General features: G+C 36.0%; 1 protein-coding gene and 2 long non-coding RNA genes across 3 annotated transcripts; 1 reads left to right on the top strand and 2 right to left on the bottom strand.

The window, feature by feature from the left end:
• Positions 1–951: 951 nt before the first annotated feature.
• LOC148673390 (uncharacterized) lies at positions 952–42,568 on the bottom strand. The gene is made up of 3 exons (XR_015936209.1): positions 42,499–42,568; positions 17,263–17,313; positions 952–1,043 (listed from the first exon to the last, which is right to left on the bottom strand). It is a non-coding gene; the product is annotated as an uncharacterized LOC148673390 (long non-coding RNA).
• Positions 9,876–14,972, top strand: diras2 (DIRAS family GTPase 2). Its single transcript, XM_088629802.1, has 2 exons — positions 9,876–10,040; positions 11,585–14,972. Exon 2 carries the CDS (start codon positions 11,604–11,606, stop codon positions 12,201–12,203), a length of 600 nt encoding a protein of 199 aa, XP_088485928.1. The 5' UTR covers positions 9,876–10,040; positions 11,585–11,603; the 3' UTR covers positions 12,204–14,972.
• Positions 42,569–51,066: 8,498 nt separating the features above from the next.
• LOC148673389 (uncharacterized) lies at positions 51,067–122,052 on the bottom strand. Its single transcript, XR_015936013.1, has 4 exons — positions 116,092–122,052; positions 54,773–55,298; positions 54,363–54,447; positions 51,067–53,150 (listed from the first exon to the last, which is right to left on the bottom strand). It is a non-coding gene; the product is annotated as an uncharacterized LOC148673389 (long non-coding RNA).
• Positions 122,053–136,798: the final 14,746 nt, after the last annotated feature.

Here is a 136,798-nt window from a genome sequence, read left to right as displayed (position 1 = left end):
TATAAACTAATTTTTAAAAACTTTAGCTTGACAATCAATCACTTGGTTATTGCATTCTAATACAATAATATTAGAAATTTAGAAATTAACAACACAGGTTAGAAATTAACAGCATTGATATGGAATCAATCAATCAGACAGGCAGTCAGTCTGTGAATCTTTCAAATTGCAGTGAGCAGAACAAATCTCTTGAAAAAAAGAGCGAAGAGACTTTGAACCAGTCAATTTAGTTTTTAGTAAAGATTAGAAAAGGTCTTGGTCTAAGCTGATGCTTGGAACCATATTTATAACATACAGTTGTACTATATAACATAAAAAAACAGAAATATGTGTGGAATCCATTTCATAATTAGAACTTCGTGGAAACATAAATACATTTTTAATGAATTTATTTTAAACAGCCTTCTTTGACACTCAAAACTGACATCTAGTGGTTGTTCTTGGTTTATACTAACAGCACATCCCTCCTTCAATTTTCTAACAGCTTTATCCAATTCAAGAGTTGTAGAGGGTCCAGAGCCTATCCTGGTAAACAGCGGGCAAAGTAGGATGCAGGATACACCCTGGATGGGACACCAGTCTATTACAGGGTACACACAGACAGAAACACACACACTTACAGTATAACACGGCCCATTTTCCCAGAAACCAATGAATTTACCATTATGTTTTTGGATTGTGGGAGGAAACCAGAGCAGCCAGAAGAAGCCCACATGAAGGGAGAACTTACTGTACAAACTCCATGCAGATAGCACCCTAGGTCTGTAAGTGAACTTGAGGCTCCAGTGTTGAAAGGCTGCAATGTTAACCACTGTAGCCACCATGCTTCCCACATAGACTACAATTATTTTTTAACACTATTTTTATTAATAGTGTATGATACAATTTTTCAAAGAGCTTGAAAGAGTACAATGTAAAATCTCACCTTTTCAGTTTATAAATAAATCTGTCCTTTATCTGTCCTTTAAGTTATGTGTTCAGCTCTTCCCATTTCTTCATTTTGGCGTATCTTTGGTCTGGATTAAATCAGAACTTCAGCCCACCTTCCAATGACAGAATTACAAACCCATTACTCAATGGTGGGGTACAAAAGGAGGAGAAGGAGTAAGTATTCGTAAAACTCACAATATTACACTAGGTCTGTGTTGTTTCGTTGACAGGCAAGTTGAAGTTTGTATTTCATCCAGGTTTTACATATAAATGAACACGGAATTGCTTCAGGCTTGTGTCCAAACCACAGGAGAGAGAACAAGGACTACATAAAGCTCGTTTTAAAGATATGTGTTTTTTTAAACAAATGACCATGGTGTGTTATTTTTCAAAATAACAAGCATGCACATGGAAGAGCTACCCGGTATCACTGACAGTGTTATACTGAAATGTTTCTGTAAGAAGAGTTGGGCTGTTGTTTCCACTCACTGCAAGGCTCCCCCAAGCTAGACCCTGGTCTAGAAAAATAGCCCTTGGTCCACATCTATATCCTAGATTCAGATCTTAGCTGAAAAAAGTCCAGAAGAGCCAGTAACCATAAACCAGTCACATCTGATTGTATTGAAGACTTATGACAGCTAAACGCTAGGATATAACCCTGACTTTACAAGCAGAGAACTTAAACTAACGCAGACCAGCTCCTAACTTAAAGACAACAGAGGGACACCACTTTTCCATGAGGTACAATACATTAAGAAATGTGAGCAAAGTTCGACTCCTCTCCTTCCTCTCCTCATCATCCACCCCACTCCCCACCTTTTTCCTCCTCTTTCCCCCTTTCTATCCCACTGTCCTCATAGGACACCTCCACAGTTACTGACACTCACTGTGCCCCATGGGTTCATCAGCATTAGTCTCAGCTGGGCATGGCCTCCTCACTCATAAACTTTGCCGACCCCCTACTCACTACATCCATTCAGTATAGTGTTGGCCCCCAACTTTAATTCCACCCCCAAGCATCCATCTTAAAATGGTCAAAAATATTTTTAAGGTCATACTTTGCTCACTAAAATAAACATGTTAAATGAAAAACAGTTTTCTTCCAATCCCAAAAGAAACACTGATGTAGGACTCCCTTCTCCAGATTCCAGATGCCAGGATGTAGGTTGTCAGTTTTGATGACATCTGCTAAAAATCTGCTACACAAGCTAGTGAACATCAGTCCACTTCTGCAACCTGTTTGTTTTTCCCTGAGTCTAGTTGGAGTTGTTTCTTCATTGTTTCAGTAGCTTTGAAAAATTTGGAGCACCTTTGGCTTGGCCTTTTGGTATTCCACTTTCAGATTTAAAGACATGCCTGCCTATAACTACAATACAGTATGTCCATATAAAGGCTAGATGATTTTGTAGCATTCTAAGTACCAACTTGCACTGATGTTTTTACATTTATATTTGAGCCATTTAATCATTGTTCTTCTGACCTGTAATAATGCATGCTTATGCTAGCAATTTTTTTTAAATTTACTATTTTTAGTCAACCTCTCCAGAGTTATAATGTTCTTTGTACTGTTCATACTGAGACTGTAAATGGCTTCAGACTGCAGATGAAAGCATGGTGTTGTTCCACAGTCCCAGCAGATGGCAGACTCTGCCTATCAGACTTCTCACGAAGCTCACTGTAAACTCATGAATGTTTACAGTGGTTTTCTTCTTCTAGTCTGTGTGTGTAAAAACTAGAACAAACAACACTTTGAAATAAAGAGAGATTAAGGCAACATAATTACAACTGTTTCTTTCACTATTTAATGTTAAGCTAAATCTTAAATTACCTGTACTTGTATATGCTATGTGGAAATTAGATCCAGTATATTTACATGTTGCCTTGCAAACAAAAGCATTTGCTTTTCTGTAAAATGAAAACATACTGTACTGTATCGCATGGTTAATCAAGCAACATAACTTTTCCTGTCAACAAATGTGAGTTTCAGCAAGAGCTAGCTGTCTCAAAACTTAAGAACATCCGATAAATTACAAATAAAAGTGGGCCATTAGTCCAGTCTTGCTCATTTGATTTTTCAGTAACAAAATGACACGCAGCTATATCCTGATTGAAGCCTGAGAAGCAGCTTCAACCATCATACTGTAGCTGGCCAGTTTGTACTGTACTCCCTCAAGTTCCTCCTCTCTTCTTAGTTTTTAATGCACTTTGTTATGGTTTGCACTTGTGTTCTCTGACTCTTGTCCCATTTCCATAAAAAAGAAATAATTCACTCCAATACAAAGAAATGTACTAGTATAACATTTTAGTTAATGGAACTTCTTCAGGTCAAGTGCAGGTCAGGACAATTATTCTATAGCCAGAAAGAGGATGAATACTGTCAAAGCAGAATAGACTGCAGAGCTAGTAAGTTGCCTCTGTATTTTAATTAAACAGCTTTACTTTCCCATATGAAAAATGATTTTTTTTTTAGAAACCTACAAAAACAGAGTCTGGGGGCCTGAGACATTTGTGTTCATGAAACAAGGCTCACTGCTAACCAAAAAGTAGATAGAGAATATTGGAATAGCAAAATGCCAACATAGATTTAGAAAAAGGTTTGCTCAGTAGTTCTTTGAACAAATGATAGCAGTAGTGGACATAAACAGAGAAATTGTATATTAAGATAAATATTATACATTAAATAATCTAAATATATGTTTTAAATAGAACTATCTTTCTATAGAAAACACTAATTGTCAGAAGGTTTTTGATAAATCCTAAAGGAGCACAGATACAGGGTGAATGTTCAAATGGGAGTTGTGTAAATTCTGGAGTACCACAGGGAACTGCATTAGGTCCATTATTCTTGATGTATATTTATGGTCTATTTTCTGGAATAATTAATTAACTAGTCAAGTTTACATATGATGTAAAAACAGGAGGGTAGTAAACTGTAAACATTGCAAAGGAAATTTTAAAATGTATTTATAAAAAAATCAAGACTCAGCTAACAGTGGCAACATTTATAGTGGGCAACATTTATGTGCAGAATGTTACATGCAGACAGAAAAAGTTCTCAATGGATGTTATTTCAAATTAAACAATGCACTGGTAAGACCTCATTCAGAATATTATATTCAGCTGGAGGGGTAAAGCCCAATTCACAGCCAATACATAAAATATTTTCATGTTTATACTACACCAAGGAGATTTACTGTATAAAGGGATTGCATCTATCCAGAACATATGATCTAAGTACAGTTGATGGTGTATACTTCAAACCAAACAGTTTTTTTAAGATATATCTGACACAACTAAATTTAAATAAATAGAGCATTTTACCAGGAAAAGTCACTATGTCGCTATATAAACATTTCAGGTTTTTTCCTAGGCTTATATAATGTATATGCTTACTTTTGAAGGCAAGGATTCACACATTGTAATGTCTAAAACATGTCTTTTTCACACTCTAAGGTAATTTTTTTAAAAAAATTCTGCTAGTCCAAATAAAAGTTATGTACAAATATGAATGACTTTCTCGGGGTTTCAGAAATATGTTGTGTGTTCCTTTTGTTGTATGAACTGTATTTGAGCATGGTCATCAATGTCTCTGAGACAGCAAGACAAACAGTTAAACGCATATGTTACAGTATCCGTGCACACTGTTGTAAATAGTATCTTTGGATTTAGGTTAATGGTCGGTCAGTTACGTAGAACCAAATTTAATGGAAAACAAAATGAAGAAAAAAATAATGTCGCCACCATCAACAAATCTTGCGACTATACAAAATTGTGTTTTTCTTCATGGGTTTAAACTGTACCGTTTCAGTGGCTGACAGCTGTCATACCGTACAAAGGTAGAATATCACTTATATAATTTGATTCTGTGCAAACAGAAATGAATGCACAGGAATTCTATTGAAAGAAACAGAGAAACTGAAGCATGGAGTAGTGGTGCGGTCAACTCCTGTCATGAAATAAAACAACATGTGCCATCTGTCATCGGCCAGAGCCTCAGTGTGGTAAAATTGACAGCTTCCTGCTGACAACAACATAAACCCCGCCTGCGCCCAGCACTGCTGCTTGCTCACTGCCGGATCACACAGAGATGCATCACATAGCCGACACAGCTACCCCTCCTCCCCAGAGTGAAGGGGCAGGGACTGAAAGCGAGTAGTGTATGTGTTAGTAATTGAGTATATAACCAAATTGCTTTTCAGTAAGAAATCTAAATGCAAGGATGCACTAGAGATAACCTAGAAATTATACTAAAAAATATGCTGAAGCCACTGGTTTATACAGAAGATTAATATCCAAAGAATAAAATATAATAGTGGACTTGTTTTACTGCCATTTCAACTCAGCTATTACAATAAAAGTATTATTTTTCATTATAGAGTGGACATTTCCCTCTATAGTCTGAATTAATTAACACCAGGTCAGCATATTAAATCAGAGGCAAGCTAGCAACTCTAAACAGGAAGCTGTGCAAAACATGTGATTGATGTGGAAAACAGATAAACACCTAAAAGATTAAATTTTTTGGAAGAAGGTGCAAATGGGAGAACTTTTGCTCCAAAACTTTCGCTGGTGCTGAATAATACATATTGGTCAACAGAACAATGCAGAATTGTTTTGAGCTTAACGTGTCTAAGATGTTAATCAAGCAAGAGACATAATGTCATGCATTGCCAATAATAGAACTTGGTCTTTGTATATTTTTCCTTGCATGCTATTCTGATGGAACATAAACAGGGCACAGTGAAAACTGAAAAAAAAAAGAAAATCCTATAATTCTATTGTCAACATCATACAATAACCATAAGACGTGGCTGTGTGGTAAATACTTTTTTCAGTGTCATAATAACCATAAACACAAGGTGAGGATAAACCTTACATACTGTACATTAAATAAGAAGAGCAGTAGGTTTTGAAAGTGTTTTGAAAGTATTCTGCTGGCTTCCATAGTTGCTCAACCTGAACCCTGGTAAAATGTTATGGAATCATCTTGACAGAGAACAAAGAGTACAAGCAAATGTACAGTATGAGATGAGAGCCGATTCAGAATGAATGAGAAAAAATTCACACCGTGTCTAAGCTGTCTGCCAGAAGGTGTAAATGCGATTACTGACAAGCAGGAATAATTTGATAAGACATACATTCACCAGCTATCCATCACGATCAAGGCAGATTGTCTTGCATAAACCAGATTGAGACTGATAAACTCATCTGCACACTCTCTGGAAGGTGGAAACGTGTTGTCTTTGAAGAGATCAGGTTTGGTACTGCTTTATCCTGTCATAGTGAACTCTCTTTGCCCATGCCCTCCTTTTCCTTCATTCTGACACCATTTGGACTCAAAATTTTGGGTTCCTTCCCCAAGATTGTTCTTCCACCTGGTTCAGTCAAAGACTACAACTTCCCAGCAACTGACGCTGATGGTGCATTTATCATACCTTTGACACAACTTACGGATTTGAAATCTTTTGATGTAATTGTCTTGGTTAAGCTAGGGGAAGGTTTTTAAAATATCCCCAGTAGACTGTTCATATTTTAGCCACGTACAGAAAAGTAGGAATGATTATTTTTGTGTCATTTTAAAAGTTGTGATACTCAAACACCTGCTTCTTCCTGTGGCCAAAGGCTGCTGTCACAGATTTCATGAGATAAAATGAAGGGTAGCATTCTGTGAATGATAAACTCACTAGACTCAACCTGTGTTCTAAACTTGTCTCTTAATTGGTGAGCCATTATTATTACGGTTGTGGTTGTATTCAGTATGATTGCCAGGCGACTCTAGAATTTTAACTGCTAGTTATAATTCAAGAAATTTACGTAGATTCTGACGACAACCATGACTTTTGACTGGATATCAAATACACCTTCAGTCTTCTTCCATTACCAGTTTCATGTAATGTATACATGCACTAAATACACTAAAAGTACTGTAGTAATTGCCTGGATACTGTACTTCAGGAGAGTAAAGCTGATAATGGATATCTACAGTATATTTTACCGAGGTACAAATTAAGACACAAACTTTAATGTTAGAAAGAAGTATTGCCTCTACTTTTATACTTTATTCATGAAGACAGATCCACAACAGAGATGACTTTATTGACTGGGTCTTTTCAGGGTTTATTGAGTCCAAGGTACTTCTTTGACCACAGAGTCACTGTTTTCAGCCATAAACTGGTATTCAATAAGAGTACATCACAAAAACCTCATCAGTCAATTTAAAAGACGTTTCTTATTTTTAGTTATATTTCCTTTGCATGTTGTAAACTATACTTCCTAACAGAAGGAAATATAAGAGAAACATACCATATACAGTATGTACTCATTCTAATACAATTTATTTAAAGAGTTTTTATTTTGATGGCATATTCACTCAGAAACAGTGAAACTAAAGCCACAGGACACCCACAGTACATATGAGCTCTTCATTTAGCAGAAGACTTTTCAATGAATAAAATGTAAGATCGCAAGAGATACTGGGAAACAATTGGAACATGCATGACTTACCATAAAGTGGAAGGTTGACTCGTCAGAGTTGTGCATCTTCACAATCACATTGATTTTATTCAGAGCGAACCATAGACATACAGTACTCCTGGACATTGCACATCTATTGCCAGCACTGTTCTGATGCATGAAACAGGAATCAATGCTTGTTGATTTTGAAAGATATCACTACTCTTGTGAACACGTTTGCTGAGATGTAATGACATTAAATAGGTTTTTGTACCATCAAAGCAGAAAATATAAAAATAAAGCTCCTTTTGCTGGAGGATATACTGTACAGTATAAGGTTTAGTGTTCAACCCATGGTTATTTAGCTTTCTTTCTCCACCACATAAACTCCAGATCCCATTTCCCGCGGCATAAAAATCCATTAACACTAATAGACTGCAGTATATGCAAATGAATCTTTCTCAAATGTCAGTCAAACAAATCATTAGTGAAATGAAGAATAAATGTAGAGTATTTGCATACCAGGAGAGAAGCAGAGAAGTTAAATTGGTTTAAATTCAAAAGCCTTTTCTAAACATTGTTGTTTGACAAAGCTCTACAGAATGTCTGATCTGAAATCAATTCTTTATTTGAGAAATTATTTTTGCAGGAACTGTGAAACAACATAAAACCTCAAATATGAACTTTTTTTTTTCTAAATTTTTGACAGGAAAAAACAAATCCATCACTAAAACAGCTGGTTTAGCTTTCTGTCACCGTATGGCATGGGGAGATATCAACAAATTTATCTTCCTACACAGTGGGTTAAAAATTATAATGCTGTAACAGTATCCAAAAACTCTCAGCAGTTATTCTGCTGTCATAATGGTCATGATGGAAAGGCACAGTTACAGTACATAACTCACATTTTGTTTACCAGTACATGGCTTTCATTGTCAATTATTTCTGTTATTTAAACAACAATCCTGTCTCTGTAACTGGAAATATAGCATTAATGAATTATTTGACACAGTGGGATTCCTTCATTCCACAAAATGCCATCCGCAGGAAAATCTTCCATTTGAATGTATCCATCCATCCATTTTCTAAATACTTTTTCCAGTTCAAGGCTGTGGGGGAGCTAGAGCCTATTTTGACAAGCCACAGACAAGCCCTGGATGGAGTGCCAGTCTATCACAGAGCAGACAGACACAAACACAGACACGTACACACTCACACCAGGACTAGTTTTCCCAGAAGCCAATTAACCTACCAGTATGCCTTGGGGCTGTGGGAGGAAACCAGGTACCTGCAGGAAACCCATGTGAACATAGGGAGAACATACTGTACAAACTCCACACAGATAGCATGCCCTGTCCAGAATTGAACCCAGGGCCCCAGCGATGCACAGCAGTGATGCTAACTACTGTGCCACCATGTCTCCATAAACTAGTATTTGTTACAGCTATAAACCACTCTTTTTTAAGCATACTGTATTAAATTTTGTTTGGTCGTGTAATGATACTGCTACTGTAGCTCTTGTCCTGTCTTTTTCTGAGCTTCATACCACACCTCTCTGGGCTGTGCGGAGTTCCCTTTCAGCTTCATATTGGGGGATAGTTTCCCATCCCTACAGTATACAGTATGAGTGCAGACAGCACAGATTGGTAACAGATTTTTCTTTGGAGGTAATAACAGTTTTCCTTTCATAGTACTGTTAAATTATTGCAGTCAATTTTTACTTGTCTCTTTATTACATACATCTGATTTCAGCTGATGGTATTCATTGACCCAAATATACAGAAGCTTTGATTCCTTCTAGAGCGATGACATTTATTTGAAGTACCTTGGGAGAAACCTACTTATTATAGACTTTAGCATGACTATATTCACTGTGAATTTAGTTTCATGCAGATTCTGAAACTATAACTGTATTTCTTTTGGAATCGGTGCAAACAAAAGGATGGCAGTTTATTCTGAATAATGTTGATAAGACAATACAGTACAGTATGTAAGAATCTCTACAGTCTAAATTTAGCTAATTAAGATGACAGGACTTTCCTTTTAACAATATATTTGTACATTATGTAATGGTAAATTAGTCATAGTGGCTACTAATTCTTTTTTCTTTAAAATTTGAGGGCAGAGTATTATGCATTATACAGCACATTATAAGTTAATTTAGTATATTTTCTATATAAAGGCAATATAAGTAGAAGTAAAAAAATGTAATTTTTTCATGTATATTTCCCAACTAATAATCATAGTTTCAATTTTTAATTGTGGAATGTACTGTACAGATCAAAGAACATACTGCATATAATAAAATCAAAGGAAATATACCGTATGAGTAAATATATTTCATCTCGTTAAAATAACACCAGAGGCTCTTGCTGCAGGGAACACTTGACTTGAGCTAGGAGCAGGTGTAATGCAGAAAAGGAGGCGTAAAAGCACTGAGAATCCTCCTTACGTCACCGGGAGTCAAGCCTCCGAGGGACGCATGTCTCTCCTATTCTATGCGCCTTTAAATATCAGTGTGAAAGCGCATATGGGTTTACACAGCAGACCTGAGTGCGGACGAAGGAGGAAGGACTGTTTATCGCTGCACACCGGTCCAATATGAGATCTGAAGATTAAAATCGTCTGATATACATTTTGTTCCCGTTATTATCAACGTAAGTTGTTTGACTTTTTTTATTTTTCTGTGAATCTTAGCATTGTCGTCTACAGTTCTTCGCTTGGCTTTATAATTCAAAATCCTTTTAATTTTCTTAAATTAATTTTTAGCGCACTGTGTCGTCTGTGTAAAGCGTACAGTATGTTGTTAAAATGTAAGGCTCACCTCTCCGCGTAATACTGTAATGTAAGGAACACAAATGATCTCCATTCCATCCGTTTTATTAAGAATGCAACGGAATACAACAATTCTGCTTTCGGTATTTGCAAACAAATACGATGTATCATACAAACATACATATACTGTAGCACTCTAGTTTAAAGAAAATATTTTAGAAAGGATGGTTAAACTGACAACTTGTCAAACGTGTCTTGCAGCATGCACAACTGTGCCTGCTATCACGAATTAAACAGGACGCAGACATTGGAAAGTGTTGTTTCCACACTCGGTGTGACCTTTTTATGCTTTGTTACTCAAAATATTAATAACTGCTAATAGCTTAGGCAATGAAAATCAATGCAAAAAATACACTTTTATTTATCAAAGTGGAATCAAACACTGTACATTTCAAGTGTGGTACAAATATGTTTGTTATCTCCTCATGACTGATTGACTTTCTTTTTAAAATGTATTTTGCTGACGTAGGCTTTGATGGTTAGGAACACTATTAAAAACCGAGGGCTGTGTCTGTGCGTATAGTGTTTCAGTAATGGTAGTCTACGGGAAAAATCAATACGCTCCAGAGCACAGATACGTATCAACCAGTCCCGCGCAGGCATGAAAAGAATTAAGCGTTCTGTCAGTAGTGCGTAGTGTCTTTTCTTAGGACACGTGCAGATTTATTTCACATGTTTGTCTTCTTTGGATTAATTACTATCCGGTTTACATATTAAGCATTTTTTCAGACAGCTTATTGCTGCTCCTTGTGTTTTATTTTAAAATCACATATGGAGAAAGATAAATACAGTGGAAATTATAACAGCCATGATTCAGATTCAAACTGTAAGTACTGTATTACCTGCAGTACTGTATGTCTGTAAAATTACGTATTACATACTGTAATATTGTTGTTATTCTGGTTAGTCATCTCATGAGAAATGCAGCATAAATGCAAAAATCTAATGTTGAGATTTTATATGTATAGAAATATTTTTTACATCTATAAAATATATGTAATCACGTGCAGTATACGTCTAATATTCCACATTATAATTTCTGTGGAACAACAACTATAAAACATTGTAATAGTAATGCAGTTGTGGAGGTTTCTGTGTTTAATACAAGCACACAGACTAAAGATTCCACCTGTCACAGACTAAAGATTCCATTTCATAATGTTTCCTGTAAAACAAATACAGCTCATGGAAACTATCTTGATAACTACAGTAGGTATATGTACAGTTGTGTTACTTAGCAATATTTATAACTGTGGATCTACAGTGCATGCTCAGAAAATGGGCTAATCTTATGTGTTTTTCAGTAGTCTTAATGTACTAAAAAGAAGGCAGTTATGTGAAAAAATGCACCTGTTGTCCTTTCTAGGTTCACATCTGGAAGAATAATGCCTGAGCAAAGTAATGACTACAGAGTGGTAGTGTTTGGGGCTGGAGGAGTTGGCAAGAGTTCCTTGGTGCTGAGGTTTGTAAAGGGAACCTTCAGGGAGAGCTATATACCCACCATAGAGGATACCTACAGACAGGTGATCAGCTGTGACAAGAGCATCTGCACCTTGCAGATCACTGACACCACTGGAAGCCATCAGTTCCCTGCCATGCAGCGGCTGTCCATTTCCAAGGGGCATGCCTTTATCCTGGTCTACTCCATTACAAGCAAGCAGTCCTTAGAGGAGCTGAAACCGATCTTTGAGCAAGTCTGTCAAATCAAAGGTGACGTGGAGAGCATCCCAATCATGCTGGTGGGGAATAAGTGTGACGAGACACAGAACCGTGAGGTTGAGACCAGTGATGGAGAGGCTATGTCCAAGAAGTGGAAGTGTGCATTCATGGAGACTTCAGCTAAGACCAACCACAACGTCAAGGAGCTTTTCCAAGAGCTTCTGAACCTGGAGAAGCGCCGGACTGTCAGCCTTCAGATTGATGGGAAAAAGACCAAGCAGCAGAAGAGGAAAGAGAAGCTTAAGGGCAAATGTGTTGTGATGTGAGACAGCGAAGAAGGAAGTCTTCTGCTGAAAGCATTGCGTTGCGATACGCTAAGACTATGACAAAAATCTTCCTGTCATGCCGGATAATTAAGGAACACAAGTATTTACACTAATTATGGAAAGGAGGAGAGGGTGGTATATTTTAGAATCAATAATTGTTTCACATTTTAACACAGAACAAAAAAAAAACGTTCCTCTATCTCAGCAAAATATGTAGAATCTTTTAATTGATCAATAGTTCCAGTCTGCGACTGAATGGAAAAAACAAAACCAGTTTACTTTAATGCTAAATATCTTATTTCAACCTTTCCTACAGTTTCCCAGTCCCTTCCACTACCACTTGTTTCTACAGAGAGAGGCAGCAAAGTTTGATGATGGCATGGGCCTTAGTTAACATTTATAAAACATTGTCTCAAATACTAGATGATAGGATATGAAACAAGTAAAATAAAAAATAAAAAAGATTTAAGATGACCATACTTAAGAAACACCCCCCCCCTTCTTAATACAGATAACTATACATCTCCAAAGAGCAGTGCTATACTAAAGCAATACTTGTGAATTTCTGAAGTTAACAGGTTCTTTGAGAAGCTGCAATGTAATTAACTGTTCTCGATGCTAAGTGAAAACTTTATGATTCAAAATGCTTCAATGAACTGTTTTCATTTTTCCTCTTCTCATAATTTCAGTTATAGTGATACCGTTGTATTTCATACTGTCTTATTTTTGCTGCTGATTTTCAGAGGCTCCAGCAGAAAATAAATCCTGTTTTGGAAAATAATGAAAATCACAATCTCATAAAAATAGCACTGGGAATTAATGCAAAGGCATAGTTTATAGTGCAGATAAGCTAAGAAGGATGTCGTTCCTTGGAAGGAGATGGATTCTCATGAGATAAAGAGGCAATATAATCACCTTTTTCCATGTTCTGTTTCATTTATGCAAAGCAAATGCATACCTGATGTAATTTCACCAAATTAATGGCAAAATAGGTTCACTTACTTTTATTTCCTGACCATCCGTTATTAGTTAGATGAATGATGCAAAACCGCATCCATATCAGGCAGTGGCTACTTGTAAAGTGACAAAGCCTAAATTGTCACTTTTATATTCTATGGCCCCAGTGAAATAAACAATGATCATTTTTAGATTGCACTACAATCAGAGCCTGCTGCCTGTTATAGGTCAGATTAAGGTAATCAATACCCATTTTCTTAATGAATGCTGAAGAAGAATCTCCTCTATAGTTTCCGTAGGATGCGAAAAGATTTTGCTCTTATTTGTATGCACTTGCAGGTTGCAAATATTAGAATTATAGGATTTTTTTTTTCATAGAAGAAACTTGTTAATTGTAACCTCAATCAAAATTTTTAACCCTTGCTTAAAATGTTTACATAGTAAACATAGTAAGTAAATGGTTAGTAACCTCTTTCAAACATCGCCCCTCATAAGGGTCAGAAAGAGATAAGATAAACATGTGCCATTTTCTTATTTGTGTAAAAGTTTTTCAAAGTAACATTTTTAGGTAAGTTATTTTTCATTCTTTTGAACAGTAAGTTTATATTTGCAATTTCGTATTCCAGTTGCAAGTGAAAACGTACTTAAAAAGATTTAGTCACTTTAGTATTGATCTGTGTAGTCTTCTAAAGAGCTTGTTTGTCCCACATATGTGTTCTTTTGCACTCCTGACAAGAAATAACATTTAACAGACTATTCCCTTTTTCGAATGTTACAAAAAAGAAAAGGTTGAATTGACAAAGCTGCATATATATATGTTTAAAGTGTGTGTTTAATTAAAATTATTGTCCTTCCATTATTTAATGTTGCAAAGTAGCTCTTAAAGAGGAAGACACTAACCTGTTAAAACTAAAAAAAACTTAAAGTGTGTTGTAGATCAATTTTGAAATGCTGTTAAAACGTGCTGAAAGCGTCAACTGAATCGTCAAAGATGAAGCACATAACACAAGTAGAAACATTAGTGGAGTTTTACTCTTAATTGTTTAGAAAGTGTGAAATATGTAGTTATAAGGAAATATTTTGTAAAATAACATACAGTACCAATGATGCTTCCAAGCATTTGATTATTTTTCTTTCTCAAAACAGAATGTTCCCAAAATTCATAGATTTTCCCCAATATAATGCTATTTTTTTGTTTGGTATTAGATGTTTTATATCAGTTTTATTTGTTTTGTATCTGATCACTTTAAAGAAACATTGTTTTCAGAAAGTAGTATTTAGGGGAAAATATTTATTTATTTAAAGTTAAATACTGAAGAAGATTTCGACAATTTCATAGACTTAAAAGGGAAAGAGCACACCAGTGTATATATTTTACTATATAAAATTCCTGTCGAATAAACTGTTAACCTGCTAGTTCATATTGCTGCTTTTGGGTATCTTGTAAATTGACTCAAAAAGTCAAATATTTACCTGTTTATGAATACCATATAATGTATGTTAGACAATGTATAAAGGTCCTTAAAAGATCTAAATGGTATGAAGTAAACTGGTTTATAGCATTATGTCAGAATAAACTGCTGTTCTGGAGAAAATAACAATACACAGATATATGGCCTGGGAAAGTGCTTAAAGCATGATTTCTGCAGCTATGTTAAAAACGTTTGTATAATAAATTAAAATTGTATTTAGTTAAGTTCTATGGTTTTGTTTATATGCCTGTATAGAATTCATGTGTGCCTACAAGTTTATATTTTCCAGTTCTATCTTGTATATATCATGCCACAAAAATAAAGTAAATTAAGCATTTAATACAGCATACGTGTATTCATTAAAATGGCATGCATTTCTATGTTATAAGACCATAAGAAAGAAGTAGATCTTGCCCATGTTGCTCATTTGATTTGAAAGTAGATTTACAGGTCCACATTTTTTTTGTCAGGGTGTGCCTAAAAGGATCCCAGAAAAAAAAACAGATCCAGGAGCATGACTACAGTACATGTCATGAAAATTAACCACTACTTTAAGCACTATTAAAGTATATTACATTTATTTTAACACTACCAAACTTACAATTAAATTAAAATATTTGAAGTATATATCACATGTGCAAAATTATTTTAAGAAATACATTTCCTAATTTATTTGTGAAGTTGATAAATTACGTTATATATTTGTAAATATAATACAGTGTCCAAAGTAATGCTTCTGATTTTGACTCCCAATTGCATATGAATGCAGAAGATTAAGAGATTGATACTGTGGGCTGAAAAAAGGAAAGGTGTATTCAAACACATCACACACATACTGTAGCTGGACAGAGACAAGATGGAAGACGAAGCAACAAAACAAGCTAAATAAAGGGTAGTGACTGTTTAGAGCCAACCTTCACAATGATAAGTCGGAGCAGCCCTAGTCTCAGTCAGCCTGGTCTTCCTAGGGATTTCTCTAAGCTTAAATCCTCTAATGCCCGGTTCAGACTGCTCAATCTTTCTTAGTAACATGAACACTTGCTCTCCATAGCCTACAATAGAAATCAACCATCAATGCATGTATACAGTATACAATGTACTTCCTAATTGAGACTTTATTATGTGAGTAATGAGATGAAAACGTAAATATTTAACATTTATTTAAACATTTATAATATTAACATACAAGATATAACATAATAACAACATATTTGACTGTGAACATCACAGTATACTGTATGTATTTTACAGTATATATTCAGAACCAAAGTCAACACATCCTTGGAGCCAATGCTATTCGTTCATAAATTTACCAATACATGTACACTCTAAAGCAAAGAGGTGGTATTGTGTTTTTTGGCTTTACAACATACAGTATTATTAAAGTGATACTTCTTGTGAAAAAAGCAATTATATGTGCATGTTCAGTGTTAAGGCATGTCCATTATCTTATTTTTTCTGACATTATATGCTGTGGTTCATTAGTTTATACTGATTATCACATCAGTAGCCAACGTACTGTACACTACAATATACTGTACACATTAATGGTACTGTAGTTAATTCATTTATGCATAGAACTGTGCTTCAGTGTTCCTGTCTGCTTTCAGATGTTCTGTACAAAATGGAGCACCTGCATATGCCAAGAAAATTTAACACTGCAGCTGTGGACTTCTGGCAGTCCAAACAGCATTTACTATAGCATGGGATTTTTAAATAAGTAAAGCAGTGCTGCATAGCTGGTCAAGCACACTCAGCACAGAGCTGTCCAGTGTTCTGAATTGTGCTTTTTACAGCAGTGTACTGTTGTGGGAAAGATTAGAAATGGCCCTATATATCAGCATAGCTTCTTAATACAATGCACATACATGAATAAAAATATATACAATATGAAAATACAGTCTTAAAATGTCAACAAAAGAGCAAGAATGCATCTTGTGCAAGAATTCCAGCATTTTTGATATGTTCAAATCAACATTAACATCAGAGTTTATGTCATATATTAATTATTATGCTTTATATCCTCCAATCAAACCTACTGTATGTATACCTGAAATCTAGCTGATATCTGCACATTTTAAGGGCCAAGGAAAGAGTGGGAAGTCTCTCTCATGCTCCTTAACCTAGCTTTACTTTGAAAGTCCATTTGAGAGACGGTTCCTAATATTTTGGATAGTAAGTAGACTAACTTTTGATTCAACATTTTCTGCTACTGTATGTTCCACTTCTTCATCACATTTAGATATAAATTTGATGCATTTTGATTGAAATGCACAACTAATCCAGAGCCAATGAGTGCTGTAGCCATATAATCTCCAGCTCAGTTTCAGTGCTCACTTTCCTATCAAATATTATCCTGTGTTTAGCAGCTCATCATTTGCACATTAGTGCTGTAGTTGGTTCTCCTAAATGCCCATAAAAAAATCAATCTCACATCACTGAAAATACTCCCACGGGAAAATATGGCCTTTTTGTTTTGCTTTTTGTTTTGAGTGAAAAAAAAGAGAAGAAAGCTTTCCACATCCGCAGCTTTTAAAAACATCACATAGTTGTGGTTAGCCTGTATCTTTTCAACTATATTGTCTTAATATTTCCTTTAAAAGGTGCAACCACAGAAGCAAGTGTCTTACCAATATCTCCCACCTGAGTCATCCAACCTGACAAAGTTAGCATTCTTCTTTCTGTGGAGAAGCAAATGGAAAGTTTACATACAGTCAGGTTTATTCACTCAGTTGTGAAGACATGCACTGAAAGCATTATGGTGCATTATGGGAGGAGGTTAAATTCTAATCTCGTTCTCTGCGTCTCACTTTGTTGCAGATGGCCATGTTTTGCACTCGTCGTTGCTGGGTTACCTTAATCACCTGCAAAGTCAGGATCAGAGTCGCCTTTTCACTTCTTTTGTCTCAAACTTCCGCTGAAAACAGTCAGCTCTGCTACCGCCATGTTGTCTGTGTTTTTTTCTATCAGTGCTCTTGATGTCATCAAGCCTTCCAGAAAACCCCAAACAACTCTATGTCTGCCCTGTTTCCTTCCCTTCTCTCTCCTCCTAATCCATCCTGTTCAGCTCTATTTCTGTGACCTCTGTCCCTCTGTTTCTGTTCGATCATCCAATTCAATGTACCTATGGCACTGGCCTTTGTCTGTTTTTTCATCTCTTCCCTCTCTCCAGTCCCTCTTTTTGCTGTCCAACACAGGAACCTTCACTCACTGACACCCGCTCTGTACCACAGGTGTGAGCGCATGTTGTCAATCTGCACTGCATCCGGAGCTCCTTGGTCACACTCACGCTGTCACTTAGAGCTCAGGCCTAGACTGCTTAAGCAATAAGTCCCCCCCCATTCCCATTATAATCACCCTATTTGGTTGGAGTCCAGTTAATGCGGTACCAGCACTCAACCCTTTACTCTCCCAAAGCCTCCAGCCACATACGGAGCCGATATTTCAACTTCTTCTAGGGGTTCTACTTACAATATGTTCTCATCCATTACATCAGATTTCAGCAAACAATATCTCTCTCCCTTCGTCTGTCAGGCATGTTCCACTCCACACCATGGAGTTCCAATATCCAGTTAGTCCAGCTAGCTGCTACAGTAGTGCCGCCGTCTGTTTGCTGCCATCACATGTGCTTTCCATGCACTGCTTATTGGAATCTACTCAATCGAACAAGCTCAATCAAACTGCCTTGCTCTTAGCTTAGTGTTCGAAATCTGCAGTGGTGGTCTGAGGACACTGCTCTGAATTTATCCCTTTATGTCAGTTGTCTCATTTTATTTGTTGTCTCATGTTATATTAGTCGTCATTAGAATTTGACTGAACAGCAGAACTGCAATTAGTCAGATACCATATCATTTGAATAATTAACTTGCTAATTGCAGAAAATAAATGAATTATATTATTGTTAATGAATTTGCTTATGATGGAGAATGAACTGTCAGGGCTTGGCATTATAACTACATTACAGACCAACAGATATTGTAACTACTAAAACAAGCAATGCTTCTACTTCTCATTTTATTGTGCAAATGTAATAAATTTAACCAGTCCTCTCTAAATACCTCTAAATCTCTATAAGATCTCTAAATCCCAATACCTCTCTAAATATAATAGTTTAAACAATGAATTCTATTTTAGGGATGTATTTAGATTTGAAGGTTTTTTAATGTCACCTTCAAAGGCATAAAGTAATGTCAATGAGGAAAGAATTGCTTGTGATCCCTGGATATTATCATATTGAGTGCCTGTCTAAAGATATTTTTCTTTGTTCCCGACTGTTTATAAAAACCCTTAGCATTTAATGTGATGATAAATGTAAATTTAGAAGAGCTGGCCCAGCGAGATATTGGAATGAAAATACGCCTGTCTGGAATTGAAATTGTATACATTATGTAATAAGGACAATATGACTGACATTGAAGTTTATTTTAAGTGAAGTTGTGGTCTTTTGCTTTCTGCTGTAGCACAACATTTTAATCACAATAAAAGGATAAAAGGATGTAAAATCTTGAGATAACTAATGATATCAGATAAAATGTTTCTGAAAAAGAATAACATTTTTTGCTCATAAAGTCACATATTAATGTAAAAGTAAATACAGTATCTTATGGTTTTGTACTGTATGTATATTTTTATTTATTTTTGGAAAATATTACTGTAAAGCACAAAGGAAAGAAATACAGAGCATTCTAAAATCATGAGCATTTCCTTTGTTGACTTAAGGTTCCTGCCTAACCACAATATGCACCTCTACCTTTCCTTGCAATTTTGAGACTTGTTCAGTAATCAAAAAGATTAAGTGCTAAATCATGCTGCTCTTAGCTACAGTATATTGCTTTAGTTTCCTAAACAATCTTGTCACATGAAGAGGTGGGTGGTGAGGAATAGGCCAAACATAAACACTTTGCATTGATTAAAGATAAAAAATCTAAAGGCAACAGGCTGTAACTGTTGAGTTCAACATATTTCATATAAGGAGGATTCCCTCTCTGTCCTTCAAGAGGCAGCCTTACAGTAGTCAAGAGCACAAAAAGGAGATACTAGGGTATAGGTGAGGCAAATCCCAGATGCAAAACAGAGAAATCACCATGGAGACTACCAGGGAGACCTCCAGTCTCAAGGGGTAGATGTGGTGCAAAATGAAAAGCCTACAAAGTCTATGTAATTCAGTTGGGTGTAGGATGGAAACAAGGAACATGGTTTCTATAAATAAACAAAAGAATGCACAGATGGCATAGGATTCAAAGGAAATAAAATACAATGATCCATAATTTGTTTTGACTCCTGTTCTAAATGTGTCATCAGATTAGAGAGTAGTACTAAACAGAGAGGGCCAAGGATTTGGAAAGAAGCTGTCACGAACAGTTCTTTCTGGGCCCTATGCAGACGACACGATCCGGAATTGTGAGGAAAAAGTCATGCAGGAGAGGGTATGGAGACAGGGGGCGTGTCCAAGGGGTGCAGGCGTCCAGGGGGAGTGAATCCGGGGCGAACGATCCAAGAGAAAATCCAAACAGGTAATCCAAGACAAGCAAAATCCAAGGCCAGGAGATCCATCCAGGGGATTAAAACCATGAACCGGGTCGGGACCGGCGAAGGGAGGGGAATCAGGAACAGAAGGTTAAAACTATAATGGAGCCAGACACAGCAGGACCCTGGGCTCTCACAAAGCGGAATTCAATGAGGAACCAGGAGTGACGTCTGCGTATGGCTTTTAAGGTGGAACGGAAATAAGAAACAGGTGCAGGTAATGGGTCAGAACAAGGAAGGGCTGGAGCGCCCTTAAGAGGAGGAGTAGCGATCGTGACAGAAGCACAATGTTTAGTGCCTGTCAATCATTTTTGTTTAGTATGACGGCAGAAGACCTGGATGCTAAATGAAAAATAAAACATGGCTTCTTCTTGCTTTATCGCCGATAAAGCTGTGAGACTGGTAAATGCAACTGTTCAGTTCCCTTTCATGTCAAAACATAGTCACAACTCAATGAAATATCATGGGTAGCCACCAGCCACAGATAGGACAGGGATCAGTCTTTGCACTGCACTGCCGATGGGCCTAAAAGGACCATGATTCCCCATCTCTACTGCCTTCCTAGAAGGTACAGGTACTGTATACAGAGCTACAGTAGCTTACCTCCTTCTCCTCCTCATCATTTGCTGCCTCACAATGTCTGTGACTGTGACTGTTTTTATTTCTCTAATTCTGAGTGTTAATGTATTCCACTGGGAGCCATCATGTGCTCATTCCCCAGACTGATCCACTTCCTTTAATGTCTTTCTAAAGGCAAGAAAATCATCACACAGCTCCTTTCAGAGCTACCTTTACAGTATGTATGAACTCAATTGTACCTGTCCGAACCCCCATATTGTTTCTTTTACATTCCCCAGCTCCAATTGACTTCTTCATTGTAGTCCAGTTGTTTTGGCACCACCTTTATTTCTGTTCATGTCTGCAAATTAACCCAAAGTAACTTTACACTGTAAGCCCTCTTTATATTTTCAGTGCCTCCATTCACCTCCTTCCTTCCCATGCTCTTCTCTGTTTAATGTGTGTCCCTGTGCAAGTTCATACACCTCCTTGGATTTTTTGCCTCTGTCTACCTTGACACGTATATTTTATACCACTATAGCTCCTCAATGCTTTGTGTTCTCTGGCTACTTTTCACCTTCCTTCCATGCAGTGAAATATCGTAAACATCAGTGTCTGTGGTCATTTCCTACAGTATGTTGCACACTTCTTTCTTAAAAGCCTAGTGGCTAAAGTCTTGTGTACTCCATTTTTTTTTTATTATTATTTCCTGGTGTACTGACAAAATTAAAGGAAAAGGAGTCAAAACTTGTGCACTCTGACTACTGTCAGATGGTTTTATACCAGGTTGATTTGATACCACAGGAACCCCAAAAAGGAGGGAGATATACAAAAGGAGAGAGAAATAGAATATACATGGAACTAAAGAGAAGTAGCAATTCCTGCTGTTCGGCCTAAAGCTTGCCCTATGATCATCATTTCCAGTTTTCACAAACATTCTGTATTAACTGTGGGAAGAAAGTTACTCCCTTGGATTGCCATTATTTTTGTATCATGTACCTGATCTTGGATTGTGTGACTAATGTACTAGAAGACTTAGTTTCTATATTTTCTGTGCTGCCTTTTATCTTTGTGTCAATGTATAACAAATACAATGGGTAATGGGTCAGACATCACCAATGTGCTCCAAATCACAATCTGTGTCTCCTTTAATCTCCCTCTGAGACTCTCCACGGTGTTTGCAATTGCCTTAAAGCTCTGAATCCTCCCTTGCTCAGCCTAAACCTGGCACTGCTTTTTTGCTTTTCTCTAACTTAATTGAAGTGCTGCCTTTGCTTGAAGTCACCTGTGCAAACTTATCATCTACGTGGGCATAGGACATGATGCAGAGAGTACTCACCTGATGCCATACTGTATATGGCTCTCTAAATTACCAAGCTCACTGAGCTACTCAACAGTGTACAGTTATCCCTGTTGCCTCTGTTGTTACAACATCAAACACAACATCATAAGCGGGACTTCTTTTTCATCCCCCTGGTGTTGCAGGCTCCTGTTCTCTCCCTGTTGCAAGACATGGACTCTACAAGAACTTGCTCTACTTAATGGCTTCTGTGGAGGAGTCTAATTTTCTTGTGGGCTAAATGTCCATGGCAGATGACTGTACTGAGCATGCTCCATCCTATATTGTCTTCCTCAAGTCTCTATATTGGATGTATCATTCATAATGGGTTCTGTGCTCCCTGTTCCAGATGAGACTTATTGACAAGATTGCTGTGAAATTGTGAAATTGCGAGTGGAGTGGGTGCTGATCAATCCAAGGATTCAAGGCCACCCTCATTCAGGAACTTTCACCTGTTCAATAGCTGGCCAATGGTGACAAGCTATACCTTGTGTCCAAAATGATGTGTGCTCATGAAGGCCAATGCCCAAGTCACTGGTAGAAATCGTATGGCTCTTACAGTGGGACACTGCAAGCTTCGACTGATCCAGTCATGAAACCCAGATATTGAGAAGATACCCCTTTTAAACAGTTCTATTATGCCCTGCATTTACTGAATTTTCAGGATGATATTCATTGTCAATAACAAGTGCCGAAGGAACCATCCCAGCAGCTGAGGAAGCTGCTCTCACTTTCTAGATCTCCTGGTTAAACAGACTGTAAAGCCAAGCTGTTACATCATTCCAAACTACATTTTACTGGTGTCAATGGCTCCTGTATTGCCTTATAAACTGTTGATTGATTGACGATGATCTTAGAAGTCTCATTTTACTTACATACGATGCAAGTGACCTTGTAGGTGAGAACCTGGAATTGGAGATTGTGGAAAAACAGTCCTCCCTGCATTTAAAACAGTCCTGGAGAAGATTGCAACAATGCAATTGTGCTCTGTATAATCGGGAGGGTCCTACTACAAAACAACGTTTCTATGGTAAAATTAACTTGAAGTATTTGTCTGTTTTAAAATTTGGAAGCTGCAAAGAATATTACATAACCCATTATAAAGTTGTAGATTCCACCCATACCTAATGTAAATGCTTTTGCTTGATGATTTAACATCATCCTGAAAAGGGTATAAGGAGGTATCCCTTTGTGGTAAGGAGGAATGTCTAAAAGATGTCCATTTGTCCAATTTTGAAATGGAATAAACATTTCATGCAATACATTCTAATAGATATTGTCACGATCGCTAACCCCTCCTCTTAAGGGCGCTCCAGCCCTGCCTCGTTCCCTCCCATTGTCTGCACCTGTTCCCTATTCCCGCTCCCCCTTAAAAGCCAGACGCGGACCTCACTCCTGGTTCCTCATTGATTTCCACATCATGACAGCCCGGGGTCTTGCTGCATCTGGCTCCGTTATGCTTTTAACTTCCTAATTCCTAATTCCTAATTCCTAATTCCTAATTCCTAATTCCTAATTCCTGGTTCCCCTCGCCGGTTCCGACCCGGTTCCTGTTCCCCCCCTCCGGACTTCAGCCCTTGTTTCTGATTTCCCGTTTGGATTTCCTACATGGATTGTTCGCCTAGATTCACTTCCCCTGGACACCTGCACTGCATGGACACGCCTCCCGTTCCAGACCCTTTTCCTGCATGACCGTTTTTCCACTTGTGTCTTCACTATTCTGGATCGTGTCGTCCACATAGGGCCCGGAAAGAACTGTTCATGACAGATATAGGGTCTATAGAGTTGATATTGCTGTAATACAGCTGTTACGAGATCCAGATAGTTTGAAATTACTCCAAATTTGTGGCAGGACATCATTAAAGAAAACTTCAGAAAAGTAAATACACTAGTTCAGGTCTGTGAGACAAATTATTTGTGACTAATATTTTTTCTACTTAGATGTATACTGTAAATTTTAGACTTTAGTTTATTGCTTATTTTCAGTAACAACATTTACAAACTGGTTGTACTGTATATAGTGGTATGTAATATCCTAAAACAACAGAGCTGTCTGCAGATATAAATCATTTTGCAATGCTAAAAATGTACAGTATGTTTTACTTGTCAGGTGCTCAGATTATATTGCTTCCCAGATAACTGAATTTGAAATTGCAGTTGTGTGGGTGGGATACATTTCTGTCCACTGCTTTGTACGAATGTTGCTCATTTATTTGTCATAAGGAAGTGGGTGCACCTTGCTAATCAGTACCTTGGTGCCAGAATGTAGGCTTGAATTTTCACATTTAAAACATTCTATTTTGAGATCCTTTAGACTAGATACTTTTCTTTGAGATTTCTGAATTGCAAGGACAATATATTATGTAAGTGCAATCTCTTCCCATTTACAGTATTATAAATGAAGGTAAAAAAACATTTTAAAATCTAGATTGACACCCACTAAGGGCCTCAATGTAAGGATGTTTACTTTGTGCTGTATAATCTGTTTATCATAACATATTTTGTGGAAATAATGGACTTCCTACACTGATATTTAAAGAAATGTGTACATACCTGTAAATGCCAAGATATGATACATAATTTATATTACCAGACATAACATATGTTTTCCTTTTGATGGGATTACCACAACTGGACAGTGTACTAGATCCTCAGTAACCCACTTTGGTTAGTTAAAGTATGTATACTGATCTGTTCTCAAAAGACACTTTATGTACACCTCATCCATATACAGTACCTTGTGCTACATTCTGTGTGTGCTAGACTAAATATAATTGTGATATTTGGTATGTTTGGTATGAACCACAAAAATATTTAACTTAGTGGCTATGGAAGAAAATAATGATTATATCAGGCATGACATTCCCATACCACAGAGGGAATTTTGGTATATTAGTGCCATTTAGCAAACAAAGCTCTAAACAAAGCTCTAAGTCTCCAACATATTGAAAAAAATGCAGTTAAATATTTCATCTCTGTTCTAAGAATTATATTTCAATCAGGGATACAATTACCAATTTTCCAACTCAGATTACTTTTTCCTATCTTTGTTTCCATAAAATATAATCTAGTACTCAGAGAAATCATTGTTTCTTTTGAGAAAACCATTTCCCAGATGTAAATGATGAGTGCTTTAGAAAACTGCCATAAATCTTCCTGGAAAGAGGACTGGTGGTAAAATTTTATAGAGCAGAACCTAACACAGGAAGGTTATTAACTAAATAAAATGGATGCAATACAGCTAGTTCTCTGGCTGAGTACAATGACCCCCCCCCACACACACACACATCAACAACAGCCTGAAAGCAACAAAAAGGTATTCATATTTTCAATGTGTGCCTTGGAGTTAGGGCATGAATATTAATAGGAAAGCTTATATCAGTAACTATGAAGAATATTTTCATGCTCTAATAAACTTAAGAAGACAAAAGGCTTTTGTTATACGTAGATTTATATTTCATCAGTGAGATCCGTTTTACATGAGCAATGGATGTATCTTGGTCCTCAAAACTTTTCTGTAATCTCTAATACCAAACACCTGATTTGATTTTGGTTATTTTAATGGAGTGTTTCATAAACGTTCAGGAGGGGTGACAGCAACTACCTTCACTTTCACTTGTGTAACTTGCAGTCTTCCTTGTCTTCACTTCTTATATTCAGTATATCATAATAAGCCTTTCTTTTCCTTACATTTGTCCCTCTTCCAGCTTTGCAGCTATCCCTTTGATTAACTAAATCTGCACAGGAGTCTTAGTGCCTTTGTCCTACAGCCAGGTTATCAGTTATCAGGTTATCAGTCAAGCTGGTTAAGCCAAAGCTTCTTAAGCTTAACTTGTCAATAAATACTCCTAAACACAATTTCTAATTGGGTATTGTTATATCTCATGAATTATGGTGAGCATCCATATTTATAGAGGAGGAAATATAAAAATACTTTTAGTAGTAATAGCCTGTTGGCTTTCTCTTGAACTTGAATCCCACAATCTACAAAAAGAAACAAACTTCAAATCTAAAATGCATTAAAATAATTTCTGAATATGTATTGTGAAATATTTGTTATTTTTTTAAACGACATTTTTTGTATTTTCTTAGAATTTCATATTGTGCTTAAGGGTAGCAGTGCTCAAGGGGTATATGCTCTTCTTATTTTGATATTGGACTTTATGGACTGTTTTTTTCCCAGTGTTTTTATGCCATTGAATAATTCATTGACCAACTGAATTAAATATTTCTTCACACATGAAAAGAAATACATCTAATACTTAAAGCAATTGTAAGTAACTGAGCGGGGTTGAAAAGAAAATGTGAAAACTGTTGCCACCAAAGAATCTTAGTTGATACTTTGCATAAGGTCTGTAAATGAGAGGAGGAGGAGAGAAGAGGAGGCCTTTCAGCGGATCTACTTTTTTATTTTTAGTAATGAACTGACCCAAAAGTTGATTCAGTTGTTTGTTGAAAGAAACCTCAACCTCAACAGCTTGGCTGGTGATTTTTCCAGACTCCTACCAACCTCAACATCACTGAAATTCTCAATCAATTCCTCCCTTTAAAACCACTGTAGCAAGACTCTCTTTTTCCTGCTGTTATCTGCTTCAATTTCCTACCACTTCTGCAAGGATGCCCATCCATTAAGAATCATTTTTGTTGTCACAGTTTGGAGAACTGCTCACCATTAACCTCTTCCATTTTGAGATTGATTCTCACTTGATCCAGAAAGTGTGTTGATTCTCTGCCATAGTCCGAAAACAAATGGAATTGGTGCCTTTGTGACTTAATGTTCAATTAAAAAATGACACACATTTAAAATATGTGGTAGTGAAGCCAATGTATCATTAACGCATACAGTACAATTTGCACAAATATGTGTAATTGTACACTAATGCAATTATTACATTTTCAATTTTCAACATTAATATTAATGTATATTATAAAATAGAAAATTTTAGAAGATGAGTCTTCTAAAGCAGTAACAGGCCATAAACAATGTAGAGTACACAATCAAAAACCATGGTTCCCATCCTATCTGGACTGTGGCGCAAAGAAGCTGTGATAAAAAAAAAACTAAACTCAGTAAAAAATGAGTCAAATTGAACAAATACCCCTGGAGCTTCTTTGTCCACAGAAAATTCTAAATATTTTATTTTTGTTTTCATGCAAACATGAAAGCCTTTTGCAGTCAGCTGTTATAAGTAAGACACAGTATGCAGAAGTCCTTGAAATAATCCTCTTTGTGGAAGCCAGAAGTCACATGATAGATTATCTTCTGACCTGGCTTTAAAATATGCTAAAATGAATGTTGACCAATGAGTGTTTTCTATTTTGATATGTGGGAACTATTCACGTTACATAAAAACAGTCTTACTGCCATGTGTTATGTGTATACTGCACACCAAACTGCTAAGCACAGGGAACACCTGATTTCTAAATACAGTTCAACAATTTAGAAAAGGGTTATGATGGCTTGATGAAAATACTGTAGATGGTGGAAATAGCATTGACTATGCAGGTTAACAACTTATCTACAATGAAAGTATTTTGGAGTATATAGCACATTTGCTTTCATATTGTTGTTTCCTCTCTAGGAAATAGCCAAACTAACATGGTAGAGAGACATGTGTTATTTGCTATTATTTCAATGTCCTATGTGGGAAGTCACCATCTTGACGTGGTACAGAAACTTTTGTGTTCCTGTGAACTCAAGAGCAATGCTTTCTGGAGTTTATGCTCTTGGTAGGGCCTTCCATGGCAGCAAGGTCAAGGGGGAAGATCTAGACAAAGTGTGATCCAACAAAGTCCTCAACATTGGAGCAGGCTGAAGATGGTGGAAATTATAGTCCTAGGTTATGTGGAGATGTAAAGTACATCACAGCAGGCATTAAGGTGGATGGAGGCTGCAGCCCACTCTCTGTCATGAACCTTGTGGTGGCTGTGTACACAACAGTCTCCTCAAGTTAACTGACGTCAAGCACAGGCGTCCTCCACCTTAATTTACACATCCCGGTAAAGCCTTGGGGCATTTGGGAAGTGGTGGGAGCAATGTAGTGGGCTAAGGGAGACCCAGGTCAAGAACTGGCACAAAGGTTTTGGGTTTTGAATTGAGTCGTCTAGCTCTTGGGCCGAGGCTGAGAAAGCAGTGGCACCGTAATTCAGCAGTCCTGTTTAGGATCCGCACTGCTTACTCCACATGGAGAAGAGGCTGGAAAATGCGCCTTTAAAATTGCCCCACGAATCTGACTGGATTATCATGTCCAGTAGTAAAATCCCAATGTGGTCAGAAGCAAAAGAATATGAGATTTGGAGTCTAGAATTGCGAACACTTCTGGATAGTGCATCCGGTGACAGACCTGAAAGGTGGACTGCAATCATTTCAAGGGACCAGAAAATATCAGATCTTGCTGCTCTTTCCAAAACATGTCAGGCCGAAGAAGGACAGCTAAAGGAAGAGAATGGTGGCTTCTCCTTTTTCTTGAAAGGTAAACTATCTAATAAGCTAAAAATCTTTGGAAAGGGATTTGCAATCAGGAACAACCTCATTAGCCACCTGTTTGATCTCCCTGTGGGCATTAATGTTTGTCTAATGTATTTTCTTCTTCAGCTTTCCAACCACCAGATGGCCACAGTTGTTAGTGCCCATGCCCCAACTCTGAGCTCAGAGAAGGAAGTCACGAAGGTTCTTTTGTGCCAACCTGAGCTCCATTTTATCATCCATCCCACAATAAGATAAGATCATCATCAAACATCAAAAGTTTGAAAGAAAACAAGTTGCAACAACTTAAGTTTGCTTTTGGTGAACATCTGCCAAAGGAATATTCATACAATAATCATACATATGCTCAAGTCCACTATCCTTGACACTTGCAAGAACACTATCGGTATCAAGGTTAGAAAACATCAGGACTGACTCGATGAAAATTAAATGGAAATTCAACCAAATTATTGTTACCAAAGGGAAAACCTTTTATGACTTTTGTGCCTATAATATCTACTATAAGACCAAAAGAGTGACTCACTCTAGAGCTAAGGCGAAAGTCCAGGGGTGACTGAGGGAACTTAAAAACACTTAAGTGGACTGATAAGGCCCTAGAAATCCTGCATCTTACTGACTCATTTGATAACAAGGGCTTCTTTAATGCACCAAGGATCACACTTAATCCTCCTTTGCATTAACTCCCACTGGAGAGAACACTTCCAAAAACTGTCGAATCAAAACACAACTGTTGAAGTAGATACTCTATAGCACTCCAAATCTCTCAGCAACCCATAAATGGGTGAACCTCTGGTCTTGATGGACCAGACTCCTAAAGGTGTGTCTACTATATTATGTATGATAGCTGCACACTGTTAATGCTAAAAAAGGAGACAAATACATTTTTCATTATTCAATAATGTTGAACATTGTTGAAGTTGGGGTCTTGTTACTGTCCACATTGCCATTAATTCACACAATTTTGGAAGATTTTAAAAAGGATTTAGATCAGGGTGAAGAGTGTCCCAGTATCGTGCCAGGACTGATCTGAGGCTTTATCCTACATGAATGCACTGGCATTATCATTCTGGAAAACAAGCAATATTAGCCAGTAAAAAATAGGCACATGTATGAGTTAAGACTTTATATACTGTAGCAACAGGGCATGATACTAGTAAAATCATGTTCAATGGCACTCCCCAGTTGTTTCTTTCTACAATATGGCATCATTAAATCACTCCTTAGGATGTCTTAATGCTCTCACATGAATGTTGGTCCTAATCTCAAATAAACCTTAATCAGAGAAAACAATTACAGTATGTGTCCTGTCTGCTATGGCTTTTACAATGGAGTGCATACTTACTTTACATGCTTCTATAGATTTCAAGCCATGAATGTTTCCTCTTTGTTTAAAAGAATATGCTCAAGCAAACATTTTGCGAAGGTTAAAGCTTGCATTTCACTTTACATTTCATGATTACAAAACATATTGATGGAAATCATAAACACTCCTAATAATTTCTCAGTACAATTATATTAAAATATCTTGAGACAAAAGCTTTTCAGTTGTCTGCGAAAAAATATTCAGAATTTGAACTACTGATATCACTATCCAGATATGATCAAGCCAGGAAAAATATTTCTTGTTATTTTATAACGTCAATCTTGCAATTCTCTCAACACTGTTCATTAATTATCAAAGGTTGTCTAATTTCTTGTTATTTATGGTTATTCCATTCTTTGTTTTTTTTTCTCCTGCCAATGCTTTCAAAGATGCCAAGTTAAATGTACACCAATAAAGACATGATAGCATTGTGGGTAATGAAGCTGACACTCGTCTCTAACATACTGTACCACTACAGTTCGTTGAGCTGTAATACAACTTTGGAGGAAATCTATTCTGTAAACAACAGTGAACAATGGTAGAATACAGTACATAAACTGTGGAATGTACTCCAAAACTAATAAGCACAAATAAAGGCACAGAATGTGAAAAAAGCTTGGTTTAGGTATTCTGGGATTAGCAAATCCAGTTCCTGGGGCTGTATTCATGCTGGAAAGGTAATGTAAATAACAGGAGATTTGACTTTTTATCTAAATAATTACCTCAGTTAATTGAGAACAAGTTAGAATGGAAACAAACGGAACCTGATCCTCTTGAGGACTGTACTTCCTCATCCTTGCTATGACAAAGAAATATGCATTCTTGTTGATGTTCTCCTTTCATTGTAATTAGATGGAAGTCAATATAAATTTTAACTTACTGTATGATAAATGAAACCATACTTATGTGTGCAGCCTATGATCTAAAAATGGCTATGATAGATGGTGTTGTCCATTTAGCTGATATTGTCTTAGTTCCTACTGTATATGTCATTCATTATCAGTCTGGTCTTAATATATGGTATTGTATTTTAATCTATTCCTGGACATTGAATCTTTCGTACAAAACCATAAGAACCAGTAAAAATAGAAGCAAGAAACTTACATAGTCATGAAATTAGATGTACGCCTGAAATAATTTAAAATCTTTTTTTAATGACTTATTCCCAAAGAAAGCAGCTGTGTCATTGATATAATTAGTTCTTTTTTCATATATTTGAGGTAGACAAGACGTCTGTGGCATATATAGTCTTAAGCAGACTATTGAAATTATGACCTTTTGAGTGATGTAAGCAAGGCCGTTATTGAATACCTTTATTTTTAGTTCACTAATAGATGCTTTGACTACCACTGCCTGAGGCATTGCATTGCAGCCTTGAGGATGAATAGAGGTCTCAAAGTACTTTAAACAAGACTGTTCTAGAAATAACGTGCAACCCAGCAGTGTGTATATTAAGAGATCATCTTAACAGTTCATCTGGCGTATTTCAATGAAAAGGGTCAAAGTAATATCACCAGAGAATACAATGAAGAGCACACAATCGCGCAACATTCCCATCTCTGGGCCTGCATCAATCTCTCATTGCTACAGCAGCTTCTACCCCAGGCCATTTTTTTATTCTTTGTCATGAGCAGAGTGACACTGAGCTCAGCAGTTACATAGCACAGATTTGCGTCTGTAACCCTGTCTGATGGCCTCCTGTCTTCCTATATATTAGAACACGGTGTTTGCCAATTGTTTTTAGTCTACCTTTAAATACACATGATCAGGATTTGTCTTAGTCCCAAAACAGAAGCCACTCTGGATTAATTGTTTAGGATTAATAGTTTTTTTTTCTTTTTAAATAAGATGGGGTTTTTTTATACCAGAAACTTGCATCATTCCTTTCCATAACCACATGTGTATCTTAGGCAAATCAGAAGGAAAGACTTTGAGTACCTGCTGTTGACAGTCAGTCATTTCTTTTTTCAGTGAAAGCTTTTTTTCCACCCCTGCTGCTTCTGGGACCGTTTGTTCTTGAAGAGCAGATTTTTTTTTTCAAACCAACATTAAATGTTTTTCCTTTAGGCATAAAAAAAGGTTTTTGATGGCTTCCTGGATTTATTCTTGTGTTAATAATTTTTTGTTTTCTAATTTAAAAGGTTGTTAATGACGAGGTTATCAGCACATTAACCTACATAACTCTTGGTGGACTTTTTAAAGTATCTCAGATCAATACTGTATTTGTATGATGTATCTCATTCTTGACTTCTTGCCATGCCTTCATTGACAACAGCCGCAAAAAGCACTAATCTGAATGAGGACTAACTATCACAGCATATCAAGAGCTGTAAATGTAAAATCGTGATCATATGCTAAATGGATTTCTTTTGTTTAACATTTTCAGCAACACAGCTACTGATTGGCTAGCACACTGGATGATGTAAATGTAAAACTAGAGGTAAATGCAATAACAGCATTCCAGTCACTTTCTCTAAAATGGACATAATGATGGTGATGTATGCCAGAGCTCCCCACTTGGGAGCACCGGTTGCCATAGTGATAATAGTGGAGCTGATATAAGCAACATTGAGCTGTGGGCAGTAGAAAACCATGACTCATTCTATTTGCTCTGCTTGACTTCACTGGTAGCAGAAAGGAAATAATGCACATCTGGCCTAGGATTATCTTTCATTACATTTTTGTTATCTCTGAGAGTCGGCTGTTTAGAGGAGTGAAATATCCCATTGTCCTTCGGATAAATGTAGTTCAGTTTGAAGCACATGCTGAAATCTGCATCTTCTTTTACTAGAATAAAAGGCCCTCCGTTTCTCAGCCAGTAAACAAAAACAACAAAAAAAAGTGAAATCCAAAGAAGGATTACATTTAACGTTCAGAAGGATTTTTGTATGCCATCTGCTAATAATACTAGCATTATGTTTTTACTAGGTCTGAAAGCCTACCAGGAAGCAGAGCTTAAGACGTGAGATGCCTTTTAACCCTTTGTTACCTTACTTTTTCCAAATGTACGGTCTATATTTTCAGGAGTTTTCGAATGTCACAGAATATATAGTATCCTTGAGGAACAGAAATCTTATTTGAGCTTTCCTAAATTGAGCATACTTTCATAATATGACTTAAACCTCTCTATACAAAATTGCAATATAAAAACAAATGTTGACTTTCTAATGATGACTAGGGTGTTCTAAGCATTATAGTGCTTATGAGATATATATAGTAGCCTGGCAGGAAAAAAAACAAGCACCTACAGTATGTCCTATAGAGCGGGATACCTATTGGGTCTGAGGCACAGTAAACATGAGGTGACTTGCTCATTAAATATTTTCCATGTTCCTGAAAGAGGAAGTGACTTTGTTTCAGAATATTCTTTTAAGATCACTATGATACTCAATTATTTCTTTTTCAATAATGAATTATTGTAAATTACTTTATGCTGACCTCCATGAAGCTGTTATTACAAATGTACTGCCACATTCTTACACTTATTAAATGATGTAATCATGTTACTAATTATTAATTCCATGCATTCATATTGCAGATTTTATCCCAAAGGAACCCAAAGCATTTTACAAAGTGAGGGGCCACTTCATTCATCACTGAAGGGCAAAACCCACCTGGTTGATGGGTGGCAGTCATGATGCACAACTGCTCCTCTATACAAAAGAACATGTTTTAAAGTAAGAAACGGCTTCACATTGATGACAAGGTATCTGTATATTTGGCATTTAGCTCTTGCAATATGATGAGAGCCATCAGTACATGGGGCAGCAGGGGCTCTGTACTCCTCCAATGGAATTACCAATTGTACTAACTCAAGGTACAGTAGGTCAGATTGTGCAGGCCTGGATTTAGCCAGGATGCTGAGGTTGCCACTTGTAATCTGTGATAACCAAGCACTCAGGACCTCAGATTAACATATCATTTGAAGCATGGATCCTTCTGCTGCACAGCGCTCTTGGTAACCACACTGAGACATTGGCTTGAAAAGTCTTGTTCAGAGGATTCGACAACACCCTCCCATCCTAATGATGACCACTCCCCACCTTGCTTATCTTCTGAGATCTCATTACAGGGTGATAATACTGTATTCATCCCCTTGCATACAATACTGTATGTCACTATACCGACTTCCAGTGGTTATAAGGGTCTAATTTGAAAATCTTAGTAGTGTAGTACTTTCTTACCTTATTAAAATTAGACCCAAGATCTAAGAGTTCTCTAGTAGGTGAAAATGTTTTGTCTCCTGTGCTCCTAAGTTGTAGAACTGTCTTATAATGGAAAACCACAACTTCACTTTGCTTATTGTTCTTTGACTTCAGTTAAAACATACCACTTAGGAAAAAGAAATATAGGTTTTACACAATCATTTTATATTGATTGTTAGATAAATGATTATTCCAGGGTCTTATTACACTTGTTTGATTCATTGTGTTGATCTGTGAATTTAAAAATAATACTGTTTTTACGATAAGTTGTAGTGATTTCATGTTTGTGGTTCATAAAATTCTGGTACATTTCATGATACTGGTTACAGAGAGGAAGTTCATTGAAGTTCATTGGTCATTGAAGTAAGACTTAACAATTCTATATTTAGTTTATTCCAATATGTTTATAAACTAAAATTATAAAATCTTATACCGACTGCTTTTTTCTCTTCTGAAAATGTATTTAAATGTAATGAAAACGCTAGTTTATAAAATCACTGGAAGTTCCCAATACAGTATATGAATAACATACACACATTCTTGCTTTAAAATTAAATCAAAATAAAACTTTTGGTAAAATGCCAAAGATCAAACAATAAATTTGTATAGTGGAACTCAAAACATAGAGTTTAAGAAACATTATAATTCTCAATACTGTAAAATCAGGAGAGGCCTTTGGAACCATTTAGATATTTTTGGCTTTAGTAGCTAACTAATCTAATGGATCTCATCTATTTCTTGAAATATGCCAGGGTATCAGCTTTAGCAACATAGTTGGGTAGCTTGTTTTAGACTCCAAAAATCTTGGTATAATAGTAAAGATCATGAGCACTGATACTGTAATAGAGGAACAATAATCAAAATCTTCATTCCTTGCTGCCTTTGTACACACCCTTGCAAAAACCTTTTGTATGTAATCTTGCTAATAATCTTATATGTATCTTTGCACAATAATTCTGAATAACACTAGATAAAGGGAGAATACATAAATTCTTAAGTATTAGACTCCTGTGCTAGTGGGATTACCTCTTATGTATTGTATGTTCAACACAATAAAGATGTTGAATTCAGGAGTGTGAATGAGAGATGAAGCAGAATTACAAGTGTGATATAATTGTGAGAGTCAGACATTGTGAGTGAACACTGGCCCCACACATAATTGATGTGGGTCTGGTAGCTGGGAAACAGCACCAAGCCTAACAATAATTTGTCATCTCTTAAAAGACATTAATCTGAATTCACATGAATTAGAACACTGGCTAGCCTCTGGTCTGTTTTACTTTCTGCACTCCTACATGATTCAGTAATTAACAAAATGTGCTTAGTAGTTTATCTGCTCAGCTTGTAGAATTTAGTATATAATTGTCCAAAATGCTCACATATTAAGTTCTTTATTCATTTCATCAATTATTAACTCTAGAATCTTCATATACAGTACGTGGCAGATGAGCCCACGCTGATGAACACCAGAGCGAGAAATTCAACCCACTCACACACTCAGGAAAAGCCTATGAATCCTTGTTATACAGCAGCTTGGCCAAAACAGACACTCAAGTATAATATACCTTTGTCGACTTTCACTCAAAACTGTTTAATTTTCAACAGGTAAATGCGAACTCATGGGTTAAGCATGTTAATAAAAGGCTGTTGAGAAACCCACACACAGATTACACTCCTACACAATCCATCAACATATGCACCATGTAACAGAGATAAAAAGAAATACTTGTTTGAAGACAGCATAGTTAAAACAATGCAATGCTACAATATGTCATGTACTGTGTAAGCTGACCACTGTAAATGGTTTGCTTTAACAGTACACCTTATTAACACATTAAAAAAAATATTTTTATATTGTAAATTTAAATTCTAAGTTTTTAAACTTTTGAAGAACAAAGTTGTCTCTCTAGGGTTAATAGCTACCAGCTGAAACATCTTTTCTGTTATGTAATGTGTAAGTTTCTGTTATGTAACTATTACTGTAAGTATTATACAGGCAATGTTAATTGTCAGCAATGCAGCCAATCTGAAAATATCCCAGCACCTTGCTCTGATGATAATCATCTGAGATATTCCACTGCTGCTGTTAGGCTCATTATTCGCATCTAAAAAAATATCTTTATTCCAGAATTTACTCCAGTAAATCTTCTATGAGGAGCTTCAAAAGATTTCTGAAAATCTAAATATACCTCATCATGTGCTCTGTATGTCTCCATTACAACTGTTGTTTAACAAACTCTAAAAATCAGTGATGACCAAACCTTTATATAACCATGTTGAATAACCCCTAGTATCCTATTTCCATATAATGTAGATGTCTGTCTAGTGTACTTCTAATTAGCATGTAATATAAATAAGACATGTAGGTCTATTGTTACTTAGTTTAATTTTGCCATTGTTTGTAACCTGGTCACTGCTCCGGAAATAATTATTAGCGGTAGTTTAGCATGTGAAGAGTTGAGCCATGGTGAATATTTTGATTTAATATGCTCTAGTGTTTTTGCTTTTATAGCTATGATGCCTGAATCCAATAATGTTACTGATCATATATATTGAGCTTGTACAGTAAATGTTTATAAAGTGAGAAAGATTTTTAATCAACACAAATTGTCATGGGTATCTACATAGTCAGGCAGTATGATTTAAGGGTCTCCAAGTCTAATGGCTGAAGCACCCCTGTTTAATGGATGGGAGGTATATTAGACATTTTCAAGTAAATGGGTTTTACTCCTGCCCTGAATGACTGTTGGAAGAGTCTTCTTGATGGTCTATGATAAACATCTAATATCCTTAAGTACAATGAAGGAGATTAGTTTATCTTAACCACATCGAGTACCTGTAACTTTTGTGCCACTTCCATGCTAATACTGTTTATTGATATAGAATTTAGTCTTTGCTCCTCCTGGGGAATGTCAATTTCATACCTGGTAAACGCATGAGTGAAGTATTAATTTGCAATATTAGTCTTTTGTATTTTGTCTATTAAATTATTTACATATTTCTGTCTGAAACACCTTCTTTATTATGCTTTTGCTTTCAAAATACCACCAGTTAATATTATTTATTTTACTATTGCTTTCTTGGTCTTTCTAATATTCTGTATTGGATATTAGCTTTCATTTACTTATTTTTTATTTACAATTAGCTTTATATGATCCCTTTCTTATGGTGCTCCATTTAATTGACAGAATGCTGCTTTATTAATTACTAAGAGTGTGTTCTTTCTCCTTGTACATTCCCTAATTGATTTATTACACCACTTGGGCCATCACTTTCTAGCCTTTATTTACTTAATCTTGGGATGATTTCATTCTATGTTTCTGGCAGAATATCTTTACCTCGTATCCGTCATACTCTGTTCATACATTGAAAGAGACAAAGATTTATGAAAAATATGAAAAAGTGTTTTGAAGTAACTTTGGGAAACAAGAATAATGTACTGTAAATTTCACTAAATGCAACCACACGTAGTCGTACTACACCGTATGTATTCCAAATATAACTGGAAGAAAACAGTTTATTTCTGATTTACTGTACAAAAAAAAAGTTCACTGTTGACAATAATATCTAAGAATTCAATGCTTTATGAATGCTTGGAATACTTGGTGAGAAAAGTTAGGTTAGTAGGTAGCCTCCTGGGTTGAACCTGAGTCAGAGAGGAGTGAAGCAAGGAGAAATTGCAGGTGAAGATGGGATGGGGCAGGGATGCTTGAGACAAATTGCAAAGGGAGGCATTTGAGTTCAGTTGATGTAGGTAGTTGATGGTGACTAGGTACAGCTGTGTGAGATTGATCTATCTTTGTTAACCCCCACCCCCCACAAACTGCTGTTAAAAAGTTCAATGACCATCTGTTAAATAATAATAAACTTAATAATTAATAAAATATACAGATACAGTATTAAAAAAGTGGGAAATTATTCACCAATTGCTACCTAAATAAACTAAATGAGTCTTTATTATTGCTTTCCAATTTTATTTAAATGTACTGTATATCTTGTTTAAACCAGAATATTCAATATAACACTTTAAACTTTCTATACAAGCATATTATAGATTTGGGGGAGAATAGTAGGTCCACTACTACAGAAAGTCCTCCTGTTTAACTATTTGGGTTTGTTTCTTCCTTATAAATCCACACAGTTTAGAGGATTTTCATTTTCAGAAATGACTTTATTTTCACCTTAGCACCTGTTTATAAACAGCTCAGACAGCATCATATTCAACAATCCACAAAAGGAAGGTATTTTAATTGCACAGTTGCAAATCTCTCAAATTGAATAACTGCTGCACAAACAAAAATGGTTACAGTACCACTGTTTCTTTTCTGCCTCATTATAGTATATCTCCTTTGCAATTTGAACACATAAGTCATTGTCACCACTTTTACCTTCTGAGCAGCTTGCAATCAAATAAGATGGCTGCAGTAATGTGGCTCCATCACTCACGCAGAATAAAGTGTTATAAGCTTGTCTTTCATTTGTCTTTGAGTGTTTGGCATTTCTATTTTTATTCCCTTTTGCTTGCTGTAGTGATTATCACTCTTAAATCCCTCTAAATATCATAGACACTGCAGACAGTGAGTAGGACATTTCATTTAAAGTGAAACAGTACATTTCACTGCAAAGCAGTATTAGATCACACAAAATGCTTTTATAGCAGACTGGCAGTTATTCTGAGAACAGTTTACATTGAGATCTAATGGTCTATGAAGAAGAGATTAAAAACACTTAATGCTGTGTGATATAAGAAGAGTTCTTAAATTTTAGAATTCTTAATGACAGTTTAAATAGTATGACAATCCAACAGTGTATGTATGTCTGCATCCCAGTTATTTATTTATTTTCAAAAAATTTTATGTGTGACTATAATTCTTGACTATAATTTAAAGCATACAGTACAGTGCTACAGCCTAACAATATTTCAGATTGCAACCCTAGATAACAAAGACAAACATTTTAAGCGATAAATGTTAAAGTACTGGCAGCGACATTTCATTATTTTTATTATAATATTATTTGCAGTGTGGACTGTGTTACATTAGTTCGGGTTGTTCAGTATTTCCACAGGCTAAGACCTCACACATAGACTGCGAGGACATTCCTCAGTTCTGCCTGTGAAAGATTGGTTGTGGTTAATGTTTCTGGACACGTCAACACAGCTGTTCCACAGCTTCTCGTTTTGGTTAAACTCCTATCATAAATCATAAGCACCTACTGTATAAAAGGCTACAAATTACAAGTGGCCAGTTTAAATTCTCACTTTGTCTGAGGTGCATCATTTAGGTTAATGATACTGAAAAAGAATAAAGACAACCGAAAATGTTCGTAGAAAGATACAGCATATACATTTTTAACTAAAATGTTTTGGATAATTAATATGTGCTTGTCAACTTATTATTTCTGTTCCACATTTTTTGAAAGTTTTAAAGATATCAGATAAATACAATGGTAATACTTTAAGTTACATCTTGTCAGCATAAGATGTTGAAGCTCCGGGCCATAAAAAAAACTGAAAAATGTAAGGGGACTGTAAAGTTGCATATTATAAGCCTCCTGCTGGGTGGTGACAGCCTTTTAATCTTAAGGGAAGTTTTTATCCAATTATTTTGCAGAGATAAAAATATAGCTCATCTGTTTCTTGCTCACAGCACAGACACTATAATTGGCATATTCTTACCCAGATAAATACTTGAGTCAGGAATGAAAGCTAAACTGCAGACAGTTTTCTCAGGCTGTGAGTGTTAGAGGTGGAATTTGCAAACTAGCAACTGAAGGTGCTTCATCTGGTATTATTTAATTAAAGTTCTACCTCCACAAAATCTGTGATGGTGATTTGTGCTCTACTGTTTTTTTATGTGAACTAGCCTGAAAAAGAGAAACTAGAAAAGAACAGTTTAACAGTATTTACTTAACTCTGGATAAAGCTTAGGAATGTGTCATATAAAATTTGGAATTTGGAATAATTATATATCCATTTATATATCCAGTTTTTATTATATATTCAATGTAATTTGGAGTCTCCAATTGCTTAAGTCCTGGCTTTCCAGTAATATCTCCAACATCACTCAGGTGAACCTGATCCTCCAATGTAACATTCAGAGGCACTCATCATGTGACATACTGTAAGCTCCAAAGTGCTTGGCAGGAGAGTTAGTGCCAGTTGGAGGAATAGCATGTCTCTTACTAATCTAACAGTAAGCTGGCAGATGCACCAGACAGCAGAGTGATCCTTTGGCAAATGACAGCTAACCCTACAATTGCAATACTTAACAGGAGAACATGAGGCGCTCATCATTGGTATCACATGTGTGTCTACACTGTTTTTAGTTTTTATTATTTTTTAATGTCTGCACACCACATTTTCCATGGCAACAGAAAAATACATGCTTTATGTACATCACATACAAAATATCTTTTAGTGTACTGTAGTTTCATGTTTCAGAGAACACCACACAGTATGGAACTTTACCCATCCCTCAAATTACAACCACTTGGTTTATGAATTTTCAATATCTCAAAAAGTTTATTTTTATACCTGTTTTAGTCAGTTATGAAGAGGTTTTCAAAACAACGAAGGCATGTCCTTCTTGACTTCCCACAACACAGTTCATCAATGCAACTACGTTCTCATAATCTGTACACTTTATTTGGAATCCATTTATCCTGTGAACTACAGTACTAAGGTAAATATAATAATTATCATAAACAAGGAATAGTGGTCTCGGCTGGACAATTCAATGTCATGCCCTCTGCAGCCAGAGGGTGCTCCTACTCTGTCCTGTCTCTCATTTCCGGTTCTTTGCTGTCCTTCCAGTGTTTCTCTCTCTCTGGGGCTATATATTTCCGGGTCTTTTATTCTGCCTTCGCTCAGCATTGACGTTCGGATGTCCTGAGACCCGCCTAGCACCAGGTCGCCCCACGTCCGCTACCTGAGGGCATAGGTTTCTATACGGCATTTCCTGAACAGCTGAGCCCGGGCTAACCCCCGTCTCGCCGCTACGCATAGGGTCTTTTCTCTCTCCTGTCATTCTACGGTTGGTCTCTTCCGACATCTGTGACAGATTAAGTGGGAGGATACAGACAAAGTGCGATCCAATAAAAACTTCAATGGTGGAGCAGGTTGAAGGTGGTGGCAATCAGAATTCCAGGTCCTCTGTGCCATTGGACTTTGACTCTTTTTCTGTCGAGGACTGTGTGCTGGCTGTGTGAGCAGCAGTTTCCCCGTGGTAAAAGATGCCACACACAACTATTCTCCTGGTGGAACCCCAATTTACACAGCTTAGTAGATAGTGTCCTGTAGAGATCGGTAGATGGCAACAGGGACAGGGTAGTGCGATACGGGAGCTCTTATGAACTGGCACACAGGTGGTGGATGTTAGATCTAGTCATCTAGATCAGGCGTTTTCCCCCCAACCCAAAACCCATTGAGAAAACAATGCAAACACCCTCATCACACTCACTCACACAATATAATTGACATCATGTATACATAGATGCATTTCAGCGCCTTTCATTAATTTGCTTTAACAGTTTCACGTTCGCCGCTGTTGCTAACTTTAGCAGTAAGCCAATGGTCCATTTTTAAGTTTGTAATCGTGGTATAATGTAAAGTCTCAATTCTGCTGTAGCCTTTGCCAACGACAATAGACGGCAGGTAGCCTGCTTAGCCAGGGTCATGAACCAGAATGCAACACCCCCCTCTAGTGGATGAATAATGAATTGCTATTAACGACTGAAACAACATGTTCACTGCATTTATTTCATTCTTTTTCATTTTACTTGCATGTTTGCACCTAAATGTCACCTAATCTCAAATCCCCCTTGACAGGTGCTCTTTGGCAGTTGCACCCTTGACTGAGTGGTCCTGTTTAGGATCCATTCTGCTCACCCCAACATGGTAAAGTGACTAGAAAATGTGTCCTAAATATAGCCTGCCTCATGACCTTTCCAGTAGGAACATCCTAATGTGCTCAGAAACAAAAGAATATGAGCCTTGGATCCCTGAAAGTACAAACCCTAATGGACAGTACATCCAGTGACAGACGTGAGAGGCGAACTGCAATCATAGCAAGGCAACTCAAAAGTTTCAGGCAGATCTTGCTACTCTCTCCGAAACATGAGTGGCCGAGGAAGGACAGCTGAAGGAAAGAAAGGTGGCTACATCATTTTCTCGAATGGCAAACCAACTGATGAGCCTAGCGTCTGTGGAGTGGAAATTACAATCAGGATCAACTTCATTAACCATGTCTTTGAACTCCCTTTGGACCTTAATGAATGTCTAATGCTCCTTTGGCTGCATCTCTCCAACAACCAGTGTCTACTCCCCAACTCAGAGGAGTAAATCAGGAAGGCCTTCCATGCCAACCTGGAATCTATTTTATTATTTACCTCAAAAGGAAGATTATATCATCCTTCTTGGGGACTTCAGTGCAAAAGTCGGCAGGGATGACAACATCTGGAAAAGAATGGATTAGCAATATGAACTTTGAAGGAGTCCTGTTCCTCTCTTAATTTGTATAACATAACTTTACTAACACAATGTTCCATCAGAAGAACAAAACCATGACATCCTGGAGGTATCCCTACTCTACTTTTTGACATCTTGTCGATTATGTCATTGTGTGAAGCAGGGATCGCTGCTACATGACCATCAACAAAGCAAGGATAAGTGTAGATGACAGTTTGACAGATCACTGCCTGATCCACTCCACCATGTCCATTCCACTCTTGAAAACAGAAAGGATACAAGAGAAACTGAGCCACTCATCTTTTAACATCAAAAACTTGAAAGACACCTTCACGTTGCAACAAATTCAGATTGCTCTAGGTGAAAATCTCCCAAAGGAATATCCAGAAAATAATTAAACAGAAAGGAGTATGCTCATGTCCATTACAATTCTGTACTCACCCGCATACGAGCAAACCAGCTTATACCTTTGTCAGAGGAAATACTTCCCGAGTCACAGTGTGGTTTTTCTTTATCCTGATATACAACATACATTATCTTTACAGCATGGCAGCTTCAAGAAAAGTGCCAGGAGCAACATTAGCCATTCTACACGGTGTTCATTAATTTCACTAAGGCTTTTGACTCCATGAACTGTAATGCCCTCTGGCAGATACTGTCAACATTGGTTGTCCTGATAAATTCATTTTGGTCTTCTGACTACTGCATGATGACATGTTAGTACCTGTAGTCAGCAGCAGCAGGGCTGAGACCACCCCCTTCAAAGTAGAAACGTGAGTAAAACGAGGATGCATTGTGTCATCAACCTCTTTTCTATTTTCATTGCAGCCATCCTCCACCTAACAGGCCCAAAACTGCCACAGGGAGCACAAGTCCTTGACAGGACGATTTCTGATGGCAAACTCTTCAACCTGAGCAAGTTTAAGGCCTTGAAACAAACTTTTCACAAATACCATCATGGAGCTGGAATATGCAGATGTAGACACTATCATAGCGGTTTCAGAAGATGACCTACAATGCTTCCTGGACACTTATACAAAGGCATAGAAGCTCCTTGGCCTTATGGTGAACGTTAAAAAGACCTACATCCTTTAGCAACCTGCATTTTGCAATGCTTCACAAATCCCCACTATTTACTTTGTCAAAAGCACAAAGAGTACATCTTGAATGTGTGGCTCATTTTTGCTGCAACATGTTCTTGTCAAATGGTGATGTTGACAAGGAGATACACTTCAGGTGCAGCAGTGCCAGTGGGGCTTCTGCTTGGCTTAGGAAGAGAGTTTTTGAGGCTCTAGATATCCAAATAATAACAAAGCTCCTTGTCTATCAAGCTGTAGTCCTTTCTATTTGCATGGGGTAGAGACCTGTACAACATACAGTAGGTATAGAAAGTATTAGAAGCCTACTATCAAAGATGCCATATCATTAAGATGCCTGACACCTGCCTTCCAAAACAGGTCATGCATGGCCAACTAAAGAAGAACAAAAAAAATCACAATAAAGCTGACATCAGAACATCTTAAGAAGTGCCATGTCACCTCTATCAAATGGAAAGAAAGGGTCCAAGACTGAGCCAAGTGGAGGACAATTGTGTGTGAAGGGTCAGCACAACACAAGAGAGACATCCACTGTGCTGCAGAGGATAAACAGCAACAGTGTAAAAACAGACTCACAAAACAGATTCAACTCACTACATCACAAGGACAATACATACAGTAAATGCCCATATTACAGTAGAATTTGTGGATATTGTATAGGCCTCTATATTCATCTGAAGGTCCTCAAATGACCCGACATACTACAATGAGAACATCATACTCAACTTCCAAGTGATCACAAATGGTATCTTACTAATCATACTCAAGAAAACAAGAATTGAAATATATTATTCAGAAACCATTGATGTAGCTCTTCCAACACTCACTTAAAACAGTAGCAAGGTATTGGAGACTTGGGGCAAAAAAATGTGGACCATGCCTAATGAACATTAGAGTTCTCCAGCAAGCAGCTGTGAAGAGAAGTTTGCAGATGACAAATTACAATAATTAGAAAACACTGCAGAAGCAGCCTACCAAATTCACAAAGATTTAGAAATTAAGATTGGCCAAACACCCGGCCGGTGACATTTAATGTTTACAAGCGTAGGGATTTGCATGTAGGTAATAAAAACAAAGTATAAATACAAAATTGGGCAGACTGAGCTAGTACTGGCTACTTAAGAAAAAGACAGGTTTATTTGACAGGTCATTTACAGTACATCTCCTAAACAAGGTAGGGAAGCATTTAGAAAATGAATCTAAATGTGAATTTATAGATGTAAATAGATTTACAAGCATAGAACTTAAATCACGTAATGCACTGTTAAAAATGTATCAGGCACTAGTAAAGCCTCATTTAGCCTCATTTTGGTCACCACATTCTAGAAAGGATAATTCTGCACTGGAATCTGTCCAGAGGAAAACAACCAAAGCTTGAGGGAATGACCTATACTGACAAGCAGAAGGAACACAACCCTTTTGGACAGCAAAGGCCTGGGAAACTGATAATAGTATTCAAAATTCTCAAAGGCACAGCCCAAGTCAACCCAGTTGGCTGGTAACCCAACCCAACGGGAGGCACTTTCTTACGTAAAAGGTCATGGTCAAATATTTTCTTGAAAGTTACTACCTGACTATCATAGTCCTTTCCAGCAATCATGGTCTTTTCCAGTTTTCTTTCATACTATCTATTATCTTTAGTACATTGAATAAGTGGAGTAAGTTATACGTACTGTAGAACTTATATTTATTGCTACTTCAAAAATTATGAGGAACAAAGTATGAAAAGTGTGCAAAAATCATAATCGTTTTGTAAGCCACTATGCTTATTGGAAGTATATGTCATTTATTTAAATGATTCATGCTCACCTGCACAGCTAAGTGACTCAATAAACACAAGCAGCAGGTACTATATGTTTTAAGGGATATAAATTATAGACATGTATCCTTGACCATATTTATTCTCAGTAGATAAAAGCGACAGTAAAAGCACATTAGCAAAGGCCTGTGATATAATACTATGTACAACAGACTGTATGACAATTCTTTTGTTATTTGCAAGTGGATTTTTAAGATGTTTTAACAGGAATATTTAACTGAAAAATTAGCTTACACTTATCTTCAGGACAAGCATCAAATGTGTAAAGTGACTTTTTAAATGAATATGTACTGTACATAAGTAGTACTACATTAAGCACTGTATTATCCAAACATACAAAGTACCCTGATTCGTAATGTGCATTTTGCCAGGTAAGACTCAATATTCACTCATTTTTTTGTGTTTGGGTTTTCTGTTAGTTATCACATTAAATAAAAAGTGTAGCACCAATACCATCAATAAAATTATTGGAACACATGAGATAAAACCATGGAAAACTCATGTTTATACTTATAGTTTTATAGTGGTTTATATTTTTGCAAACAAATGAGAATATACTGCTATGAACTCTTAGATTATTATCAGGATTCACAGATTTATGTATTTGATGTTCTATCCTTCACAATTACTCTCATCATACTTTGATCTGCAGATTGTTTTTGGAATAAAATGCATTATGCATTCATAAAAAGAACAGAATTCAGACTTTTATAGGATGTTATGATTTTAGTGCTTGGTGGATCTCCTGGAGTATTTTCTTTTTTAAAAAAGGGCAAATAAGAAACTAGTATAAAATATCTATTTAAAAAACACTCCAAAAGACTTTAATGTTTGCCTTATCACATATAAAAACATAAAACAAATCAGAAACCACCACTAAAGCCTCATTACACCCACATGAGAATGTGAAATTCTCAGCATTTCACCAATTACAGAACATTTAAGTAATTAATAACTGCTGTGGCTATTTACAAAGATAACAGGCCATATAGTGATCACCAGTGGTAAGTAAGCAGAAACGCGGCCCTATCTTAAACTGGTCTGTGACAATTTAATGTTACTATTACGTACATATTGAATATTTACCAGTATACATACTGTATTATTTCTCAACCAAAAGATTAGTTATTTTTGTAAACCCACATTTGAGGTTATTTGGGTTAATTATTAACAAAACACTTATAATGCAAAATTGTCTAAGCCTTTGCAAGATTGGCAGTCAATTATTACTCTAAAAACTAACAGATAACTTTTTGTTCCTTCTTTATTCAAATCAGAGTAAATGTTGACATGAACGTTGTGGCTTGTCAAAGGCTCAAGGAACTACATGCAGTCAGGGGATTTTCTGGCCATTTATAATCTTCATCACATCCTGTATTCCAGTAAAGCACTAGCTGAAGATAAGATTATGCTGGGACATCAAATACACAATAGCAGAATCTCAATCCTATAAGATTGCATAAGATATTTAAATTAATCTCCTATAAAAACAGGCTGTAAGATGGAATATTATGTTTTAACAGCTTTTCACATCAGATGCATCCCCACCCAAAGTAAACTGAACTGACATGCAGATCTTGGACCTGTTTCTGTTAGTGGTACAGTATTCCCTTTGTGAAGAGCTTTCTTTTCAAACACAATCACAAAGAGTATATAGTTAATTGTAAATATGTATGATCATCATAAGAAGCCAAAGAAGGCTCCACAGCTGAAATGTTGTGTTTCTTCTCTGTTCAGTATGGAATAAACCTTTACTTGTTCATTTGCAACATTACTACTGTATTAATATTAATGTTATAATATATATACACACAGTTTATAATGGATACAGTATATTATATAATGTTAATTACAAAACATTTTATTCATAATGTGACCATCGCAGTTCCGCGTGGTCTCGTGCCCTCCGCCACCCCCTTTCGTCCCGCGGCACCTGGGGTGTGAACCCAGGTCTTCAGCGTAACGAAACAGGGAACCAGCCGCATGAGCTAAAGGAGACCTCCCTCAGCCCAGGCAGTTGAGGTCCCTGCTACGTGCAGTTAAGGTGATGACGTCACTGTATCCGAACTAACTACAATAACACATTTTTGCTAAGAAAACGAATTTTGTACATTGTTAAATTATTTGGGAGAGTGATCTTTTTACTGATGATTCGCATGTGTTTTTAACAAGCTGTTAAGGTTTAAATACTAAACCATCCAATGTGGTCTTAATAAAGGCATTACTTTATAATTGGGAACTGTGATTTTTCTTTTTCTTCAAGTGTTTTCTTTTTCTTACACTAGAGAGTTATTAAAAAACATGTAATTGAGCTATTTCTTGTGATTGCTTCTCCTATTTTTGTACATTTTAACCATCCGCAGGCCTTACATTTCCCGGAACACATGCTGGTAAAGATAGCTACCATTATGAGTATTATGAATACTTAACAGCTCCTCTCAGCAGGATATTTTCTCACACAATACCTATAATGCTTTGCATTGCTGAAATCATTGGAGATTCAGAACAAACACTATGTGGTCTTTATAACCAAAAGTGTGTTCTACCAATCAAGTCCAGCTATGGTAGTTCCAGTAATTCTGATTTTTGAAGTATTTTATTGTAAGATTTAATTGCCTTAAGCTTAAACTGATTTTCAAAATACAATATACAGTACCATGTTTCAAAGTGGGATTGTAATTTAGACCATGATCCCAAATAACAGGTGCTGTGTAATGAAAAACTACAGATAACGTTTCATTATCAATCAATATTTTATAGCACAATTCATTAAAACATACATCTCTGTGCACTTCATAGAACAAAGAAAGTACAAAAAGTCATATTGAGAAAAAATATCATTTACTTTAGATGTAGAAATGTCAAACAAACTAGCCTCTGTAATATTTTTGGGAACACTTAGCCACAAAGGATTTTTTGGATGTGAAGAAGAAACAAGTCAGGACAACCTGTTGTGAGGGGGAAAACTGAGAGATTACCAAGATTTGGAAACAATGAAACAATGCTTTCAAAAGCAATTTTAAAAATTGCTGACCAAGTACAAATGGAAAGTCAGTTTACAGAAATGTAAAATTAAGTGAATTGGTTCTTAAAACAATAAAAAAATAAAAATATCTTAGAGTTTTAGATATACAGTATATAAATCTTAATAAATCAAACTTAGAAACAATACTTGGTATGCGAACTTAGAAGAAGCACATATCAAAGCATGGTGAAGATATCCTATTTGGGCAAGAATTTGATTAGATAGCAAATTTGAATCATATCAGATTTTAGTTGAAGTATCAGTGAATAATGAATCACAGAAATTAAAGAAATTAAACAAGTCAGAGTTTTCATACAGTATTTGCTTCAAACATTATCACCTCATGCTGGTTAATCCTAAAGGGGTGCAGCAGTCTCGGGGAGGTGATGGATCCTAGCGCAGTTGAGGATGACAGATGTACTGTACTTCAGGGTGCAGATCAGCGGGTGGTATGGGTATGTACAGCAAACCCACAGGGTCACAGGCAGACATGCAGCCACGCAGAGGCCACGGGCAGGCGGACATGCACTTGAGGTGGAACTAACATGAGCACAAGGGAAAGATCCAAAAGGGGTGGTTGAGCAGGTTCATAGCACCACAGAGAATTGAACAAAGCACAGGGAAACTGGGTTGTACATGGGGAAAAAACAAAACATGAAGGGTTTTTGAGTACTGTGGTTGAGGAAGCAAGCAGAAAGTGAGACAAGCACAGAAGTAAGCAAGCAATGAGGAATAAGCACAAAGTCAGGAAACAAATGCTGAGCCTGAGCACTGCAATGCTGCTGAAGCTGGAATAAACACTCTGCTGGAACGAAGGTTTAGCAGTTTAATTACATGCCGGTGGTATTGACAATCTGCCCGACCATGTTGCCAAGGGTTTTGATTGATTTGGCTTTTGACTACCAGCCATGGCGATACAGAAACTTGAAACAGCACTTAGCCAAGCATGATCATTACAATTATGTTTGAATTTGTCCTCTCATCTCAAGCTTCCTCGTGTTTTCTAGCTTCTGCAGTACCTATTACATGTGTAGCGGCGAGGCTTATTAATATGAAAGAATTAAGTGTTCTGAGCCTTCCCAAATGAGGCCCCATTTCTCTGTTCATCTCTGTGGTGCAGCCACAGAGAAACTATTCATGCAGGGTGATTTAGGGTTCCTTTGATAAGGACAGCTCCCAAAGGGGGATGCACTTAGCTAAGTCTGGCTATCATGATCAATGGTCATCCATTGGCGCCTATCTGTCTAGGGAGTGCCAGATGGACATCTGGACTGCATTCCTAAGTGTCAGGAGTAAGTGACTCATATCTCACCTTGATCAACCAATCAGGGACTGGTAGGGCCGAGTAACCCACGTGGGACTCTGATGCCCATGTAACTTTCAGCCAATCAACGAGCTGAAGTTCCTCCAGGTAAAAACAGGCAACACAGAGAGCCTGAGAGATTCAGTGAGATTCAGAAGGGATTCTGTGGAGAATTCTGTGGACAATTCTAAAGGGAATTCAAAGGAGAATTCCAGGGCAGGACGGCCCAGGAGCAGAAGGCTCCCAAGGGCAGGACATTCTCGCAGCGCGCCTCCTGACCATCCTGAGACTCAGCCTGGACAACCACGGAACGGCCAGTGTGTCCGAGTGCCAGAACTTTCCTTTGTTCTAAGAGTCTAGAGTGGAGGTTGCCAGAGAGTAACCAGCAGCAGGCCTCATGAACAGGTCGGAACTGTGGACAGCTGAATCACTATTCAGAACTAGCTCTTCATCAGGAACGAACTGGTCCTCTTCCTGACTTGCTGGGACCCACAGTCATCTTTTCTCCTGTGCAAACTTTGCTAGTTAAAGCCAACATTAACTAGCCGGTCAGTGAGCATCAGCAGCGCACCGTCGCAAGCCGCACAGCACAGCCTGGCACCGAGCCAGAGAGCGCGGATTGGACAGCAACAGCCTGCAACTGTTTCTTTGTGTGCAGGAGATCTGAATCCCCAGAGATTGGATGAGTATTCAACTTCACTGCATTACAGCTCGAGAATTCAATTGTTATCCCAACCAGTTGATATCAATTTAATTCCTAAGAGTTATGTACTTGTTTTGAGTATCTAATGTAGAAGTTATAACCAAGTTCATTTATGAAACGGTCTAAATGAATGATATACTGAACGTATGTCCTCTTGATATGTGTAACTCTTTGTAACTGTTTGAATATATATCTTTTGTATTCTGATAACCCTCTCGATAAGATATGTTAGGTTTATATGCATATTCTATGTATTAATAAATGTATCCTCGTGTATTAGTACCTGTGTGTGTGTGTTGTTTGAGTTATGTCGCATGGTTGGACTCTAAAGCCATCAAAAGAATCAACTTTGTGATTTACTGCTACAGTACAATTAATAATTGTCTCAGTAAATGCCCAAACCCTACAGAACTGGTGCCTTCAGAGAGCCACTATATTTACATTTTGGCTATGGCAACGTTACATTTATGGCGTCCCTGAGTGGCTATGATTACATATTTGGCGTCCCTGAACGGCTATGAAACATTACACATGCTATACTACAGGTGTTATTACAGGAATCAGCATTGGCAAGTCCCCTGTAAAACCCCAAGTGTATTTATTATAAATAATTAATTTTCTAATTTGTCAATTTTGGCATTTTTTTTCATGGGGAAGAAAGTCAGATGTAGTCTACTTGGTTGCCTTTACAATTTACAAGATGGGAAAATGTGGAAATTAAAAATCTTGATCGAGTCCCCTGCTATCACCATCCTGTCAATTTAAAAGTGCAGGAGGGGGAGTTAGAACTAATACTGAATGTGCATTGGTGCATATAGGAAAGTGAAAAATGTTTAAAGGAATAAAATCTGTACACGAGGGGTGTTCAAAATATATTCATCTGCCACAATGGCATTGTTCATATTCATTATGAAAACCTGGATACATACTTGGACTTCATGACCTTTTTAATATTATCTCTGTCTCTGAATGACTAATGCACTTGTGTTCTTTCCAGGGTCATTAAATGATGGACTTTTCAAAGATTGAGCAATGCGTGGTCATCAATATTTTGTGCAAGAAAGGACACACAACAAAGCAAATGCATGGAGGCATGGTTGCTGTGTCAGGGGAAAACACCTTTCTTATTCTGTAGTGAATCAATCAAAGATGACTTTCAGTCCACATCACCCTTGGTGCTACCAGTCCAAAGACAATCTCTGCTGTCAGAAGCATGATAATTTCTGATGGATGAATAAAGGTTGCAGAGCTTAAAAGTGTTTAGCATGTTCTGTTGAAAGCAAGGACGTCATTCTCCATGAACATCTTGGTAAGTCAAAAGTTTCTGTCAGGTGAGTGGGTTCGAAACTTCAGATCACAAAGCTGTCACCACAGTGAGATGCCTACTAAAGGGCTGGAGGATATCTTCAACATTCATCAAGTTTTCTCCCTTGGTTACGTTTTAGCTAGTACTGAGACAAGCATTCATCACATTCTGTAGATTTTAAATCTGAATCAATACAGTGGAAGAACCCAGCATTTCCAGAATGCAGAAAACTTCCATGACATGACCTCCATTTGCAAGATTATAGCCCCCTAACTAGTTTTAGGATTTTAAACATGCATGGTACATGATTTTTAGACAGTTCCTTTAAATTATTTCCTGATCAGTGGTTAAAAGAGAAGTTTACATTTTTCTAAGGGAGTTGCTACAGTAGCTTAAAGGACAAGTACATCGAGATGAAGGTTGATTTACACTTCTAAATTAACTTGAAAGATTATCTTCTTTTAACATCCTTGAGTAGCAACACTTTTTGAGAATCTTTCATGCCTCATCCTATTTGTAGGCTAATAGCAAGAACTTACATTTACGTTTGAATGAACTGGTTCTTAGCACTGTACATCTGCCCTGATGTAAAAATAAATGAATTAGAACTTCTTTCCATTGACCTTTAAGTATCAGTTTTCCAGGGTGAAATGCAGTCTGGCATTAATGCATCAACCTTGACGGTTTTACTGCAGAGCAAATTGGTAGTATTCCAGCATATTAAATCCTTTTTATAATAAGCTGAGGCCTCTTTTCTTTCTAAATTGTATTGAATAATATATTTAGACTATACTGTACATAACAATTCAGGGATGCATTTTAGCAGTGTCTACATGTAGCATGCTTACTGTTGTCTCCCCTTTAGTGTGCATTATCTCTTGATTTGTCTGTCTATACAGTATAAAGTATATGGTACACTGTATACAGTATATATAATTTGGAATTTGGATTTGTATGTGATCAGACATTACACGTTGCTTAGGTTTTAAGACTGTGCATGATTAAATGTAGAGTTTAAAGTAATGGTATAGTATAATAGAGGAGTCACAGTGGTTAAGATTGCTGCCTTGCAGCTCCGGTGCTCTTGGTTCAATTCTGGACCTGGGGTGCTGTCTGCATGGAGTTTACATGTTCTCGTGGGTTTCCTCTGTGTGATCTGGTTTCTTCCTGCAGTCCAGACATAGCGGTAGGTTAATTGGATTCTGGAATAACTGGCCATGATGTGAGTGTGTGCTTGTGCTTGTGTATCTGTCGTGTGACAGACTGGCATCCCATCCAGGATGTATCCCGTTTTGCACCCGTTGCTTGCCAGGATAGGCTCTGGCTCCCCCATGACCCTGAATTAGAGGAAGTGGTTAGAAACCTCAGATCAACATAATACACTTTTAAAATTATATGTAGGTTCTATGGTGAAAAGGACATGAAAAGGAAAGGTGGGTAATAAGTGTCTTTATTACAGCATAGTAAACATACGCCTTTATTTCATTTGTCTTATTATCATAACTAGTGCACGGATAGATGACTGAACATCAATGGCAATTCTATATAAAATAAATATACATACAGTATACACTACTTAAGTAATATGGTCATTGAAGCAACTGACAACAGCTCTAAAACAAACTCTTTGATGATTTGAACACATCTCTGTTTTAAACACACACCTAATTTCCATCCATCTGTTCAGTTTACTGAGAAATGTGCTGTGTGTGTGGGGGGGGGAACTTGGGCAGTCTGTGCTTTCATCAAGTAGCAACCATTATTTTAGATGAAACACAATCTGTTATCTACCAATAAATAATTGTATTTGAGCAAAATTCAGTGTCTAAAAGAGACCTTGCAGATCTAACAGATCTAAAGAAATGATTGCAATAAACAGCACCTCCATATGAATTACAGTAGCTGTTTCTATACTGTATATCTTCATATTTGATAGGTTGTAGGCCACCTTAAGACAAAATCACGAACAGGCATAGACTGCATGGAAAACAGAAGGCATCTAGTTTTGTTAGCATTTGAGACAATCAATAGCGATTTTTGTGAAGTCATTTTTTTTGTAAACAAGATACGTTTTCTTACGAATAATGGACAAAGAAGAAGAAACCTATTCCCAAAACTCAACTGCATCTGGACATCCCCAAAACAAGTGTTAAACTCTTCCATTATTTTCTCTAGACTGAGTTTCATATGATGGTGCCTGCAAGAGGCCTAGAAAGAAAATGTAAATTAATATTTTGATGATTAGGATATTTGGAAGGTGAATTTATATAATGATTGATGTTGTCCCAGAAACAAAATATCTGGAACATTCCTATTCTACATACTGTATGAACAGCTGATTGCGGTTTGCATGTAGTATCAGACACAGGAAAACTAGGCCCTTTGTTGTTACCCTGAGCCAAAAACACACATTACACGAGGGCAATGCAAGCTGTTATAAATTAGCCTTTCAGTAGTGTGGTCATATTCTTACGTTTAAACAAGCTAATGAATATTAAACATGCTTATTTAATATTGACGTAATACTTTAACTTGCCTGCTTGACGAAATGGCAGTGCTGGTAAGAGATCCGCATGATTATTTCCCTCCTTATGAAGTATGAGCCAGGGAGAGAATGCTGTAAGGAAGCAGAAGTATGAAATTAGAATCGGACTTCCTCCCGAGCAAACAACATAAAGAAGACATGGCAGATTTCTAACCTTAACTCAGAATACTTAATGTTTGGTAGAAGTTTGGGGTTTTCTGGATGACCAGAATGTTAGGCCTCTGAAATGCCTTGTTTGTAAATACTGTACATACAGTAGATTAACTTGTGTGTTGTATGTTTTGTTGTGTGCCATGTAGTTTGTGTCCTGTCATTAATAAATATTGGTTTAACCAAGTGTACCTAGATTATTACTCCTCTCAATAAAGCTGTGCCAGAGAATAAAGAATTCACGTACCTCTAATTATACCAGCCGCTCGGGTATATTATACAGAAATCACTTACGTTATGATTAATTATAATTATTTCTCTTACTGACTAAACCATTTGGATAAATCCTGATTTTCACCATTTCGTAACCCCCTATTTGTAACAACAACAACAACAACAACAACAAACAACAACAATAATAATAGTGCAGTACTGTATTATAAGCAATTTTGTTAAATTCAAAGCACTATACTGTACTTTAGAACACATATTATTATTTGCATGAGGGACATAAAAAGGAAGAGAGAAAAAAATACTGTAAATTGATACAATAAAACCAAACATTAAATCTTGCATGGAGATAGACTTTAGGTGGATGCTAAGATGAAGGAATGTTAGGACTGAACTAAACAGTTTAGAGACATTGATAATAAAACAAATTAGTTGAAATAAAATGTAAAGGTTGTCAGGGCTAAACTGCCGCAGGTCTTTCACATTACTCTGTGGAGATTTTAATGCAGTTGCTTCCCTAGTAAGAGATCTGTTCCCATACCCTAAAGGGGCAGAAAGAGAAGTCATAAAGTAATATTAACTGAAGTTCATTTTTATTATGGATAAAGTAGCCTGAAGAGAACAGGGAAAATATGTCCATCTGCTCAAGTCAGAATGTACTTGTCTTAAAACATTTAATGCTTTTATTGTAACAGTTTACAATAAAAGGTTTTTTCTCATTTCACTTTTCCAAATTCAAAATGCATGTGTGATAACATTATGGATACAAAGGAAACACAAAAAATACATTGTGTATGGGTATATGGATGTGGATTTTAAAGCAAGCTTATTTTCCATCCATCCATTTTTTAAACTGCTTTATCCAGTACAGTGTCAAAGGGGAAGCCAAGCTTATTTTATTTTATCCAATACAATTTTATATAAACTTACCACAGTATATTACATCTAATTTCACTGAAGCTTTGCACAATATAATAAGAGAACAGAAAGGCTACAAATTGAATAGATGGAATTCTCGCTAACATTGACAAAACTTTTAAAAAGACAATTATGTCATGTGCTAAGTTAAAAAAAAAAGTTCTGAAAATGAGTTTTGTGTTACTTCCAGTACAGAAAGTGAGAAACTGAATTTCATTAGCAAGTCCAATCACTCAGCTAAGTGTCTAATGAGGTGCGAAACAGTAGTTCTCTGCAGAGGAGCAAAATAGCCTTCATTTACTCAACCAGAAATAGATTAATTTCCCAGTAAATAGATTAACTGCCAGTGTGAGTTTTCATCTTTTATGAATTTTCTTTTGAAGCTTGCAAACTTTTTGTAGCAAAATAAGTCAGATGAGCTTGGCACAATGATATCAGTGCTGCAAAGATATATTTCTTGTCAAATATTTTAAGTGGGGACATTCATTATACAGTAGTAGTGTTTTAAGGTTTAATGGAAAATAGCAATGTGGAGTGTGTCATGGAGAGGAAAAATAGCTAGAAAGGCTGAAAGAAACACAGGCTTCTATGGACACACATGGAGAAAGAGGGAGCTTAAAGACGTCCCCCTGTTTTCATAGGGAAGGAAGAGGAAAGTGTAAGCCTAGTAAAGGGGTAAAGGAGAGAGGTCGTGGGACAGTCCATTGCCCGGGGGTGTGGTCTTCCCCCCTTAGTTCACTCCCCTATGGCTGTCTTCTGAGTTCCCTGGAGCAGGAAGCAGGAACTGGTCATGGGGAAGAGCTGCACATGTGTGGGCTACTGGATACACAGTGAAGAGGGAGGCCTCGCTGGTGTTGGGACCATCGATGCTCTCAGGAGTCTTCTTCTGCAGAGGGACCCCGGCAGCCAGAGTGAGCGTGGTCATTGGGGGCTCCACCCTCTCCCAGGCTCCTTTCTCTGGTCAACAACTTTACACAGGGCTTACCCACTTGTTGTCTAGTCCCAAGTAACATCCTCGGAGCTAGAGGTTGAAGAACTGCTTGTTTGAACTGCTGGATTCTAGGTGTACTAGAAAACCCAGCACAGTTCATAAAAAAGGTCCAGCTCAATCTATCTAGCCTCTACAGCAAGGTGTGTCGAGATCATTAACAAGAAAAAGTTTCAGTAAACATCTACTGTAAGTCTTCGATTTTCATACTAAAATAGACACTCTCATCATCTCACATCTCATCTACTCACAAGTAGTTGGTCCAAAATGATTGCAGAGCAATAGCAAAGCTGATTTTGTTTTGGCCAAATTGAATGTCATGTGAATACTGCAATTTCAGCAATGGATATGTTGACAGCTGTGCAAAGCTGTGCAAACATTTGCTCATATACAGACAGTATTTATCTTGAATGCATTAATGCTTTCTCTGGGTTCAGCCATTACAGGCAGACATTTATAGTGTATCATCACAGACCATTGCTCTTATGGAGTGCCTATGCATGCCCCAAAGATCACACTTATAGTACATCCAGCACATTATCACACACTTTTTCTAACCCACATTTTGTTCCCCACAAGCTCACCCTGTACTGTCTTTTGTGATACTTCATTATGATCCATGAGTGAATGCTGAAACAAAGATACCTATCAGCATTTTGTGAATTAATTCTACAAGCTTTAACATTAAGACTGATATTTTGCATCCGATGCTGTCATTTCAGTATGTTACATATTCACAAAATGCTAGTACATAAGAAGTTCAACTTAATCATTTTCCATCACTGTTGTGGTATTTGTAATGGTTGTTAACCAAAGAGAAGCAGGGTTTACACATATACCATTTCCCTTTTCCCATTAAATAACAGCTTCGACTCTGGAGGCATTGCACCTCCAGAAATAGTTTGAAACTGATATCACCGATTCTTTCCAACTCAGAGGGGCAGGCAGAGAAATACATGGCACTCAAGGACTATAAATATAAAGACACTGCTGTTCACTTTACAGCTACAAAGTGTCTCGGAGAAGAAATCAGTTATTGAGTTTTTTAATGACTCTTGTGCTTTCAGTCCAAACAATTCATTTTTGAGACGTAAATTGCATTAACATACCATGTTTATGTATTTTTTTTGTACGTAAAAATAGAAATTTCAACAAACCCACACACTCAGAAAGAAAAAAAAGGACAATAAACCCCAATTTGCCAATTTTTAATTAATTGATTTTACTACTACAACCCTTGTACCTACAGAGGAGGGGTGAGGACTGTGTACTTTCTGCTAAAATATGAAATTATCCATGAAATCTTAAGTTTTTCACACTTCAAATTGTACAGCGATCTCAAAAGAGTTAGCAACATTTGGGGCCACAACACTGTTCTAATTGAAAACACTACAAGTTCAAAGATTTGCTGAGTAATAACAGATTGGTTTCACCATAATCTACTTTGATACAGGGCTTTGAAGTCCTAAACCAGATACAGTACATAACGTAGATCGCAAGAGTCGTCATCAGTAATTTGGAAGAGCATGATGTTATAGGCAGATAACTACAGCATTCATTTATGAGGTTCTGTCATGTAAGAAGTGCCAAATATTCAATTCAGAACTTGCTGTTGTTACACAACCATTAGTGACCACAACTCAAGGACTATGGAGCTAGTTATACTTCTGGAAGGTAAAATCACAGGAAGGAAGAAACATAAAAAAATGGGGATTTGGACATGTGAAGGCATTGATGTTACTTTCTTCATGCTTCAGAATTCATAAACATGAAGATGAGCCAAGAGAGTTTTGGAACATGTTTTATGGACTTTATCTTGGTTTTATCAATATAACATAAATTGTGCATGTCTTCTCATTGGGAACTCATATACTGTATATTTATAGCTCAATATGAACACACAAACCACACTTAAATATTGTGCCTACAGTATACTTATATGATATTTTTGCCATTGGTTTATATACTTGATTTTGAATGTTTCAATTCCTGGTGTAACCAATTTATTTTTATGTTTAGGTAAGTGATAGAGCAATTATTGTGGGGGGTGTTGGTTGTCAATGTTGATATTGGGCTGCCAAAAAACCTAGTCATTTCATCTGTGCCACATTGTCACTTATTATATTATTATTCAAAATATTTTTTTCATTTTTTCAACTATTGTCAGACTAGTGTGTTATCCTAAATTTCAGTTTAATTACATTTAACTTCGATAACTTTCAAGATTGTAAAACATCCTTTATAATGAAACATTTCATGTTAAAACTTTGAGAGATGATGGTGAATTGCACCGTACCTGTAATTACCTGTATTTAGACATGTGTAGGTTTGAGTGCTATGTTCAGCATTAGGCCTTCAGTAGAAAGTTCATTTTTGTTCATAGAACTTCACCTGCAACAGCTGTACTATTATTAAATCCAAGATAATTATTTGTTTTTGGAGGCATTATTAAAATATTTTAATTCTATTACAAAATAAGTAACACTTTATTTTGGTTTCCTTTCTTGAATTGGATAAAGATTAGAGAAATTGCTACAACCTCTCAAAACCATGGGCATCTATTTAAAAATGGTTTCATTTATTTCTCTTACTCTGTGCATAGTGAATGTACTGTATCATAGTTGCCATCTCCTGCTCAGCACTTTCATGTTTAGTGAGTTGGCACCAGCTGTATTATCCCAAGGCATTTATATGCTAATCCATGAATTTTTACCTGAAACAATTAGCATATAATTAGTCAAGTAAATAAGGTATTGGACACTGTTAATAACCGCATAGAGTGATTTTTAATACAAAGCACTAGCATGTCCTAATTACTGCAGCTTAGTAAATCAAGTTAATGAGTCTATGGCAAAAGTCTTGGATAAAACTGCAGGGCTACTACAATAGCAAGAATAAAGTTTTTTTTATTTTTAACATAATCATATAAGTATAAAACCTTTCTTTTCAAATGGAGGATTTTGTTTCAGTTTTTTTTCCACCTAGAAATAGGATAACAGAATCATTTACTACAGTGGTTCTCAAACATTTTGGACCAAGTACCACCCCTAATCCAACCAAAGCATCCAAGTCATCATCTCATAGGAACCCCTGAAAATCTCAATGACCAACATGAGCGCGCGTGCACACACACTCACACATACATATAATAAATATTATAATAATAAACTTTATTTGATATAGCGCCTTTAAAGGTGGCTTCTCAAAGTGTTTTACAGAAAAAAAACATTAACAACAACTAATAAGAAAGCACCATTTCAGTGAGAGGGGGAGCCTGTTTAGTTGAACAAAGCAGATGTGAATTAATTTTTCGAGCCTTGATACAATTCACAAGAGAGTCTAACAGATTTTAAATCGTCAGGCATTTTCTTGACTGCAAAGGTCTCGCGGTGGATGTTGCAATGTGTCCATTCATTTCTGGAGCAACCTCTCTAATTCGTGCAACTACACCGCTGTGTCGGCTTGTCATTGCTCTAGCACTGTCTGTACAAACTCCGACACATTTTATCCAGTCGATGCCATTTCTCTTTGATAAATTCATTCAGAAGCTGAAATATGTGTTTTAAAGTTATAAAACTTGCTTTAATATGAATAGGAATAATCAAGAATTATATACATTAGTGAGAAAGTAGAACATTTTAAAATTTTTTAGTAACTTTCCACCACTGTTTGAACTCCTCCATTGAAAACCAAATGCATTCAAATAAAACATAACTAAGAGTAAAAATAATGAAAAATTGAACATACAGTCAGAGTGAGAAATAACTGTTGCAGCATAATAAAAAATCTTTTGGCTCGCTTATTTTAAATGATAATGTGCCATTTGCACAGTTTGATCAAATATAACTTTTGGTGGATTATACTGACTATATGAAAAACTAAAGTTAGAGATCCATCATCATACACATACTGTAAGAGATTCAGCTAAACTGATATTTAAAAGTGTACATTCATATTTTGTTGAATATACAGTAACAACTTCGGCTTTAGGCATTAGTCAATGTTCTGATCTGGGTTTACATTAGAAGTATGTACTGTAGAAATATGTGGGCAGCATGCACTGTCACCTCGCTGGTCTAGAGTCCTGGCTCAAATCTAGGAATAGATTGTATATTATCTCAACATTAGGGGTTTCCCTCACACAATCCAAAGGCATTCTAGTTGAGGTAAGCTGAAGTCTAAAAATTGCTCTCCTGTGTGTATGTGGCCTGCAAAAGTCCTGCCAAGGGGGTATAACTGTCTTAATTAAGCACTGTGCTTGCAAGGTTCGACTCTGGCTGAACCGTTACCAGATAACGGTAAAACATTTCCTGATAACAGAAGGCAGGGTGGTCAGAAATAATAAAAAGCTTACCACAGAAACTTTCTCTCTATAACAATCATAGTAAAAACTAGTTGGCGAATGTTAACCATCATTTTACCTCTATAGATGTTTAAGTCAAAAGGTTATGCATTCTGAAGTTGCCCGTTTTTTTGCTGTTAGATTTTTTTTTGTACTGTTTTTTTTAATGCTGTAAAAACTAGAACGGTTTTAAATGTTAAAAAGGCTTTCTATTTCAATGGTAGAAAACTGCTGCTGACAGGCCTTTGAATGTGCTGGATCCCTTACATCAAGGTTTGATTCACAGCTTCACTCTCCACTATGAAACCTGTGCTCCTGTGACAACAGTCTTCTTACAACCAAAATCTTTGTCTTTCGAATTATTTGTCAAAATATGTCAGATTCGGAGTCTGTATCTGGCTTTATGACTCAGCTTAGAACTTATTTTTATATAATTATTTTAAAAAAGCTTCACTGATTTTATTCTCTAGCATAATTAATTGGCTCAAAGTTTTTAGAAAGATTTTGTATAAGCTTTTAAAACTTGTCAGTAGCTGCCTATTTTGTTGTTCCTTTTTAAAAGGCAGTACCAAAAATAATAACAGCTTTATGAAAGCCACTCAAACTTTCTTTCAATATAATAATAGTGGCATAACAATATGGGAATGGAAATGCATGAGAACCTTTCTCCTTCTTGACATTTATAGGGTAACAGGAAGAATGATCAATGAGCACTGAAAAGAAAAAACACCAAACAAAATATTTTCAGAATCTGAAATAAGATACTCTATAACCCTCTTCATGCAGAACTCAAGATGATATTTTTTCATTACAAACAAATACTATTGTGTATTGTGTATTTTCTAGGTTCACCACTATAACAAACCAACTCCACAAGACTTACAGTCAATTAGGTGTCATAAACTACATCAACTATATCTGTGTTCTACTACAAAGATGCATAACAGTTGCTGTTTGCACCTTGTTTTAGGTAACTATCCAAAGCAAAATGTAGAAAACGTGAAAAACACTTCTGTGAGTTCAATGCTTCATTCAACCATGTGAAATTGGCATTCAAACTAACTTAACACTGTCACGCCCTCTGCAGCCAGAGGGCGCTCCTTCTCTGTCCTGTCCCTAGTTTCCGGTCTGTTGTCCTTCCGGTCCCTCTCTTTCCCTTGGGCTTTATATTTCTGGGTTTTCACTCTGTCCTCGCTCAGCATTGACGTTCGGATGTCCTGAGACCCGCCTAGCACCAGGGCGCCCCACGTCCGCTCCCTGAGGGCATAGGTTTCTATACGGCATTCCTGAACTCTTTGCACTAATGAGCCCGGGCCTTTTTCCCGTCTCGCCGCTACGCATATGGGTCTTTTTCCGCTCTCCTGCTCCCAACGGTTAGTCCCTTTGGACGTCCGTGACAAACACCTGGTGTATCTTTTATTTTTTATGAACAGAATACACATGAATCATCCAAAGACTCCATTCTTTCCATTCTTTGTTTTTTGTATTGAGCTTAGATAAGTGAACTAGGTGTGCTTGACCATTTTTTTCAAACAGCAATCTGAATTTGAACCAGAAGGTTCTAGACTGAGAGATTTGTCTTGCAGTGTTAATCCTGTATTAGCATTTTTTGTGATATATTTAAATATTCAATTTTCCCATAATTATACATTAATAAAGGGATTTTAAAATTCTAAAGGTTTTAGATTCAAAACACATAGGCATTTAAATCCTCACAGAAAGAAAAAGGAAGTGTCTAAGTGTTTTGAAATTAAGGCCTTAAGTGTATATTATTATTTGTTAAATGGTTGTTTGATTATGGAAAAGGTATCCATTTTGTTGAAGTAGTAGTAAATTATATATGCACATTTTATTACAGAGGATATTTTTAATAAAAGCTTAAATATTCAAACTGAACAGTTTAATATTTGAAATAAACTTAAATAAATGTCTGCCTACGTAATTAACAAAATTAGACCTCATGGAAAGAGGTGAATACTTTTGCAAGGGACTTAAGTTTATATACATACTGTATGTTGTATCTAATATGAAATAAAAACTCACATGAAACAGAATTTAAGTTCAGTGCCTTTGAAGGGGATTCTGGCCACTTGAAAGACAAGACTGATAAATGTATGACTGAATTTCAGATTTTAAGTTAATAAAATCAATTACTACACTGTTTAAATAAGCTGTACAATTTTTGCAAATTTTGATCTCCAAAATGCCTGTGTTTTAAAGGCTCTGTGTCATTTCTTTGCAAAGTTACATCTGAAACATTGTGTCTCCAAAATAGGTGTTTAAATAAGAAAGCGTAGGTTGTGAAAACTGTGACAAAGCAACCAGAACAAAACACAAGGATTTTGACATTATTATTTATTATTAATATATTACAATAATATATCATTAATAATTGATATATTCTTAATAATGACCTGAGATGTATTAATATCATTGTAATATTTTACATACTGTATATATAACAATAATATAAATCTCAATATAGTGTACATATTATTTACTATTTTATTTGTAAAGAAAGAGACTTTGTTAAACATCAACCTTCTGGATGATAAGTACACACCTACTCTACTGTACCAAAGCATTGCTTGGTAATATACAATAGCTGAAACAGACACATCGAAATGTTCCCAAAATAATCACAAGTGAACGAGCCAAAGAAACTGATGCAAATGTATGCAAAGAAAGTGGAATATGGTACTCCTACCAGCTATATAAATATGTTATATTTAGATCCTTAAATTAATATTGTTATTAGTTTTCTTTAGTTGCATGATTCCATATTTAAAATTACGTACTAAGTGGATTTTAACAATTTAATTTTTTACAACAATAACAACAGCAAGTATTCATAGAAAAGGTTAAACATTATAGCTTTTTATAAAGTATATACTTAATATAGTCAGAACGAGCGTGTCAAAGCTTTTCCAAAATAACCACAGTAAGTGACCGAGTTAGACTTTAATGTATAAAATACTTATGTGGAAATTGGAATACTGTTGTGTTTTTATAATTTTTAGCTACCACTACCAGCCTTATACAGTACAGTATGTACTTTTGTATCAGTATGTAGTATTGTATCAATATTGTTTGTGACATTCAGAGACTTTATGCTTCTGTTATTTATGCATTACTACAAAAAATTCCCTTTAAATATAAAATTCCATATTAATATTCCATATTAAGCAGATTTAAACATGCGCAACAGAGAAACAGATTAAATGAAGCAATCGTTTCAGTAATATCTAACACACCTAGTGCCACCTATCAATCATATTTCTAATGTACTGTTACTTTTGAGGTATTTGGAAGAAATGCTGTGAATTCTGAGTGGCTGCATCTGTACTTTAACACACAAATGGGGAATTCAGTAAAAAAAACAAAAACAAAAAACAACAGGAGCACATATCTGGTCAGCACCATCTTGTTTGTTTGGAATCAAAGTGTTTTAACTTTGTATCAGCGTTAATGGATCCATATCTGTAGGTTCAGTCAGACAGATACTGAATATCAAGCCACAACTCACACAGCCATACAACAAATCAACCATGAATAATAATAATAATAATAATAATAATAATAATAATAATAATAATAATAATAGTAACAATACCTTATACTTATATTGCACTTTTCTGGACACTCCACTCAAAGCACCTCACAGGTAATGGGGACTTCCCTCCATCACCACCAATGTGCAGCATCCACCTGGCCACTGCAGCCATAGTGCGCCAGTACATAGTGCGCTCACCACACACCAGCTATTAGTGGGGAGGAGAACAGAGTGATGAAGCCAATTAATAGATTCTGATTATTAGGAAGCCATGATTGGGAAGGGCCAATGGGAAATTTGGCCAGGATGCCAGGGTCTTTTCAAGAAACACCCTTGGATTTTTAATGACCACAGAGAGTCAGGACCTCAGTTTAACATCTCATCCGAAGGACGGCGCCTTTTAACAGTATAGTACCCCATCACTATACTGAGGCATTAGGACCCACACAGACCACAGGGTGAGCGCCCCCTGCTAACACCTCTTCCAACAGCAACCTTAGTGTTTCCCAGGAGGTCTCACATCCATGTACTGACCAGGCTCACACCTTCTTAACTTCAGTGTGTTGGCAGTTGCAACGTGCAGGGTGATATGGCTGCTGGCTATGAAGACCAAGGAACTTTCAAAACTAGTCAGTGTTAGAAACTGAAGTGGTAGTCTGGTGCATATCAGATTAAGTAAACTGCTGTCTGTACAGAAATGCTATATTGCTAAAAATGTTAAACTGAAAGAGTGACACAGTGTACAGTGTCTGGGTACAGTGTATCCCTTATTTCTTACAGCAGCAGAATTGTGATAAGAATGAACATGGTTAGGGTGATTGCAAACTACAGGACCAGGGCCAGCAATAATGCCATGTTCTTCTATTAAAATCTACAGTATGTTACTGTTAAAATATTTTCATGAATTTAGATACATGATTCATTGGTATTTCATTCACACAAAAAATTTAAGTTGAGAAATATACATTTTTTTTTGTAATGATAAGTTATCTATTGTATTGCTTTGATAAACAGCTAAGAAAGAAACATTACTAAATGTTTGGTAACTAAATGCATATGAGAAACAAAAATGTCTGGGTGCTGCTGCATGACTATGGCCACACTTCCACCCTGCACATCCACTCCAGGCTGCCTCTGCCCAAGCACCACCCCCACTTCCACATCTACTCCTTCCAGTTGCTGAAAACCATCTCCTAATCCTACATCAACGAGGAAATCTACTTCATGTGCTCCACAGAGCTGTGTCAACCGTCTGAGTGGTAGTGTGTGGAGGGCTGCTTTGATGGTCGCAAAATCCCAGTGCTGGAAAACCCAGAAGTTAATAAGCGCTGTGTTGGAACACCCTGTCTTGGAAGAGATGCGCCCCTTAGAGACTGAGGGACAGGTTAAACCAGGGCCCAGCAGTGTCTCTTGGGCATGGTCCCAATTGTTACTATTGGTGTCACAGATGTCGGAAGGGACAAACCGGAAGAGCGGAAAAAGACCCATGTGCGTAGCGGCAGAACGGGAAAAAAACCTGGGCTCAGCAGTTCAGGAGTCGAATAGAAACCAATACCCTCAGGTAGCGGACGTGGGGCGACCTGGATGCTAGGTGGGTTTCAGGACAGCCGAACGTCAATGCTGAGCGAAGCAGAATAAGTGACCTGGAAATATATAGCCCCAGAGAGAGAGCAAAGGACAGGAAACTAGGGACAAGACAGAGAAGGAGTGCCCTCTGGCTGCAGAGGGCATGACAGTTGGGGAAAGTGAATTCTAATAAAAACGGTGCTCAACTGGAAAATAAAAAGAAGGATTTGAATACTTGGCAGTGGTCTGGGTTTCTCTGTTTAGTCAAGATGCATACTGTACCTTTTGTAAATATTGCAACTTGTATGTTGTATGTTTATGTTGTGTGTTGCTTACTGTGTGTGTTGTATTAACAATAAATGTTAGTTTAAAAAAAAAGTTTCCTAGTGAACAGGATGCATCATTTTAAATTAATTTCATTATTTATAACTAATACAGTATGTCTTAGGCAGAAGCCACAGCTAAGCAAAAGATAAGTAATTAAAAACAGATGGTTTCTCTGTGCATATTGTTTGTTATGTGTCACACTGTTTAACAGGCTGGCTTCATTAACCATGAGCTTTTCTAAGACGTTATACTAAATTATCCAAGGAAGAATTAGACCACCTGCATTAAGCTCATTGATACTCATGTTTGTTTGTTGACAGGTGTGAAGAACAATGGTTGATCTGTTTATGAAAGAGGAGTATGTGGAACTGTCACTACGCTCCCCAGAGATGCTTTCCTGTCTTTTTCACAGACAGCATCTTGTCCTGTCCATCCACGAAAAGCTTTATTTATTGTCTGGTAGCAATATTTATTAAGTCTGTCAGGCTGTTTGATAGGTTACTCTATGCCAGACAGAGACTCGGGGCATTTATTTGCTTCATTTAAAATGCATGAGTAGTTACAATTTCTTGTTTTGCCAACCATCAAAGCTTAATCTAAATTTTTTATTCTAGCTAATATATAGCACACCTCTATCCAACTTTCCATCAGCTTTACTTTACAGAGAAAGAGAGAAATAGATCACATGAAGAAAAAAAACACTTCAAAGTAGAAAACCTTGTTTTTCTAAAGTCTGAAGTTTAGATTACATTTTAGTTTAAAACATAACTCTCTTCATTATGATGCTTTAACTGGTATAACTTTAGCCTTCTGCACAAGAAAGAAAACATCTGCTTTCAACATACTGTACACGCTCCAGTAATTATTTTTAATGAGCTCCCATGATTTGTAAAGAAATAAAAAGTTCTTAGCATGTGAAGTGCCCTAACATGGAAAAATGATTAGGTCACATACAGTAACATTACATTGGACAACTAGAAGACCAGGTAATCTCTCTGAGGACTTCACATGTGCAGCATACTTGCATAAAAAGCTTAGTTTCACACATAGGCGGTATTCAAATTTTAAAAACTTAAACAATTCTAAAGTGAAAATGTTTTTTAACAAATCAGAAAACCTTGAGGTCTATCATGCTTTAATTCCTACAAATAAAAATCTTTGAGTTTATCAAAACAACTGACATCTCTTTGGCATCATAGAATGCAATGCACCATTGTGCTTCTGTGGAAGTAATCAATGTACCTCTGTAAAAAGAAAATCAAGAGGGATTCCAATCAGAATCTGCTCTATAGGAGAAACACTTTGTATCACCACTTTTGATCAAATACTCTGAAATACCCTTAAGCAACCTCTGTAAACAACTAATATACTGTACATAATATCAGTATACATAATATCAACTAATATAGAAATAACTAATATACAGAAATATCATAATTTTACCAAGGTTATAATTGACAGGAGGCCATTTTGTTTATCTAGTCTGATTGGTTTGTGGTCCTTAATTCATACAAGGAACTTATCCAGCCATTTCTTGAAAACAGCGAAGGTATCAAGACTAATAACATGATTTGGTAGTTTGTTCAAGACCTCCCATGACCCTGTAGAAAGTAAGAAAAGTCCCTCAGATTCTCAGATATAAATGTAGTAATTTCCACTTTACATCATTTCCACATGTGTCCGCTGGTTTGAGTTTCTCTGGTTTGAGTTTGATAATTCTCAAGAAGTGGAATTACTTTTTTCAATACCTCTGAGTATTTTGAATACTTGCATTTGGTTTACACATACTGTTCTCGACTGATTCCAGGGAAGCACGGTCTGTTTTGCAAAGTGGTGAGCAAATTATATTCAGTATTCTTAATGAGGTGGTTCTAGTGTATTGTACAGTCTTAAAGCATTTAAACATTGTTTAAATTCTATACTTTTAACTGCCATGCAAAAGTATTCAGACACTTGCAATTTTTACATTTTGCTGGTTTAAAGCTTGCAGTTATTACAATTTGAATTAACAATTAATATCTACTATATCCACAATCTATAAACACTAACACACTATGAACAAAAAACAAACTGAAGAAGTAAATAGAACATTGTGAAATTGAACACTAAAACATGGAATACACTCAGACACTGCACAGATCAGGCTTTTTCTCTAAACTGAGAAGCCAGGCAATAGAAAATCTGGTTAGAGATGCCACCACAAGGCCAATGATGACTTTAAAAGACTTACATGAGTGCGGATCTTCCCTTGGGTAATGAATAATTACCTTTGACCTATGGCTTTTTGGAAGAAAGTAGCCTGGAGTCTTGCTGGAGCTCATCTGCACTATACTGTATATCATTGCATTGCTCAGTTTGATAGAGATTTACGATATTTCTTATCAGAGGGGCATCTTTACTACACTCCAGTGCCATTCACAGACAGCAGCAGGCTGCTTGGTTAAGGCACATAAGATTATTATAAATCTTTAATAACACTCAATTCTAAGTGAAAAAATAGGTCTTGTGGCTACAATGCTTTTAAACAGTGCCCCTGGGGCTTTATTGAATAAGTAAGCAGGACTTTGATTTAACAGTGTATCTTTCTTCTACTGTACATCATGGTGTCCCTATACATTTTTACTATGATGGAACATTGGCTTCGTAATCTTGTCTTGAGGGAACAATGTCACTTACTGGCCACCAAACCAGCCACGTGGTTTTCCTTAAAGGTTTCTCAATGTAGTACTGCTGATGCACAGACTTCCTTGTCTTCTGACATCTGATGAGCTCAGTCCACAGGGTGGTAACACCTGTTGTAGACATACACTGCCCACTCCATTTGTTGTAATGCATTTGAACTGAGTGGAGATGAAGCAAGTAGTGTATATTACCTTGCAAAAAAAAAACAGTAAAGATTGTGTAGTAGTTGCTGAAATTCCAAAAGAGACACTTTCTGAAGTTTTTTTCAGAGGCAGGGAGAAAGAGAAAGGAACAGGATGCAGAAGATGTTATCGACACTGAGCGTTAAAAGAAACTTATCACTCTGACTACGTGTGTATTTACTGTGTCATTTTGATTAATTGATCATTTAAGAATGACGAGTGCTAAAATAAAAGATCCACTTTTATTAACTTTACCCTCTAAAGAGGAACAGGTGTTGAATCAGAATACAGCTTGTATTGCTTCCAACAGTGGCCACATGTGTTATTGCTTGTGACTTTCATAATAGACCCTCCATTTAAAAGAAGAATCTTAATTAGTATTGTTTACGTATGCACTAATTCCATGTTCTTTATAATGTAAAAAGAAAAATATAAAGTTATACAGAAAGTGAAAAGCCAATGATACAGTATATGTACTGTATTTAATAGTTTGCAGTATGACACCTTAATTGATTCAGACTTGCTGTGTAACTGCAGTGGAACACTTTCCAAGAAAAGAATAAAGAGCATTGATTAAAATCTGATGGTAGAAAAGAAGGCACAAGTGCTAAAAATATGCAAATCTGTGTGTTAATTGCCTGCTTGAATTTTGTATGAGCTTTCAAAGTATCTTGAAGTAGTGCTGCTAACGACATCTTTTATTTTCTCAGAATCACATGAAAGTGTAATTTATGGCTTAATTTTCTTCCATATGAAATATGAATGAGTATTACTTTTCTGCTATTAAAATTTAACACATCTTTGAAAAGGGTAGGATTTCACTACAAGGTGACAATGCTAAGACAGCACTAGAAGCTTAAAATAATTAAAATAATTTTGATTTGTGATATTTAACAAGATGCATGCAGATATAGAAAAAAATAACAATACCAATAATTTGTCTCTCAGTGTTTGCAACAACCAGGATCCTATCCCAGATGGACAGGGTGATAGATAAGATTACATGTTGCACGGATCACCAGTCCATTGCAGAGAAAACACAGACAATTTAGTGTCACCTACTGACCTAGCCAGTATACTGTATATGTGGATGTTGGGGGGGAAACCAGAGCACCCAGAGAAAACCCACACTAACATCTGCACAGAAAGTATCCCAGTCCTGAATCAGCCCAGAATTAGCCCAAGTACAGTACTGCCCTTTAATATATTTAATACATATAATCATATAATGTTATAAAATGAGAGGTATTTTATTTAAAAATATTTAATGGTTCTTTATTGTTACTGTGCATTATCATACCATATTGTAATAAACCCATATTTTCACAGTCATAAACAGCATCCTATAGTTAGCCAACAACACAGGACAATTTTGCTTGATTTTTAATACTTTTTCCTTTTTTGTTTTTCTGTCTCCATATTACAACAAGCTTCCCATCCTTGTTGACAAAGCTGATTCCCCACTCTTTCGAAATGGCTGATTAAGATCAAGTTTTTGGATTTGGATCAAGTAATTACTAAAAAATAACACAAGTTAGATAAATAGCCCTCTCATTTGTGATCTTTCTTTGTTTCTTATGTCAATTTCATGGATTATGCTGGAAGTATCACTTTAAGGATTTTTATACCAAACATGTTGTAACCCTGCCACAGGGCTGCTGGGTTTGCTACAGGTTAGCTCTTTCCATTTGTTTCAGATGTGAAGTCATCCCTTATGCCTGTGTATGTATTCACAGTATGATGTAGCAGGTCCAATCAGGCCCAGAATATTAGAATATGTGCATGTGGCTAATATGAAGAGAAAAAAAGTGGCTAAAATTGTAGTAATTTGACTGAATGACTTTCCTGAGGCCTGGGGTTATGAATAAGCCAAGATTCAATTGAAGCCTGCGAGTTTCTCATGTAAAGCAAGTGGCTTCACTTTCTCTCTGTGTACAGGAGGTATACAGTACTTGTTATATGTCTTGTTTTATTTGCATAAATATCCAATTTATTTACCATATATTGATAATATTTTATATTATTTAGATGTTGTCATAGGTATACTGGTTTTTAATACAGGGGAATTCTTACTTAGCTTTTCTCTCTTCTATCAGTCAGACTGTAAAGAACTGATGAAGAGCCATTGCATCCCAGGCACTAGCAGTTATCTGGATAGTAGTCAGCAAAAAATAGACAAGAACACATTTCACTCATGACAGATGACTTATGGCCTTATGGCCCTAAGAAGAGAGTGAGGAATGAATTCAACACTCCATTGCTGTGGAAATGACATTAATATAAATAGAAAAAACATTTTTATGTGTAAGAATTTGCCAGTTCATTTTGTGATACAGGAGATGTGATTAATGAATACATACTGTATGATCACATACATACTGTACGTGAAAACTTCACTTCAGCAATGGTTCCTCTGTGTCTTAAACACACAACAGGGGAGACTTTTGTATTAATTAGGGAAATGGTGTTAATGTTATACTGCTCTTGGGCAACACTATTAGCTCTACAAAAAGTAATACATATTAAAGTATTAAGGATGTATAGGTTACACAGGTTTATTACAAAGCATTGCATTACACACAGTCAGAAAGATTGAAAAAATGATGAGCATATAGCAATTTTGTATTAATTGTACTAAAGTAACTAATCCAAACTGCCACATTTAACACATATTATCGTACCATACAGAATAATAATAATGCTCATCTATTGAAAGCTTCAAATGCAATAGCAGATGAAATATGATCGGATCCCTGGATAACTAGATTACTCTTGGGATTTAAGTTTTACCTGGGGTCATGCTTGCATGTACTGTAGTAGTTTCTTTTGTTGAGACTAGTCTAGCAATACCCTTTAATATCCATCCCATTAAATTAATGTAAGTGCCTGCCCATCCCTGGAAAGAAGAGCAATGGAAAGACATTTCTTTCCTTGATGAGTTTCACATAATCATGACTGCAGCCCTACAAAAATGAGCCTTTGGAAGATTAAGTGTTTAACTCCCTGGTGTTATTTACATTCAAGGAATACAGTCTCTACATCACTGCTAAATACGCAGTAAAACATGATGGCACTAAAGACAAAGCCTTCAGTGATGTACATTTCTTTTTAGTTATGACTTCTAATAGGTCCAGTGCACCTGGCAGCACTGTAAGTACTAAACTGGTGAAGTAGCTGTTGCTATCATGACAATATAAGAAGAAGTTTGTATTTCCAGTGTGCCAAAGAATTAAAAAAAAAAATGTTTCTGGTTTCAAGATGAAATCCGGAACATATTAACAAGTGTCTATTTAATTATGTTAAACAGAATGTGTTTTCTGTATGTTTATTACAGTACACATCAATTTCTAAATATATTTGTGCAATTGGACCATGCACTAGAGAGGTCGGAGAGTGACAATACTGGAAAACTAAATTAAAATATAAGATTCTATATAATATCTTCTATATACTGTAACATTCTAATAGAGATTACTTCCGCTCTCCTATGTATATAAGTCTCGCACCAAGGACTTCCCTTTGCATATTTCTCTTGCATCCCCCACCTCCCCACCTACAACCTTGCAGCAAACTGTCTAGCTCAGTCCTCAGTTAGGCTACCACTCCCTTAGCTAGGCAACTCTCAACAAATACATATTAATCTCTCCCTCACATTCATTAGGATCTAACCAAACGAATGGGAATTATCAACAGAAGTTTGGGAGGGATAACAACGACATGTCAGTCTTGCTCAGCTGTTCCTAATCACCATCATTAGGGAAATTAGTTAATTATATTGAACACAAACACCTCCCTTCACATTTAACTCATGCGTCTTTGTTCATTTACTCTCTGAAAGGGGTTCAAGTCTCCTCATCCTATGGCCAGGGTGCTACACTTTAACCAGAACAGTCAAACCTATCCCACCAAATAATCCAAACATCCACAAAGCATTCAATTCTTGGATGTTGTTGTCCCTAAGCCTCTCTTAGGCAAGGAGCTGTACAACCACAGTTATACTGTAGTATTGTCTCCAAGAGCTCAAGGATGCATTGGAGTTGATTTAACAACTGTTTTTTTTTGTCAGGGAACCTATAGGTAGAATTGGAGGATCCTTATGCGTGACCGGAATCCCACAGAATGCAGAGTAGCAAAGGGACGATCCAAAAGACGAAATCCAAAGGCTGGGTCGATAAGGGAGGCAAAGGGTCCAGTAACAAGAGATATCCAAAAACAATCCAAAAGTCAAAATCCAGAAGGCGAGGTCAAAAGGCGGAAGCAGAAGATTCATAACAGGAGATCAGTCAAAAGGCTTGGAAACATGCACTGGAGAATACTACAAGAGGCTTCTCAATAGTGAGCATGAGAAGGTGTGTGAAGGGAGTTTAAATACTGAAAGGAAAGGGGTGTGATTGGATAATTGGTTAGGGAGTGAGAATTTGAGGAATCTGGTACATGTGAGATAAGATGGGTTCAATCAGGGATGAGATTGTGAAGCAGTGGCTCTGGGAATGCAACGTCATGAGCGAGGGAGAGTATGGGGTGTGACAGGGATAGAACGGCGTTTCCGAGGTAGAGTGTGGGGCATGACATTTTTGTTTGGTGACCTGGTGTTATGAACTGAGGAAAGTAGTCTGTTGCTGAGCGGAATTTCATTTGTACTGCTAGATGGTTTTAGGATTTGGATTTAAAAATAAAAACAAAATGTGCTACATTACAAATTCTGAGCTCAAAATAAAGGATCATCATCAACTAGCAAGGAGAGGTGTTAATTGGCTAGGAGTGCATTCTCACTAATGTTTGAACCCTTCCAGTGATGTTTTAGACACAGATGAGGTACTAAAAGTAGATAATGACTTGTAAATGGTTTCTGATTCTCAATCACTTAATATTCTTATCTCTGTGGATTTACGTGGAGCTTTTGACACTGTTAATCATGGCATTTACCACATTATATCTGGTACACATTATTTCTGGATTACTGGTACGTCCCTTCATTGATTTTATTGAATACAGAATACAGAATATTGTGACCTTTACTATGTAACATTTATATAGTATATGCAGTAAAAATATATACATATATAAAATAACAATTTTATTAATATTAAATATGTCACATCTTATCTTTCCTTTTTTTGTTTGCCATGATGCACATGGATTTCACTGTTGTGCTAACGACACTCAGATTTATGTGTATATTAAACCTGATATTTTCTGCTCTTTCTGCACTAAACAATATGGATACAGCAGAACTTTATTAAACTGTGATAAAACTGAGGTCACGCCTTGTTGACTCTCAACCACAGGTACAAAACGTTAATGATTTAATTGTTATTGTTGATGGTTCTGAAATTAAACCCTTGAACAAATTTAGAAACCAATGAAAAAAAATTTAGTCTGTCATTGTAGGACATTCAATTTTCAGCCTGATCTGGACTTAAGATGGACTGGTTACAAAGCAACACATTTCTTTTTTGTATCATGGTCATCAAATCTTAAAACAGCATTGTAAAGTCTTACTTTAGATTGTACAATTTTAATTTTAGTATCTGAGATCTAAAGATCTTAAAATGTGGACATTAATCCCTTATCTGTACTTGAAAACCATAAATGAGTTCTGAATATAAATACTGAGTTTCCCAGCAAAAATAGTTCTTCATACTTATATGACCTTTAAATCTTACATCTCCCTTATATGACCACAGCAAGGTGAAACAAGAAATATTCTGAATGGCAGGTGTAACACTGTAATATTTAAATACATTTAAATCCCTCCCCACACAATATATCATGACTTGAACCTAAAACATGCCAAATATCAGCTTTATAGGACTGACATGACATTTTTGTAAACACAGTGGACTCCTGACTGATATTGAAGCTTTACTGTATTTTGCAAAGTCCTCTTTCCAGCTTGATTGTTTTTATACATGAAAAATCTTATTAGCATCACCCTTGGTCTCCAATACAGAAGTGGTAGTGCAGTAACACACTTAGACCATCACAATTCATATTGTGAACAGCACCACCACTGCCAGAATGTGACTTGTTTTCTTTAGATACGCGATTCCATATTATATTCCCTATTAATCAAATTTTAAAAAGTATGTGTGTTTTTACTGCGATAACGAGCTTGAGTATTCGCAGAAAAGGTTAAAACATTATAACATTTTACGAAGTACTGTATATAAACTTAATATAGTCAGAAGGAGCACGTTTAATCTTTTCCAAAATAACCACAGTATGTAAACGAATGAAAGACTTGGATGCTTAAAATGTTTAGGAAGAAAGTGGAATACTGGTGTGTATTTTAACTACTAATACCAGCCATATACAGTTTACATAATATGTTCATGTTCCTAAATTAATATCATTTATGACATTCAGACATGTTATGCTCCTCTTCTTTTTATTCTGAGCTACTAAAATTACCTTTTAGCTGTAAAATTCCATAAAAATATTCAATACTAAGCAGATTAAAACATGCACAGTAAAGAGATTAAATTATTAAATCGTTTCACTAACAACCAATGCACCACGAGTGCCCCTGTTGGTCATTTCAGCCAGTCAATCACCTACCACGGTACAACGCAGAGAACTGTGGGTAATTGCACGCAGTACAGGGTTGTACCGTGCATTTTGAATGGCTGCATCTGTAATAGTAGGATCCTGCCAACACTGGTCAAACTTTACTGTATGGAAATATTCAGCTACCGATATGGTATTATCATGCCACAGGTCAGGAGTACAGCAAAGATGTCCAGGAAGAATAGAACTGAAAATTTTAGATGAATTGTGCAGATCCTATAATAATAATAATAATAATAATAATAATAATAATAATAATAATAATAATAATAATAAAAGTGTTAACCTGTATTTGGTAGCTTTTCATCATTCTTAGCAGAAGGCAACTAAGGTAAAGAGGATTGACTTTGATTATCTTTGAGTGAGACGGGTGGTACCATGACACTGTGGTTAGCATTGTGCTGGGGTCCCGGATACAAATTCTATCCTCTATTTTCTTTGGAAGCTTTGGTGTGTGTGGGACACTGCTACACATTTTTTACGAATCAGTGGTGATGGCGGCCATCTTCTACGCTGTTGTGTGCTGGGGCAGCAGCATCATGACAAAAGATGTAAATAGGGTCAATAAACTTATCAAGAAGGCTGGCTCTGTGTTGGGGATGAGCCTTGACCCCATGGAGGTGGTGGCTGAGAGGAGAATGCTGACCAAGCTCACAGCCATCATGAACAACACCTCTCATCCGCTTCATGGGACTGTTACTAGGCAGCGGAGCACTTTTAGCAACAGACTGCTCCAGCTATGGTGTTCAAGGGAACGTTTCCGCAGGTCTTTCCTCCTCGCGGCTGTCAGGGTGTATGAAGCTGCCCTAGGCTAGGACTGTTAGCCCTTCATTTGATCGTCTATGGACAGCATGTTTGCTCCGTTGTACTTTTTGGACAATCAGTTTGTATAAACCTATGCACATTTTGCACATTTTTTATTGTTTTTTACAGTGACTATGATCATCACATTTTGCACACACCTATGTATTTGTTTTTTATTTATTTATTTTTATTTATTTTGTTGTCTTTTGTTTTATAACTATTCTGATGATTTTGCTTGTCTTGGGCTGGACTGCTGTAACACATCAATTTCCCTACGGGATTAATAAAGTCTTATCTATCTATCCTGGGGTACTATCTGTGTGGAGTTGGTATGTTGTTCCCGTGTTCACATTGATTTTCTCTTGGTGCCCTGGTTTCCTCCCACAATCTAAGGAACTACTGGTAGGTTAATTGGCTTCTGGGAGAAATTGATCCTAGTGTGAGTGTGTATTTGTCTGTGTGTGCCCTGCAATGGACTGAGGTCCTCTTCCCCTGTGTGTCCTGCCTTTCCCTTGTTGCTTGTTGGGATGGGCTCCCGTGATTATCCTGTATTGGATAAAACAGCTAGTAAATGGATGCATGTATATTTTTTTGAGGATGTGACAAAATGAGAGATTAAAACAGAAATGTCACTGTTTACAAGCTGCATTTGTGTTTAATTTAATATTATTATTGAATTATTTACAAATGTCTTGTTTATTGAAACTTCCATGTAACTTTTTAAAATAATTTAAAATTAGTTTTTTCCTAACTTTTTTTTTTAAATATGATAGACATTTCAGTCCCAACAGCAGCCGGTCACTAATCCGATCTTGACAATGCTGTCACAATGTTGCTGATCAGTCTTTCTTTTTTGCATCAAGTTGATGAAAACTTTTTTTTTAATTAAAAAAAAAGACAACTCCAACAAGATCCAGGAAAATACTGACCTAAGACAATAATAATAATTGAAAATACAACTTTATATTAATGAAACATAATATGGCTATTTGTGTTTTCACATCTAACAAACATACTGTTGTATTTTAAAGATTAAACAAAGAAAAAGTTTACAAACAAGATACTGGGTATATGTGCTAATTCACAAAATCATGAGACTAACCAGAAGCTGTGTAAATTTACATCTAAATTGAAATAAATTAATAGACAAATTGAGCAAAACGCAAAATTGGTGTTGTTGCTTAAAAAACAGGATTTAGCTTTAATATATAATGCAAAATGCAACACATGAATCAGATTTTTTATTGCCATTAACCTAGATATATAATAGCTTATACAACAGAATAGAATAGAATAGCTTTTGTGCACTAAAATTGAGCAAACCAAATTGATTAATCCGACTCTTTGCTCATTGTGAGCAAATATATTTCAATATATTAGCCTCTTGTCTGTATTCAGCTGAAATGGACCCCACAGATCATCATAACACCACACCTGTCTCAGAAACAATATCTGAAACTCCCCCAGACAGTTGAGTCCTTAGATGATTCTTACCCCAAGGGATGAATTACACCAGAATTTCTAAGATCTTAGACCCACAGTGGAGTGTGCAACAGTAAAAGTAATGTAGGCAATGTTTCTTCCAAAAGTGTTGAGAAGATTTACATAAAATAAAACTGTATACAGATCACCTTGCAATAAAAATAAATATAGAAAATAACCTATGATAAAACTATATATATAGTGTATGCTCTATATACAGTACACTACATACTGTATGTATGAAACCACATAATGATTCCAAAACTGTTAGTTGTTTTAGGCAGCGGTAATATACTATAAGATCTAAATGAATACATGGTCTTTAGATAGGGCTGATAACTATAATCTATTTAAAGAACATTACAGGCCAGGAGATAAGTTGGAAAGATAATTTAAATAATTCATTTCAGCCATAAAACTTAACCCATTGTATACAATTTAAATAAGATTATATTATACATTCAAGAATCAGTTTTGCTAGCCGAATAGTATTTGGTTAATTTCAAGTTTATTTGTTGTAAGGTTTTTAATAATTAATGGGCTGACAATTTGTCAGTTTTGTAAATGAAAGCCATTTCATTTGAAGTTGTATTAAAATGATTTATATGTATTTCTAAATTAAATCAAAAATAGCATTTTTAGCAAAAATAGCAAAAAGTTGCATTTTTCCAATCAACAAATCAGCAACTAATGAACTGGTAGATATAAATATGACAGACAGCACAGCAAAAATAAAGCAGAAATATAATTTGTCTTCTGGCAGTGAAATTGATCTCCAGGTAAGAATCAAACCTGTTTTTGTGTTACTGCACAGTCTAATTACATTTACAAGGGTCAATTCTGCGTACTCTTAATTTCTAAAATAATGTCAATGCATTTTTGACCAAATGCTATAAAAGACGATTTGTAGAGTTCAAAGAAATCTGTTCATAGTTGTAAGGGCTGCTAAGTTAGATGATATTGTAACCTGAACTAGTCTTAACCTGAAAGAAATCTGTAAACCAACTACAGTAACTTTATTATGATAGCTCATCAAGGACGTCAACTTTACTAAGACATTTTATATTTTCATGTAATAGCATCTTTTATTTTCATGGAGTTTTTAAGTTGGACTTCCCACATTTTCACTTTCCATGCAATTTGCATATATAACTATGACACTGACACTGTTCTAAGGATCATTACAATGCAAATCACACTGGGGAAAATCTGACTTTTGAGGAATATGAGCCGTGACAGCAAAGCAATTAATTTTAATTATCCAGATGTGGGTTTTAAAAAGATCCAGACTGAAACAAATTTGAGCTATAATTCATCTATTTATCAAATAATGAAATATCACCTTTTGCAGATCATGTGCCTGGGCTTAAATCATATTTTTAATATCTACTATGAAGAAATTATTGGAGTGAATCAGACCAAAACCCACCTACTATATGTCGCACACATAAACTAAGAAGGATACTTTATATACAAAAGTATATTTCTATCTAAAAATATAATAAATACAACCAAAGAAACACAGCAATACAACTCAAATGCATGTATGTGTATTATACGCATACTGTACAATATATCTCACTATATAGTAAGCACCTTTTGGGCGTATGGCCTGTTTAAAGAAAAAGCAGTTGCTACCAATTAATAAATGCGAATAATAATTAGCTCCCACTGTTTCATAATGCTAGAATGCAGAACCATCTAAACAGACATCAATTTCCACTCTATGTTACCAGTCAATTGAGGACCATTCTCTCTATTAATCCATGTATATAAATCTGATTCACTGATGAAAGTTAGTTATGTCCTGCTGATAAACCCCTAACAGTTGTCTGTGACTGGTGACTTTGACTTTTTATACGCAATGCAAAATTTGAATTCTGTTTAATTCTGCTAATCAGCATGGTTTAATATTCACATTACCATAACATATACATATGGTGGCTTCTAAAAACATTTTAGACCCTTCCTATAATGTCCCAATGTGTGAAATTACAAAATGATTCACACAAACATATAATCTCAACATTTGATTCAAACCCTGAATGCTCAAACTGAAGATTTGTCAGGATAAGATAGATTACAGTAAATTTAAGCTAAAATGAAAGAGAAAAATATGAAATATTTTAATCGCATAAGTGATCAGAGTTTTGAACTCAATATTTGGTGGAAGCATCTTTGGCAGCAATTATAGACATACAAGTTTTTGGATATGTCTCTACCAATTTTGCAAACTAGCTTAACGAATTATGACAAGGGAAACGTACTGTAATCATGTTACATACATTTGTTATATAGCATAAAACAGGATTTACAAGACATAAAATTAATCTGAACTGTGTTAAAATATTAGTATTAGATGATGTCTGGAGTCACTCACTAATAATTACAATGTATGGAATTAAGGTTTTTATTAATACAAACCCACTGCAAAATAACCACTTTTATTTTCACTGGGTATACTGCTGTCTCAAATAATAATAATAATAATAATTATTATTATTAACTCTTGCTTCTGCAGTGGGATTTACTTTATTGTAAATAATAATACTTTAACTCTGCATGCTGTTTGACTTCATACTTAATATCCTATCAGAGTGACAACACTTAAGAAATATAAATAATATTTTCAAGTCTTGCCAATAAGTGTTTTATAAAAGCAAATATATGTGTACAATATAATATTTTATAAAATAATGTATATTGTGTATAAAATATACAGTAAGCTATGTCTGATTTGAATGTGTATATCCCTAACAAATATATAAACAGAAACTGTATTTGTGTCATAAGATGTGTAGAAACTTTGAATATGGTACAAAGTAAACATTTTCTTTTTCATAAAGTTTCTGAAAAACATTTCTGAACCATCACCAGTAATGTAGCAGAAATGTTATCTGCAAAAATACTTACAGTACATTGCTAAACAATGACAGACGTCACTCCACCTGTAACTTCAGTTTTATATTTCTTTGAACAAAAATCCCTGAGAAAAGACCATCATCTAACTGCTCTGATTCAACAGCCACATAAAACCCAAGACAATCTCATAACAAAAGGAGTCTGTAGACCCATATGGCAAGAATAGCAGGAGCCACAGAATTGATTAAGTTTAAACATGAGTGGATTTACAGTATGGAAACTGGGAGACTGGCCAAAATGAGAATTAAATACAGAAATAGCTGAAAGTCTGTCTCTCTATAGATAAAAAAAGAAGGCTGTTCTTCAATGTAAGTCAAACACTCACATATATATATATATTATTTGTTATTTTCGCATCAATTATACCACCTCAATGAGGCATGTATTTGGAATCTAGCCAGGTACAAACCACTTTATTTTAACATGTTAGTCATATTGAATCAAAGGGCTTTGCTTCTTTTTTACTGGTCTGTGTTAGATGAAGTTATCATCCTTTACTGTCTGATTAAACACTAACCCAACCAAAAAGACCTATTGATAACCAAAAAGGCCCATTACTACATATATACACACCCTTAATTTCACTGGTGAATCTATTTCTCACTTCTCCTCATGGTCTTCTGTGTAGTGGGGTTGTTGGCACAGAATTACCATGTCATTCAGATGTGTTGCACTTCAGTGGCAAATGAGTTTTTTTTTCCTCTTCTATACATACATATACTGTATAGTGCTTTCATATCCATTATGAAAATGCTAAATTAAAAATGTTTACTGTAAATAAGTAATAATTACATTATTTTTGTTTTTATCATATAATGTCTCCACATTTATAGACAAGCTCTTTCATATGTGACACTGCCATAAACTGCACTTTTCTTGACTCCTAATAATTAAAATCTTTCAGTGATGCTGAGAATCTGTTTAAAGACTTGAAAACTCAGATGATTCTCCAAGCAAACGGAAACTGAGCACATTTGCCAAGAGAAATGAACAAAACCTGCTTTATGTTTTTGTGCAATGTTGACAGAAAAAATACTCACAAAGACTTATCACTGCAATTCCTGCCACAAGTACAGTAGTTCCACCAAATATTATGCCAACTAGGAATGACAACAGCCAAGAATGAGGTGTATTAGAAGGTTTATTGAACTTTTTGAATGACCATAATTTGGCTTAACCTGCTTGTCTGAGCGTATGATGAGGAGACTAGAACCACCATGCAGAGAGTGATGACAATTGACAGATTTCTACAGTAGTAATATAATAAAAAAATGTGAATATTAGTTTTTTCGGATATTTATTTACTGTCACTTATCCTATCCTTAGAAGTCTTCAGCATTCAGATTTTGAATAAAAAATGAAGATTAAAAATGTGTATGCATCATTTTGTAATTTTTGAAAACGGGATGCTTGTTTTCACTGGGTGCTTGCACTTGATAAATTGGATGAATTTATTTAGGTTAACATGGATGGTATGGGCATCTAATATGAAGAGCATAGCTTCCTGCAGGTCATTCATTAATCGGCTTTTAGATCTTTGTTTATTTGTCTTGATTTGAGCTTTTCAAGTATTTCCTTGCATGCTGTGTAAAAATCATTTATTGGTGTAATTGATGTGAATCTTCAATGAGTCATGATTTCTTGGTGCTTTTACTACTTATAAAGGACAGACTTGTTTGGGAGTACTGTTGGATACTTAAAGCAACACTTCAAAAGATCCCTTGTAAGTTATTCCAATGCTTTTGTTTTACAAAATAATTGTTGTCTTTATTTTCCCACAAGGCAAAAAAAAAGAAAGCACCCATAAACGGCATCAGTTCTCAAGCACCTATAAACAGCATCAGTTAACATCCTGTGAGTTTGCAAAATAAACTTGTGACATCCCTCTGATTTAAATAGATTTTGATATCCTTTTCTGTGTCCGTAACAAAGATTTCCAGAACAAGAAAACAGAAAGAAATGGAGAGAAAAAAATAACCTACTCATGAATCATCAACGGCCATTCCTTTGTGCTTTATTCAAAGTTTTAGTTAATTTTTCCTGTTGTTCCTCTTAGTAGTTCTTGTGGTGTTCTGGACTTTTTGCATGGAAATTCAACTCACTGACCATCCACAGTAGGCCAGAATAGAATCTCTTCTGCAAGTTGCACTGATGTCGTTGAGTAGTGGTAAGTTTAATTGCAACTGCAAACCTGCCACATTTATTTTGCAAACACAATATGGAATATAAATGCCCAAGAAGCAATTAATACACAAAAATAAACATTTATATATATATATTTATGTATATTTACATTTTGAACTTTCTTTAAATTCTCTAGCTTTTCTAATCAGCATGTCCCCAATATTTAGTGTCAACATTTTTGTTACTTTCAACTTCAGTTGCTTTACACATAAGTTACTGTTCATCCTCAATTCTACCAAAACAGTTATTAAGTGTTTGGTAAACACACAAATTGTTAGAACAAACTTTTAATGGATTTTATGCATTAGAGAACATATTTATGTAATTCGGTAGAGGGCGATTGAAATGTGATTGAGTTGTCTGTTTTATATTGTACTGTATATAAATGTTAGTATTTTAAATTGAAAGTTATTCAAAATCAAAATGGTAAAAATAATTAATTAATTTTATTCCCTGACTCTTAATTATTACACTGATTTCAAAATTAAAAAAACTTACCTCTTAGTTTGTGGCAATTTTATTTGATTATAGCATAAATCAGAAAGACAAAACTACATTAAAGGCAGCAAGAAGGATACTAAATAAAGTAGGAATTATTAAAGGAATAAAATTTTTTTTCTAGTTCATCCATCAGAAGATAATATCCAAGTTCGAAATCAAGGTTGACAAACCATAGAGCTTGAGACCTGCTCCTTATTGTATCCGGTTCTTCTTGGACAAATCAATTATGCATGTTCCAAGACTAGCATCGAGTTGCCCTGCATTTAGTATAGTAAAACATTTTAACCACTGTAGTAGGGGATGTGACAAGTATTTCAAACACTTTGTCAATAATACCTGAAACTGTAGAGTGTGTAATAAATACATATAAATATTACAGGACAGAAACTGCATTTTACATAGTAAGAAACATACATTTCAAAGTTTACACATAAACCATATATTTTATGGTCTCTGTCACTACTGTTAATAACATATGATAAAATGCTAATTTAGTTCTTGTGAAAAAAATATTGAATTGATTTTATTTTCTAATGCTAAATTAAATGCAATAAATATGTCATTGTGGGAAAAAAGAACTCAACCCCTCCAAAGAACCATTGATAAAGTACTAAAAGTAATTTGTATGGTTCTACCATGGCCTTGTTATTATTAAACAGGCTTCAATGTGAAATATAGGCCAAATTTATTTTGACCCCATATAAGATATGATATATAAGATAAGATCACTTTATTAGCCATATATACAATTTCTTGTATTAGGAATTTGTCTTTTTGCCCCATACCCCGGCTTGCTCTCCATGAGACACACAGGCGGGGAGAGAGAAGCTTGGGTTCAGTCTGATAAACCCACAAATTTGATATACAAGAGCAAGTGTCAGAATAAACTTTTATTTTTATTTTATTTTAGAATAAACTAGAGTATATAAATTCTAATTATAAAACTTCAACCACAAAAAGAGACTTTTGTTGACTAACAACTAGCTATTTTTTAGATTTAGTAAATGTGAGTCCACAATTTGACATAATGCTAATAATAATATATCCCCCTATTGCACTATCAATGCATTATACTGTTCTACTTTGCTTTATTTTATTGTAGCCTTAGGTATTTTCTAAGTTAGGTTCAGTGGTGCATTATACAATACCTCTGAGAGGACGGGTATGTATATTAGAGTAAAAACAGAACAGTCAATCACTTTCCATTCAACCAGCTGTGAGTCACAGAGAATACTTCATGTTTAAAATAAATTAAAAGTTTATTCTGACACTGGCTCTTGTATATCAAATTTGTGGGTTTATCAAACACTTAACTGCTTTGGTAGGAATATGGATGTACTTTATACAGTATGTAAAGCGAAAAAAGAAAGAGCAGTAAAAGAAAGTAAAATAGGGTCCCATGGCACCTTGTAAACACAAAATGCTATAAGTGGAGTATTAAATAAAACAGAAAACACAGGGAACAAGTACTGTAAGTCTCCATCAGATTCTCAAACATGGTGTAGGCCATTAGTAAATTAATTAATATATTAATCTTAAATCACATGAAAATCTTTATGCAGTCTACAATTTCACAAATTCAAAACTGAAATAGCTAAGTGTATGGACTGATCTGTTAACCCTCTAATCTCCATAAGAAGTGCACAATATTTCAAATGGCACCATAAGAGCCAAAGTTATTATTTCCTGATAAAACTGATGAAATAATTACAGAAACAATCATCAAGAGCCTAAACTATTTTTATGTCATATGCACTGCTGCTTCTATATTCTATATTTCTGCAATTTCCCTCACAAGATTAATAAAGTATCTATATTCATATTTGAGACAAGTGAAAGGTGCAGGTGCCAGCAAAAAACAAAATGGTCTGCATGTGTAACATGAGATGTGGATATTTAAGAATCTATGTACATTGCGCAATCAGATCACATTCTAAAAGTAAATAGAGACAATGCTTTGTCTCTATTATGATGATCATGAAATAATTCTGGGAAATATAGTAACAGATACAGTATAAACAGGCTGCAACTAGCTAGAGCTTTCATAATAGGCTGAATACTCACCATCAACAAACAGTTTCAGGATTCATATATCTAAGTCCTAGATTTAGGTTTACTTTACATTAGTCATCTTTTGAGTAATGGTAATGGCATGTTATGGGCCTGCTTCTCATCAGCGGGGACTGGAAAGTTTGTAAGGACTGGGGTAAAAGTGGACAGAGCAAAGTATAGGAAAATGCTAGAGGAAAACCGCTTTGTCTGCTAAAATGTAAAACCTTTCACTATTCAGTGAATCCAAAGCACAAGACCAAAGGTACACCAGAGTAGTTTAAGAAAAATCAAATGTTCTTGAATTGCAAAGTCAAAGTCCTGACTAGAATGCTAATGAGAATCTGTGGAAAGACTTGAAAACTGCTGTCCGTTACAGACCCCCAAGTAACCTAGATTTTCAGCAAGGCTGCCAAGAAGAATCAGCATAAATTGAAGCATGTTTGTGTGTAAGTTTAGTAGGGCCATACCCCAAAAGGAATATGATGGTAAATTGCTGGCTAAGATGCTTCCACCAAATAACAGTTCATGGGTCTGAATAGTTATACCACCAACACATTTTATTTCCCTCTTTTTAGTTTTAGTAGATATATACTGTAACTTATTTTCCACTTTGTAATCTACAAGTTTTGAATAAAATAGTAATTAAAACAATTTGCATGTACGGTATAATTTGGTGTTTTCACAAAATCAGACATTACAGGAAAGGTCTGAATACTTTTTCAAGGCACTGTATGTTTAAGTTTTTATGCCAGCCTTCATGGGGATGGGATTTATGATAAATTAGGACTCAAGGACAATAAATACAGCAAGATATGAACCACACACTCAGAAAGGGAGGAGTCTTAATGTTACAGTCTATAATGTTAAGATACATTATACAATAGATGGAGTTCATCCTCAAGACTAAATCACTCTCTAAAATGGATGCTAATCAAATGCATTCATTTTCCCCTATTCCAACCCTATTCCCAAACACAGGATTCTTCCATTGGGTGAGAAACTGTTGTGTCGGTGATAGAGAAGGGACAGAGAAGACCTGAAGAAGTGGCACTGTTAATTCTGTCCCATATCTGCTTCTCTCTCTTTTTAATGTCCCTTTGCCACCATAATGTAATCAGTAGGGCAGACAGAAATCACAGATTGAAAGATACACTTTTTGCCTAGACACTCATGTGTTACCATACAGTCAAGGGGTTATCCACAAGGTGCGTGGAGGCGTTGTGCAGAGTGCTGAAAGAAAAGGAAAGAAAGACAGCATTCTGCAGCATGTGGCAAATCACAAACAGTTATGGTGCTAAGTCACCACATTAATGAAACTGTAATTTCTATATTGTCATAGCCTTATGTTTATTCTTGCAAGCATACTCTTCATGAAAGGGTCTTTCTGTCCTGTTTATGTCTGGAAATTCTGATTTCCTATATAGTGAAGACAACAGGCTGAAAGACATCACTCATTTGTTAATGATGCAGTTTAGAATAGGGATTTTTTTCCCATTTATTTGTTAGCATACATTTTTAAAGCATTCATTACTGCTGGGCAGAATTATTTTGTTTGTTCTTCTGTTTATACAAAGGTTCCCTCTTGGACATTTAAAGTGTTTTGAATACTGTTTTTTTGTAGAATTCTGTATTTTTCTATCTGCAGAAGCCAGGACTCTGGGATTCAAAGATTTGTAAATATTTGTATTGTAGTATTATATTACACAGTATTAGAGTTGTATGATGTACAGTATGTGTGTGTAACATATTAAAATAAATAACTGATTGTACTTTTAAACTTGCTATCCAGCTATCACTTTCTTTAGGGTATTAAAATACGACAGAGAATTTAAAAAATCACATGCAGCTATACGCTTGATATTCTTGGAGTGAAATTATCATTTTCATTTTTATAATTTGCCAGTTTGCTACTGTCACATTATTTTCATACGGATTTGATTGCCTTTTAATCACTAATTTTACGACCACACTTATTGCAAAAACATTACACACCATTATCACAATGTATTTAACTAAAATATATCACTAAATAGTAAAAGACCTGCTTTCTCACTTATTGGTTTGCTTTAAAAATTTTGCACAACACCAGCCACTTACATTTCTATAATGACTTTAATAAAAAAAAAAACAGAATCCAGAAAGTCAACTTGACAAAACTGCAACTAGCACAAGTGGGTGGTTATGAAACATACTTTTATTATATCATGTTTAAAAGACATTAGGCTGCCTAGAATTTTTGAAAACCTTTCAAAACCAGGACTTGGCAATGGTATGATTGTTAATATATTCTTACAAATTTGGGATGTGCAAATTAGTGAATAAAATGACTAAGAAGTAGCGACCCAATATTAGGTCCTGAAACCAGCTCACTATACAAATTATTAAGTTAACAATTATACAGTACACCCAGCAAGTGGGACACTAATACAATTAAGGGGAAAGATGGAACCTGTTTCTTATAAAATAGTTGATCCTTCTCACTCTCGAAAATGGATGCTAACAGAATTTCTGTGAGTTATTTTTCTCCCATCTTCTATACGAATTCGCTAAGAAGGTTAACTTAATGTTCAAAATACAATTAGTTTAGTTCTAGTAAAAATGTGGTATAATTGTTTGGCCAGATCCATCAAGATCAGGTGATAAAATAAGAAAAGGAGAAACAAACATCTGATACCATATGTTCCTGCTTAAATACACCAAGTTCCATCTCCAGCTATTTGATGAACAGGTAAGCCTCAATTTGTAAACTGGAGGCAAGTCAGGTATGTACCCTGACACAAAATGGTGGAACAAACATTAAGAAAAACACTGTGGATAGAAACAGCCAATACATACAGTAGATTAACCATACTTATTTACAATAATATACAAAGACATACATATACAGTATATACACTAAGGTTATTATTTTTGAAATGAAAAGTAAATAGTAAGAGTTTATGAAAGACCTCAACAGAAGTCATATGTGACAAAGGTTAAATATAGAGTATATTTGATGGGAAAAAAACGTGGATGTCAAAATTGTCTTCTTTGAAAAGGTGTCATTAGAATTTTAACTTTAGCTTGATGTCTGGTTCAGACCTCTAATGGCAGTGTTTCTACTCAGCTAGATGCCTTAAGAAGGCCAGGTCCATTCTCAAGGACCCCAGTCATCCCATTCATAAACTGTTTTCTCTCCTACCGTCTGGTAAACTGTATCGAAGCATTCGGTCAAAGTCCAACAGATTACGGAACAGCTTCTACCTCCAGGCAATAAGACTGCTAAATAGCCAACCTGCAGCTCCTTTAGCAAATCACCCGTAATGGCTACATGGACACACAGTTTTCATTGTACTCAGCATACTGCACTACTTGGACATAATATATTGCATACACCATGCAAAATATTAATATTGAGTTTTATTCAATTTCTATTACATTATTCCTATTATTATGCAACCTTATTTTCGTAACCTTAATTTTGTGATTTTTGTTAGCTCGCAGAAAAGACATTTCATTGCCAGCAACTACTGCTGCACACTGTATTGTTGTGCATTTGATAAATAAACTTTGATTTGATTTGATTTGATTTGATTTGATTCATGCCAAACAATGAGCCATCGTTTTATTTATTTTCTGGTCTAGGGGAAACAGCGCCACCTTGTGATCTTCCAGCATAATTTACAGCAGAAACCTCATTTTCCTTTAAGGTCTTCCAATCATTTGCAGATTTCATTTTGTAATCTGAGATTTGATGAGAGCAGGCTTTGAGATGTTATAAGCTCTATGAAGCTTTTCTCTAAATAATAAAATCATTCTCAATAAAGAAGGTTAAAGAAGTGGGTAAAAAAGACCTCCATTATAGTTACTTCCATTTTACAAAAATAATTTATTGATTTCTATGAGAGAGAAAATCTACTAAATAGATTTGTAAAGAAGGTATATCTTCTGATCTTTTGTGACTATAATTGCTCAAATAGATTTATTTCTTCATAAAAATATACAATAAGAAAACCACAACAAACCTTCCACAGAATCTAGTGGCATGATTTCGAGTGATTTAGCTGATTGAAGAATGCTTTAATTTCATGTCAGGTGAGTTATTGCTTGCTTGCAATACTGTCCACTAACAACTGGAATGTACTGAAAATCTGATCAATAGAGAAAAGGATTCTATCATCCTTTGGCATGGTTCCTGAAAGCAAAAAATAAAGAAGACAGACTATGCTTTTAAGTGAAATGCAGATCTAATATACAATCATCTCAAGGCTTAAAAAGTTTATGTACTGTAACTTGAATATCAATCACAATGAGAGATGTACTAAAGTGCTCTGTGTAGATGCAATTACAGTGCACTAGACCAGATGGTAGCTGTTTTTCTGTGACTGAATCCCATCCAACAGATTTTCATGCTGGTTGCATACTGACGGCTGTTTGTTGATGTAATACTAGAGCTGAAGTAGAGCAGGGTCAACCTCATTTTATCAATTCGATGCAGGTTTCTTTTATTAAGACACAAGCTGAACAGGGACTAAATTCTTAGCATAAAGACAAATGTGAACACATGGAAAAAGGAATCCTTCTGTGGATTAGACCTCTAAGTCTTAGTAAATACACTGATGTCTTCAGCACTTATCTTGATTCTGTGTTTCTATAATTAGAGAAAGTAGAGAGGGTACAAAACAATTGTCTACCATATTTTAAACACAGATTAAAATCAAACTTAACATTTAATTATTTGATATGTAATTTATTTATATTGTCTAAATTACATTTTTTTCCATTTAGGTATTTTCTCCCAAAGATGGCTTCCTGTGACAACTCAATCTTAGAAACATAGTAGCAAATCTTTTCCAGTAATTAATCCTGTTAAACTATTTTGCATCATTTATTTAAGTGTGGATATTCACAGTTAATTTAATTTCCCTTTGTATTGCATAAACAAATAAAAACAGACGAAAAAGCAAAGAATTGATTAAAGATTTTGTTGCAGATGTGTTTACAAGAACAAGAAGTGCAAAAACAATATGGAAAAGAGCAGATTTCCTAAAACAGGGGTATCCTTCCTGTTTACGGTTTAGCATAGTGTTTACCGTTTTTCTTTCAAGGTCTGAATGATTGAATTGGATAAAGTTCTAGTTGCTTAATTCAAAAATGTTGCTTTCTACATTAGGTCTCCGTTATTTTGACCATTTGAAGCTACAGTACTACTGTATATGCTCACACCTGAAGAAGGCTCCACCGCCGAAACGTTGTGTTTTCTTTCCTCTTTTTTTCAGCATGGAATAAATCTTTTACTTACTACTGTGTAAGACTAGCAAGACAATGACTAGCAAGTCCATGGTAGGACACCCCATTTCTGAAAGAAGTATTGTTAAAATGGATCCAAAAACAGCATTTGAGTGTCCTCACATTTATCATGAAATGAAAGTGTGTACAAAGTTGTCACTGTGTAACTATATAACACGCTATGTAACATAATTTCAGAAAAATAATTTATGTAACATACTGCATGCAAAGAGTCATAGATGCTGGAACATGGTATGAATTATTTATTATTCCAATTTATGTCCTACTGTATTTATATATATGTTTATTTCTCATCCCTTTTAACATTAACAAAATAGGAAAGTTATCTAAACCACACAGCTCTAGAATCTCTGTTCTGGTATTCAAACTTCAATTTCCTACAACATTCACAAATTTTTAAACACAGGTTTCAAGGATTTCAAACAACTGACATAGATCAGTGTGTTCCAATGTAATAGCTGTACAGTCAGGTCCTGAAACTTGTGAGTCTAGCAGTGCCATTACTGCAGTCACAGCGAGTGAAATAAACTACAGTACCTTCTTAAAGAATCCTTTTGCTCTTTCTATTGTGCCAACTTGTCACAATGTCTAGCACATTGCTTGTCCCTAGTCTGACACTGTAACCCACTGCAAAAATAAACTTAAAAAGTTTATATATGTTTACATGAATATTGTATATATAGTACAATAGAATATATACAGCAGAACAGTAGTGCTGTTCTTAATAAAAATGTTGTTATTAATAATATTGCTAAAGTTTACTTTAAACTGGGTTTGTTTTAGAATATTCTTCTTGGTATTTAATTAGTATTTTATCATAATCAATAAGCCTAGTATTTAATTATTTTTTAATGACTTATTTACACACTCTGCTGGTCTTAGTGCTTTTATTTCCTATTATGATGTTATTGCTACAACATCAGTATGAAAATATCAAATCTCACGTGAAATGATTAGACAGCTCTACTTGTGTATCATAGTATGCCTAGACAAATTGCCAGATCTCATGTATAATGCGTTCAGCTTGTGTTGCAATTCTATAGTCTATCTTGGTTTAAATTTTAAACATACAATTTTCACACACCCAGGTGTGTGAGCAAGTTTTCATTTTTCATTTCATTTTTGAGATGTACAAAACATTAACAAGGAAAACGTTTAAATAAATATTTTACATGGGTGTTTACAAAACAAGGTATTAATAATCTACATTAAAAATATGGAACATCTTAGATGTGTGTAATCTCCGTATGTCTGATTCCCAAAATAAACAAAGGATGTTTGCTCCAAACGGGAGTTGTATTCATTGGTTAGACAGTTTAAAATGTTGTACTCTACTACAAGAAAGGAGGAGAAAACTGAGCCAGACAACTATACTTCTGATATACTTAGTTATGGAAGGATTAACTGGAGTGAAACTGAAAGAATTGTGTATAAGCTAATAGTCTGAGTAGGGATCAAGATGGTTTAGAAAAGCCTACACCAGTTTAACTAACTTGTTATACTACCTTGAAGAAGTAGCAGCCGTGACAAATAACAGCATACTGCAGGTCATGTTATGGTTTATTTAGATTTCCATGAGAAATTTCAAAAAGTTCTCCAAAAATATGGGATCTGAAGCTGAAAGGCATATGTACGAAATTGAGAACCAGTTAATACATAGAAAATGGAAAGCAGTATCCAGAGGTCTATGTCAGGCCCCCACTCATGTGCAGACATGGCAGACATGTGGTAAATGGAATTTAATACTGTATATCAATGTACAAGGCAATTTGTACTGGTAGTTAAAAGTCACTGCATAAATATTTACTAGATTAATTAATCAGAATCTGGATTTTTACTTTAAATTATGGATCAGGAACATGCATTGAGAAGATAATCAAAAACAAATAGCTATATAAAAACAATGCAAAGCATTTCCAACTTTAATACCACTAATGAAATGTATACAACCAGATTACTAATTTATACCTATTAATGTATCCCATTACTGCTTTAACATCGACATAGAATAGTTTCCTACAAGCACTAAACTTAAAAAATCTATACATTTCTATGAGGCTTACAATACTTTTTTTGTCTGTAAGTCATTACCTCTACAACAGGCTGTGTTCCATTATTCGGGTTTGATCAGTGTCAATACAAAGTGCTTTCATGGTTGGCTTGGGAATCGCATTCAATTTGCTACCACAGGTAGTTGGAAATAGTCCAAATATGAGTGTATCTTTGAAACTGTCAAAACAGCAAAAAAAACAACAACAAATACTGGCAGGGCAGTGTTCTTGTTAGTTAGATTTTCTAGACTGTCAGTGCAAAGATGTAATTGCCTGCAATACTGCAGTGCCTCTCTAGAGATGTACAGTAGAGACCACATAAAAATAATCATACAATACTAGAATTCTTTTCACTCGGATACCAGATGAATTGAATAGGGTTATTAGTATGTTGGTATTATACCAGGGGACATTTAAAAATCCTTTAAAAAATGCCTTTAAAAAGTAACATCAGGTGCAGTCCAACCCACCTAGCAAAACCCTGTATATTTCTGACAAGTGGAGTCTTTTGGGTTGCACAGAACAAAGGAGCTTGAGAAGCATGAAAACAGCATCTGTAACATCTATTACGGGACTGGCTCACAATCTGAAAATAACACACTATCAAAGCAGATTGAAGGTGATTTAATCAAGGCAGAAGAAAATTGATTAACAATGACTTTCAAACAGACCATGTTGACAGAGCTGAAGAAGTGGACTGGCTGGAATCCAGAACTCTATAATACGGTGGTGTTCTTGAAGCAATAATTTGAGTGGATGAAGAAAGAACATTTAGTCCCCATTGTAATGGCAGCCCTTGTACTCTAATTTCGTCTCCTCTGGGTTGTACAGGAGACATGATATGACTGCAAAATAAATGAAATGCTGGCTCCTGTAGTGGACCTATGTATTTATAAAGTTCTTGTAAAAGTCTTCTCCAATTCAGGCCTGATAAGTACAGAAAACATACAACTGCAGGACTACTGCAAACAAATGATCGGCCATATGTTGTAATAGAGTACTTTGCAAGTGACCTAGAATAATAATAGCAATTTCAATAAATTATAGGTAAATTGTCACGATCTTTACTCCTCCTCTTAAGGGCGCTCTAGCCCTTCCTCGTTCTGTCCCATTCCCCACACCTGTTCCTTATTCCAGCCCCTCTTTAGTTCCACCTTTAAAGCCAGACGCAGGCGTTTGCCCGAGGCTTCTCATTGAATCCCGGGGTCCTGCCGTGTCTGGCTCCTTTATGGTTTTAGTTTCCTGTTCCTGATTCCCCGCCCTGCCGGTCCCAACCCGGTTCTGGTTTTTAATTACTTTGGATGGATCCCCTGGTCTTGGACTCTGCCTCTAGTATTGGATTTCCCTTTTGGATTTATGCTTGGATTGTTCACCCCAGACTCACTTCTCCTGGACACCTGCTCACCGTGGACACGCCCCTGTCTCCTGACCCACTCCTGCATGATATTTTTCCCTATTGTTTCTTCACCTTCTGGATCGTGTCGTCCGCATAGGGCCCGGAAAGAACTGTTCGTGACATAAATTAGATTGATCACATTTATTTAAGGATCTGATTTTAAGTTTTTCTGTCTATATGTACAGTAGGATCGCAGATTTGTGTTTAACCAATCTTGCTATTATTCCAATAACTAATCTAAAGGAATCAAAACTAATCAGGGAACTTATCTCCCTTCACAACAAAATAATCAAAAGCTATACTGAAATCCAGACAATGAATAAAAACTGTACATGTATATATCTAATTCTGCATAAATCATCTTGAACATCAATAGTATGTGTGTGTGTGTGGTGGACATGTTGGTCATCGGTACATACAGTAGTAGTCCATAATTACTTTCAAGTAGGTACTGTAGCTGCGTCAGCATGTTTAGACTGCAAAGGAACAAGTAAAGGTTTATTCCATGTTGAAAAGAGAAGGAAAGATACACAACATTTCGGCTGTGGAGCCTTTCACACCTGAAGAAGGGTGCTGCTTGGAGGTCTCCCATCCTAGTACATATACTAGTACTTGCTTAGTTTGTGTGATATGATACAGGCTACAGCTGTCATTGTACATAATTACTACATTATACTGTATATAATTACATAATTAATACAAGGTTTGTATTAACTAATCCTAACTTTTGTATTAGAAACTTCAGTGAATATTTCAAAATGAGTACGACATTGCTTTACAATTTTAAACTGCCTAATTGTACTATCTTTTCCAGTTTAAAACCATAATTGACACATAATGTTGGTAATGAATTAGATTTTGTTTTTAAATGATATAACCCACAATCAAGACTGATTAGTTTTCATCCTACCCTGGAGGGTAGAATAGACATATTTTCTGCTGACATTGACTGTCAAAACAACTCAGCCATCAATCAGAAAGATTAGATTCCTTTAGTTTCCCTGTCCCTGAATGAAAGAGTCAGCCCCAGGCACAAAGAACCCAACATCTAATATTTTAAAAAGAGTCTTGGTTAGGATTTTACAAATACATTTTACATTTAAAACCTAATTGAATTAACTTTAAATAATTTAATTTATTAGGAAAATGCAAGTTATGTTGCAAGTATCAGATTATATTTTTGGAATGGCATCTTAAAGTTTACTTCCTATCCAGCTGTAAAGGTTAGGCTCTGTACAATTAGGACTACACACGAACATGTTTAAAATGAATGTTAAAACTGACAAGGCTGAAAAAAAGACATTGTCTTTCTTGCCTTTTCTGCTGTGCTCTTACTTCATGTTTTATGATAAACCATTCATGGGTACATTTACATTTTTGTTGGTGGACCTAGACCCCAATACAGCAGCTACAGTATATCACCCTGCAACTCACAGCTGGCAGCCCACTGAAGCTCGGTAGGTGTGAGCCTGGCCAATACCTGGATGAGAGATCTCCTGGGAAAACTGTTGCTGCTGGAAGAGGTATTAGACCAGTAGTGGGCACTCCTCCTGTAGTCTGTAGTCTGTATGGGTCCTAATGCCTCAGTATAGTGATGGGGACACTATACTGTAGTACAAAGGCACCGTCCTTTGGATAAGACATAAAACGAAGGTCCTGACTCTGTTGTCATTAAAAATCCTGGGGCGTTTCTCAAAAAGAGTAGGAGTAATACCCTAGAGTTCTGGCCAATTTCCCATTGGCCTTTACCAATTATGGCCTCCTAATAATCCCCATCTATGAATTAGTTTCATCACTCTGTTCTCCTCCACACTAATAGCTGATGTGTGGTGACTGTACTGGCGCACTATGGCTGCCGTCGCATCATCCAGGTGGGGCTGCACATTGGTGGTGGTGGAGGGGAGTCCCCATTACCTGTAAAGCACTTTGAGTGGAGTGTCCAGAAAAGTGCTATATAAAGTGCTATATACTGTAAGTGTAAGTGTTATTAATTATTTACAGGCCAGAGGCTCAAAGAGATAATTTTTCAGTTTCAATTAACATTGGTGCACGATTAATAGTGCACAACTAAAAGTGGTGCACTGTTATTTTATATTTTTAACTGCACTTAAAGAAACAACATCTGGAGACTGTGTCCATAATTACTATATTTCATAGATCATATAATTACTATATTTCATAAGTAAGGGGAAAGAGCCATGCATTTTTTGTGAACTTTTTTTATTTTTGAAAATACAACACAAGACATACTGTAAAGAGTGGGAGCACTCTGAGAGCACATGGGAGCACAAACAGAAAAGAAAAAAGCAGGCTTTCAAAAGAACATAATTCTATATTTTTGTTGGCAAAATATAGCTTAGCCATATTTATTTTCTAAATATTAATACAACCTTGTGAGATCCAAAGTTATCAGAGTGTCATAAGGCTTTTTTCTGAGTGTCATAAGGCTTTTTTCTGCTGCAGTCAGCTCTGCCATTAGAGGTGGTGAGCCTGCAAATTGATACTTCATTAGGAAAGAGCACTCACAGGCTCAGCAGCACCATCACACTAGTTGCATCAGGGAGTAACATTTCCAAAAGCACTCTGTTACAGGACATGTGTAAGTAAGTACTGGATAGACTCTGAGTGCATGCACAGAGGGTCAGGGGCAAAATTAATCTGGATCTGGCTATTGTACTGTATATATCCTATGCAAAAACTACAGTAATATAGTTTAGAAGTGTGCTAGTTCTTTTTACAATGGAAATTATAGAGGTTATAGGACAAGAAATTATTTTAAGCAAGAGCAGAAAATCATACACTGAAGAGCCCATCCCCTTCGTAATGATTGCCAAAACAAGTAGTTCAGCCGCTGGATGAGATAATCCAGTGTCCCATGATTTTCCATGGAGTGCAATGTTGAATTGAGACAGAGATGCTTCAAAGAGCAAAACCGGGAAATGTGTAAGTCTCCTTCAGACTCCCAAACATGTAGAAGTCAAAGTTATCAAATATGTTAAAAAGAGAATAAAACCTGCACAACAGTGTGTAGGTAAAGGACTGAAAACCTAATTGGTAAATTCACTCTTATCAAACAAGTGAATGAAATAAACCATTAGACTTTCCATTAGACTTTCAAGTTAGGGCCCAGTCAAAGGGAAAGAGCCTTACCTAAGCCTTACATAAGTTAAGTTTTGAACTGTAATATTTAATGTTTCTTGGACAACATGATGCTGATGCCTCATAATACTTTTTTTATGTTTAAAGAGAATATGATCATTAGACTAGCTTTTAAAATAGGTTTGTATCAAAATCCAACTTTAATTATTATTATTTGAATGCAAGTCAGAAAAACACAGGTATTTCTTGGCCAAATAATATAAAAGATTCATTGGGTTATAATGAAGAAAAGAGACTAGAAAGAATCCACAGCAATCAGCTGACTCTCCCAGTGGTAACTTCATTACCACTAATTTTCATGTAAAAACTTGTCTTCAAACCTGGCTCATTCCACATTCTGCTCAGTCTTTCCATCCTTTCCCATGACTTAAAAAGTTTATTGTGTTTTCCTATCCATTTTCCCCTTAGAAGGTGTGATTTAAAATAAGAATGTGACCACAATTTATTTAAAAAATGCTTTTTTGCAATGTCTCCATCAGACAGAAGAAAATCTAATATTCAGAGCAACAATGCCAGTAATGTTTGCTAAAGTGCTGTCCCATACAGTTTGAACATTTAACAATGTTAATTACAGATAATAAAGCTTTTATCACATAAATAGATTTTTGTATGTTGCAATCATATTGTAACGCAACGGGGGCTCAGGCGGGCGCCCTTGCCGCATCTGGTCGGCCCCATCCCGACTGGAGGCTCGAACCCGGGACTTCCGCGTCTCTCTGCAGCGACCTAGCCCCGTGAGCCAAAGAGAGATCTCTCTCCAGCCCAGTAGCTGTGGTCCTGCTATCACAGGGAAGGGCGGTGACGTCACCCGCTCTGGTACGCCGGCTCTTACACACACTGCTTGTCGGCCGTAAGCGTTACACTCTCCCCCGCTTAAATCGCCGTCCCCGGCGAAGGGCTATCCCACCCCGCTTCTGACACCAATGTAACGCAACGAGGGCTCAGGCGGGCGCCCTTGCCGCATCTGGTCGGCCCCATCCCGACTGGAGGCTCAAACCTGGGACTTCCGCGTCTCTCTGCAGCGACCTAGCCCCGTGAGCCAAAGAGAGATCTCTCTCCAGCCCAGTAGCTGTGGTCCTGCTATCACAGGGAAGGGCGGTGACGTCACCCGCTCTGGTACGCCGGCTCTTACACACACTGCTTGTCGGCCGTAAGCGTTACACTATTATAAATTAATTAAAAGAAATACAAAAGCATAGATCTTTGCTTCAGATGTTGATCTGTGATGGCCGCAGCTTTTTATCACATACTGTAGCTTCTGCTGGAAAGTAGTTATTTTATTATTTGTATTTACAATTGAACCATGTTCAAAACTGTATAATATGTATGACATTTTGCTGTTATGCATTTACAATGAAGTTATGATGCAAATAACATTTCTTCTTTTTCTCCTATAATAATAAACTTTATTTTATTCAGCACCCTTAAAAACATCTCAAAGCGCTTTACAGCATAGTTTATGTGTAAAAAATATTATACACTGTCAGAAACACTTAGCAGTATCACTTAGTTTCAACTAATCTTAATATTCTTTGAACAATTCTGAATATGAGAAATAAATACTGTAGTCAAATTGAGAAAGACATGTACTGTACTTATTAAACAAAACAAAAACTAATATTTACACACTGCTATGGGCATTTGTAGTAATTACCAGAATTCAGATAATACATTAAACACTCATACGATCAATTACTCACATCTAGCAAACTCTAATTCACTTAAGAAAATACATATATCTATGAACGGCATAAGTAAAACTATTTTCATAAAATTAATAACCCCCTACATACTGTATAAACTTTTAGAGTAATGTTGAAAAAGGCAACCATCTGTCCCTATAAAATACTGCCTGGTCTATTTAAAATAAAAATATTTTCAATACTTATTGTTATTAGTAGTATTTGTACTGTTTTCTACAAATCACTCATTACACACAATCCAGACACATCGATGTCTACTGCCAGCAGTTTGAGAATTAATCTTTTTTCAGGAAATTGATCAAAGGCCTTCTGAAAAACTCAATACAAACAATAGTAATAGTGTCCATTACTATTGTTTGCTCTAAGACCTTCAACATGTTTAAACAGGATCTACATTTTCTAAAACCGTGTTGATTAAATGCTAGAGCCCTACTTCCGTATACATGATCCTAAAGTACAGTTCCACTTTCGTAATCTTATGAGCATTTTCGTAATCTTATGAGTAATAGTATGATGTGTTTCTCTATAATTACTGGACTCAGTTTTGTCAGAATTTTTATGCATGGACACTGCTTTCACAGTATAGGGAAGGTCCTACTCCTCTGTCTTAAGTGATTGTTGGAAGAAGTTTTTGTTAACAGTTTATGAAAAACTTTTTTTCATATGAACAATGGCTAGAATAACAACCTAGCACCTGTAACACTTCCATCTCCTGAATGGTAATATTATTTAAACCATACAATCCACTGCTGCCTAGTCATTTAATTTGATTACTCTTGGAATATATATTTTCGGTTTTTTTCTGGATGGAGAAATACTCCTTTTGATGAACGGGCCTATCTGTGCTTGTCTTCTATTGCTTCTACCATTGGACTGCTGTGGGAACACTATTATTGCTTTTGTCACCACAACTCCCTGTTAGCCATGTTCCAGTAATTCCATTTACAGTACATCATAATCACATGCTAATGCAATTTCTTCTACCTCTTGCTATTACTTTCTAACACTCCTAGCAGTATTTATAAGCCCTTAATTTCCTGGGTCCTTTATGTTTTCTTTTCCCTTTCAATTCACTTTTAGACTTTACTTCGTTTATCTTCCTTTCAAGTAAGTTTGGGTCCCCACAACCTTCCATTCTAGTTTATTTTGTTTAATCTCTGTGAATCCCTGTTTCTGCTCTTCAAACATTGAGTTGTAATCCAGCAGATCTGTTCAGATGGTTTTTGTCGTGGATTCCAGTAGTTAAGATAGCTGAGGCCTTCTTCAGCACACCAGTTCATCCGCTAGTCCTCGGGTCTACATTGACAGGTCTATGTTAAAATTTTCAACTTGTGTAATTGCCCTCCTCCTTGATTGTGGTTCTTGAAGAAATGCAATACAGTGATTTGAAACAGCTGATGGGTGTTGAAATTTGATTCATATTAAATGGAACACGAAACTGACATGTTCTGCACACATAAGCTTATTCTTTAAATGACTCCTTTATACTTGTCTTTCTTAGCTTGAGTAATATGATTACATAACAGTGTTTATAAAATTTATATTTTATCATATAATTTTATTATATTATCATAGCAAATTTAATAACTGTAAGTCACTGTGTACCTGTACACTGTGCTGCACAATCAGCCTACTGAAGGAGATTGGACAGTTGTGAAGAACACAGCCCAGCTCTGATTTAATCAGACAATTAAACTGTTTATTGTTTATAGAGTTGTAAGAGTGTTTGATTCACTTACAGTGTTTGATCAGCTGTCGAAGCCCTCTTGCAATTTGTTGTTCCAATTTCTAATTGATTTTGGAAATAATAAACCCTCACATCAGCACTAATCTCTGTATTTGACTTCACCAAATACACAAGTTTAGTTAGTTAAAGAAAGATTTACAGTCATTCATCACTTTCTTGGTTAAGTCCTCTGTTACCTATCTGACTCTGCAACTGTAATCTGCACAGAGCTGGTGTTATAAATTACTCTGATTCTACCAATTACAATTCAGATTGTCTCTCTTGAAACCTTCCCATATCTTTTCTGATGCTCATTCTGTCTGTTATTCATTCACTTGGTCTTGGACTGTATCTCTTTGTTAATCAATGTGACAGTTCCCATTTCAGAACTCCGGGCAGTGAGGTGAAATAATGCATGAATATTTTGTGATAGGATGGCATGCCAACCTTCAGGCAGAGCTGGAAAAGACCAGGAAAAATATTTACTTTCTGTCTTGAAGAAGATAATGCTGATGGAGAAGATTCTCTGTATAAAGGCTATGCTGGAGTCTAGCCAGAGGAAGGAGTTGGAAAAGGAAACCACGTTAGGGAACAATAATCTCCAACTGAAAGAAGCAGATAAATACCAACAGATCAAAACTTTCAATAAATGTGCAAAACTATTGTGGACCTTCAGCTAAATGGTGACAGACAGAAACAAAGATATCTTTTCAGATTCGGTTTTCTCAGATCCCCATAAATATTGCAATAACTAATTTTATGGAACAAATGAATAAAATGAGAGAAAGGACAATCTCTTTGTGAATAGTTGCTGCACCAAGAAGAAGCAGGAGGTCAATTTCTGGCCAACGTAACCTGTGCTCTGATCCCATCAGCTCCCAGAGTTGCTGGAGCAGGAGCTTCTATCACTATGGACAGCAGACCTTGGACTGAGCCTTCAGAAGAGGAGGAAGATGAGTTACCTTTGCCATCATGAATTGAGCTTGGAAGTGATGACACTCGGTAAAAGAACAGATCACCAAAGAAAGTGTCCTGCCTCCCTGTCCTGAAGTAATAAAAAGATAACTGTGTGCCAGATCTTACTAAATCAAGAGAAGAAAAGACAGATTTACCAGACATCCACACAACTTTTAAAATTCACGACAGGGGTGCTTGAGACTGTAATCTAACAATGCAAAACAGAAAAGAGATGAAGAGGATGCTTGATTGTCCATTGACAGAGAAAGAGGAAGATGAGGAGAGGCTGCATGACCATCTACTCACAGAGAAAATAGTAAAGGAAGATATTACAGGGGGTGACATTATTAACAGTAAAAGTGGGAGAAAAGAGACCCGTTTGTCCATACAGGCCTGCATGTCCATACCCACAGATGAGGAGGAAGAAAAAGGAGGGCAATGGAATGGCTGATATTTAATTAGCCTAGTCAGCCAATTATCTCCCTTATGGGAAGGGGGGGGACATGTAATAGGATGACAGATTCAGTCTGAACTGCATACCCCAGAAAGCTGTGAGGAAGACCTGCCACCCGTTGGTAGAAAATAACTGGATGGGTGACAGACAAAAACCAGGGAGCAGAGCTTTTTAGTGGCCATTCACCTCTGCTTCCTGTACAGAAAGCAGAAACTCTATTTTGCTTTGTGCTGTATAAGAAAGAGATGGGAGTGAGGAAGAGACAGATGGATGGCCCCATGGCCAATTTACTGTAAGTATTTAATTTTTTATTAATTTTTTATTTTTATTTAAGGAGTCTTTGGAGAAGCAATTATGAAATTCTGAACTTTTGGCTTTGCATGATATCCTTATGTTTTGCCAAGATATTTATAGAGAGAGTGCATGATGGAAGAAATTTAGTTCAGAACTGGATCACATACAAACATGTTGGCAACAGCCCAAGAGACGGTACATATCAGACAGGATGGCAACAGACAGGTAAGTGTCGACAATGCAGGAAATGGACACAGAGTGGTGATGTGAAGATATGAACTCTGGAGAATGGGATGTTTATTACTTATATTTATTTATGTTTAAGGGATTTGTTCTCTCTTCTTTGGGCAATAACCTTCCTGTACCATCTGTGTTGTCTTTGAAATAATTTATGGCATTTGCCTGTTAAGGAAACAAAAAAAGTCTTACTGGGTGAGACAGAAGCATTTTTTAAAGTTGTTAACAGTTATTCAATACAATTAATTTTTCATAATTCATTAGAATCACAGAATAAAGAAAATGAATAATGATATGATTAGCACAGAGGAGCCATATTATTAGTAAAAAGCCCCCAAAAGCTTCACAGTACTATTGTGTATAAATCTGTGTACTTCATATATTTTTCTGCAATCTTCCATTTAAATGTATTCTTAGAATTATATCATAATATATACAGTATATATATAAAGAGATTTTAGCAATACGTTTTCAAATAGTCCCTTACTGCTACAATTAAAACTATATTATATGCAAGACATACCCAAAGAAAGTTTTGAAGTTTAGGTTCTCAAGTTTTAATTTTCTGTTGAAAGAAATAAACTATGACCAGACCTGTCGATAATTAAATTAAGCTTTATTCTCATTAATAGTGCCTGTGGATAATTTTATTATTGGCAGTACTGAAGTTACAAGTGTGTTTCAATTGGTGGTGACTTCGAATTCACCTTGTTTTTGAGTGCTGTTAGTATCTGTGTTTTAATGATGGGCGGACTAGAAAACTAAACTGTCATGGAGTAGCTGTGAGAGCTTTTGTGAACTTTGTAGGAAATCTAGGTTGCAGTGAAGGGAACCAACTCGAGGGCCAGCTTTCAATGTAATATAATGTAAAACTTCAATATAGTATAACTTTTAAAGTACATTTGTTAAGCAGGGGCAGAAGGCTGTGGATGTACAAAAGCACCAGGATGGAAACTAAAAGTCTTTAACCATCTGTGAAGCACATTTGGTGAATGATTCACAAATGTACTTTATTCTTTGACTTACCCTAATAAATAATCTTCCTTTTTTACTGTGTGATAACTGTAGTGCAGTAAACACAGATAAAATATATGTGCCAAAAAAAATTCAAACAGTTGGTTCTTATTTTAAGCTATACTCTATGTCAATAAGATACTCTGTAATTCCAAAGAAATTTTTAATGGTACTGACCATTGTTATTATAAGATAAACTTAGAACTTATCTTTAGGAGACGAAATTATTGAAACATATCTGAGTGGCAGTGGATATGCAGCCTAGATAATGAATGAGCCATTTGCTATGTCATAATAAGTTTGTATGGTCTAAAGAATATAAAAGACAAGAAAGGTCAGATGGGAAAAACATCTACATAACAGGCGATAAAAAGCATTATGTCATCAGAGCGTGAACAAGATGGATCAGGCTGGTACAGAGGCTCGTTCATGAGTCCAAACCATGTTCATCTCTGCATATAGTCTTCTTAACTTAGGAGGTTGACATTATGGAACAGCTATCTTTGATTTGCTGTCATTCATGATACATCAAACAAATATGCAGTCAAGCCCATACTTTAAAAATGTCACACATCCACTCAATCCATGTGAAATGTTAAAGCCTCATGATATTGTACATGAAGTCATTTAATGCTACAGTCAGCCAAAATTACAAAAGACATTTAATTGAATATCATGATAACAAAGAAGATTGTGAAAAACTATCTACTTTATTTTAATTTATTTCAAGTCTACTTAATTTTTTATGGTTTTAAAATCTTTAAAATTTTTATATTTAGTATTTTCCTGTGTTTCTAAATGAATGTCCTTCAAACAGTATTGATGTTAGCACAATAGTACTTGAAATGCAGTATTCAGGAAACGCAAGTTAAGCAAAAGAAGTGTATCAGATTGGGTACAATGTATAGAGAAAAAAATTAAGGGGTTAACAATACCAGTAGTAGTAATAACAGGATAATGCTACAAAAAAAACCCAGAAATCAACAGATCAAATACTGTATTAAATTAAGAACAGCATTGTCGTACTAAGAAATCATTGTTTTGATACACTTCTATTTCCCCCGCATAGATTGGGAAATCTTCTTCAGTAGGATGGTTGGTGAAAATGAAGAGCAGAAACGACTACTTTCTTGCTCAATGTGTCAGGGTGCATAAAAGGAAAAGTACTTGTATTGATCTTGTCTTGTCAAATGACCAGTAAATGACGTGGACAGGGAGCAGGACTGAGGTTAGAGCACCACTGGGAAATTATCATGTTATCTTTTTAGCACTATTTTAAAGCTGTACAGGCACAGTCTGAAGTTGAAATATAAGTTGCAGAATAGCTGACTGCTAAGAAGAAGAATTAGGTTGGTAGATTGGAAGAACAAAATATATGGCTGGGTTAAATAAATGTAATTGTAAATGTGAAAAATTCACTCCAAAAAAGGCAAAAAAATAAATAAATGTAGTCACCTAAAATATATTGTAACAACAGGGTATTGAAGTGGCTTATGTATTCTTTACGTACATCGGAGTCCAGATTTTTGATAAGTTACACACTACAGTTATTAGACTTGTTAGTGTTAGTGTAGAAAAAAAGAGGTTTGATAAAAAGTAGAAAACACAAAGTGGAGCAGCATAATTACTCAGATACCACAGAAAGTAGTATTAGTATCACTGCTCTTTAGGTCATATCAGGGACCTTCACTGTAATGTAATGTGCTCAAGAAACCTGGGCTCAAAATGTTGTTAATAGCCCAGTGACCAATATGACTGAATGGCTTCTTCCCATTTGGCAATTATAATTTTCTTCAATACTTGATTACAGTATATATTGTACAGTGCTTGGGGAACAGGATTAGTTAAAAGTGCACTGTATAATATTGTAAAAGGAAAAAAGGTGCCTCTTTCAGGTCAGACTCTTTTAACTATGAGCTGTCATTGCAGATGGGCAGTAATTTGGTTCATTGTGTCATTTTAGAACACTGCTAAATTGTGATGAGTGCAAGATACAGAGCTGTATCATGCCTTGACTTTCTTCTGGAAAATAAGCACTACTAGTGGTAACAGTAGCTGTTGTAGCAATTGTAGTTGTAGAATCAAAGACCGGTTTCCATTATAAACCTTTATGGAATAACTCCCATTGCTCTCCCAAAAGTCCATCTGAACCTCCTACTAATTGATTGGCCTGCTGATACTTGATATTCCGAGCTTTATCACATTCAAAATCCACAGAAAGTTCTCTCTGGGGTTATAGTACCGTAACTCAATTTGGTTTTATGAAAAGTTCTCTAGCCTTTCTTTCCTTCTTTTATCTGAGTAATACATTAACTTTAATTACTTCCAGACAAATGTCTGTAAAACTAATCAGCATCTCATTCCTATGTAAGGGAGAGTAATTAAAAATTGATTATTATGGCAGGATTGGTTCCCTCGATTAATAGAAGTTCCGCCTTAAGCTCTTTCATCAGTAATGTAAGGTGCACCCTGCATGGTGGGGCTTAAATTGACTGTAAAATGTTTAAATAGCAATATAAAGCGTAATTTGAAAGTGTGTTGAAATTAACTTTCTCTCATGATGTATAAATAAAGCAGAAATCCCAGCAACTCTTCTTGCTGTAAGGTCTTTTTAGTACTGATCATATAAGCAGTATGAAAAGAGAGTATTTATTCATCCTGAAGCAACAGTAATAGGATTATCAATCAAACTGTCGGGGATATGCAAAGACAGTGAAACCTCTCTTTAATCATTATGAAGACATGTGGCTTTCCCTCAATTCAACCTGAATATTAAGTAATGATTTTCTGACTTGTGATGTTAGACTAAAATGCAAAAGACATCAGAAATGATTTTTGCTTATTAGAACATAAGTTTTAATGTATGGAGTATGAGGCGGTACTCACAAAGGCAGCAGCCCGCGAGCCCTCTTAAACGGATCTTTTCTTCACTGTTTTTTTTTTCTTATTGTTACTGTTCTTAGTTCTCAGTTTCTCTCTCCCCAATGTTCACGTCCACATCTTATGATCTACAAACACTTTTAAGCACTGGAACAAGATCCGCAGGACTATCACTTAATCTGAAAGATCTGGACTGCATCAGCTCGCACGGCCTTCTCTGACAAGTCCTGGAAACCACGGTATCCTCTGAACAAGGTAACCAAGCCAGGAAGTGTCGAAAGCGATGTGAACAAAAATGGAAACACGGTAAACGGGCTCTCAAAAGACCGAATGTAACAAACATCCTTTACCAACCTTTTTACTCGATGATGTCCAATCCCTCTACAACAAACTCAATGAACTCATACTGAGACTCTCCACACAATGAAAAATTAAAGAATGTTGTCGTTTATTTTCACCGAAACATGTCTAACAAACAGTATTATGGACTCGGCTATACACCTAGACGGGTTTTCTGCCTTCCGCATGGACAGAACTACAGAGTCCGGTAAAACCAGAGGTGAAGGAGTATGCATTTTTATTAACAAAGCGTGGTGCAACAATGTATCTACCATCACAAAACACTACTCACCCACTCTGGAATTTTTAAGGATCAAATGCCGCCAAGGGAATTTACAACTGTTATTATCACCACTGTCTACACGCCCCCGACACTAATGGCAAAGAACCGCTAGAGGTACTGTACACTGCAATAAACAAACAGGAATCTGCACATCCCGACGCGACTTTTATCGTCGCGGGCGACTTTAATCACACAAATCTCAACTCCCAAAATACCATCAGCATGTGTCCTTCCAAACAAGAGGAGAAAACACTCTGGACCACGTTTACACTAAGATTCAGAATGCTTACAGGGCCGTACCCCTCCCCAACCTTGGAAACTTAGAACACATCATGGTCAGAATGGTGAAAGTGTGGCCTGAAGGAGCTGGATCAGTCCTGCAGGACTGTTATGAATGCACTAACTGGGATGTGTTTAAAGAGTCAGCCACACAGGTATCACAAACCGACATACAGGAATATGCATCGTCAGTCACTAGCTACATCAGGAAATGTGCTGATGATGTTACACTCACAAAAGAAATAAGAACTTTTCCTAACCTGAAACTATGGATGAACAGTGAGGTTCGCATCCTAATCAAAGCAAGGGATGCAGCATTCAAATTGGGCAATAAATCAGAACTTAAGTCAGCCAGGATCAATCTAAAGAATGGTATTTTATGCACCTTTTATGCTTGACAAGACAACCACCATCATCTCAATACCGAAGAAAACCACAGTGACATGCCTTAATGACTACTGCCTGGTGGCACTAACCCCTGTTATCATGAAGTGCTTCAAGAGGCTGGTCATGGGGCACATTAAGGACACCATTCCAGACACACTGGACCCATACCAATTCGCCTACCGGCCCAACAGATCATCAGATGACGCAATCTCCATTGCCATACACACTGCCCTATCCTATCTGTATAAAATGAACACATATGCTACTATTAAGTATATAAGACTACATATAAGACTACTATTCTTCAACTTCATGAAATTGAACATAGTTCTATTTTCACTACAATGAATTTTTAATCAAGTTGAGGGTGATACACAAAATACTTTTACTGTCAGTGGTGCTTATTGTGGAATTTATTTTGTTTTTATTATTTTTTAGTTGTATTTTTACAGTATTGGGACAACAAATTTAAAATCGAGATTAATATGGATGATGCATGTGCAATTCAATATATATTCAGTATATGTATATATACATACTACAACAAAATCATACAGTACTTTGTGTTCAGCCCAGTAATGTACACTGACTTTCCTGAGCAACCAAATGCTCATTTTGAGATGTTTTGCCAAGCCTTTGCTGGAACCACTTTGACTTCTTGTCTACGCTTCAGATTGTTCTGACTTTTTTCTTCATCATGTAAAATGCATTCTCAATTGGATTTAAATAAAGATTTTGAGACCTTAGTCTCATGTAATCACTTGGGTCTTGGTTACAGCTAAAACATTTAAAATGTCTTCTTTTTCTTTGCTAATTAAAAAAAAAACAATGAAAATAGTAAATTGTTATAGTTTATGTAATAATTTTCAGAATACTTAATCTATTGTCATGTTCATATCTGATGTTGATAATACTTTTTAGTTTGTGGTCATACTTGCATGATTTATGTTTTAATTTCCTTTGTTTCTGTATCCTGTCCAGGGTGTATCATGTCTTGTGCTCATTGCTTGCTGGGATAGCTCCCTCACAACCCTGTATTGGTTAAAGCAGTTAGAAAATGGATGGGTGATGGATTTCCCTAAATTTAAAAGTGTTCATGTTATTTATTTTTCTTTTAATTACAAAATGTAGTTTTCTTGACCAGGGATAGCATCATAATTTCAACAGCTTATAAATGGCAGAAGTCTTTCTAGATTGTTCTTGAGTGAATATACAGTATAGCATATACCAGTATACTGTATACAGTACAGTATACCAGTCAATTATGTATTCTGGAGTCTATAATGTATACTGTTTTCTAAGGCATTATAAGAGCTTTATCTGATCAATACAAATAAATTCTAATTCATTAAGAGTTAAATACATTTAAAGTTTTATGATACTAAGAAGTTCACTTTAAAATGTCTTTTCTTTTCATTTGTGTGGCTCCATTCCATAAAGTCAGCATGAGACTGATTAGATGAGCATGTTTACCAAGCAAACATTTAGGAAATGGTACATGAGAAAAGTGACAAATTAGAAGAGGAAAATTACTCCCAAAGAGTGTCTGGTTGCTAGGAGCTTATTGATCCAAAAACTTCATCTAACTGTTCTGTGGGAATCCAGTAGAGCTAGGTTGTTTTTCTCATCCAACCAAAACATTTTGAATCCAATTTAATTACTTTGAATCTAAAATCAAGCCAAACCTTCAAAACTTTTTAGAAGTAATTTTCATTGATAAGTAAACATTTAAAAACAGAGAAAAAGAGTTGATATACAGTACCTCTTATTTATAATGTACCATATACTGTTACATGTTGTTTGGTAGCCAAATGCTTGGATTTCCAATCAAAAGTACCCTATTCTGTTAGATAAAACTTAGGCATTCTTTAAATTGTTTACACAGCAGTTTTATATCATGTCTCTGAAGTAATAAAAAGGACTAAACAAGTGTTTCAAACAGGGTTATTCTGATCATGATGTCAAATTCTCTTCATAAAGCTAATTTTTTTGCATGGGTTTCCACTTATAAGGTTACAGCCACAACACTGAAGTACACACACAACATTACTTTCTCCTTGGTTGTAGTAAGTCCCACAAAGAAACAAAACACACAGTATTGGTTTCATCCGTGTCACCACCTGTTCTTTTTTATGACACATACGCAGTGCGTGAAGTGTACTAAAACTAAGAAAAACATGAGAAAATGAATTGGTTAAGTGTAGTTTGGAGTCTTTTGTCCTCAAGCAAATTCTATGAGGTGAGCTGGCCTGTGAATATGCCTTCCCCATTTAGATTGAGGTGTTTGCATGGATGTCTGGCATGCTGTAGCACTGTCTTCTGCTTCTTTATCCCACTGTGCCCATTAGGTTCTGGTCACTACCATGTAGTTTGATGCCCTGTACATCTTTACTGGGTTTGGGTTGGTTGAATGCAGCTTTGGAATATTCATTGCTAGATCTCTGATGTGTTGTTTCTCATAAAGGTTTGTCCCTGTTCCATTTTCACTTCAGAGGACCTTTCATCCGTCAGCCTGATCACTGTAGCTTATAGTATTTATAGTGTTCTGCCCCACTAAAGTATGGTCTCTTACTTTTTCATTGTGGTGTAAAGGGGGTAAATCTTTGGCTATGGTTTCATTGTATTTTTACCTGTCTGCACTGCTTTTCTTTCAATAGAATGCTACAGGCTGCTTAAACTGTTCAGCAGGCACCAGTAGGTTTTGTCCTGTTTCCCATGAGCAGCAGAGCATTGCTGCTGTCTCAGCCCTGTATGTGTGTTTATGTCATCCAGTATCACAAGGTCTGGATCTTATCCACTTTGCTGTTTTAACTGCAGATTCCTCCTACCCTTAATAAGTTGGTGCCCATTATGTTTTGTGTTCGAAATGCTTTGTTTAACTCCTTAAACTTCTCTGAGGAGTCCTGTATCCCATTCATTTTCCATTGCTCTATGTATGTTTTCATTGGGTATTCAAGCCAGGCCAGTAGACACATTCACAAACTCTTTTCAGTCAGCTCCCAATGCCAACATGTGACAAGTGGGCTCTGTGCATCATGTCGTTTCTAAGCGATGCCGACGCAACAACCCTTGCCCCTCTCAAGGTGACTCCATTTTGCACACTAAAGTCTTATCTGATATGGAAACACATTGTTACCTACTGGATTACCATATTTAGGAATTGCAGGCTGTTATCATGTTTCTTTGCTTTCCTAAATTAATCGCTCATTAGAGACAGTGCATCATGTAGATGGATTCTAGTTCAGCATTCACAGGCCCCTGTCACAGGAGGCTAATGTATGCTCTGATTAGTGTGTTTGAGTCTCAAAACTGTGTCACAAAACACATCCAAAAGGAGCAATCATGCAAGTCGGTTTAAGACTCTCTGCTCCACTTCCAACACCTAATGTCTTTCAAATCTCTCTGCCTTTGTCTTTGGGTCTGCCACCACTCAGGTGATAGTGTAATTTAACGTCCAGAGCATCTTTCTTATCGCCCATTGTGAGATTCATATATAAATTCAATTCCTCTTTCTACCTCTTCCAGGCAAGTGACAAATTTTTATCATCAAAGTCCAGGTGGTTTAAGTACATTTTCCACTGCTTTATTTTCGAAGGACAATGACTTACAATCATTACTCACAGACTGAAAGTCTCGTCTGTTTATTGCCTCTTTCTCCTTTGCTCACTATGTTTTGTCTTCTTCAACACAGAGGAATCACATTCTTTATTTATTGACATTTCATTTAACTCACATTCTGACCATGTTTCAAAGAGGCTTATTCTAATAATGATGACAACTTCACTTTGTAAGTCTAACTTTATTTGATTGAACTGTGGCTTATTACAATATAGACAAAAATCTGAAGTACATCATCCAACATTGCTCTCTATTCAGTAGTACCTCCTGTGGGGAAACAGTATAAGTTCTGGTTATGTTGCTACAGCAATGGCACTAAATTTTAAACATGACTTAACCAATTGCCGTTAAAACTCTGCTTTTCTTAACCATCATTAAAGAACACAGGATAACGAGCATCCAAAGAAAGAGAGAAAACAGATAGGAAAATAATAAGCAGGGAGAAGAAACCGCTGTGAGAAATTTCCTTCAACAGAAAAGGAAAAAATTGTCCAGATGACCTGAGCACTCAAAGAGGACCAGATAATAGACCTTAAGAAAGGGGCTTGATCTATATTTGTCAGAATTGTTGTCATAAATGTGTTAATTGTGGGCTGGAAGAAATATTTCTGTTTAGTGATGCATTATTCTGAACAGAAAAATAGGTTTCCATTTCTTTAATATTCATTTTAAAGAGTGCCTTAGTCCTGAGTAGTATTATTTGATTTTATAAGACACAGGATCCTTCTCTCTTTGCCCTTTTAGTGCACCTGTGTATCATATTGTTTGTCCTTTTTAAGTGTCCTATCTGGTTATTACTGTACTTTATTACCAAGCTGTACCAGTGACTAGAGAAACCGTGTGACAAAAGGTGCTCAGTATTCCCTGACTTAAGGGGTTTTACTTATTGCTAATTTTTCAAATTTGCTAGGACAGCAAGCTGATTTCAGGATTTGATATTTAATTTGATTATTTTTTCTTACTTTCTAATTATAAGAACCCCTGTTTGTAACAATAAACAGTTCCTAATATGTATTTAGCAATCCTGCAATTATCTTATTATTAATGTACTCTAAGGTTCCAGCTTTTGAGCCAGTGTTTAATCCACGATCTGATCTGCTTATAGTGTCTTGCAATCAATCAGTCTGATAGCTCAGCATGACATAAAAGGGCAATTGTAATTCAGATCTCTGTCAAATAATTTGATCCTGCCATCCTTCAAATGGAAAATTTTAAAAGGGATGGAAAACTCCTATTTATTAATAACAATATACAGTATCACAATATTCTGTCTCATTTTTTATATGAACCTTCAATTCAAGAATTGCCTCTAAACCATAAAATTTAAGAATGAACTTTAGATCTTAGAATCTTATTAAGCTTTTCACCAATTAATTTAATGGGATCACATTCGAAGGATTTTTGTTTTATTTAAGTATTTAAATGTATCTGCAGTGTGTGTAAAATTTCTAGCCTTGCTTTAGTCAGAATCATATAAACTAACAGTTTTAAGTTTTTTACATGTATCTGCAGTGAATCTGTGTAAAATATGTGTAAAATATCGAGCCTTTCTCCTTTTTGTAACCTGCTGCTGAAAAGGCGTGTACAATGAACAGGTTGTGTGCCGTTCAGAAGTTCGGATGACAATTAACCTAGAAGTTTGGCCTAACTGATGTTTTCATTTGTTTTTCAATGCAACAAACAAGAGATTTTAGCACACAGAAAGTGAGTTTTCCAAAATTTGGGTTTTTGACAGGAGCATCTCTTAGCAAGAACTGCAAAATTGGGTGAAATTTCACTGTCAAGGAAACAACAAAACAACAGCTTTCCTGCATTTCAAATGCATCCTAAAGCACAGGAAAAGCACCACAAACTGTCTAGGTGTTGTTCAAACCCTAACCCTAGCTTGTGCACTTGTAAATCACACACCAAAAACCATGCCTTAAAAATCTATATTCAAATTGTTTCGAAATGTTACCCACGTGACTCCAAATTAGTCAGAAACTTTTTAACTAACAGTTTAAAGTTTTTTACATGTATCTGCAGTGAATCTGTGTTAATGTTCCAGACTTTCTTTTTTTTTTGTAACCCTCTGCTGAAAAGGGCGAATTAAATGAGCAGGTTGTGTGCTGTCCAGAGGTTTGGATGACAATTATCGCTGAAGTTTAGCCAAAGTGATCTTTTCGTTTGATTCAACAAAATGACTTGCTCTTGTATTTTAGTGTTGTATTTACTGGTTTAGGTTTAATTTTTTTACCTGATACTCTAATAGAAATTACAGTTTGATCTTCTTTGGATTGACCTGTGAGTCCATGTGCGATGTAGCCATGGAAGGCACAGTTACTTACATTTTTAATAAGATTTAGCTTACCTCGACTCAAAATCAAATAAGTCTTCTCTTATAGTCAATATTACACAGACCTACAGTGGTAGGTTAGAAATCAAGAAGGATCTGCTGTCATGGGGGAAATTGAATATTTTAAGATCTGTTCCAGAGATGCATATTTATTGCTGCCGTGGCAAGTTTTGGAATATGGAACTACATATTGTTTGAGAAACAAATTCAAAGAAGAAAATATTTACTTAATCTTTTTCACCTTGGGAAAATTATGGGATTATATTATAAATATTGAGGAGAATTACACTTGTGCATGTTCTTTCATTCTCTTCCACACTCTTCTTATCAAATAATTCTGACGTGTGGAAAATAATGTTTGTTTATTCCAAATTGAACCTAGATTAACAGGTTTCAGATTGTGTAAGAGGTTCCAGTGCGTGGGAGAATGTTTTAATTACTAATTTGAGTTTATTTCGTTTTGTTTATTAACTAGTTTTAAACAAAATTGTGGAAATTAGGACACAAGACAATACAATTATGTTTGGCCTTGGGACTAGCAATAACTGCCTTATTTTTTCAAATTTAAGCGTTTTGGCTTTAATTGGACTGTATATACTGTATATATGTAAATGAAAATCAAATCCAGTGTTAAAACATATTTTCTTTATAAGAGGCCTCCTGTCATGTTAGAGTTTCTGTCTGTTTGTGTCTGACTTTATGTCCTGTAGTTTTGAATGTTCCAATTCCAAGAGATTTCAAAGACTTGCTCTGCTGCTGTTTTCCACATCCTAATCCTAATCTACAGTATAAAGATTCCAGTATCTCATGGATGCTTAGGAATATTCATGGATAAGTAGGACATCGTTTCTCAAATTTGCTTCTACGTTTGATATTATTTTCAAAATACGGTTTAATTATTTTCATCAACTGACTTTAAACCTTTAAAGAATGAAATGAAATTGTGACTTTATAAAGATACCTTCAGTTTCTAATTTCCAACAGGAGAATCATCTGATTTGTGGGTTTAGAAGTTGGTGCAGTGGTTAGCTTTGCTGCCTCACAGCACTGGAGCCCTGGGTTCAATTCCAGACCTAAGATGCTATCTACATGGGGGTTGTATGTTCTCCCTGTGATCACATGGGTTTCCTTCAGTTTTCTCCTACATTCCAAAGACATAGTGATAGGTTAATCAGCTTCTGGGAAAATTGGCCCTGGTGTTAGTTTGTGCATGTTACTTTGTGAGTGTACCCTGCATTGAACTGATATCTGTCAAAGGTGTATTCTGCCTTGCACTAGTTCCCCTGTGACCCTGTATTGGATAAAGTGGTATGAAAATTGTTGGATGGAATTAGAAGATTGATCTTTTCTCAGAGCAAAGGGTTAAAATTTGAGGATCGCATATTATTAATGTGGCAAATAAAGGACTTTCAATTAGCAATACTGTAGGAAAAGAAGGAATACAGACAAAAAACAATTTTAAACAACAGAGAAGACACACTGATTGAAATTGTAGTTTAATTTTAACTGATTTCTAGCATGATGATTCCTTTATTTTTAGATTCACATAACATCTCCCTATGTCAAAACAACTGGTGAAATCACATTATTGAGTAGCTGATAAAATGAGTCTGTATGGTTTTATTTTCCTGAGACAAAATGAACATTTCAGAGCTAAGTTTAATTAACTGAAAACTTACGATAGTAAATTTAACGACACTAAAAGAGCATCTCAGAGGAGTGTCACACACACAACAATGTCCAACAATAAGACAAGAATAAAGAGGCAAGATAGTCAAAGTGCTGATTATCATCTATATCTAACCACTGACACAAAAATTGAAGGTTTAGGGTTGCAATAGTTTATTAACAGTTGGCATACCTGTACATTGAAGTAGAGCAGGTGTTGGGACACATCACCAAGGGTTGCGGTCATCTCATAGGCAAGCCGCATTCCTCAAAATCTCATGCAGAAATCATTAAATTGGCTGCAGCTGGAATCTGTAGCTTCCCATAAAAGCAGTTCCTGAGGCAGTCAGAGGTTGTCTCTCTCACAGTTGAGAGGAAATGTGTGTAGTGTAAGGAAGATTTGGAGGTTAGAGAGATCTTCTAGTACTACTAGGATTATAGCAGGGTAATATTGGTAGCAGCCTTGGTTGTTTTCTGGGTTGGGACACCGGTAAATAGGAAGGCAGTTAATGAGTGCACCAGGCCAACTGGAATTGACTGAGTGGGTTCATTGTCACTGCTATCTGGGGAAGTACATGGTTAAGGTTTATGTGGAAAACCCCTTGTCACACTACCAGAAAGTGGGATCTTTTACAGTTCCACATTTAATATTGCATAATAACCTTACTAAGGTAACCTGTAGCTGGAGGCTTGTTTATTTTCAATAGGTTAAACCTAAATGCCAAAAAGCAACAGCTTTTAGCTCATACACTGGCCTTAACTGTCCCCTGTGCCCAGACTGAACCTACTGCACTACTGTTGTATAAACTTGACCCGACAATGTCATTACTTTATTATAACTGACACTCAATGCTGTCACTCAACATGTCAAAGACAGCAAATTTACTTAGGTTCAGTACGTGTTTGTCAGTGCTTCAACCTTTTCTCAGTAATAACTACATTGTTTGTTTTATAAGGAGGATATTTATAACTGAAGAACTTAGCAATTGAGTAAGTTGTAGCATGCTTCTGAAATACATTTCCTGAAGAATTTAACATATAGAATTTTCATGTGGATGAATATGTTAATGCCGTTCTGTCTCTTCTTAGTTATGTTTCACTAAGACTCTTGGCATAGTCCCATAATTCTGACCACAAACCTAAAAACCTGGCAACAGGATGACCATGTGTCTATGGCAGCCATGTTACTCAAAAGCTAAGATGTGAGGTGTATCGTCACTGCAATGCTCCAAAGCACTCCAGGGTTTATAGGCTTTTAGCAGAATGTCTCCCACTTGGCCATCATCAGCTGCTTATGATCACAGGGAAGTAGAAGTCATAGATTTACCCAATCTTAGGCATCCAATCCCCTATCGGAGCCCTCCATTATACAGTAGCATTACATTGTCGCTGGATGATTTCATGTTTTAAAGTGATGTAATGATCTTCAAGATGAATATAAATAATTCATTCACATTCATTTTGTGGTTGCTGGGTTTTTTGCTGCATTGTTGACACAACAATGTTTGCGGGTTGTTTAGAATGCAGAAGTTGGAGTATTTTTATATCAAGTTTTAACTAGAAATGTTCAGATATTTCCCATAAAGTTAATTGTGCATTGTAACATTGAGGTGTAATAAGGAATGTCAGAGCAGGCAATGTCCATACTAGTGTTTATAACTACCATTTATGTAGTTGGGGGGGGGGGGAAGCATTATTTTTAAACTCTTTTACATGAAATGTAAACAAGCGGATTGTAAGTGACACAACATTAAATAAATCTAAAGCAAAAAATACTTATATTAAATATCAGATTGTTATACAATATATCCTTACAGTATTTGCTACTATACCATTTTGTAGTTATTATCATATTTTCTTTCAATAAATGGTTCCTCTTGATCATAACTATTTGGCCAAAGAATCTATCCCAGTAATTTCAGACTATTGGGTTTCTATGTGGAATTCAATCACAACCAGATGCTCTCCTGCTTGGATGAGTTTCATAAAACTAATAAAGGCTAAAGAATTAAAACCCTTTTTGGCTAGAAAGAGCTGCTATTCAGTTGATATTGTCAGTATTAAGAAGAATCCTGACATGTAAAAATGGGATATCACCAATGTTTGGTCACAAGACGGGTCAAGAATATCATAATGCAATCTGTTGCTGTCTTATTAAGGCAGCAAATTTATCAATAAGTCAACTCCATCCACAAAAAAATCTTTTGAGTACTAATTCAGAGCATAGATCAGTTGCAACCCTTCTTACATAATTACCTTTCATAACATTCAAGCATCTTAGTGCTTGTCGAGATGTATTTGCCTTGAATTAAGTTAATTGTCTTAAACTTAAGCTATGCCCAGAGACTTATTTCTAGTAATGTCTTCAAGCAGACTTAAATGATTTGGATTCCTTGCACCAGTTAGCCTGCTTGCATTTTTTATACTAAATACATTACTTTTCAGGACTTTTGCTTTCACTTACAGTATGACTTCTGGACATGATGGTACTTAGTCTTTATGCTGATAATGACACAAGAGATCTCAGATGGCAGCAAGCTAAAATTCTTAACACTGGGAGATCAGACAGATTACATAATACTGGTCATGATTACTAATAAAGCTCAGCCAAGCTGTTTCCAGCTGGTTACAAAACAGCAATTGACTAATTAAAGATATCTCGAACACCTGCTGTTTTGCATAATGCAGGGGAGGATTTCTGTCTTTCCCTCCAGAAGTCTTTACTAATTGATGGTAAACTGACTTTCTCATGCTTTTTAAAACCACGTCCTGTATTTGCCAGAAAAGAACATCCTCACTAGCCTCTTTATGATGAATGATTTAACATCAAAGCTTACGAAATTGATTTTCAGCATTTCCTAAATTCCAATTTAAGTTCTCTTGAAGATATTTTCACCAAGTTGCCAGAAGGATATAGAAATATATTAAAATGTCAGCTGACATTTTCGGTATTAAATGTTATCTTTTTTTTCTGAATTGCCTTTGCTGATTCTAAAGTGTTCATTAGTACTCCTATGTTAGTAGGATATGCAAACATGACTAGTTTTCTAAGTATACTTGAATCTAGATCACAGATATAAATTAGGAGTAACATGTTCATAATACAGATCTCTGTGGAACTCTGCTCATGAAATCAACCCCATTTAAATATTAATAGCTTAACTGTTCTCTCTGTCTTTGTGCACTAACATAAATATATAAATACAACATGAACACAATAAATTAATTGATTACTTCGTAGAAATTCTGGTCTTCAAACCATTCATATGATACAATACAAAGCACACAAATAAAAACAAAATGGAAACAATATTAAATGTTACTTTGAATGAAAGGACTAAGTAAACAGCTCAGATGATATGAATTCCAGCAGATACCGCACTCCTCAATGAAGTAGGCGTGATACCCATGTGCTGTAACATTATTGACATTACATACCATGATTCATTTTAACATTCACTCATAAGGTTCTAGCAGTGAGTAAACAGTCTAGGACACAATGTTAGATTTACAGTGTTGACAGGGAATGATCTACATAAAGCAGGCTATATTCCAAGCATATTTTACAAAAGATGGATTTGTGAAGCTCACAGATCTGTCCCATCTGGATTGCTGGCATTTTTTACGGTTACCTGGGAACATAACCAAGCACAGGCTCACAACGGTGAGCAGGAGCTGTTGTGCATCTGTTTCCTTTCCTTTTGATCATAGTACACTACAAATGTGGACAGGCAACAGCTGACCCACTCTGCATGCACAGAAAAGTCTCAGCCAATATACGCATCCATTTGCCGTATGAATGAGCTGTAGGAAAATGTACCCAAAGCCCAGGCACAGCCAGAATGCTGCTTTTTTGTCAGTTCAAAGATGTATCTGGTCATGGCTGGGTGCTGGAAGCACTGGGGGAATGGTGAGATTAAGGTCTTTACAGAACATACCATAAAACAATGAAACATCCACTGACAGTCACTAAAGAAAAAAGACTGACTTCCTTTTTCAGAACAAATCCGTGAATCAGCTTATCATCATTTATTTAGACCTTAGAGCTAAAGCAGACTTTCTTGAAAACCTACAGTATATTATAACTAACACAACATCCTGTTAATCCTTCACCAGTTAAGTATGCTCGTGATTACACTTCAGATCACCATATATACCCATTTACTGTAATAGCAGCTGTAAATATCATCACAATTGATTCTCTGTTTTTCTTGCATAACACAGGTCATCAAACAAATAAAGAATCATTTCCGCCTAATAAAACCCAAGGATCTGAAAGATAATACCCACTGAAAACCCACTGAAATCTAACGCATTTTCAGCACATCATCTCATGACATCACATGACCCCTCACTGCTCTGCTTGGGGATTTTGGTATCGCCATCTGCCTGTATTGCAACTGGGAGTCAAACAGAAATTTTGCTGTTTTACGAAAAGAAAGCTTGGCACTAATTGACACATGACCCAGAATCATTTCACAGGCCTCAGTTATCAATTTAATTTAATATTTCATTATTTTTGGTATCAATGTCATTTTCAAAGCACATATTGTATTCCACTATGCACAAAAGTAATTAAAAGTCTATTTTTCCATACAAAAAAGAAGGAAATTTACATTGACCCTTTCTGTATCCAAACACTACAAATGTCACTAATAAAAATGTTAGGTGACACATGAAAACTGAAGGGAATGTACTAGAATTCTAAGAAACCTACTGCCTTTTGGCATTCTATCTATATTTAAATTATTTAGTATCTGCATTGCACAGTTTCATGTAGTGTTTCCTGACAGGGTAGTGCAAAATTCAAGGAGCCACAAAAGTTCCCATTCACAGACGAACACAACCAAGATTTCCCTTCCTACAGACATCTTAACAAGTCTTATTGTCAGAAAATAAAAATATGGAAGTACATTTTGGCTAACTTAATGCCTTCATATGACTTGAATTCTGTAGATACTCTTTACTATGCTACTAAAACAGCTAACTGTGAGATATTCTCTTCTTTTGGATCTTATTAATGTCCTTAGAATGGTCATAAATGTCTTTATTACATTCCACCCTTATTACTATCTGAAATGCAGTAGGCCTGGATGTTTCCAATAGAACTATACATTTCTGTCTAGCTTTTCTAGTTGAATTTATCTTTGCAGTTGCATATGTGTTTCCAAATACATTCCCCAGGCTTTTACAGAGGTATTGAAAGACATGAGTTTGTAGCTCATTTCGCACACAGTTCAATGTGTTAATTAAAAAGTGGAGCTATCTTTAAAATAATTAATTACATTTTTAAAAGAACACTGAATGTCCTTAAAATAGAAATACCTAATGCTTGCAGACACTTCAAATCCCTTTAATGGTTTCAAACTTTTTAAGTGACAAATTGGAATATAACAAATATGACTGAATTGCATACAAAAGATTTTTCTGTGAAAGTCCCTGATATTTTAAAAGTAATTTATATTTACAAAAAACAACTACAAACAAACATTTTTTTAAATACATATAGTTGGATATGTTGCTTCCGAGACTGAAAAAAAGTCAATTTAACAGATTAAAAAGATTTATATGCAGTTATTAAGGTTTTCATTAAGAACTCTGGGTGGCTTGGAGAGTCAACATTTCTTTGGTTATGTCACATTTCGTTAAGATGAAAGGAAATTAAATTCTTCTGGCCCACAACATTTAAATTGGTATTCTTACAGACTCTGTTACTAGAGATCTGCTTCAGTGATTTACAAAGAACAATCTGTTATAAGTAGCTGTTGCAAAAATGAGGTAATTAAAATAAATAATTTAACCCCCTCCTCCATCTCATCAAAGATATGCCAAGAATATATCCAAGTGGTTGGTATAGTTAGAGACGCATGAGTTCTTTATTCTTGGTGAAAAAGGTAATAAATCAGAGATGCACTAGCATCGATATGTATTATTATTTACAATAGCTGGACATCACACAATGTTACACACATACAACATGCACATTACAAGCAAATCCAAATTTTTCTCCTTGCTAAAAAACACTCTGTTACATTATAGTCTTCAAAGAACAGACACCAACTACTGGTGCTTTACAAAGGTGCATCTTACTCTTGTAAAGATGTCTTCCTTTCAAAACAAAGTGCTATGGCCTTATTTCTGAACTGACCAAGCCACTCACCTCTTAGCTTGCTGTTTCATTACCTTGGCTGGAAATCTTCCACAGAGGTTTCTGCCTAATTGTATCTCCCACTTCAAGAGAACCTGCATACAGTAGTTCCTGGTCACTAGTCTCTATTGGCTAAATGATACAGAATGTTCAGTGGGAGTGTTGTATTTGTTTAAGTATTATACCTACTTTATAATATGTAAGATATTTGTCAGTATAAGCTCCATTTCACAATATTTATTTTTCTACCTACTCAGGCAAACAGGCAAAAACAGCCATTGGCTGAGTGTTTTTCAATGACATCATAGTCATTGAAATATATCTTATTGTTGAATAACGTATGCCACAACCTGATTTGTTGCTTGGTTTATCCTGCCATCTGCTGGACAGAAATATACGTGTAAGCATTTTACAAAAAGTTTTACCTTTCATTAGTTTCACAGCTTCTTCTCCTTCTACTTGTTATTTAATAAGCCAGGTAAGTTAACTATGGCTTAAATTGTCTGAAATAGAGCCTATGTTTATCTTTGTAGTTTAATTACTGTATCTGGTTTGTTTAGCAAAAGGTAAATTTCAATACTTAAAATATTTCAATCTGTAAAAAGCAAAAAATGTTTGTCTTGGCACTCTTCCTGTAAGCTTATGTATCTCTTCCTCTTTTTATGTGCTCCAGATGGCCTCTTCATTTGCTCCTTTTAGCACAGCTGGGGAATAATAAGTATGAATAACAACAATTTGTTACACTTATATAGTATTGTTACAAATGTGGGTTATGAAAACTGGTGAAAATCAGGATTTGACTGAGAAGTTTAGTCCATAAGTGAAATAATTATTCATAACCCCCAACTTGTAAGTGATTTCTAGCAATATAGCTGAGTGATTGGTATAATTAGAGGCACGTGAATTCTTTATTCTCTGGCACAGCTTTGGGAGAGTCGAATTATAATTCAGGCACACTTGGTTAAACAAATATTTATTAATGACAAGACACAAACTACATGGCATACAACAAAACATACAGCACACAGGTTACTCTAAGTACAGTGTTTAAAAACAAGGCATTTCAAAGGCCTAACATTCTGGTCAACCAAAAAAACCCAGACTGCTACTAAGCATTAAGAGCACAGAGGAAGAAAGAAACAAGAAGCAGGCAACAAGGAGAAGAGAGGAGTCCGCAGGAGTTGGGACTTGCAGCTTGAGTCAGGCGAGAGCCTCTACTTCATGATTATCCAAATCAAACCTGACTGGAGCTAATTATCCTAGCTAGAGAGAGAGTGCTGTGTTTTTAGGGAACTTGGGTTTCCTGGGTAAAAGATACTTCAGTTAGAAACATCTTTCCTGATAAGGGTGCATTTTTATGGATAGGAAGAAAGGGTCCCGTTTATTTTGTCACATCTGGGGTGCAGAGAGAGAGAGATTTGGCTGCAGGTTACTTTGTATTTAGTTAGAAGACAGTTTATCTCTTATGTGGCCTTATGTAGACATTAAGAGATAAATGCGATCTTATATTTTGTGTGTCTGTAGTGCTCCTTGACAATCATTAATCCAAAATTTACCTAGTAATAATAAGGTAAATTGTACAATTTTCTGCTCAAGGGACACCCCCCACCCACCCCCCACCAGACCTCAGCAAACATCCTTTCTCCGTTGAAAATAGAAGTGTAACAGTATTTTTCTGGACACTCCACTCAAAGCACTTTACAGGTAATGGGGACTCCGCTCCACCACCACCAATGTGTACCCCCACCTGGTTGATGCGACAGCAGCCATAGGGCACCAGTACACATCAGATATCAGTGAGGAGGAGAACAGAATAAGCCAATTCATGGATGGGGATTTGTTAAGAAACTATGTTTAGTAAAGGCCAATGGGAAATTTGACCAGGGTTAATACACCTGGGATTTTTAATGACCATGGAGAGTCAGAACCTCAGTTTTACGTCTCATCCGATGGACGGTGTATTTTTTAAGGTATAGTGTCCCCATCACTATACCCGGGCATTAGGAGCCACAAAGAAAGCAGGGTGAGCACCCCCTACTGGCCTCTCTAATACCTCTTCCAGCAGCAACCTTAGGTCTCCCATCCAAGTACTGGCCAGGAGTTGATATCGCTGCTGGCTAATTGAGTGAGGGGAGTTTCTGCCACTCAAAGAGTGTATGGCTTGAAATCTGAATGGAATATCCAGAATTCTGCGTTAACATCTCATTGAATGTAAAAGTGCATTTGGCTGCCTGATTCAGTGAAAACATAACAGTTTTAAGTTGAAAATATGTACAGTTAACGTATTAATAATAAGAATTAGGAAATTAAACCATTTGCAAAGATTTGGATCAGAGAACCAAATCCACACCTATTGTATACCATTGCATAAGGTAGTAACATTTATAGTACAGTATGTACAGTATAGTATATTTGCATAAGTAACCTCCCTTACATGATAATTGTGAAATACAGATGTTGAGTAGTAAGTACCTGGGCAGGGAGTACAGAGAGGCTCACTCACTAGCAAAATTCATCTCATGATATTAGTCTGTTGTGTGGCAATTTTGAATGTGAGCTTAACAAGCTTCAGCTTGGTTTCATACAACTATGCTTTTCTTCCATCTAAGATACTGCAGGCCAGACCAAAGTGAAAACCAAATTAGCCATTTTGAGGATGTTAATGTAAGACCCTACTTTTATGTTCCTAAAACGCAGCTTTCAGTGATTTCCCCAATTGCTCCATTAAAACCATATTATGCTCAGACATGGCATGACCAGGCTTCCATCCTCACGTGTATAATGCAAAATGAAATGGCTGAAAATGAAAATAAGCTTAAAATGTTTAAACATATGTCGCTAATGTTACTCATTGTTATTCAAAATCCTGCATATTGTTTGCAAAAAAGGACAAATTAACATACCATCTGAAGAAAATGCTGCCATTTTTAGACTATTTATTAGATGTTAGAGTCCTTTTTGTTTAAATTCCCATTACCTATATGTTTTTGTAAATGTAGTTAGCATCGCTTTAATAATTTTGCCTGCTTTTCAAATGTAGGTCATGAATTGAAAACACCTTCATTTGAAGTGGTGTCATTGGTATATAAGCATGGTGTTACGCTCTGCTACTCCTTTCTTTGGTTCTTTCTTAATTATCATGTACACCAGCTCTGAAAGGTTATTGACAGGCAAATCATTGCTCCATGGAGTTAGCCAGACACTGTGCATGTGAAATGAACAAAGATGCTTTCACTTAAGCCACATGCAACATAATATAGCACAAATTCAGGTCACTGAAGTACAACAAAACAGCATCTTATTATTGTTCTTAAGCCATTCCGTAGTGGAACGTCAATGACTTTTAAAGATATTTGGGTTACTTATATAATGTGATATTGCCTTTTACATTGTGAAATACAGGTTTGGTGTTTTCCAATCCATGTATTACATTTGTTACAAAAGTTTTGTTTATTGTGTTTTATTCACTCACTTGAAAAGATAGATATGGCTTATTCAAAAGTATTTATCAGCCATCATAATACTTTATAACATAAATTCTGCTATGACTGGTAGTGATGTTGCCCAAATATTAAAGTACATTTTTACTCTTAGCACTTTCTTAAGAACATTGCATTCAGCCTTTTTTCCACTGAACCTGATTAGTTGAATAAGGGCCTATAAGAGTCACATGCAGACATGTTGAAACTATGGAAGTATCTAGTCAGGCCTTCTTCAGTGCCTTTATGGTTAACTTATACTTTATCATGTATCTACAAATAAAGTCAGGAAATTAAAAAATACACAACATTATTGGTATCTCAACTGTGAGTCAAAAATGTTGTTGCAAATAGGGGGCTACAAAAATATACCTGGAGATTATGGAGCAACTTAGCCAATAAGTAAAATAAATTATCAGAACCCCAAACATGTAAAGATTTCTCCAAGAATATACCCAAACAGTTTGTATAATTAGAGGCATATGAATTGTTTTTCTGGCACAGCCTTGGTGAAAATCGTAATAATTCAGACACGTTTCTCAATATTTGAAAGAACAGTGACCATATGCACACTACATTACATACAATGTAAACATACAACACAGGTTTCCCTATGAACAAGTTTATAGAAAAGGCGTTTCAGAGTCCTACATCTAGAAAACCAAGGAAAACCCCAGACTGCTTCCAACTATTAGACTACAGAGGACAAACAGAGATAAGCTGCCTTCTAAACTAAATAGAATACAACCTACAATTAAATCTCTCTCTAACCCGGATGCCACAAAATAAACGTGAGCCTATTTCCTTATTCTAAAATGCACCCACTAAGGAGGACAGTCAGTTTTAAACTGAGGGATTCTTCAATCTCTCAAGTTCCCTAAAAGCTATAGATAGAACAGCAAGCTCTCTGAGCATGATTCAAATACTTAGCTCCAATCGGGTCTTCTTGAATGATCTCGAGCAAAGGACTCTCGCCTGGCACTTCCTAATCACCAATAGCTCTAACAATATTCTTATCTTATGTTGGACTGCATTGAGTTTTCCTTCCCTTAGTAAACAAATGAAATCCCGAACAATCTAAAAATTCAGTTAGTGTCAATCTCACTGTTTGGCTTTTCACAAAAAAGTAACATACTGTACTGTAAGTACTTCAAGCTAGTTCTTCGACTCAGTGAGAAATGAAGTTACTGTCCAACATAACATAACATTGACACTCTGAAACTGATGTGCCCTTTTATATTATTTACCATTATTTTACTGAAAATAAACAACTCTTGAGATATATTTATTTTACAACCAGTCTATGATAAGTGGATTCTATTCTACACTGTTCCACCCATGAGTTGGCTACACTTGACAGTTGTAGCATGCTTTTTAGCAGAGATAAGTGGTAGTCTTAGCATGTTTATCATAAGGTAGGGCGAAACATGGTTGACACTCTTTGTACCATCACTGACCTTAAGTTGATGGTTACTCACATGTATGAAATTTCGCTCGGAAGCCTTATGTCCATTTTTATGATATTGAGTATTACAATTCTTTCATAATGAGCTTGATGTGAAGTGTTTCGTACTGTACTTTTAAACCCTAATTGACTATTGTGATGCTGCTTTAATGCATTATTTAAGCATTAATAATAATTTATTTAAGGACTGATTATTCAAGCACGTTTTAATGGATTTTTATGGATAGCTAAACCAGTCATGTACTATATCATAAGGGCCAGATCCCCTTAGAGTAAGGTACCTTTTTCTGTTCATTGTACAAACTGTCACAAAACATCTTTTACCACAGCAGAGGCCACTGTAGTGCTGTTTCCTGCAATATTATTTGAATGAATGAATGTCTTTAAATTTAAATATTTAAAACTTAAAATCTGTAATATACAGTAATATACTGTATGAAAAATTGCAGGCCACTCTCACCTTGGCTAATGTGACTGCTCATGACTTAACTTTCAGGAAACGACTGAACAAGAATGATGTTCAAGGTAGAATACAAGGGAAAAAAACAATATTCTCCAAAAAGAACTAGTTATCCACAGAAGCCCATTGTTCAGGACTTCCTGAACAATGTTCTCTAGACAGACTCCTCAAAGGTAGAATTCTTTGGCCTTAATGAGAAACATTTTGTTTAGCAAAAAATTACACACTGCTTTTGAACAGAAGAACCTCTTCCCATCTGTCAAACCTGGTGGGAGTGTTATGGTTTAGAGACACTTTTCTGTCTCAGGACCTGGACCACTTGCCATTGTAAAAACCATGAATTCTGCATTGTATCAAAAGATTCTAGAGGAGAATGTCTGGCCATGTCTGTGTCCTCAAGCTGAACCGAAAGTGAGTCTTGCAGCAACATAATGATCCTGAACATAAAAGCAGAGGTTTTGTAGCAGATCTACAAAAGAATGGCTGCAAACGAAGAAATTCTGCATTTTTCAATGGTCTAGTGAAAATGTGGCCCTGAACCCTGTTGAAATGTCCTGGCAGGACCTGAAGCAGGACCTTGTCACAGAGTTGAAGAAGTTCTGTAAGGAATAATGATCCAAAATTCCTCAAAATTGATGTAGAAACGGTTACAGGAAATGTTACAGGAAATGTTTAATTGCAGTCATTGCTGCTCAAGGGGGTGAATTACTTAACCTAAAGGTTTACATACTTTGTCAGACATGAATATTTCATGTTGAGGATTAATAAATGTCTAAAAAAGTCTCATGGTCTCAGGTCAACCTTATCTATTGCAAGGAATTAAAATCTAATAACGTTTTAGGTTTTACATATGTGAAATATGTGAAAATTCCAAGGTGTTCAGAAACGTTTTCTCAGCACTGTGTAACTGGGATAGAGGACAGAATCATTGACAAACATGACAGTTCACACACCTTTAAACTGGAACATGCGCCTCTAGATGGCAGCAGGCACTGCAAAGATTATCCAGCTCTTGACTGCAGTTCCTAAGAAGGCCAAGTGGTTTCTTACACATATTAATCATGAGTTTGAAATGTGCAGTATTGAGTAGTGGAAGTCACAGCATTTGCTCTGACACAGGATTTAGTCATCACATTTACCCTTCAGAATTGTAAAGAAGGGATTAGAGTATACCTGTCACTCCTCAATTTGTTGTGGTAAAATGAGAGAGGAAATTTCCAGTGACCTTTAAGTTTAAAGTTTAAAAACAGTTGATTTACTTTAACATGAGCTTTGTATCCTTCTTTACTGATAATAAATGTTGTTGACAAGCAAAACATTTATGAATAACGACAAACTTCTGAAACCATCATACACCTAATATGAAATGGGTTTAAATGCATTTTGCATTTGCAAATGATAAACAAAGGTCAAAGATGATAGTTTCAAAAGAACCATGTCAAAAACTACGTATCCCAAAACCTTTTAGAAACAAAATGAAGAAATAGTTGTTTATTTAACCAATAAATGTATACAATAACTGAAATTCTACAATGATTGAATGTTATTCTACTGATTCAGGGGAATACAGTATCTATTGCATGTCAGTTATGCATATTTCTGGAATACAGTAATTACACAGATCAAGTTTTATTCTGATGTAGCTTTCTTGTTTTCATGTTGTGCTATGGTAGTGTTTTTTGTGGTGTTATTATGACAGATACAGTATGATAAGTACTGTATATATATTTCAAATATATTTATTCACACTAGTAAAAATGTTTGTTTTCCTTTTTGTTAACTACTGTACTTTATTATTGATTAACTGGATATTATTTTACAATTTAAAGTAACAAAAAATTACAACATCATTCAAAGCATTGCATTTTTAAACTGTAAGCAGATGACAGCAATACATGCAAAATATAACAGATATACTGTGAATGAAAACACTTTTAATGGAATACAAAACAAGGCAGAACACCTTTTCAAACAAAATACTTTATTATGGTTCTCTTGCCATTTTATGTCCACTCTACTTCCATCTTTGATTCCTCTATATGCTATTGCATCTTCGGTTTGTAAAGGTCGTACTGTAGGAAAACACTTATATTTCCAAATATAAGCATTCTATAATTATAAAGAGATTTATAAATTAAATGTATGATTGTTTGATATTATTTAATTACATGTATACACATAATAGTAGCTTCATTTTATTTATTGTACATACTCACACTCACCCACAATAAAAGTAACTTCAACATACTGTAGTATCATCACTTCAAAAGTACATAAATACATAAAAATATATAAAGCACAGTCTGTGCTACAGTATAGTGCATCAGGTAGTGTGGCTGTACCACAATTGTATTTTTTAAGATTAATGTTAAATTAACTTACATTTTGTCTGAGAAAAAAACATAATTAAGAAGTCAAGCTGACATTAAATCCAAAACGCATAATGACCCTGCAGTACCTGAGTCAGAGATACCTGATCTTGATGGTAAAGAAAGTAAAATCTGGTATGGTTGTTTTTTTCAATATATCTGCCTTCCAAGTTAAAACGTGGAACTCTAAAACTGTGCCACAGACATGTAAAGCTTTGACTAAAGATTATTTTATGTACCAACATCTTGTTGGTTGATGTACTGTATTTGCCTTATGATTGCAAAATTAATCCTATTCAGCACAACGTGAGAAATTCTAGATGGAATACAAGTAGCCGTATGAAGTGTCCTCTAAATCTATTTATACCCTTGATGAAATAGGAACAATAAACATCAAATAACAGAAAGAGTAACAGATTGGATAATGTTTCCTAATGCTCCCTATTAAAAAAATTAAGTAATTTCCAAAAATGTTAGCTTAGTAGCTTTGCAAATCATTGCAGTTCATCGTTTGTAACATTTCCTGTTCTTATATTTCAGTGATTTGATCAAATTCTAAATACAACAACACAAGCTGATGACTAAAGGGAAAGCATACGGTATGTAAAAGGTGAGTGTTAAGTCACCTGGCTGAGGAACTGCTGTAACATGCTGGTCACTTGATGGCACTGTGACCACACCCCTCACTTATGAGGAATTAACCAGGGAGCTGCTACAACAGTGCAGTTTTGGTGCAGGGGAGACGCTAGCGAAGATGCTCACAGAGTTGTGGCCGGGATGTGAGTATTTATAAATAGGGGAGTTCAAGTGAGATTGGAATTTAACCTCCCCCTGAATGTCTGTTAAATAACACCATTTGTCATTAATAGTTAAGAAAATAAGAGGGTCACATTTATTTACAGCCCTGTAGTTAGTATTTTGTAAATCCTCCAAGGGCAGGGATTACTTTGGCTTATGAAGTGTGATACTGTATGAGTTTCTGAAATTTATGAAAATTCATCCACTTAGAATTGTTCTAAGACCATCTGACCTTTTGGTTTCTAATAGCAAATTGTCTTCTTGAATTAGAATCGCAAATGTTCCATTGGACTGAGATTGTGAGATCGAGGTGAACAGTTGAGAACATTTTGTGTGCAGTTAACCATTCCATTGGTGATGCGGGTACATATTGTCAGAAAGAATCAATGTCCTTGTACATGTTGGAGTTCATTTTCTAATTTCTCCAGTCTTCACTGGGGCTCCAGGATGCATAGAGCCAAAACAAGACCAAAATATAGTAGAGCCCCTCCCACAATATTTCACAGTGGGAATGGTGTATTTTCTTAACATGAGCTTCAACTCTTTTTCTGAAAAAAAAATGATGAGCACATCCATAAAACACAAATTTCCTTTCATCTATCCAGAAAATTTGGTTACAATTGTCATTTACAAGATGTCTGTCGCATTTACCGTCAGTCACCTCTTTTTGTTCTCCGTCTTTTCCCTTGCAACCCATTCAGGCAATTTTGAATGGCAGTGAAGATAGTGTACTGGGCATCTCCATCTGTTGCCTTTGGATTTACCTTTGTCTCCCAAACCACACAATTTACAGTCCCATGGTGGCAAGATACATTGATCCATTTTCTAACCACTTAATCCAGTTCGGTACCTATCCCAGCAAGTAAAAGGTGCAAGGTGGGATACAACCAGGACAGGATGGCAGTAGCGACATCCATCTAGATCAAGGTGGAAGCCAAGTGAGTCGCATCCTACTGGTGCAGGAGCAACAGAGTTAAGATCTAGCAACATGACATATGAGAGAGAACTGTCTCTGATGATACCGAAATGCCAAATGTGAGAAAGGGTGCTTACATGGTTTATTGCTGGAAGATATAGGCATATAATTATAGTAAAAAATAGCACTCTTCTATATTTTTACAGAAATATATCCCCCTTCCATCAGAAGTAAATCTGTGATTTGTTGGACCCAAACAAGACTGAAGGGCATACAGTAGCATTCAAATGGGTGTCACTGTCTGAAGCGCTTCAGGGGTTATAATCAATCGACAATGATGAGTGCATTTTAAACCATGAACTACCAAATAAACGGTAATGTGTACAATTCACAAAAGAGACCAAGCTCACGTGAAAGTGGCCCTATTACAATGTAAAAATGTTTAAGACCAAGTGAATTTTGCTACTATATTATTTTTAATATTTTCATGAAACCAACACAAACAAAGCAACGTACTTTATAGGTACGTCTTTAAGTATTTAAAAAAAAGAGCAACCTACTGTACCATCCAAATAAAATGCACTCATGTTCATTTGCAAATTTCGGAAAAAGTACATCTATCATTTACATTGGTGGTTATTCTATGGTAAATCTCACCTAAAAGAATAGAATAATTCTAGCAGGACTTATATTTTTGATGCACGAACAGCTGATTTGAATGAGTACAATTGAATTTGATTCCAAATATCAACTTTGAGACTTCTGAGAAGAATAGTCTTCCACACAACCTTTACTTATTTGATCGTACAATACTGTATGCTGAGTCTAGTCAAGAATCTTGCCAATGGCACCAACATCAGTATCCATGTTTATTAACCATCATCCAGGTGGATGCTGCACATTGGTGGTGGTGGTGGAGGGGAGTCCCCATTACCTGTAAAGCGCTTTGAGTGGAGTGTCCAGAAAAGCGCTATATAAATGTAAGCAATTATTAATTATAAGGCCAATTATTATTATTATTATTATTATTATTATCTCTTGGCTAGTTGAATATTCCTTGGAAAAAGAGCAATTTGACAACATCCACCTGGATGATGCGACAGCAGCCATAGTATGCTAGTACTCTCACGACACACCAACTATCAGTGGAGAGGATTAGGTGGCACTGTGGCTAAGGATCTGCGCCTGTGGCTGGAAGGTTGCTGCTTCAAATCCCGCAGCCGGCAGAGGAATCCTACTCCACTGGGCCCCTGAGCAAGGCCCTTAACCCCAACTGCTCCAGGGGAGCTGTACAATGGCTGACCCTGTGCTCTAACTCCAAGCTTCCTAATGCAAGAAATTGTATATGGCTAATAAAGTGATCTTATCTTATCTAATTCATAGATGTGGATTATTAGGAGACCATGATTGGTAAATATTTGGTCAAGACACTGGGGTAACACCCTACTCTTTTCGAGAAATGTCCTAGGATTTTTAATGACCACAATTTTATGTCTCATCCAAAGGACAGAGCTTTTTTACAGTGCAGTGTCCCGTACAGTATAGTATACTGGGGCATTAGGACCTGCACAGACTACAGGGTGAGTTATAGTGTGATATACTGTAGCTTCTGGCTAAAATACATTGTTCTTATGGGCATTGTCCTACTGTATATGCACTGGAGAATATAAAGAATATTGTTAATTTCTAGTGCCTTTCCCAGTCCCTCTTAGTTTGGTGATTTGGTGATTGGAACATTACATTTAGGGAAAATGCATTATGCTAATTTAATTGTATTAGAGCTATATTATAGCTATTTTCTGTCAACATTAAGTTCCTGGAAATGAAAATGCAGTGATTTGCACTATGACACACTTTCCCTTGCATGTTTGTGGGAAAGAGAACCTAGCAAAGGGAATTACTGGTCTCATTACTCCTTTATTGCATGCAGTTAAGAGAAATCAATACATCTAAGAGCCCGTGTTAGCTGTATTGAGAAGAATCACATGCAATAAATAACTGTTTTAGACAATTCTACTTCACCTGGCCTATCAGCGAGGATATTTTATCCTTTAATGTGAAAACAAGGGAAAACCAGGGAGCAGATAATTTTCAATACACAGAAAATTTAAAATAATATTACACTAGAACTTAAATTGCTACTAATAGTTATTCATTTACAATCCATCTTAAATATCTTAAAAATCTTGCATTTGAATGGGGTTTTAACATCAAATCTAATAACCTTTGTAAGGCGCTCAACATATTACTGATTTATCAGTTTGAAAATCTGAAAACTTATGTCATTTTAGAGGCTTGCTTTATTAGAATAGTGTCAGTGTCCTGGTCTACACAGGGCAGATGTTGTCGGGAAACGAGAGGAAGCTGTTGTCTTGGTTTGGAATCAGCTGAGTGGTGATAAATCCTGCTGCTGTTGGGAAATGATGCGAAAGCTGGGAAGCAGAATGGTGAAAAGTACACCCAGCATTTATACCACGAGGATTCCAGGATCACCGCCTCGGTCATCTGGATATTTGTCAAGACATTTTTACAGGAACCGGGTATTCATATTCCAAGCAAGTGAAACCTAAGGAGATAGACCTTTGACTGCAACAAATGCCGAGAATGTATTCCACAATATACTGCCTCCTTTACTGAAATTTCTGACAACATCAACATTTTCCTGTAAATTAACACCATTAATCTGGTGTTTTCTTTCACATCATATAATCATTAGAGGTACTTGATATAAAATATATACAAGTTTAAGTGCTTCAACATTAAACTATGTTTCAAAAGCTTTTAATTCCCTTATTTATTCTGTCCTAAGAATATAAGTTTACCTAGAAGATAATAATCCAGTTTGCTTCTGAGTGTATATATACTGTATACATACTCTTATGACAAATCAGACTGGAATAAATATGTAGTTACCACAGACAGCCACAGGAGGGAGTAACACACCCATGCTTAAAACACTTCTAGGTTTTTCAACCGATTCTACTTCAGTGCAGAATCTGACTGTAAATACTCTTCTTCTAATCTTCCAAAATCATTTTAGTGCATGCAAAAATCTTTTCCATAGCTAAGTTATCTGTTTTTTCTTGTGAGCCTTTAAAGTTTGCAATTAGACCGGGACCAGTTTTGCTTTACAGCAAAAGGATTTATAAATCAGTGTGTTTATTATTCTCTTACAATGCTCTTGCTATTTGCAGGTGCTTGAAGTAATCATAGTTTACCATATTTCTTTTGCTATCTGGAGTATTGATTCCATTGTATACGTTTGTTACTGCCCTTTTTGCTCAGATTATATAAGATATTGAATAATATGTGTTCAGAGATGCTGCACAATGCTATTAGTGAATGGAAGTCAGTATATCATACCTAAAGTTTTGCAATTAAATTGAAATAAAAGACAGCATATCACAGCCTTCTTTGGTTTGCCAAAGTTATGTTTTGTGATGCGATACATTAAATATGCATTACCTGTAAACATCAGATTAAAAAAAAATTCTATCATATCTTTTTAGCTTTATATATCATCTTTTATATCTTTTCTATTGTTAATCCTAAAGTATAAGAATTCCTGATAATACTGTATTATTTGGCACTTAGGACAGATTAATCCTGTTTTCTTGAGCTTTCAGATTTGCAGGTGATCCCCTACTTTTTGGGATTATGCTATGGATTTATGTTTCTTCTGTTGGTTTTGTCAGGGCTGAAGTTCAGTTTCCTGGCACAAGTATAGATAATCCAGGTGACATTCATGTTATTGAATTATCTTTGTAGAACTGATCACAAATCCGTAGTACTATAATTGACTTTAAAATATCCCTAGTCCACTTTGTCCACCAGGAGGGAGCATATATCAGTGAATTCTCAGATACACGGCATGTTTCTGCTTACCATACCAGGTGTTATTGTTGTGATTTAGAGTCTAAGCTTTATAAGTCACTCAGCTTGCCAGCTGACACCGCTTCATGGTGTTGACTCTGCTGAACAGCAAGCTTAAACCTGCCCTGCTGCTTGCTGGGAGTTAGCACGTGCTATCCCATGCTCAGCACTTGAATCTGTGGCCTGCACATGTTTGTATTTCCACATCTGACTCCCTCCACGCAGCACTGTCAAAAAAATATTTATTAACCTCCAGGAACATTGGCGTATGCTAAAGTTTATTTGCACTGAGATGTTCGAACAGCATCTTGTGGACTATTTTTTCTGCATAAATGCAGTCCATGAGATTAAAAGGGCCTATTCATGCATGAAGTCGATAAGAAAAAAGGCAGAAAAAAACCATCCCATTGATAACCTGCATGCAGGCTTGCTTTTGCTGTTTGCTTTTTCAAAATGATTCAGTTCCTAATTATCCCATGTGTGTATGTGTGTGTTACTTGGAAAAGGCTTTGCGTAATTTTTTAGTTTTTTGTGCGTATTAATGTAAAAAAAATGGCTTTAATCTATTTGCTTGAAATTAGAATCAGGCACACTTACAGCTGTATTGTACAGTACAACATTTGTGGACTTGCTAGGTTGGTCAGTATTCTGGGGTATTTTAGACCTACATTAAGTTGTAATGAGATCTTCCTGAAAATTAAACTGAAGATAACTGGATTAAATATATAAGAAACATAAGATCTGTTTGGAATATGCATTTGACAAAATGATCCAACAATAAATACCATCTCGTGAATAAGTATGTAAATCCTTAAATTCGGTAACTAGTGGCCCTTCTTGAGCAGCAATGATTTTAGCTAAATGGTTCATGTACTATAACTGTTTATTGTGCTCTCACATGGGCTTTTAGAATCTGTGTCCCATTCTTCCTTACGGAACTGCTTGAAGTTGGTGACATAGGAGGGCATTATTTTTATGAACATCTTATTTCATGTCCTCTTTAGCCATTTTATCATAATTCTTTTTGTATATTTTAGGGTCCTTGTCTTGATGCATGGCCCTCTTTCAGCTCAGCTTCAGGTTATGAATGGATGGCTTGACACTCTCCTCCCGAGAGTGCTAGCGGACATTTGCTGATGTACAGTAACACCCGATTTATGGTTCTGTCAGTGATGACAAGCTGTCTGGGTCCTGAGGCACCAAAGCAATCCCAATCCTACCACCTACCACCATGCTTGATGGTCAGGATAAAGAAAAAAGTATGTTTTTCCCATACAAATTGTCTCTCATTGTGGCCAAAAAAAATCAACTTTGGACCTGTCTCTGCAGAGAACACCCTTCCAGTAGTCTTGTGGATCATTCAGGAGCTCTTTAAAGAACTTCAAACAGGTA

The sequence above is a fragment of the Lepisosteus platostomus genome, chromosome 4 (genome assembly GCF_059453375.1).
Source record: "Lepisosteus platostomus isolate fLepPlt1 chromosome 4, fLepPlt1.hap1, whole genome shotgun sequence".
Classification (NCBI taxonomy): Eukaryota; Metazoa; Chordata; class Actinopteri; order Semionotiformes; family Lepisosteidae; genus Lepisosteus; species Lepisosteus platostomus.
This window is presented reverse-complemented; position numbering and strand designations above follow the sequence as displayed.

Excerpts from the sequence above, each read along its gene's own strand:
- diras2 (XM_088629802.1), top strand. The coding sequence starts at position 11,604 with ATGCCTGAGCAAAGTAATGACTACAGAGTGGTAGTGTTTGGGGCTGGA.